This window comes from Jaculus jaculus, chromosome 8 (genome assembly GCF_020740685.1).
Source record: "Jaculus jaculus isolate mJacJac1 chromosome 8, mJacJac1.mat.Y.cur, whole genome shotgun sequence".
In the NCBI taxonomy this organism is placed as follows: Eukaryota; Metazoa; Chordata; class Mammalia; order Rodentia; family Dipodidae; genus Jaculus; species Jaculus jaculus.
Genome location: NC_059109.1, coordinates 91,005,949 through 91,150,127, shown reverse-complemented (window position 1 = coordinate 91,150,127; position 144,179 = coordinate 91,005,949). Strand labels below are relative to the sequence as shown.

Here is a 144,179-nt window from a genome sequence, read left to right as displayed (position 1 = left end):
TTGGTATTGGAGTTGTCACCATTAAAGTGGCATTCATCCGGAGATGACTGTGCTTACAGTCCATGAGTATAAACCTCTCTCTCTCTTTTCATATATATACATAGGCTCCCAAAATGTTATAAAAATTGATTTTTCACATAGCAATTCTGTATCCTTCTATGGAATCTCTATAGATAAAAATTGTTAGTATTGATTGTGGCTTCCTGTTTTCTGGGAGGAGTTATATTTGATTCAATTAGAAATGAGAAATGAACTATTGATCCAATACAGCATAATGCAATATTATGTGAGGGCTGAAAATATGGTGGGTTACTAAGAAATTCTTTTGGCCTGTTTGTTCAAGTCCTAAACATGTCAAATATAGAAAACAGACTCAGCAAGTATATCAGTGCAAACTTTTCATGGACTACATAGAAAATGTTACCTTATTTAAAAAAGAAAACTCATAACATTGCTTCTTACACTTAGAGTACCAAGGTGCTTTAGTTTGTAGAAGAGTTAATGGTGTTCATATTACTTAATCTCAAACCTTGTGTGGTGGTACAAACCTGTATTACCAGCCTTTAGGAGGGTGAGGCAGGAGGATTGCACGTTTGAGGCCAGCCTGCACTTCAGAGCGAGACTGTTGTGGAGCTTAGTCTTCTCAAATGTAGACTAATAGGGCTGGAGAGATGGCTTAGTGGTTAAGCGCTTGCCTGTGACACCTAAGGACCCCTGTTCGAGGCTCGACCCAGGACACACGTTAGCCAGATGCACAAGGGGTGCACGTGTCTGGAGTTTGTTTGCAGTGGCTGGAGGCCGTGGCGCGCCCATTCACTTTCTCTCTCTCTCTCTCTCTCTCTCTCTGTCTCTTTCTCTCTGTGTGTCTGTTGCTCTCAAATAAGTAAATAAACCAAAAAAAAAAAAAAAAAGTAGACTCATAGTGAAGACTGCTCTTTTCATTTCTTAGGGGGTGTGAAGGTCAAATGAAATGATAGCCATTAATTTTGATTTGTGTGCTATTCATCCTCTGTCTGGCAGACTAACCCTCCCTGAGCTAGGGTGAGGGGTACAGGCTAACCCTTCCTGAGCAAGGGCAAGAGGTACAGACTAACCCTTCCTGAGCAAGGGTGAGGGGTACAGGCCGCAGTAGGTGCTGTGATCCCGACCCAGTCTTCTGGGAAGGGCAGAAGCCTGTCATTTTCCAGCCTAAGGCTCTTTAGGTAGCAATACCATAGGAGAACAGTAATATATACACCCTCAGTTGATTTAAACTAACTTTGGCTAAAACTGGGAGAGAAATACCAGTTAGGCCCAGAAATGATCAAACAAATAAGTTTGATTTAACCTTTGTATACACAATTGAGGATTGTTTTCCTCACCATTTACAATTTAAGCCCCACAGCACAGCTATAGAGGCCATCATTAATTTCACCTCTGATTAAATATTTATGGCTGTCTTTTTTGTTTGGATTTTCTTTCTTTTGAAATTATTTATTTATTTGAGAGAAAGGAGAAGAGATAAGAGAGAGAGAGAGAGAAAGTACTAGTATTAGGTTGTACTAAGTCCCCTTACCACTGCAAACAAATTCCAGGTGCATGTGCCACTTTGTGCATCTGACTTTATGTGGGTACTGGGGAATTGAACTTGGGCCATCAGGCTTTGAAAGAAAGCATTTTTAACTGCTGAGAAATATCTATAGCCCTTGGTTTTTACTTTATTACCAGATGGACAAAGGCAGATTACAGAGTCTCACCAAGAAACCTCAGGTTAATATGTGTTCAAGCTGTGTAGGACTCCCTGCCCAATTATTCTCTCAGTTCATCTCACTTTTGTGGATTCAAGCATGTGTATAATTTTCACACTTCTCCTTTTTATTTAATTGATTTTTACCCAAGGTCTTGATGATCTTAGTCTGTTTCCCAGAATTCATTGCTTTCACATCCTACCTGTGCAATCTGACCCCAGTATCCTTCCTTCCTGTTCTTCCACAACAGATCTCCACAGCTTACTTACACTGAAAAGAATGTAGACAAAATGAGGTACATCTTAAGCTTCATAGTGCTGCTGTTGGGTTCATGATGTTTCAGTCCTCAAACTTCATCAAAGATGAATTGGTCCAGGCCCACAGTTTGGCTTTCTTGTTTCTAGGACCATTTCCCTGCCTAAGGGTTTCAATGTGCTATCCTCCCAACAAAGGTTTAAATCCTACCACCGTGATACTGAAACATGTCTGTAAGTACTTCTTTAATCAGCTAGACTTCAAGTTGTTATTTACTGACATGTTTTGTTTATAGAATTCATTTATTAATTCACTTGAGAATTAAGTTATTAATTTAATAAATTACTCGAATTAATTAATAGTTTAATCAGATTAGGACTCAAATAAGAAAGAGCTCTTGGGAAAGTCTTTGAAGATTTTCCAGGAAGGATTCACTCAGCAAGGAAGTTCTTTCTCCAGTGGATGGCCCTTCTGGTGTAGTTTCTTCTATATACGAAGAAACTCCCAGAGAACATGGTGCCTTCCTTCTAGTAGCCCTTGCTATTTGCTGGAATGTGCATCCACCCCATTTCAACTATACTTCATGGACATTGGAATTGAGGTTCATTAGACTTTCAATGTGTAATGAGGGCCAGTGGATCTCCAGGAATCACCTAGGTCTTCAGTGACACATTGGATTCCTGAGGCACACAGCCTCGTGTACTGAGCAGCAGTATTTTTGGAATGCCCAGCTCCTACCCTGCAAACTAATCCTCTTTATAATGCACAATCATTCTATCAGTTCTGTTCCTCTAGAGAAACCCGAATCAATGGCCATTACTTGGTTAACCATGCCCACATAGAGACACTTTGATTTGCATTCTGAGATTGGCAGTTGGTGAATACACTGAAGCCAGGAAGGAACAAACCCTACCACTGAATACAGAAGTTCCCAGGCTCAAGCCTCTTCCAGACCTCACCATCCTGAATGTTTCTTCATGTAACTATTTGTATGTTTTTATGAGAAAATGTTAATTTTAAGTTTATTGTTTTCCCGAATTCTTTGTGCCATCTAGCCAATTACCAAATCTGAGCCAGTGTGAGAAGTTCTAAATTTGTAGTCTACTGTACAGAAATGCTGGTGGTTTTGAGATCATAGAAACTTGAATCTGGCAGCTAGAGTCACAGATAGTGACTTAAAGGACTGGTCTCTTTAAGCTGTGGAGTCTGTGTTAACTTCAAGGAGTTAGGGTCAGAATGGAATTTTGGGATACCCAGCAGGTGAAGGAGAGCTGACACTGGAACTTACACTCCAGTTCTGAGTGGATTGTGTTTGCACATTTCATACTTGTATCTATCCCCAAGGGAAGTCTGGTTCCTATTCTTCCTTTATACAGATTACAAGGCTGAAACACACTGAGGGTGGCTTCTTCGATGTCAGAGTCCTGGTTTTGATGTCGAAGTCCAAGGATCTGATTCATAGTATCACAGAGCTAGCACAACTGCAAAGTCTCATTAGGTAAGGGTGACCCACAGAGTAGTGGGAAAGGGTACAGACCCAGGGGGAAGTAAATATATTTTGGACACTTCTTGTGCTCAACTGTCAATTATTTTGGCTCCACCTCTTACTCTGCATGCTACTACTGTGACGAGTTTGGGACATGCCTTGGCCAGTTCTGAGGAGGTATATCTCACTCAGATGGGCCAGGTCTCTTTTGTGAAATACCCTTGAGAACTGCTTTGCATGTGCACATGTGCATCCCATTTAAGTACAGCGAGGGATACTGGCCAGTATGTGGATAGATCTTCCTCATTTTGTCCCTGAGATATGTTTAATAAGACACAAATTTCTACATAGGATGTGCTCACTCAGGAACATATATTGCTGCTTTGCTGGCCCAGCTGCCCTCTTCTATCCTATACTGCTGCTGTCTGAGAAAAATTTCCAAATAAACTACCTACATTTTTTTTCAGGTTGTGCTCTCCAGGGAAACCAGGCTAACGAATATACTGTTCACCTTAGTCAGAGGGATGCTGATGTTGCCTTAATGACAAAATGTCACTGGGATAAATGGGCTCCCATTGAACTTAAGGCTCCCATGCAGCTCTGATTCTGTTGAAAAAAAATAGGTCGAAACTAATTAAAATTATTTCATATTGTGAAAGTTTTTGAAAGGAATGAATGACCTTGAACTAATAACTTTAGAAATGAAAAATGGTGGGGCAATTGAAAACATAATATCAATGATGCTATTTCTTAGAATTTATGGGGAAATTAGTGTGAAGATTTCATAGTAGATAAGATAATTTCTTATGTTGGGTTAAAGTACAGTTTATATTTCACAACTGAGGAATTTAGGATAAAACATTTGATAATTGCTAAGTTATCACCTTGCTCTGGAAGGCCAGTGACCATATTAGGCTAAATGCTTTCTCACCACTTGTGCCTGGCACATATGTGTACTGAATGAAAAGAATGTTAAAATTGGTGAACAGTAGTTTTAGTGGATTGAACTGTGGTCTCCAAAAATATATGTCCCAAATTTCAATCCCCAGGTACCAATAGTGTGACCTTAATTTGGGAAAAAAAAAAAAAAAAAAAAAAAAAACGTTTTCTGTGGATGTAGTTAGGTGGAAGATCTCAAGGTTAAATCATCTTGATTATCCATATGAACTCTAAACCCAATGACACATGTCTTTATAAAAGGCAGAGAGGAGTGTCAGTCATGGTGGTGCACACTTGGAAATCCAGCACTTGGGAGACAGGAAAAGTACAAGTTCAAGGACTGCTTGGGCTGCATGGTGAATTTGAGGCTATCCTGGGCTATATAACAAGACTCTGCTTTAAAACTGAAACAAAATCTAAAACAAAACAAGGAAAAAAATAATAAGAGGAGGAGAAGAAGGAGGAAGAGGAAAAACACACCCAGAGGAAGGTCATACAAAGATGGAAAAGATTGAAGTTACATATTTATGAGATTGGATGCCTGTAGCCATGAGAATCTGGAAAAGTCCTGGAGAAATTCTCACCTGAAGCTTTTGGAGTGAGTGGTGTCTTGATGACAGCTTGAGTCCATTCATCAGAAATGTGAGAGGATGCATTTGTATTGTAGTAAGCTTCTACATTTCTAGTCACTTGTTATGGCAGCCCCATGAAATGCACACAGAGATACAAAAGGAAAACGAGCCCTGTAACAAAAGCTAACAGAACTTTAGTAAAGGGTTCAACCGTCAACAGTTGTTTTCTGAGCATGGGGCTGTACAACAGGTATTGCCCCACAGAAGCCTTCATAGTAAAACATGCAGAATTCTCACACTACCCTCATGATGTGTGGTGGTTTGATTCAGGCGTCCCCCATAAACTCACGTGTTCTGAATGCTTGATCCTCAGCTGATGGCAGTTTGGCAATTGGAGCCTTATTGGAGGAGGTGAATTGTTGTTGGCTCATGGATGTTATAGCCAGTTTCCCTTAGCCAGTATTTGACACACTCTTCTGCTGCTGACATTGTCCACCTAATGTTGGCCAGAAGGGTATGTCAAAACTCTGCTCATGCCACATTTCCCCAGCCATTATGGAGGTTTTCCTTGAGTCTATAAGACAAAATAAACCCTTTCCTCCCACAAGCTGCTTTTGGTCAGGTGCTTTGTGCCAGTACTGAGAAGGTTACTTCAACATGGTGTTTATGTTTTAAAAATATTCTTTCCAAAGAAGCCAATTTACTCAAAGTTTCTTTATCCTTTAACCAATGCTTGTTTGTGTCTGTGTCTACAACAGGACCAACTGTTAAGTACAGTTCATGGTAAAAATATCACCCAGGCAGTAACAATTGTGTAACAACTGGGAAAGAATTTATTCTTCCCAGAGAATTCAAACTCCAGCCAGATTTCCAAGGAAATACCATTTTTTTTTTAAAAAAAAAACTATTTATTTGAGAGAGATGGAAAGCAAGACAAGAACAGAGAGTATGGACACTCCAGGACTTCCTGCTGTTGCAAATGAACTCCAGATACATATACGTGTGCCACTGTGTATCTCTGACTTTACTGAGTACTAGGGAATTGAACCTGGGTTGCATGCTTTGCAAGCAAGTGCCCTTAACTGACATGCCACCTCTCCAGCCTGAGGTATGGTTTCAAAGAGGGTGATGGAAGGAAGACATTTATGTCCTTCAGACTACTAAATTCTTGGGACAGACTGGGCCAGTGCTCCTAGCTGCAATGGAACACTGATCTGGGAGCAAGCACAGGGGAGACAGAGCAGGACTCCAGTTGGAGGGGGTGGGGAGATTAAGGAGACTTCCTCAAAGTTATTTTTATACATTGCTTTAAACATTTTTTAAAACTGTTTGTAAGTGCATTTTCACATCTGGAAGAGAAGAACAACTGAGAGCTACACAAATAAACAGATAGCAAACCAATATTAAAAGGAAGGTTTGATTCAAAAGTAAGTGTGTGTGTGTACCTGGATTTTGATATTTGGCTTTTGCTTTCTTTTTGTTTATGACTATTTTATTTATTCTTTCATTATTTATTTATTTTTGAAACAGTCTTGCGCTATAACCCAGACTTGCCACAAATGCCCATTGGTTCTCCAGAGTGCTGGGATTATCGATTGAATCACCATGATTTATTAAGAGACAGTTTTGCTGTATGTGCAGCTCACCTTGACCTCCAGGACTCAAGTAATTCCTCTTGCCTCAGCTTCCCAGCAGCTGGGTCTCCCACTGCATTTGGCTAGATTTATATCCTGGTGGTTGTGATATCATATTCCTTTTCATGCTGTGTAAATTAAACTATCATTAATATAAACAAATAAACATAATTTTGTGCTCAATTGTCATTTGGGTGACTAGATATATGATATACCAATATATTGTCATATTTTTCAAAATGTATTTGGCTTCTAGATGCTGTTTGTAATACTTCAATGGCCTGAGGCTGGGTGTGCCAGCTTCTCTAAGCAAGCAAAGCTAAGCTCTGTTATGCTGGGCTGGCAAAGCTCAAGGTGGGATTCAAACCCTACAGAACTATAATTTGGTGCTTACAAACAGATCAGAAAGATGCTTTACATGTTCATCAGAAAGCATTTTTTACATTTCAACATGTCAAATTGGATCATAAGTAAGTTTGTCTTATCTAAATTAGACTTCATTAAAAAAACAAATAAATAGAAAAACCACCTTTTAAATTGGCACTGCCATTCCATTAGTTGAGGGTGACCACTGTGGACAGTAGGATGTAAAAATCTTAGAATCTTGGGCTAGAGAAATGGCTTAGTGGTTAGATTAAGGCACTTGCCTACAAAGCCAGTGGACCCAGATTTGATTTCCCCAGTACTCATGTAAATCCAGATGCACAAAGTGGTGCATGTGTCTAGAGTTTGTTTGCAGTGGCTAAAGGCCCTGGCATGCCCATTTTCTCTCTTTCTCTCAAATAAATAAATAATTAATTAAATATTTTTTTGTTGCTTTTGTTTGAAGTAGGGTCTCACTATAGCCCAGGCTGACCTGGAATTCACTATGGAGTCTCAGGGTGGCCTCGAACTCACAGCAATCCTCCTACCTCTGCCTCCCAAGTGCTGGGATTAAAGGCATGCACCACCACGCCTGAACAATAACATATTTTTTTAAATCTTAGATCCTTCAACTTCTGCCATGAATGCTCTATCTCTCTCTCTCTCTGTGTGTGTGTGTAACTGAAATGAATATAATTCTTGTACTGGAAATTACATACTTTTTCATATACCAAGTTCCCTGGTTACAAGTCAACTACTGTCTATTAGTTCTTAACCAGTTTTTAAATTTCTTGAAAAAAAAATACTATTGTCTTTTAAGGATCATTTGTGGGAGTTTTCCAAAGCATATTGACTCTGGAATTTATATTTCATATAGAATTTAAACTCAGAAAGAAAGAAAGAGAAGGGGACTGGGAGAGAATTTGTTGAGCATGACATAGCCAGAGATCAGAACATGATGCCTGCAGCCTCAGTAAACAGTTCAGCTGTAATCCCATTACACATTCTGAGGCACAGCCACATAGCTAAGCTGCTGCTAATATAGAAACTCAGAGATAATAAATGCGTTTGTTTCAATGGATTTGTTTGTTTTTTAGACAGAACAAAACCATGTGGCCTAGGCTGGCCTCAAACTCATGATCCTGCGTATGCCTCCCAAGTGCTTACATATGGAACCATCTTGCCTGGAAGTATTTATGGTTTCATGCAGACAAATTTCAGATGACTCCCACAATGTGTATACTCTTGGAGAAAAATACCAGGGTTTAGGTAAGCAAATACCAAATTCTGGAGGACTCATTTTTAATTAAAGGGAGGTTATTTGGGATGGCAAGAACATAAATAGTACATGCCCTTTCCTTCATTTTAATTAATTAACTTCTTTGGGATGGAGTCTTGATATATTGCCTATGGTAGGTTGCAACTTAAAACCCTCCTACTTCAGCTGCCCAAGTACTAAAACCATAGGGTTACACCACCATAACAAGCTTTGCAAGCTTTCTTTTACAAATAAAGAAGTTGCATTTCTCTGCTTTCAATATGCATATTAAATTTTGAAGGAAATTCTGAGAACCTATCATGGTGTCTGCAGTGCATCATGTGCCTGCAATGTACATAACTTTAGTGATATATGCTTGGCATTATAGTACTTCTGATGTGATTTTCTATGGAGACATTTTACATTTATGTTTTTTTAAATTAATATTGTTCCTAATAAAAAAAAAATATACCAAACTTGGGAATAAGAGAGAAAATGGAAACTTTGTTCCATTGTCAGATGATGCTTTGCCTGGGTAAAAATTTGTTAAGATTTGCTTTGTGTCCTAATATATGGTCTATTTTAGAGAATGTTCCATGTGCTGCTGAAAAGAATGTATATTCTGTAGCCTTTGGATGAAATGTCCTGTATATATCTGTTAGGTCCATTCCTTCTATGACCTCATTTAATCCAGATGCCTCTCTGTTTATTTTTTCCCAGGATGACCTGTCAATTGATGAGAGTGGGGTGTTAAAGTCACCCACCACCACTGTGTTTGGTGTTATCTGTGACCTTAGTTCTAATAGTGTTTGATGAATTTGGGAGCCCCCATATTAGGTGCATATATGTTTAGGATTGTAATGTCCTCCTGTTGGAGTGTGCCCTTCATATAAAGTGACCTTCCTTATCTTTTTTGACTAACGTTGGACTGAAGTCTACCTTGTCAGATATTAGGATAGCAACCCCAGCTTGTTTTCTAGGTCCATTTGCTTGAAACACCGTCTTCCAAACTTTCACCCTAAGATAATGTCTATCCTTTGTAGAAAGGTGAGTTTCTTGGAGACAACAAATTGTAGGATCCTGCTTTTTAACCCAGTCAGCAAACCTATGTCTTTCCATTGGGGCATTGAGGCCATTGATATTAAGAGATATTATTGAAAGGTGTGTATTTATGTTTGCCATTTTTTTTTTTGTGGTTCCGGTTCTACCTGTGCTCTCTTGTATTAAATAGTATTTGAGTATTGCTTGTTTTTTTCTAGGTTCCTTATATGTGTGCTTTTCCTCTTCTTCAGCATGGAGGATTCTATCAAGTATTTTCTGTAGAGCTGGTTTTGTCTTCAAATACTCCTTTAACCTGATTTTGTCATGGAATGTCCTTATTTCTCCATCTATTTGAATGGATAACTTTGCAGGATAAAGTAACCTTGGTTAACAGTTGTTATTTTTCAGAACTTGGAATATATCACTGAAAGCCCTTCTGACTTTAAAAGTTTGTGTTGAATAATCTGTTGTAATCCTGATGGGCTTGCTTTTGTAGGTAACTTGATTTTTCTCTCTAACTGCTTTCAATATTTTTTCTTTGGTGTGTGTGTTTGGAAGTTTGATTATAATAGGGCAATAAGAGGTTCTTTCCAGGTTTTGTCTGGCTGGGGTTCTAAAGTCTTCCTGTATCGCATTGGCACCTTTTTCCCAATTTGGGGGAAATTTTCTTCTATGATTTTGTTGAAGACACCTACTATGCCTTTGGAGTGGAATTCTTCTCCTTCTCCTATGCCCCGAATTCTTATATTTGATCTTTTCATAGTGTCCCGAATAACTTGAAATTCCCACTCATACTTTTCTATAAGTTTGTCTTTCTCTTTGTTGGACTGTATTAGATCTGCCACCTGGTCTTCTAGCTTAGATATTCTGTCCTCTCCTTCATCCATTCTACTGGTGAGATTTTCTACAGAGGTTTTTATTTCATTAACTGTGTTCTTCATTGCTAGTAATTCTGACTGGTTTTTCTTTATTATTTCTATTTCCTTATTTTTGTCTTGTATTGCCTTCTTTATTTCATGAAATTGGTGTCCTGCATCTTCTTTGATTCCTTTGATTTCCTCTTTAACTTCCTCTTTGACTCCTTTTATTTGTTCTCTGACTTCTTTGAACATATTTACAATCATTCTTTTGAAATCTTTCTCGGGCATTTCCTCTAACTCATTCTCACTGGAGGTCATTTCTGATGCATTAATACTTTTAGGTGGATTTATATAGTCTTGTTTTTTAGTGTTTCTTGTGTTATAATGTATATATTTTTGCATCTTGGATTAAGTTAATGCTTGGATTTTCTAGCTAGCTGGGTATTCTTAGCTGTATCAATTGATTTGATGTTATGTATTTTCAGGGTAGGAGCTTAAGGTGTTAGGTGTGGCTCTTAAGACTCTCAGAGTATCTACAAAGGTGCTCCGAGGGGTTGAGTTTCCATGCTATGGGAGTATCCAAGTAGGCTTAGTGGAATAAAATACAGGTAGATTCTAAAAGTTAACTAAACACTGTACCCATTCCATCAAAAACAGCCCCAAGTATGTATGCCAGAGTAGTTATTATAACAACCAGATCCTCTATCAACATAGAGGTTAAGATTTCTGGTCTGTTGAGGGATCCAAGTCAGCTTGCGACCAAGTGAGACCCTTCCCTGGTGCAGTCCCAGTTACCTTGGATGATTTTGGTCTCAGTCAAGTTGCTGCCTGGTCGTCGGGCTGCTGTTCTGATTTCTGGAAGCTGGGCACTGGCTTTTCCTGTGGGGCAAACCAAGCCTGGCAACTGTGGCCCTGCAGATCAGCACCCCCACTGCTGGAACTGCTGCTGCTAAAGCTGCCTCTGCTGGGTCTGTCAGCAGCTGAAGCTGCTGCTGCTGCTGGGCCCACCGCTGCTGCTGCCTCTGCTGCTGCTGCTGCTGCTGTTGATGCCACTTCTGGAGCCACTGCTGCCGCTGAAGCTGCTGCTGCTGGGTCCACTGCCACTGCTGTCACTGAAGCTACTGCTCCTGGGTCTGCCGCTGCTGCCGCTACTGGATCTGCTGCTGCTGGGGCCGCTGTTACTGGTGCTGGAGCCACTGATGTTGCTGCCAAACACTGCTCCTGCTTGGGTCCCACTGTCGGCCCAAGTTGGCGTCCTGGGTCCCAGGACCGCTGCTCTGTTCACTGGAGCTGGGCTCAGGCAGTGGGGGAGGGGAGGGAGCCGCAGGTGCTCTGGTTCTCTCATTGTTCCACGTGTGCTTCCACCTCGTGGTCTGCTCCTCTGTTGCTCACTGCCGCTCTCCCTTCACATTTCTTGAGTTGCGGAGAGTGCCGGTGTGAGGGGAAGATCCTGTACCTGGCTTTTCCTGCGGCTTGAGCCGAGCCTGGCGGCTTTCTGGTGCGCTGCTGCTGTGGTTGGCAGAGCTGCCAGGGCCACTTTTGCCGGCCTGTGTGGGCTCTGGATGCTCTGGATCTCTTCTACTTCTCCGCTGCTGCTTCAGTTTCCTATACACCTCACTTTTTAGTAAAAGTGTGTATTTTGCTGAGTTTTTTTGGTCTTTTCCCCCCCAGGCTGCTTTGGCGTGGTACCTACACCGCCATCTTAACCGGAAGTCATATATATTCTTTTTGAAAGTTATTTACTTTTATTGACAACTTCCATAATTGTAAACAATATCCATGGTAATTCCCTCCCTCCTCACACTTTCTCCTTTGAAACTCCACTCTTTATCATATCTCCCCATCCTCTCCAAACATATTTTTATTAATTTTCTGAGAGAGAAAGAGGGAGAGAGAGAGAGAATGGGTGTGCCAGGCCTTTCAGCCACAGCAAATAAACTTAGAAACATATGACACCTTGTGCATCTGGTTTATATTGGTCCTGGGGAATTGAATCTGGGTCCTTAGGCTAAGCAGACAAGCACCTCAACCACTAAGCTATCTTTCCAGCACTCATTTTTTTTTCTATAAAGGGCCAGACAGTAGATGTCGCAGTCTGCATGAGCCACTTGATCTCTATTATAACTGTCCAATTCAGCATCAAAAGTAGCTATCTATACAACACATAAATAAATGTATCTGGTGATGAAAAGATGGCTTAGCAGTTAAGGTACTTGACCCCAAAGCCAAAGAGCCAGGTTCATTTCACCAGGACACATGTAAACCAGATGCACAAGGTGGCACTTGCATCTGGAGTTTGTTTGTCGTGCCTGGAGGCCCTGGCACGTCCATTCACAGTCTTTCACTCTGTCAATTAAATAATAATAATAAAACAGTTTGAAAATGTGTGTATCTGAGTTCTAGTGACAATTTATTTGAAAAACAAGTAGAGAATTATGTTTGTCCCATATGCCAGGCAAGTATATTATACTTTACTCATTCTTTCCTTAGAAATCCATGGTATGAAAATTTGTTTTATTTACTATTCACTGTTGATCAGAGCTTAGAAAATTGGTAGCTCTGTAAAGTGGAATATTTTTTCTTGTAAACAAATAAAATAGGGATTTTTTTTTAAAGGTAGGGTCTCACTGTAGCCCAGAATGGCCTAGTACTTACTTTGGTCCCAGGCTGGCCTCAAACTTATAGTGATTCTCCTATCTCTGGCTCCTGAGTGCTGAGATCAAAGGCATGTGCCACCACAAACAGTAAGTAACTTTTTGTTCAAGGACAAAGGGGATTTCTTAGAGAGAAAAGACAACCCCAAAGGGGATGATCTTTCTTTAATTTTTTTGTTTTAATTTATGAGATAGAGAGGGAAAAAGAATGAATGGACGTGCCAGGGCCTCTAGCCATAGCAAACGAACACCAGACACATGTGCCACCATGCGTATTTGGTTTATGTGGGTTCTGGGGAGTAGAACCTGGGTCCTTAGACTTTATAGGCAAGCACCTTAACTGGTAAACCATCTCTCCAGCACTAATCTTCCATTTAAAAAGATTCTATTTGTTTATTTATGAGACAGTGAGTGAGAAAGAGATAGATGAGAGAGGGAGAAAGAGAGGGAGAGAGAGAGGGAGGGAGAGAATCGGTACATTAGGGCCTCCAGTCACTGCAAATGAACTCCATAAACATGCACCACCTTGTGCAACTGGCCCTAGTGAGGACTAGGTAATGGAACTCTGATCCTTACACTTTGTATGCAAATGGCTTAACTATTGAGCCATCTGACCAGCCCAAAAGATATGATCTTATTGATAGTAGTGCAATACCAGTTTTGCATCTGAGTTTGTGACATATTGCAGCATTCTTTTATTTCATTAACTGTATGAACAATGTAAGTTGTATGAACATTTTGGGTTCCAAGAACTCATTGAATTGTTAATAAGTATAATTAAATTTTTATTTCTAGTCATTTTGAATTCATTTGAGATTTGTTAATTTTGCACATTTTAAAAATTATACTTTGAGTATTTGTTAGCTATAATGGTACTTACGTTGTGGGCTGGGGAGATGGCTCAGTTGGTAAAGTGTTTGCTGTGAGAGCCTGACAACCTGAGGACAGCTCCCCAGAACCCATGTAAATAAAGCCCAATACAGCAGTGAACATCTGCAATACCAGCCCTCCTGTGGGGAGATGGGGGAGCAGAGGCAGGAGAATTCCCAGAATTCAAGTGCTAGTTTCCATACAGAATGCAGTGATGAATAATGAGAGACTCCTGCTTCAAACAAACAAGGTGGACCCACACCGGAAGTTTTCCTCTCACCTGGACATGTGCCTCATGATACATGTGCAGACCTCTCCCCATCACACACAACCACATCCCCCACGTTTCTTTTAAAAAGATAACTAGATTAGATTTTCATGTTCTTGCTCTTCAACTTTATGAGCAGAAAAGGAAAAAGTGTTCTCTTTGATTTTGGAAACAAATTCAAGACATTGGTTTGGTTGCTTTTTTAATGTTTTATTTTTTATACAGTTTGGCATGTAGCCCCAGTTGGCTTCAAACATGAGTTCCCATGCCTCAGCCTCCTGATTGCCAAGATTATAGGTTAATGTCACTACACTCAGCTGAGCTTGAGCCTTTGAAGGACAGCAGAGTTCATGCCAAGCAGCAGGTACTGCAAGTTGACGTGGATTCTTTCTCACTGTGGACTAGATTGTGGCATGCCAGGCTGAAGAATCTTAGTCATGGTTTTGATCTACTGTGAAAGTCACACTGAATGTCAGAGATAAAAATGTCACACAGATCGTAACTAGGTTCCAGTGGGTTTGTTGGACATGTACACAGTTGCTTCTTTTGTGTGAAGTTTAGGGAGCCACTTCAGATCTACTGTTCCCCAGCAATCCCCTGCTATTCCTTATTTCACAAGAATAATTCATGTGTGTATGTCCAGTGAAACTCAAGTAGGACTAATATTCAGGTGGGTTCATCTACGTCTAAAAATGGTCACTTTACAAAAGCATTGAATACATTTTGCTTTTGAAAAAATGATCTCTGGACTGGATAGACGGCTCAGTTGTTAAGGCACTTGCCTGCCTGCAAAGCCAAAGGAGCAAGGTTTGATCCCGAGTACCTATGTAAAGCCAAATCCAAAAGGTGGCACAAGTGTCTGGAATTTGCTTGCAGTGGCTAGAGGCCACAGAGCACCCATTCTCTCCTCTCTACATGTCCCTCTCTCTTTCTCTTTCAAATAAAAAGTTTTTTAAAAAGATAAACTCTTGTTTCTGAACATGTAAAGTCAATGTATGTCTGTGATTCTATTTAACTCATTAATACATACAAAGGAAATATATACATGTAGGCTATCAGGAATATTGAAATGGGCCACAGAGGGAACTCCATTGATCCTTTAAGTTCATTTACATATTTGTAGACAAGAATCATTTGCATTCATTTTTTCACAGTAATATTATTTGTAATAGTTAAAAAGATGGAGGCCACATAGATACTTACCAACTAATCAATGGGCAAACAAAATGTGATATATCTACAACATGGAACACCAGCCTACTTCAAAAAGGGACATGTGAACTACGTGGGTGAACTTTACAATTATCAAAGGAGTCAAACACAAAAGGCTATGTATTCCAGGGTTTCATTTATATAAGCTGCCAGAGTAGGCAAATTCACAGAGGCAGAAAGTAGACAAGGGATGGCAAGGACCAGGATGAACACACAAAGGACAGAGACTGCTGATGGAATCAAGGTTTCTTGTTTCTGAAATGTTCAGGATTAAGTCATGCTATTTGCATGATTCTGAATCATTTGTCTATCAGTTGTTTACAGATTACAGAACTATAAAGTGCTCAAATAAAATGAAAGGTACAGAGGCCTCATAGATTCAGATACCCTAGAAGAATGTGGTGGGCAATGCCTAGTTTTACATTTTGAATGTTTTTTATTTTATTTTTTTTGTGTGTTTTCAGTCCTTTGAAATTTTTCTCTACAGAAGAAAAACTTAACTAATATGATTGTATCTCTAGGGTTATATAAAACAGAAAAGGCAATAGTGTTCGCCTCCTACATCTGTTTGCCAAGAACAATCAAAATAGAACAACATATGGTCTGAGCAGCAGACACTGGAAAGCCAGAGACATCAAATGGAAGGAAAAGTGCATTTTCAAAGACCCTTCTTAATCACTGTCCTTATAGCTTATTACTTTGTATTCTACACTGTGGAAAATGTTGAGAAAAAGAGTACTAAATGGACTAGTCTATCTTATGCCCCTAGCTTTCATTTTACAACCTTCTCAACATTTCAAAATTCCAGCAAAAGCACAATGAATCAAAAGTTGTGCAGGACACTAGAAAAATCCTGTGGCAGGATTTCATGGAAGGATAAGGAGACGTCATACTTTATTTCACCTAGCACGCTTTCTGATAGTACTTATAGTCTCCTCTTCACAATGCAGTCCTCATAGTGGCACCAGAATCTTTCCTTGTTCATTTATTCTCCCAAAAGTTCCAGTCAGGCTAGCTATTTTCCCTTATTCTCCCATCTTTTCACTTTAAATATTGTTATTTTTTATTAACAACTTCTATACATATAGACAATATATAAGCATAATCCCTTCCCGTCACCCACCTCTCCTCTTTTTCTTTTTTCCTTTCTCATTCTTTCCAACTAGTCCCATTTCAATTTTAATGTCATCATTTTCCCCTCCTCTTATGCAGATCTTAAATAGGTAGCATGGGCCATGTGAGCTCATGAATGCCACCACCATTTTGTGTCTGGAAGACAGCATTGCAAATAATTCCTACCCTTCTTTTAGCAGTTAAACTACTTCTGCAATTGTCACCGAGTCTTGGAGGGTGTGATAGAGATGTCCTTTTCTTGTTTTCTTTATTTGATCTCATGAGTAGCAATTTAATCTTTTCAACTTATTCAAGTCTTCTGTCCTTTCACTAGGAGTCTCACGCTAACAATGCGAAACAAACCAAACAAATAGTATTTCCTTTTTCCTTCAAAGGTCATGGAGAGGGCCACCACAAAAACTTCTAATTGGTACTTTTCTTCACACCATATTTTATTTTAAACCTAAATATTACATATCTTTGCTCTGTATCTTGGAATAAAATTATGTACTGCAGCTGGGCAGGATCCCAGCACTGGATCAGACCTTGTCCATACCCCATGACAAAAAATAGAAAAAAGGAACAAAAACAGAAAGAAGAAAGCAGAACTAGCTACCATAATTATAACTTTAGGTAAAAAATATATCTTAAAGATTATTGGACCATTATAAGGAATGATGTCTATGCTTTCTTAATATCAGCAGGATTCTTCTCACTTCTCCCAAAATTCAACTCTGGAGGCTGGAAGTCTGTGGTCAAAGAGTGTCATGGCTAGTTTCCTCTGAGGCCCCTTGCCTTGGCTAGCAATGCACTATTTTCTCCCTATGTGTGTCTGTGTCCTAGTATCCTCTACGTATAAGGACACAAGTCATATTGGATTAAGGATCTTCTACCAAACTCATTTTAGTATGACTATCTCTCCAAAGACTCATTCTCCAAATACAGCCACTTTCTGAGGTCATGGGAGTTGGGACTTTAACTTATGAGTTTTTTTAAAAAATATATTTATTTACTTATTTGACAGAGAAAGGGAGAGAGAAAGAGAGAGAGAGAGAGAGAGAGAGAGAGAGAGAGAGAGAGAGAGAGAGAGAGAGAGAATGGGTACACCAGGGCCTTCAGCCACTGCAAACAAACTCCAGATGCATGTGCCCACTTGTGTATCTGGCTAATATGGGTCCTTGAACCTGGGTCCTTTGGCTTTGCAGGCAAACGCCTTAACTGCTAAGCCATCCCTCCAGCCCCCTCAATTAGACACATAACAATGACTGTCTCTTCACTTTGCTAGAATGAGGTCAACAGGTGCTCAGGGATTATATGATCTTAACTGTCTGCTGAGAAAGGTAGCCAGCTCCCATAATTGATACCCATTACTGTGGAAAGAATTATTAATCAGTTTGTTGATATCTGCAAAATAATTGCTGGGGTTTTCATTGGGATGATAGTGATAGTATTGATGAGGCTGAGAGGGACTGACATTTCTGGCCAGAGTTGTCAAGCAGTTACTGACTGGAGTTGGTTGATAATTACCCAAGCTTCTCCAGTCCTTGGTGGAGAACTGATTGTATGGTCTATAGCCTCTCCCAGAAGTTTCCAGTAAGGTCAAGCACCAGTTGCCCACAGGAGCAACTTCTCATTGATATACACTTCTCATTGAGATACACTTTATATGCCATCTTCTTTCCCCTGCCCACTTCCCTATTTTGCTAATGTTTCCTGGAATCACCTACCAAATAAACTGCTTAGACTCAAAAGCTTAGTTTAGGGCTTGCTTTTTGGGAAATCCAAATGAAGACAGAATTTATAGCAATTTTTGCATTTTCTGAGCATCTATAATTTGAAAACTTAATTTGAAATGCTTAAAATGTGAAACAGTTTGAGTACCAACATAATTCCATGTATGAATTCAAGATCTAAGTCAAAGTCAAAACTCAAATGCAATCTTGAACTAGGGACTGGGGAGATGGTTCAGCAGTAAAAGGCACTTCCTTGCAAAGCCTGCCTATCTGACTGGGTTCAATTTCCCAGTATCCGCATAAAGCCAGAGGCATAAAATGGTATACCCAGTGTTTGGTTCTAGCCCAGGCTGGCCTCGAACTCATGGCAATCCTCCTACCTCTGCCTCCCAAGTGCCAGGACTAAAGGTATGTGCCACCACATCCGCATATATATATATTTATATATATATATATATATATATATTATATATATATATTTTAGAAAAATCTTGGAGTATAAAATTTCCTGTAGGTTATATTATGAGATACATATGAAAGCTGGGCATGGTGGTGCATGCCTTTAATTACAGCACTCACCTCCAAAAAACAAAACAAAAAAAAAAAAAAAGAAAGAAAAGATATATATGAATCGTAACTAAATTCTGTGTTTAGCCAGGATTTCCATACACAAGATATCTCAGTATACTCCCTCCTCCTGAATATCTTAGTGCTGAAACACTTTTTTGTCTCAAGTAATTTGAATAAGTCATACTAAAATTTATATACTTATTACCAGTAATCCCACTGAGGAGGATCCTCAGTGGAATGGGGACAGGGAAGAGAGGAATAACACCAACACATGATTTGTGCATACAACAAAGTTTCTACTTAACAAAAAATTAAAACTTGGGTCAGAGAGATGGCTTGATGTTTAAGGCATTTGCCTGCGAAGCCTAAGGACCCAATTTTAATTCCTCAGAACCTACAGCCAGATGCATATGGTGGTGCATGTGTCTGGAGTTCATTTACAGTCGCTAGAGGCTCTGTCTCTCCTGTTCTTCCCTTCTCTCTCATAAATAAATAAATGAAAAAATAAGATTAAGGAGAGATAGGTTCAAGTAGGACAGCTGTATGACATAAATATGCTCACTGTCCAAGCAAGATGAGTCCTAATTCATATAGATAAGAAGGGTAGCTTAGAGCTTTCCTTGCACATTCAAATTTATTCAATGAGAGATAGCCAACAAGCTCTCCTCAAGCTTCCTATTCTTTTCCATAAGGAAAAGTAAGACAATGAAATGCACTTAATCTCAATAAGCATGCATGTGCACACAACTACCTCAAAATAGCTGAAATGGTAAAAGATGTGTTGCTATTTTAAAATCAGAAGATGTGGAATTGCTTCAGACAGCTTTAAGCTTCTAGAGTGAATCTAGTGGCTCACTAGATTCAGGTTAGAAATTAGGAATGCAAAGACATGCTGTTCAATCTATTTTTTTTCATAATTTTGAAGAATACAGGCTTCCATGGAGGGAGGGAAGGTAGAAAAGGAAAGTAGAGAAGACAGAATAAATAGTACCAGAGAAGTGTTGCAACTATTTATGTCTATTTTTAACAAGCCTTAAAAGGAAGGCATGCATGCTGAATATGGTAAAAGTAGCAGGCATTTGTTGGTAGCAGGGCCCTCTGGAAATGTAGCCCTTGCAGGAAGAAAATGGCTTCATAAGAAAATATGCTAACATCACACTCTGCCTTGCCAGAAACTCCTCTCTATATCTGCAACTACACAAGGACATATATGCTACACCAAAGCCCCTGTCAGTTGCAAAAGAAATTTGTTGTTTTCTGATATTTACTTTTGCTGAGATGGAGCTGCTGGCTCCCACTTCACAATCTGCAGTCAAGACCCAGAGAGCCTTTGTTGCCCTTGAGGGTGTGTAGAAAAAGAACAAAACACTCTTATTTCTGCAACATAATTTTTCTTCAAGATCCCAAACCTGAACAGGATGAGCTCCCATCCAGCTTTTTGGGGGGAAGTAAAAAAAAAAAAATGAATGAATTAAGCTTTTCAGGTAGTCTTTAAACATGTAATGTCAGCCCGTTATGATGGTATAACATCAGCCGACACTTACCTCACTTCCCCTAGGTGGAATTGGTTGGGAGCTCCTGACTAAAAGGAAGAAGAGCCCTGATAGCCCACCCACACACTCAAGTGATTTAAATCCAGTCTCTGCAGAGACCTGACATCATAAATGGAAATTATATTAGGGTTCTTTAATTGATGAAAATGCTATGTCAACTGAATTCAGTCACTACTACCCTTTCCTTCTTTCTCTACATCATCAAAGTTCAACAGGAGAGAAATCTCTGTTCCACTGCTCCACCATCTCGTTTTCCCTCTACGATCTGCCTTCATGTAGCATTTGAATGATGCTGGTCTTTTGAAGGTCACCAAGGACATGACATCCTCCAATCCCATACATATGCTTCAGTCCCAATGAACTGCACAATTAGACATCCCTTGCCAACCTCTCCTTCCAATTTTTCTTGCTGTTTGTCTCCTTTTTTTTAAATCTTTTGGGGCCTTCTTTGTGGTCCTTACGTAACATTCTTTTTTTGCCAGACCTCTATTCCTTTTTCAGCCACTTCTCTAATGGCCAGATATTCAGCAGGGATCTTGAATGAGGAAGTGTCTTTGAGGACAGGATTCCTCAGTGGAGGATGCCTAGCAGGACGTTAACAAGGAACTTGGCAGCCTGATGACTTCATGGAGCCACAATATCTATTCTGCACTTTCCACCTCCTGACTAGAATAAAACTAAAGTTGAAGCTATGTTTTCGATGTTTTATAATGCGCAACATAGTTGAATTTAGGTATTAAAATGATCATAGGAATGTTTTGCTAATAAAGTCAGTGCCAGACACTGTCTATGTGTTGAAACCATTGTAGATATAAACTCTGCACTGAGTCCTACCTGTGGTCTGGCTCAGAGAATATGTGCAAAGCATGCCGCTTCCGAACCAACTCCTACTCTCATTCTTTGTTTTATGGCAAGACTGAGCTCTTGTTAATCAAGCTGTTGAGTCTCCCCAGTTTTCTTTACTAGTGTAGAATCAGTTGCTGAATCCTATTGACCTAGTACTTCAGAATTAATTCAATTAAGTGAAAATTTTAAGACTGTTTTTGCATACGTGTGTGGTGTGCATTTGTCTTCATGTGTGTGGTGCATGTCTGTGCAGGTGCGCGTGCATGTTTGCTCGCGTGTGGGGGTCAGAGTCGAAGTTGGTCCCTTCCCCAATCACGCTTCCCCGTATTAGAGACAGGGTGTCTTGCTGAGCCCAGGTTCACTAATGTGGCTACACTGGCTAGCCAGTGAGACCTGGGGTTCTCTGTCTCTGCTTCCCAGGTGCTGACATTATAGGAATACATCTTAAACCTAACTTTTTTTTTTTTTTTTAACCTGGGCACTGGGAATCTGAATTCAAGTCTTTGTTCCTTCACAGAATCACTTCACCCCTGGAGCCATCTCCCACCCCTTCAATTAATTTTTTTTTAATTTTTTTGTTTTATCTTTATTTATTTATTTGAGAGCGACAGACAGAGCGAGAAAGAGGCAGATAGAGAGAGAATGGGCGTGCCAGGGCCTCCAGCCACTGCAAACGAACTCCAGACACATGTGCCCCTTTGTGCATCTGGCTTACGTGGGTCCTGGGGAATCGAGCCTAGAACCGGGGTCCTTTGGCTTCACAGGCAAGCGCTTAACCGCTAAGCCATCTCTCCAGCCACCTTCAATTAATTTTTATACTACAAGCTTTGCCTTCATTTTTATATTTTTCTATGCTCTGGTGTGGATTTGGGAAGTATGTTTCCACAAGGCTAACGTGTTGAAGGCTCTGTGCCCAGCAGATGGCGCTAATGACTTAATCCACTGCTGAGTTCTTGGGCCGCTAGGAGGTGGGCAGCCAAAAGCAGCAGGACGCTGGGAGCCCTCTTTGGAAGAGCTTGCTTCCTCTCCTTCTCTGCTTCTCAACTGCTGTGAGGAGAACCGCTCTGCTCCACCGTGAGCTCCTTGCCATGATGTTCAGCCTCAAGCACAGCCCACAGCAAAGAGGCCACTGAGCCCAATGAGGTCAATGAGTAACTGACCATGGACTGGAACGTCGGAGGCCATGAGCCAAAATGAGTGTATTTTAAAGTTATTTTTTTTCTAGGGTATTTTGCCATAGACATGAAAACTTGAGTAAAACCTCCTACAAACTCCTTGATTTCACTGTCATTTAGCTAAATTATTACAGTTGTCAACTCGGTTGTTTCCCCATTTTCCTGAGTATCTGCCTCTTTCAAGTTTTGTGGAATCTTCCCTTGTCACTCCTTTGGTCAAACAGCATAGTGCCAAGAGATGCCAACCATCTTCAGACCTGTGCTCCACCTTCTTCCTGCTCGTCAATGTAGACTTTTCTAGTTATTGTTTCCATGAATTTGGTGGCTTGGCTCATATTTCACCCACCTAGAACGCTCCCATATTCCTTTACTTCCTACATTTAAATATCTTAGCTAACTTTCAAAACTTAATGAAAATACTAGCAACTCCAGAAAGCCCTCCTTCCAAAAAAAGATATCTTCCCTTTTTTTGGTGCTATATTGCTTTGTAACAACTGATTCTAAAAATTTAGGGAGTATGAGAATCACCTGGAAGAATTATTACAAAATAAAATAAACCACAGATTGCTGTTTCCCACTCCCAGAGACACTGATTCATGAGGTTTTGGACAGAGCCTGAGAATTTGCATTTCTCACAGGGTCCCAGGTAGTGCTAATGCCGCTGGTTTGGTGACCGCAGCTAGACCTACAGTGTAGTCATTTGCATCTTATTGTCCCTCTACTATGCAAATGTATTAAAATACAACAAAGGAGTATTCTTTAATCTTTATAGTCCCCAAAGTTCCCAGCACAGAGCAGATAATGAATATATTAAAACTGAATAGGGGCTGGAGAGATGGCTTAGTGGTTAAGGCACTTGTCTACAATGCCAAAACACTCAGTATCCACATAAAGCTAGATGCACAAAGTGGTGTATGTGTTTGGAGTTCATTTGCAGTGATGAGAGACCCAGGCATGCCCATTTATTCTCTCTCTTTCTGCCTCTTTCTCTCTCTCAAATAAATAAATAAAATATTTTTTAAAACTGAATGGAGCAAAAGGTTGAAGTGTTGCCTTTGAACTTGGTGCCTAACCCTTTAGAACTATGTTAAATTCTTGGTTTCTATGAGCTCAAAAATAATGCATCTAGGGCTGGAGAGATGGCTTAGCGGTTAAGCGCTTGCCTGTGAAGCCTAAGGACCCCAGTTCGAGGCTCGGTTCCCCAGGTCCCACGTTAGCCAGATGCACAAGGGGGCGCACGCGTCTGGAGTTCGTTTGCAGTGGCTGGAAGCCCTGGCGTGCCCATTCTCTCTCTCTCCCTCTATCTGTCTTTCTCTCTGTGTCTGTTGCTCTCAAATAAATAAATAAAAAAAAAATAATGCATCTAAGTTCTTTGCTGAAGGAATAGCTAGTTTTCCTAGGTCTTTGTTGTTATTCTTGGTCTGGGATGTGAGATTGTGGCAGGTACTTGGAAGAACATTAAGTATCAAAGGCAGTGACATGACGTAAATCCATGGAAAGCAGCTGAAGGGCTCCCCTGAGGGAATACAATGATAAAAGTTCAGCATTTGGGAAATTAAGATCAAGGTTTCCATGGTAAGGTAACAACAGATTTCAAATCTATAATTGTACCTGGAGGGAAGCAGGTTAGAGCTCTGAATATTTTTGTTCCCACTTACACTTTTAGTGCTTCAGAAGAAAGTCGCTCTGAATTCCAGTTGTGCTTCTAATTACCCTTATTATTATGCTTAAAATGTTCTTCAGAACCAAAATGGTTTTGAGGAAAGAAAATTAATTGCAGCTCCTCCTGTCTTAGAATATGGGTAATGAAGTATTCAGGTAAATTCACATCTTCTTGTGTTAATATAACAGATTTTCTTTTACTTATTTATTTAGTTATACATTCAGATTTTTTTTTCAGGTGAGTGAAAAAAATTTTTCACGAGGATTTTTTTTCCTGGAAATTGCTTTTGAATTCACCAGAAATCCAAGAACAAGTCCACTAGACAAACAAAATTACTGCGGCCATCCTGAGACTTCAGTTCATACTTCATTGTAGTTCATATTATATGTCTCATGAAGTGAAGACTATAAAAATTAAGGGAGGATTATGGAGATAATCACAATGAAGGATACATACAGGAGTCAGTTCAGTTATGTCCAGATGGAGCATTTGGAAATCTCAGCTCTGCATTGTCACTTTCTCTAGCACTCTCATCAACAGCAGCACAGATGGTGTCTTTCCATTCCTCAGCATAGTGAGGGTGTCTAGTTGCCTGCCCCAACCCATCACATTTCAAGTCTACATGGAGGAGGACACGTGGGCTGAGTGAAGTTAGAGATCTTTGGAGATTGCGTTACCTGGCACCCTAACGTTACTAGGTTATGAAGTTTTCTTTATTTTTTTAATGAGCGTGTGTGTGTGTGTTGGGGGGTGTATGCACATATACCCTGGTAGTGCCCTTGTGCTTGCCTGTGGTGGTCAGAACAGAATGTCAGGTGTTTCATTCCATTACTCTTCTGTTCCTTCTTATTTGATCAGAGTCTCTTACTGACCCTGTTTTGTTATTTCATTTTATTTTTTTGTAAGCTCCAGTGATTTTCAGGTCTCTGTTCTCCAGTGGAACTAGCGTTACAGTTGTGTGTGGCCACATGGAACTATTTATGTGAGTTCTGGGGATTGAACTCAAGTAGTTTTCAGACTCCCTCAGGCCCCAATGCCTGTGTAGGAAGTGCTCTTAACTGCTGAAACATCTCTGCAGCCTGATATTTCCTCCTGAAGAAATCAGTTGGGAATGCCAAACTATGATTTTTATCTGCTTTTCTTGAGTAAGGAGCACCAAGGCTTCCTGCACCTTTCCAGACACAGTCCAGAGGCTTAATCAACAGTGATGGAGACCAACTAGGCAGACCTCCAGCTTAAAGATGTGTGTTTAAACATTCTGTCCCCTTCCCCTTGCTAGTTATCTTTCTAGAAATTGGAGAGATGCTTATCTCTGGTTCCAAATGATTGAAAATCATATTAATGTTATCAAAGTCCTACAGTTTATATCATGATTTAAAAAATAAAATAGAATTCCAAATAACCAAGAGTGGAAAACTGACCTCTAGGGTCCACTACCTGATGTCATAACGGTTAGTATAGGACATCAGCAGAAACTGTGCATCTCTAAGAAATTCCTATGGTCTTCAGCAAGCAGCACACCCAGGGAACTTTGTGACTACTGGGAAGCAATTATGGTTGCATTCAAGGCAAATTAATAGAGAGTGAAATAATTTGCTATCTCATGCTTTCATGGCATTTCTGTTTCATTATACTAAAAACAAAACTGGCCAGTGAACAGATCCATAATTTTGGCATACTTCTAGGGCCTTAAGCCAGTTCACTGTTTTGAATTTATTTATCACTTTAATTCTTGCTTTCCATAGCTGACTGATTTCTGCTTAACATGATGGGCACTTATTTTCAACATTCCTTAACCATGTTATTCTCAGCTGTGTTCTGTCCTTGCCTTTGGCTGTTTGGAGCTTCTGGTCTTTGGCAAAGCCCTGTCGTCTCATCCTTTGGCCCTTCCAGTGTGCATGCTCTTTGCCTTAGCAGCTGCCTAGAGGGGTGAAGCCAACTTCTCTGTCTTGATTCTGATCTCACCATGGGTCTTAGTTTGGCCAGTGAGAAGTTAGGAGACAACCACAGCCTGCAAAAAGAGCTTGTTCATTTCCACTGTGGGTTATGCTCTTGTAGCTGCCATGACCCAGGGCCCAGGCTTTCCTGCCTGACAATGAGAGACTTAGGTGGAGCTTCCTGACACTGAGGGAGCTCCCCTTGGTATTCTGTCTGCAGAGCCAGTGTTTATTTTCTCTCCAACTATTTTATATTATTTTTCTTTATCAGCCCTCCTACCTCCCAAACAGTGACTCACAACCTCAAACACGGCTCTCTTTTTTCACTATTTTCAGGAGCTACATGATTTCTCTCATTATTGTCTCTAGCCTCTACCAGGGTTGGCCTACAGGCTTTGATTGTCCCCGGGTTTATCGGCAGAATGCCACCCCAGTGACATTTCAATAAACTGGGGTCAGGTACTAGTCATCTCATCCCTGAGGAGGAAGAAGCTGAATGTAGAATTTGAAAATTTAGAATTGGGCTGCAGTCAAAGGGATGATCTTTAAGCCTTGTCCTTCTGAGCGTTCTTCCTCTACAAATAAACATACTGACTTCAAATTCCTGCTCAACACTGTAGTCAAATTTAATATCCTTTCCTAAGACTTTACGTTTCCTTTTAGCTTCTATGAAGGTAAATAATTGTTTTCATCATTTCTTCCTTCATGGTTACACTAGTCAGTTCTTATAGAGAGGACAATACCTCACAAGCCTTCCACCTTGTGTTTCTCACATTCTTTCTATCCTTCCCCCCCTCATCTTGAAGGGTGTGTTAGAAGTTTACTTGTTCATTTAATAATAGTTATAGGGATTTTGAGATAGTGTAAAAGTGGCATGTTTGTACTCTCTAAGCTGTTGAGAAGCAACTGGCATGTGTAATAAAGAAATTTCAACTTCAGGGGAAAGCTTAACAATTCATTTATACCATGATAGAATTAGTTATTTGTGTAGTTTAGATTGTAAATAATCCCCAAAGCCTCATCTGTTCAAGGCCCTAGGATGTCTTTATTGGGAGGTTTTGGAAATTTTAGGGGAAAAATCTAGTGGGAGAGAGTTTAGGTCAGTGGTTTGTCTTTGGAGGGGATTATTGGTCCCTAGTCTCTCTCTCTCTCTCTTTTTTTTAACTTTACTTCCTAGCCATGAGATTAATGTTTTTTTCTCTATATATCTCTTTCTGGGATGGGTTGCCACTGACCTAATGCAACAAGGCCAACATGTCATGGATTAAAACCTCCAAAACAGTGAGTCAGTTGTTTGTTATAGTCATGAAACCCTAGTTGTCCTAGTTAGCTGTTACTGCACATGAAATAATCCTCAACCTTAGCAGCTGAAAGTGAAAAGCATGCATCATCTCACAAAGTTTCTCAGAAACAAAGATACAAGAAGATTGTAACTGGACACAACGAGAACTAGCTCAGTATTTCACATATAACTGCAATCAAAATATTTGTCGGAATAAATTATTCAGGCAGAGCTGGAAGACCTTCTTCCACAAAGGCTCATCGACATGGGTATATGCTGGAGGCTACAGTCCCCTGTCTGACATAACCCTCTATATGGTCTTGCTGACTAGTTATATGACATGGCAGCTGGCTTCTCCCAGGCATGCAGAAGTGACATCCGATGTCATTTGATTATACTTCTAAGATGATGTAAAACACAGATGTCTTTTATCATGCTCATCTAGATAGAAAAAAAATAAAATACCTATGTGGATGGGTAAGAGGTTATTCTGTTCTCTTAGGTATGGATAAAAAGGTATTTGAAAAGTATGGAAGAGTATGTTTAGCTTCACTTACCTATTTTCTTTTTTATCAAATTTTTTATTAACAAGTTCCATGATTATAAAAAATATCCCATGGTAATATCCTCCTTCCCCCAACTTTCCCCTTTGAAACTCCATTTTCCATTGTATCCCTTCCCCATCTCAATAAGTCTCTCCTTTATTTTGATGTCATTATCTTTTCCTCCTCTTATGATGGTCTTGTGTAGTTCACTTACCTATTTTCTAACATATATACAATATTAATTATGTATGTCATTGTACTTTTTGATTCATCAAATTAGATACTATAGAAATGCCTTCTTTCAAAGATGGGAGATCAATGAAATCTAGAAAACTCAGCTAGACTTCCCAAACCCAGATAAACCCAAGAAGTCTGGCTGACCATAAAATTAATTAATGAACTCAAAGAGGTGAGTAGAATCACTCAGCATAAACAGCTCAGATCCACTGAACCATATAGAATTGTGTAGCACTGATATTTATTGGTGAAGTCCACTGTGTTTGGAGCAATAGTAGCTGATACATGTTTATAGTGTTATGAAAGAGAAACACAAAGGCAAATTCTGCTAATCAAAATTACAAATATTAGATTTAGAGACTGCTTTCCAAATAGAACAAAAAGTAGTTTTGCTTCAACTTTAAACATGCTTCAAGGTGATCAGGCCAGTGTAATATGTAAGATGATGCTTGACTGAAGTCTTCAAGTTGAGCAGGTATTCCCTAGCCTGGAGCGGGAGAAGCACATCCCTTTCAACTGACTCCAAACATATTGCTAAGGTAGAGAGCAATAGAAATGAGTCTTGTGGTTGTCCATCTTGATCTGATCTACAACTTGATGGGATTTATAATTACCTAGGAGACAAATCTCTGGACATGTCTGTGAAGGCATTTGGAAGATGGGAAGAACCACCCTGAATATGGGAGGCACTCTTCCATATGCTGGAGTGCTGTACTAGATACCAAAGAGAAAGTGAGCTGAGAACCATTTATTTCTCTCTGTTTTCTGACTGCAGATGTAATGTGACCAGCTGACGTATGCTTCTGCTGCCACAGTCAGAAAGAACACTCTCACCATCACACCTTCCCTGATAGAAGCCAAAATAAACTGTGAGCCAAATGAACTCTCTTCCTCAAGATGCTTTTATCACAGAAAAAAGGAAAGTAACTAATATAGGAAATTGGTACCAGGAGTGGGATTGTTGATATAATAGACCTCACCATATGATTCTTAGATCCCTGGAATTGGTTTTTGGGAGAAAAGTGGAATACTTTGGAAGCCTTAATATATAACAAGTAGAGTTTAATAGGCAATTCTGATAAAAGTTATTAAGACCAAAATTCAGAGAGAAATGTAGATAGTGGAGGCTTGGCTCATGAAGGGAACAATTGACTCTATCAGGAGCTGGGATACAGGCTATTTTCTTACAAAGATTCTGATTTCATTCTGTGCATAGCTTGAGAATTTGAATAATGCTAAAGTCAAAAGCAAGACTGATTTGCTTGGCAGAGGACACACTAAGAGGTTGGAGATGCCAGGACTATGGGGTAGCCAAGAAAAATTATAATTGTGGAGTAAAGCCAGCCCAAGCAAGGACTCACAGGTGCTGAAAGTAGAAAAGCTGAGAAGGTTTGGTATCCCAAGGCTATTGGAGCTCAGATGATCCCAAGCCCCAGACACTGGCATGGAGTTACAGGACCTGATATTAGTCCTCCTGAGTTTTCTTCATGCTTTAGCCTGATCTTTCTTTTCTATGTTCTCTTTCCTCACTTCTGTGCTATTGCATGTTGGAAGTATGTAACTTGCAATTTTTCTATTACAGGGGCTCACAGTTAAGTGATTGCCTTGAATCTCAGAATAGACTTTGGGCAGCGGGGCATGGTGGCATACATCTTTAATCCCAGTACTTGGGAGGGAGAGGTAGGAAGATCACAGTGAGTTTGAGGCCATCCTGAGACTACATAGTGAATTCCAGGTTAGCCTGGGCTAGAGTGAGACCCTACCTCAATAAAGAAACAAAGAAAAAAAGATTTTGGACCACTAGTGGGATGTTGGGATGTTATGATTTAAGATTATGTTTTTGGTGTGGTACACACCTTTAATCCCAGCTCTTGGTAGGCAGAGGTAGGAGGATCACCATGAGCTCAAGACAACCCTGAGATTACATGGTGAATTTCAGGTCAGTCTAGACTAGAGTGAAACCCTACTTTGAAAAACAAACAAATAAATAAATAAAATAAAAATAAATAAAGTGATATGTTTGGGTTTCAGTTTGATTAGGGGTGTACTGTGAAAGTTAATTTTGATTATCTACTTGATAGGGTTTAGAATCTTCTAGGAGACAAACCTCTGGACATATTCCTCCTTGGTTAAACTTTCCAAAGGAGTTTAACTGAGATGAGAAGACCCAGACTTATGCTACACGTGGGTAGCACGTTTCATAAGATGGGACTGAATAGAAAGCAGAAAGTGAGTGGAACCCCAGCAACTGTCTTTGCTTCCTAACTGCAGGTGCAGTGTGACCCATGCTCCTGCTGCCATAGTGAGAGCCATGCTGGCCACCACCCCTTCTCCTCTATGGTGGACTGTATCCTCACAAGGTGACCCAAAATAAACCCTTTCTTCCTTAAGTTGTTTTTGTTAGATATTTTCTTTCGGTATTGAAAAATGTTATTAATTCAGGTCCTGGTTGTTGGCAGACACTGGGTCATGAATTGCTTTATATTGGTGACTAAGAAATTGACAATTTATCTTAAAATCACCAATGGAAAGGTTTACAAAGCATACCATGAACATGTCCATGGTTTACTCAGTTTCTCCTTGGAGTGGTGAGGAGGGTTGGGCAAGAGTCAGGAGGGTATTAAGCAAGCTAGTCCAGACATGACCACACCAAAGGAGGAAGCACAGGAGAGATATCCAGGGATGGTGTTGACAAGACTCAGCCTGATTTAATGTTGGGGTGGTATTTGGCTCCAGTCCCCAGGCAGAGAAGTTTAGAAGGGGGCGGTGGTGAATATTCTACTGGGAGTCTTGATGACTTGCAAGTATCTGTGGGTGAGCTGGAAGGATGTGCTTAGTGGGCAGGAAGAAAAATGTGCTTTGTGGCCTCGGCAGAGCAATCTGTCACAGATATGTAGATTTTTTTTTTTTTTTTTTTTAAGTTAGGGTCTTGTTGCTTTAGCCAAGCTGACCTCTAATTCACTATGTAATTTCAGGGTGGCCTCAAACTCACAGTGAACCTACTTCTGTCTTTTGTGTGCTGGAGTTAAATGCATCCACCACCACACCTGGCATAGATACATAGTTTTAATCACCCTCTCATAGAAGTAGTAGTCAAAGCTACCTTAAAGTCAGGTTTATATATACTGCACTTTGAAAAGCAACCTGAACTTGATATTTTAGGTACATATCAACTCAATAGCGCTTAAAATATGAGTAAACTAATAGAAACTAAGGATTGAGAAAGAACAGTCTCAGAGAAGACCCAATATCATCACATAAAACAGGAAAGACTTTTGAAGTTAGAGATGAATAATATCAAATATCCCAGAGAGGCCAGAGTAGCTGAGGTTTGAATAGTTTTTGTTTGTACTTTATACTCAGAAACTATATGAGTATTATATTGACTTGAGGAAGGATTTCATTAAAGGTTATGAAGAGAGTTTGAGAGTGATTTTATAGAGTAGATAAAAGTGTGTCACTAAGATCACAGTAAGGGGAAGACAGTTAGGCTTTACTTTTTTTTTTTTTTTTTTGAGGTAGGGTCTCACTCTAGCCCAGGCTCACCTGTAACTCACTCTGTAGTCCCAGGCTGGCCTTGAACTCACAGAAATTCTCCTACCTCTGCCTCCAGAGAGCTGGGATTAAAGAAATTTACCACCATGCCCAGCTGCTTTACATTTTTTATTGCTGTTGATTTTGGTGGCACTTGGGAATCATACCCAGGGCTTTGTGCATGTTGGGCCAGTGCTATACTACTAAGCTATGCCCCAGCTCAGGCTTCACCTTTTAAAAGGAATATCAAAGCATTTAGTTATCAGCTATTGTTCCCCCAGCCTTTTGACCCTTAGTTCTGATTTAAGCTGTGTTGTAGGTAGGTAATTCTGGGCAGGCTTTTCCTCACTTCCAGCTGGCCATGCCTTGCCCATATTGTGTGCCTTGTGACTTTTCTTCTGTCCTAGGGCTTCTCCAATGCTATGCACAAGAGAAAGAACTTGTTTAGCACTGGGAATGCAAGCTTGGCTCTGAGAACAGCCTTTAGCCAAGGAAATGAGAGCTTGTAAGTAAATGTTCTTGCCTCCCATTCTTCAGTGACAATTCTTAGGATATTTGGACAACTTCTCTGCAGTTCCAGGGAATTGAGCCCATTTCTCAGCATGATGACCTTGGCATTTCCCTTCACTTTCATTGGCTTTTTTCTCCCTCTTCTTTCCTTACTTTTTGAGGTAAGGTCTCACTATAGCCCAGGCTGACCTGGAATTCACTATGTAGTTTCAGGGTGGCCTTCAACTCAGAGTGACCTTATTACCTCTGCCTCCCAAGTGCTAGGATTAAAGGTGTGTGCCACCATGCCCAGCTTCTTTCTTATATAACCCTTTACTTCTGTTCCTGGGACCACCTCCCAAAGAGACTACCCATGTAAACATTCAAATCTCAGACTGTGTTTGCAAAGCTTCTTAAGAAAAATTTTAGGCAGTATACATTTAAGGTAATTATACACATATGAATAGTGTATGTGTCTAGGTTCCCAAGAATAAATCTGTTGCTCAGGTAGCCATGCTATGTGTTACATAACCTTGAATTTCAGCAGTCAGTCACTACATTGGTGGTGAGCCTGTGGCCGAATCCCTCTTCATCTGTTATAATTTTACAACTACTTATAAACTTCTTGTTGAAGTATATGTTTGGCTTCTTCCATTCTACATCGAGCTCATAGGATTTATGCGTGTTGCTTCCGCATGTCATAGTTTGTTCATTCTTGTTAGTGTTAGAATTCTGTGTTTAAATAGCTATAATTTATTTCTCCATTCTATGCTGATGAGAATTTGAGTAAATTCAAGTTTGGATATTATGAAAATTTATGCTATAAATATCCTAGTGCATATTTCTTGGTGAATGAAAGTGGCTATTTCTGTTAGGTAGATACCCACAAATGACATCACTGAGACATAGCATATGCATATGTTTAGCTTTGTTAGGTCTTACTAGTTTTCTAACATGGTTGTAACAATTTATATTGCTGTCCACTGAACATGAGAGTTTCAATGTCAGTCCCCCCACCTTTTGAGACAGAGTCTTGTTTTGTAGCTCAGATTGCTCTTGAACTTTCCGTAATCCTTCCTCAATCACCCAAATGTTAAAATGACAATTGCACACACTCCTACATGAAGGGTCATATAATTTTTTTGTTCCCTAGGACCTCAAGCAAGGAACTGTACTGATATGTATTGATATGGAGTTTAGAATTTATACTCCAGGATTGGATGGCAGAAAATTGAAGCTGTAGTGGAGGGTGTGATGCCCGGTGGCTATTGGTAGAAGACAGTTGGCAAAGGCACTGCTACTGAAGAGCCAGTCATTAACCGAAAGGCCGAGTAAGTATTTATGCTTCAGGTGTCTTAACAAAGGCTCAGAGAGCAGAAATTCAAACAGGTCATAGTCAAACTCAAGTTTACAAGCATGGAAAATAAGTGAATTATTAGTGGACAAGTTTAAAAGCTGTAACTTATTGGATAACTTATTTTGCTCAGTTTGGAAGTTTGCCCTTCATAACAAATGAGTGTACAATTTAGGTCTCCAGGGTTTTCTATCTCCAGAATTTCTGACAATTTAAAAACACAGACCTTTAGTAATTGCCTCATCTTTTCCTTGCCTAACCTGGCAAGTCATGGTTCCTTTAAGAAGTAAGATTTACTGTGTAAGACTGTAGTTACCTCCCACATGGTACGCCTTCAGAGACCCAGGATACATCTCCTGTATACTCGAGCTGTCGCTGACACACATAATTTCTTTCTCATTCCTGACTAATTAGTCTTGTTTGCCCCTTTAGCAAAGAGAGCAGTATATTTTTCTACAGAAAAGATCAGTAAGAAAAAATATAGAAAAAAAATCTTACCAAAAAGCCCCCCAAAAAACAAAAAACCAACAACAACCCTATTTTGTAAATCTTAACAAGATCACAGTAAATAAAAGATGGAAGAGGAAACCACAGAAGATGACAGAAAAGGGGTATTTATCAAGTTATGGTTGAGTTTTGTTCGATTTTGCATTTTAAAATGTTTTCTGAGCCGGGCATGGTGACACATGCCTTTAATCCAAGTAGAGGTAGGGGGATTGCTGTGAGTTCAAGGCCACCCTGAGACTACATAGTGAATTCCAGGTCAGGTTGGGTTAGAGCAAGACCCTACCTCCTAGAAAAAAAGAAAAAGAAAAAGAAAAAGAAAGAAAGAAAGAAAGAAAGAAAGAAAGAAAGAAAGAAAGAAAGAAAGAAGGAAGGAAGGAAAACAAAAGAAAATTCTTCTGAGGTTTGGGTGTTTAGGGGTTAATGATGGTGGCTGCAAAGCTTCTGCTTTGAGGAGGGGGGATTAGTTTTGTTATTTCAGGATTAAGGTCAGTCTCCTCTACAGTCTGCCACATCCGGTCAGCAGCCACCCTGGCTCCTGATTCCCAACTCCTCCCTGGGCAGCTGGCACTTTGCCTTTGAATATTACTAAAGGGAAGGACACTCACTTGTCCCTGCTCTAAGACACAGGGGCTCACCCTTCCTCTTTGTTGTCATAGACTCTAAGGACTCTGAGGAGGGAATGAGAATACCACACACCTATGAGGTTGTTAGCCTGATGGTGAACATAGCCACGATATTATCCCTCTCTGTATGTCACCCTTTACAACATAACTGGGAAGTTTCTTCTAATAAGCGGTTCAATCCATTACTCCATCTCTTGGCTGTGGACTGGTACATGACTTCCTTTGTTCAATAGCATGTGGTAAATAGAAGCCTTCGTCTCAAGAGAACTTGCATGCTGTCACTCTTTTGGACTCCTGACTTTGCCTAGTTCACCTGCTGGGGAATGAGAGACAATATGGAGGAGTGGGAGGAACCTTAGCCAAAGATGGCCCATAGTGCTGCCCAGTGGGCCCATAGTGGACCATGGTCACCAGAGGAGACTAGCCCAGACTAGAACTGTCAGGCAAACTGAAGAATTGGAAGCTAAATTATTTATTATTTTAATATGTTGTAGTTTGGACAATTTGTTATATAGTATGGCTATCTGTTAGAGTATGGCTGTTAGTATCATTCTTAGCCTCTACTATATTCCTTGGCATCAATAATACTGGCAAAAATAATAATGACAGGTGATATTTAGTATATTGCTGTCCACTGTAGAGTGCAGTACCGTTTGTTTCTCACAGTGATGTCTAATGAATCACTTTTAGTTTTTGGACATGAATGATGGAGAAAGCAATACTAGTGCCCTTGACCATAATATCTTTGAGTAAAAATCAAAGAGATAGGCTGAATGTTATGGTGAAACATTTAACATGCTGCTTACTGTACTTAAGAAAATAGTGCAGGGCTGGAGAGATGGCTCAGTAGTTAAAGGCACTTGATTACAAAGCCTGATGGGTTGGGTTTAATTTCCCAGCACCCATGTAAAGCCAGATGCCCAAAGTGGAGCATGCATCTGGGGTTTGTTAACATATGTGTCTGGAGTTCATTTGCAATGGCAGGAAGCTCTGGAAAGTTCATTCTCTCCCCACCTCTCCTTTTTCTTCAATAAAGAAATAGATGTTACAGAAAATAAACTTTAAAGACAATGAGGATCCTTGGGCTATTTACTGTCAAAGACATGAAACATCTTTGACATGAAATTAATTTACCTAAACTTAAATGAAACCCCACAAAACATTATATGCCTGTGCATGTGTTGAGTGAATTCTCTAATCAAAAGGGGCCTGCTGCTAGCCCTGACCATGCTGGTGGTGTTTTCTGTCCCTTTCTCACCCTGGTGGCACTTGAAGTTTACAAGGCACTTTAATGAACACCATCCCCCTTGATATCCCTACTCATCCCTTGAAATAGGAAGCATAAACGTTATCACAGTCATCGTGCTTAAACGCATGCAGACTAAAGCTCTGGGAACTTGTTTTCCAGAGCCACTGGGCACTGTGCTTTAATTTATAACTTAGTGGGAGGTAGATAATGTAATATCTTTCACTGTAAAATTTCATTTCTCCAGCCCCTGCTTTGGGAAAGTATGAGAATGTACGAGAAGCTGAGATTAGAGTAAATCCATGCAGCCAGTGCAACACTATAATAATTACTGCTGCCTTGCATGTTCCTTGCTCACTACTGAATAAGGCCAGCTTGTAAGACTTAAGGGGAATTTCATTGAAAAAGGTGAATCCAAAAGATGTTGGGAAGTAGGCGAGAGGAAGCTCTTTTCTCAATGACAAAGTTCTAGGGAGATGATCTGGAACTGGCACAATTCTCCAAAATGTATTGTGTTAGGAAGGACTTTGCTAGATGTGGACCTTGAGACAAGAGGTTTATTTGAAAATACTTTAGTAGTGAGGTGAGTAAGAGACAGAGAAGAGAAGGCAGCCAATAACAGAAGTGGTAATTATCAGGTAAGCTTCTACATGTGTAACTGGCGATTGATGCAACTGGGGACTCTGGGAAGCAGTGTGAACCAGCACAAGGCAGCTGGAGTATCCATTCACCCATTTCCATCCATGTTTGCTTATGGTTTCCTTCAGAAGACATTAAACTTCAATGAGTGCAAAGAATTTTCCTGAATTTTTCACTTCCCTTACTGCTTATTTTTTCACAATACATAGAACAGAGGCCTGACTTAAAAAAGAAGCCTAACATGAAGTGAATGAAAGATGGATTCTCTGAGACCCCAGAAATCCAGCCCTTTTTGCTGTTAGTCTTTGCTGCTTCTCATGAGACCCCCTGCCTCTTGGAGTTTCATGGATAATTCAAATGACAAAGGCACAATTCTGGAATTCATCTATAACTTTAAAGTCATGACATCTGGTTTAAATAACACTTTCCTGACTTGTTAGCTAATACTTCAAGTAAACTATCCTTAGCAAAAGGAGACTAATGATACCAATTATACCAATTTTACCGAGTTTTAAGAATATTTAAGGACTTGACATAGACTAGGCACTTAATACAGTGCCTGGCATGTGTTTGATGATCATGTGTATGATGATAATTGATAGATTATCTTCACATCCTTTTAATATCAGCACAATCATCAGTTTGCTAATGAATTAATGGCATAGAAATTGGAAGAAGTTTGGCAAAACAGATTCTAGGGGAATATATAAAAGAGAGAGAACAAAGCCAGGCATGGTGGCACACGCCTTTAATCCCACCACTTGGAAGGTAGAGGTTCAAGGCCAACCTGGGACTACAGTGTGAGTTACAGGTCAGTGTGGGCTTGAGTGACACCTTTCCTTGAAAAAAAAATATAGTATAATAAAAAATAAAGTAAAAGGAGATAAAAGAAATTAAAAATGGGCAGGAGGCTAAGAGGATAGACCTGTGTTGCTAGGCTCCCGGAAGACACTTCAGCTTCTAGCCTTTTGTAGGTGGCTCTTTTGCCAGTGGCATGCATTATAGTGGGGAGAGGATTTAGCCTTCACAGTGCTCTGTTGTGCCCTAGTTCTCAGATAGATAATGTACTTCCTGTATTGGCACATTACTCAGAAATGATTCATCCCTGGGGAGTCCATCCTCCTTTAGCCAAGAGGATCTTACTGCCTTAGAGCTGAGGCTGGATGAATGTCATTAGCAGAGGAAATATGCTTCACAATGTATCATGTGACAGATATTAAGGCAAAACACCACACCTTACCTTTCATGTACCCAGTGTGCTATCTGAATTACTCAGCAATGTGAAAACCAATTCATTTATTTGTCTGAGAACAGATGGCATTTGGAACAGAATTTGTACCATGGCCCACATACCGACCCCAAATCAGCTCTGACATATGCAGTACATATTCTGCCTTCCACCATCCTTCCTACTACCATTACTGCCATAATTCTAAGAAAGAGATGTGCTGTTACTGTTGTCCTTAGAGTAACTTCTCTGACTTTCAGGTAAGACTTGGAAAGAGGCTAACAAACTGTAAATATTTACTGGAAAGGACAAATATATCTATCATTACTGTTCTGGCTTTTGTATTGCTCTCCCAAAGCCTCCAGAGGTGCCTTCAGGGATAAAATTATCCTATAACCAACCAAGATAAAGTTATCTATATTATGACTATGAGTTACTATTAGTATATGTATTAGAGAGAAGTAGTGAGGACAGAAGAGGTAATAGAAGTGGTGGAGGGATGGCGTTGGGGGCAGTGTGGAAGTGATTCTAGTGACGGTGAAGTAGCTATTAGTATAGGTATTAGGGAGAAGTGGTGAGGATGGAAGAGGTAATGGAGGTGATGGAGGAATGGTGCTGGGATAGTGTGGGAGTGATTCTAGTGATGGTGGAGTAACTAGTAGTATAAGTATTATAGAGAAGTAAAGAGGATGGAAGAGGTAATGGAAGTGATGGAGCTGTTGTGATTCTAATGACAGTGGCAATGGTGATGGTGATGGAGATCATAATGGTGGTGATGATTGGGCATGCCAGATGATGAAGTGGTGTGGGTGGTAGAAAAGGAGAAATTAATAGTAGTTGATGGAGTATTCGTGCTCGCTGTTGACGTTGTAGAAGCCATGATGGTGGCAAAAGTGTGGTGACAAGAGAATTAAGGACATCTGTTCACATGAAACATTTTTCATGAATGTTTAAAGTGGGATTAGGCCAAAATTGATACAACTCAGAAGTTCATCAATTAATAATCAGATAAACATATATGGCCTATCCTTATAATAGAATATTTTGTGTTCCAAAAAAGGAATAAGATACTGGGACATGGTACACCTTTGCCAGATATTGAGGACATTATGTTATATGAAAGAAGTCAGTCATAAAATTTAAAAAGTGTGTGACTCTTCATATGAAATGTTTAGAACAGGCAAATCCATACAGACAATTAGTAAACTGTACCTCCATGCCTGGCAAAACTACGCAACTAGTTGTTGTCTAGGGTTGCGGGAAGTGAGATGGGAGTGATTACTAATGAATATGGGGTTTATTTTTGGAGTGATAAGTACATTCTAAGATTAGACTGTACAACTTTGTGAATATACTAAAAGAATGACTGGATTGTATAATCGAATAATTCCCCTTTTCTCTTTCTCCTTTCTTTTTCTTTTCTTCTTTCCTTTTTGTGTTGCTAAGGATTGAATTTGAGGTTTTGTGCATGCTAGGCAAGTGCTCTACCACTGAGTTACATCCCCATCTAACAAGTGAATGGAATAGAAACTAAAAGAAAAGAAAGGAAAGTGTGGGTAGGGGTGGTTGGTGATGAAGGAGAGTTTTAGTTGGTAGTAATGGGGAGAGGAAGGAAAACACGAGCTGACTGATGCCTGACTTTTATCTGTTTACATAGAGATGATTCTGAGAACCACAGATCTTTTCCCCTGTGACTTAAATTTTTTGTTTATTTTATTTATTTGAGAGTGATAGGCAGAGAGAGAAAGAATGGGCGTGCCAGGGCCTCCAGCCACTGCAAACAATCTCCAGATGTGTGTGTCCCCTTGTGCATCTGGCCAACGTTAATGCATCTAGGGAATTGAGCCTCAAACCCGGGTCCTTAGCCTTCTCAAACAAATTCCCACTGCAAGCTTTAGACCCTCCTCCAGGGATATGGTGGTAGAGACTGAAGAGACTCAATATTCATCAAAACAGAAATTCAGAGGCTACTGAGAGCTCAACACTGAAGGAGACTTCTAACACATTCTCCATTTCTCAAGGAACATTGCCAGAAGAAGAGACAGAAAGAATGTAAGAGTCCCAAAGTAGGATGGAGTATCCTGAAGCAGCCTACCCCTCACAGAGACTGGTTGGTACATTCATGACCTCACAGTGAATACTAATAATCCCACTGAGGAAGGACCTCAGTGGAATGGGGACAGAGGAGAGGGATCCTACGAGTATAACCCAGTGGTAATATGACACTTTGCCATATGTTTATATAGTAAAGTTCACAATTAATAAAAATCAGGGCCGACATGGTTTGTCAGTTAGGTGCACTTTCTGTGCAGGAATAAGGGCCTGAGGGGGCCTGAGACTGCTAGAGTTCAAATCTTCAGATCCAGGTAAAACAGCTTGGTATGGCCACGTGCCCCCTGTAACTCCAGTCCTGCAGGGAGCTGAGAGACCTGAGAATCCTCAGAGCACCTCAATCTCAGAAAATATTAAAAAGAGACTCAGTGTCAAAAACCTGTTTAGGTAAAAGAACAGTGGGGTGGGACAACCGATACTCCACTCTGGTCATAGCAGGTGAGCATCCAGGGGGCATGTGAACATATAGGTCACATACATGTGCATATGCCACACACACACACACACACACACACACACACACACACACACACACAAATCAAAGCAAGGTTATAAATTGCCATTGGAATTACATCTGAATATGATTTTTTTTTTTTTTCTGGTCCACACAGTGTCCTTGTCAGACACAACCAGCTTCCAAGGAGCAACTGAGCAGGGTAACCAGACTTTGTCTTCTGGCGTGAGAAGAAAGTCAGATGTGTCCATTAACAAACTAAAGCAGATATCTAGGATCTATAATTTTTAATAATTTTAAACTAGCTACAAAATGTCAATCACTTCACAAACCAACAGAGGAGACAGGAGGAATTTAATATTACATGCTGTAATGATATTTATCTCACAGTTTATATTTCATTCATTTATTTTTTAAGAGTTTCTTTATCAGCTACTAAACATCTCAGCAATTTGGTGTGCATAGCTCTAGATTAAGCAACAAAGAATTGTACTGATAACGAGCCACAGGGGAAATGGTGATCTACAAGAGTGACACTTATATAAAATTTACATCTCCACACTGTATCACAGCAAGATTGTTGTCTCCAAAACAGCTTCCAAAAGCAGCAAACCATATATTACATCCATTTCACATAGTTTCAGCCAAACATATATTTTTGCTGGAAATGGTTAAATGGTAAGTATGTCAAATTCATCTTTTTTTAAAATTGTTTTTTTTTAAAAAAGGATGATTATGGTTAGTATGTCTATATGTTGACAGAAAGTGACACTACTGCAGGTTTTGCTGGTATAACTTAATCTTGACAGTGTCCCAATACTGAGCATGCTGTTGTTTGGTTATTGTCATTGGTGTGTGTGTGGGTGTGTGTGTATGTGTTTGTCAGAATGCTACTGTCATGGAAAGTTTTTGTTTACATAGGAATCTAAAAATCTATTTATTTCTCATGCATGGATGCATAAATCACATCACTTTTTGTGCAATGCCTGTTATGTAATTCCACGCTGTCTAATCATGAAATCATAAAGACAGGTAATAGCCATGAGGAAACAAAGACAGCACATTTTGAGAGATCCAGAGCCAGACACTTAAAGGAAGGACAGTGGCAATAGCTCTGTGTAATGTCACAGTTTTACAAGAACAATACTGTGTACTGAAAGGATCAACAGCACATTGAGCATTCCTAAATTGTTGTAACTCAGCAAACGCCACTGAGAAGAAAAAAGGAAAAATGAAACCCAGGATATCTTACATAGGGAGTTACAGCCACCAGATGACCACTATGTACAGCCTTTGGAAAGAGAGAACAGAAGACACATAGTATCATTGGGAAGCTGTCAGTTGACAAAGAATGACATTTATGATGAAGGTGAAGTGATGAGTGTGTGAGTGCATGTGTTCTGTGTGTGTGTGTGTGTGTGTTTGTGTGTGTGTGTGTGCAAGACCTACTGGGTGATACCATGAAAAAGCAGAAAGGAGCTCTCTTGCCCAACAACATTCAGAGGAGAGCAGAGATGAGGGCATTTAACCACTTCCCAGCATCTTTGTAGCACGTTGGTTGGCCTCATCAATTCTGGTTTTGTTGGAATCAGCCTAGAAAAAGGAAAAGAAAACAGATCACAGGTCAGTCCTTCAGTCCCATTCATCCTTCAGGATCTAGCTTAGGTGCTTCTTGGTGAGCTTCCCCATTTAGGGCTGATCAATTTTTTTAGATTTATTTATTTATTTGAGAGAAAGAGAGAGAGAGAGAGAGAGAGAGAGAGAGAGAGAGAGAGAGGGAGGGAATGGGCATGCCAGTGCTTTGGCTACTGCAAATGAACTCCAGATGCTTACACCACTTTGTGCATCTGGCTTACATGGGTACTGGGGAATTGAACCTGGATCCTTAGGCTTTGCGGGGAAGTGCCTTAACTACTAAGCCATCTCTCCAGCCTGGTCAATTCTTCTGTGTTGTTGGAATCATTGCTATGGCACAAATTGAACATGATCATAGAAGTTCAATTTGAGGTTTTAAATGTTTCCCACACTGGAGAGCATCCTCTTGAGGGCAGGGTTATATCATTTATCTTTATATTCTGGAAAGATACTCAATGACTTTTATGGTAGCATTCATATCTGCTGGACTGAATTGAATTGCTACCACTTGAAGTTAGATTCAATTCTGGTCAACTATTTAGCAGGATCAGTCTGTACAAATTACATCTCAAAGTCTCTGCTTCATTGGCTATAACATAGGCACAGTGAAGAAGAGTGCTAATGAGTATGAGCATTACTATGTTCCACTCATTCAGCTCTGATGACCTCAGCTGCCAGGTAGGCATGACAATTATTAACTCCTTTACAGTGAAGGTGGACTGATGTTGGTGTGAGTGTATATGTTTCTGTGTTTCTCTCTGTGTGTGCAGGTGTGTGAGCAAGACCTACTGGGAAATACCGTAAGAAAAGCAAGAAGGAACGTTCTTGCTCAACAATATTCAGAGGAGAGCAGAGGTGAGGGCAAGAAAACCAGGCAACAACAACTTGTCTAAAGTCTTAGTACTTAGGGAAAACTAGTTACAATGCAAGCAACCTATAGCCAGAGTCCACACTATTATCTACCTTATTATGTAGACTTACATTGAAGGATTTATTGAGTATTATATATATATTTGACATATATGTGGCATATATATCATATATATAAACATATACTTGAGTGTGTGTGCATGTATATATATACATATGTATATATATGTATATGTATATGTATGTATGTGTGCATATATATATATATATATATATATATATATATATATATATATGATTATCAACATGATTGAATCTAGCATCACCCAGGAAACAAATGTCTGAGAATGTGAAGGAGTTTCTAGATTAAATTCTGGGCTGGAAAGACACATCCTAACTTTGGACAGCACCATTCCATGGGTTGGGGTCCTGGACAGAACTAAAAGGAGAAAGCAAGCGGAGCATCAGCATTCCCTGCTCTCTTCTTCCTGATTGTGGACACAGTGTGACCAGCAGCTTCATGCTCCTGCCACCACACTACCTGTGACATGATGGGCTGTAACCATAAGCTGAAAAAAGAGGAAATAAACCTTAAGTTGCTTTTTAAAGGCATATATTCTATTTACTTATTTATTTGAGAGAGAAAGATGCAGAGAATGAGAGAGGGACAGAGAGAGAGAATGGGTGATCCAGGGCCTCCAGCCACTACTAATGAACTCCAGATGCATGTGCTCCCTTATGCATCTGGCTTATGTGGGTCCTTTGGCTTTGCAGGCATACGCCTTAACCACTAAGCCATCTCTCCAGCTCTTAAGTTGCTCTTTAGAAATGTATTTTGTCACAACAACAAGAAAGGTAACTTATAGTATGGGCCTTAGAAAAGTCTTTCAAAACTTAAGTGCTCAGAGTACCATTTCTTATAGTTACTATTAGCAGGTGAAAACCTGACATGCTTTGGGATGCTTATTACCTTTTAACCTCCTTATGAAGACTTGCTTCCATGAACTTGAAAATGAATTTGTCTTTCATAAAGGCACATTTAACATAATTTTGTATCTTGTTCACTTCAGCCTCTTGGTTGACTACTCCACTGCTTGGGTTACATGAAACCCAGAGGATAGTGTGAAACCCAGAGTTACTGCCAGACAAGACCTTTAACCACTCACCCCACCCCAGAGTAAATTAACTGTTTTTCTCACTGCAGAAAAGATGAGTCAGCAAACAGAGAAGGCAGTAGTTGTTTAGGTTGTTGTTTTGCCCATCATCTGTAACTCTGCTACCTGGGCACAGGAGAAAGCTTTGAGGTGGTAGAGGAAACAGAACTAGGTTTTTTTTTTTTTTTTTTTGGTGAAGTAGTGTCTCCTTGTAGCCCAGGCTGACCTGGAACTCACACTGTACTCCCAGGCTGGCCTCCAAGTCACAGTGATCCTCCTATCTCTGCCTCCTGAGTACTGGGAATAAAGGCATGCATACAACCAGACAGACTGGTTTACTTTCTTTAGAAATAGATATTTAAGGGAGTGAGAGAGAATGAGCATGGCAGGGCCTCTAGCCACTGCAGATACATGTGCCACTTTGTGAGTCTGGCTTACATGGGTTCTGGGGAATCAAACCTGGGTCCTTTGGCTTTGCAGGCAAGCGCCTTAACCACTAAGCCATCTCTCCAGCCTAGCTTAGATTAGTTTGAAATGTTCCAGAAGACTGAATTATGTTGTTTCCAGACTTAACCCCAAGAAAAGCTCAAAGAGGAAAGACTACCCATTTTAACGGCAATTGCATTTCTATGAATGCCCTGCCAAAGCTGTCATCAGTGACCCAGGGGCAATCAAAGTAGAGCATGAGGCCATTCTTTGGATATTCTCAAAGGTCACAGGAGGAGCTGGAATTCCTTTGTTCAGTGGCACCTGTGACTTCCTCTTAAGTTCTTTCTGAAACACATTAAAATTCCAGCCTCTACAATGTGTGACTAAAAAGATACCACATCTTTTTTCATGTTATATGAAAGAAAGAACACATTTCAGAAAAAAAAGCCCTTGATAGAATTGTTTAGATGTCCTCCTGGCATTTGGAGGATGCCTCTGAGTTCAGCCTGTTTATATATACTTAAGGGCTTTGTTTATGAAGGCTAACTCATTCCACTTTTCAGATATGTATTTTGAGACTCAAAGGCTTGCTGACATACTCACCATGCGCTACATGACTTTCCCTTGTGAGACCAGAATGCTCACAGGGAGCCAGGAAGTGGTTAGAAGGAGTGATTTAGTCCACCTTTCTGAGCACTCTAGAAACCTTCTCAGTTTCAGACCATGGCAAATCATGTTCATGCCCTGCTTAGACTTAATGTTCACTACCTCATTCCCCAACCCATTCTGACTCCAAGCGTGAACTCTTCTGTCTTTCAAATATGGGTGGCTGGTCACAGATGTGGTAGACAGAAAAACCCTGTGAAAGCTCAAGACCTGAGTTCTCAAGCGCTATGTTTCCCCACCATAGAAGGACTAGAGGATTGTCTCATTGTTTCTCTGTGTGTGCCAGGCATCTTCCACTCACAGCTTTACACAATCTTTGAATATCACTGTTGTTTCCTTAGCAACAGTTCACAGAAAGCCTGAGATATAAACATATCCAATTTCTACTCTTCTTGAAGAATTGTATGCTTTAATGACTATATGTATTAATATCCTTAAGCAGAAAATAGAGTTTTTAAAGACAGAACAATTTCTTAGAAGTCGATGGGGATATAACAAAAATCTCATTGTTGAACTTCCCAAACTTCACTAAAGTGATGAGAAAAGATCATGATAGTTGGAGTTGGGTGAAGGCCATAGATTCGCTCAGGAGAAGTGTAACAAGATTCACCTTGCTCCTATTCTGTGATTTTAAATTAATCTTACATATTTAGGAGATTGTCAATGCTGTTATCAGACACCAGAAGTTGCACATGAAGATGAGAGTCTATTAATAATTGTGAAGCTCAGTAATGTGACCCTTTTGGGTACAAGTGTGTTCTATTAGGTGTGTGTCCCAGGATAGCTATGAAATATGGCCCAACACATTTATAGAGGGCAGTGTCATGTTGCAAAAGATTGGGCACCCTTGAATCATGCCTAGATTATGATTTTGAAATAAAAGGGTAGGTTGCTATTAAAAATGTTGACTGAAAAGAACTAATTCTTCAAAGGCAATGAGGCTTTTTCCCAACTGCTTCAATGACATAGCAGTCAAGGAATGATACAAACTAGAACTAGAACTACTATTTCCCATCCACTTGCCTGGGTGTTGACTAAATTCCATCCATGTGTATCTTTGTCAGTATAGTATACTCTGCCTAGAATAAGAGGTTCTTCATAAAGATAACAACTCAAACTGCCAAGGTGGCAGAATCTCCTTGATCACATGCCTTTCCAGGAACAATTTTTCTTATCCCAAATACAACCGACTCTGTAAGAATTTGACTCCACTATTAGTAAAACCTCTCCCCTGGGAACGCTAATTGGCTTTGATGCATTATCTGCTTGCTTCCAAATAAATGTGGTCCATTAAACAAAACGGATTCCTCCTGTTTTCTCAAATCACTTTGCTATTGGGATGCAGGTCAGCAATACTTCTTAGTTTATTTTTTTTCTGGCTATAATGGCTTTGGTCAGGTTGTGTCGACTGCCATCCTTTCTGAACCTCTGTGGATTGTTCTATAGCCCATTGTCTCACATAACTTTGAACGCTTCTTAATGACGGCAAGCATGCCAGAGCTTACAGACATCAGCAAAGCTCAAGTGCTGTGCCAGCCAACTCTGACATTTGTACAGCTCAGCAAAACACCATGCAACTGGATATTATTTCTCTGGAGCCACATAACACAGTAAGATGCCAGAAGCTGACTAAGCACCTAAAAACTATTAGCTAGCTTTGAGACTTAAAAGACCTAAAAATTTCCAATTCTACTCCTAGAAGTGGAATAAATTATTATGAAAAAAATGAGGATTTCAGATTAAGGACATCAGTATCTCATAGAGAACAGACACAGTATAAGATCTGCCAAAAAAAAAAAAAAATGTGAACATATACAATTGCTGTTAAGACTATGTATCTATCTCTCCTTCCTGGTGTTTATACATTTTACGAGATCGATACACAGAGGTAGAGTACAAGGAAAGAGGAGTTATGCCAGGTTTGTATGGTTATCATACAAATATCAGATTTGGGCACAGTAAATCATTTTAGAGATACTTTTCTGTGTTTCTTTCTGCCATCTTCTAATTGTATGCTCAAAACCCATCCTGTCCAACCTCTTCTCTTGGTCTTCCTCATGGCCCTTGCTGGCACCGAGGTCTTATACACAGGGCTGATATCCTGGGTATTCAGTTGCTATTTTGAGATTTGGGGATATGAATTGTTGGATTAGAAATGGAACCCAGGTCTTCTCTAACTCATTAAGTCTTGGCCACTTGTCACAACAAATGTCATGCTCATCTTCTGGCTCAACTGATCAATATTTGTTCCCCTGTTTCCTGACTACATTACATCATCATTTCCATTTGACAAACTCCTAACTAACTGTCACTATTCAACTTTGTGCAGCTTTTGATTTTTTGACAATACTGAGTATTGAATACAGGGCTTTGCACATGCTAGGCAAGAGTCCTGCTGCTGCCTCTAGCCCATCAAATGCAATTTTTTTTTTTTCTGAGATTTTCCCTCTCTCTTCCTCCTTGAAGCCATTCCTCCTCTAAACCTGTTAAGCATGGATCTGTGGATCTCTCAGCAGATTATGTTTTTTTTGTATTAGTAAATTCATCTGGTGATTAATTGCCTCCCAGAAGCTGTGAATTTCTTGGCAGCAGCAATGGAATTTCCCTCATATTCCTATGTCCTGCAGTGTCTAGCACAATGCTTAGCATGTAGAAGCCTTTGAGAAATATATGCTGACTAAATTCTCCATTCCTGGCTGGAGACATAGCTCAGTGGTAGAGCATGTCTAGCATACTCAAGGCCCTGTGTTCCAAATCAAAACCTAAATTACATTTGATCTTCATTCCTGTCTTGTTCTGGAATCTTGTACTTTTGTCTTGGAAAATTAAGGACAAAACACCCAGCATCTAGTGTGCCCAAATGCAGGGTCAGGGGCTGAGGGCCTCATCATGTCTGTTAGGCTTCCTGGTGGCGACTTCAGAAGCGACACTCAGGAGCAGCCTGCTGACTGCCACACTCACCTTTTCCATGATCCTGTCGATCTGGCGGTTCTGCGTATCGATCTCGTTGCCCATGTCCAGGGCCATGTGACGGAGGTTGCCAATGATGCCGCTCACCTGCTCCAGGTTTTCATCCATTTCATTTTCTCGGGCATCATTTGTTACCCTAAGAGCCAGAGAGAGATTTTTAAAAGATAGCTAGTAGAAAGAGAGCTGATACTGAGGACCTGGTGCTAACAGATAGGCTATGAGGGATCCCTTTCATCTATCCTTACCTCCAGTCAGTAAAGAACCTACTGGAACTTTTATACATTAGGATTTAACTTTAGCCAGGTGGGGTGACTCACACCTTTCATCCCAGCATGTGGGAAGCTGAGGTAGAAGAACCTCTGTGAACTTAAAGCCATCTTGGGGTACAGAGTGAGTTCTAGCTAGGTCAGCCACCAGAGCTAGAGTGAGACCCTGCCTCAAAACAGAAAGTTTAAAAAAAAGTTAAAAAAAACTAAAAAACTAAAAGTAACTTTAAATTTTGTTTTAAGTTAAATTTTGTTTAAAATTTGTTTTGAACTCAAGGTGTGGCTTAGTGATAGAGTACTTGCCAAGCAAGAGTAAGGACATGGGTTTGATCCTAGGCTTGTAGAAGAAAAAAATAAATTTAAAAATTCAAAACATTCAACATAAAAATTGCACTTTGAATACCTTTGAAGTCTCTCCTCCCCACCTTCCAAGGTTTGGTTATGTAGCCAAGGCTGCAAGGCTGGCTAAGAATTTGTGATCCACCTGCTTCAGCCTTCTGAGTTCTGGGCTTACAGGTGTGTACACCACTATACCTGCTTTAAATTTATAGTGTTAAGAAACACATGTTAAATAGATTGACTGATAATTGTTTCTTTTTCTTTGTTTCTGAGGTAGGGTCTCACTCTAGCACAGGTTGACTTGGAACTCACTCTGTAGCTCCAGCTGGCCTTGAACTCACCGTAATCCTCTTACCTCTGTCTCCCGAGTGCTGGGATTAAAGGCGTGCACCACCACACCCAGCTTTAATTTATACATGTTTCTGACTTCTGCTATCATACCATTTCTCTCTTGAATATCCCAATTTTTATTTTATTTTACATTTTTTTATTTTTTTACATGCATGTGTGTTTGTGCACGTGCACTCCTTCTTCCTTTCTTTCTCTCCCTTTCTCTTCTCTCTCTCTCTTTTTTTCCCTCTCTCTCATCTCCTCAGTTGATTCTAAGGTACAAGCATTGGCTTATGTGTACTTGTTTCTGCAAATCAGTTCCCATTCAGCTGAACATGGCTGGATGAAGAATCAAACCTAGGCCATCAGGGTTTGCTAGCAAGGGTTTTAAACTACAGAGCCATCTCCTTGGCCCCTGCTTTTATTTATGTTTAAATTATATATATATATATATATATATATATATATATATATATATACATACATGCAAGTAGAGAGATCAGAGAGACAGAGAGAATGGGCATTCCAGTGCCTCCAGTCACTGCAAACCAACTCTAGATGCATGTCCCACTTTGTGCATCTAGCTTTATGTGATAGGTACTGGGGAATTGAACCAGGGTTGTTAGGCTTTGCAGGCAAGTGCCTTAACTGCTGAGCTATATCTCCAACCCTCCCATTTTTATTTATTTATTTATTTATTTATTTTTAAATTTTTTATTTATTTGAGAGCGACAGACACAGAGAGAAAGACAGATAGAGGGAGAGAGAGAATGGGCGCGCCAGGGCTTCCAGCCTCTGCAAACGAACTCCAGACGCGTGCACCCCCTTGTGCATCTGGCTAACGTAGGACCTGGGGAACCAAGCCTCGAACCGGGGTCCTTAGGCTTCACAGGCAAGCGCTTAACCGCTACGCCATCTCTCCAGCCCCCATTTTTATTTTTTAAGGACAAAATAACTTAGTTGTAGTGACTCTAGGTCAACAAATGGAGGTAGAATTACATAGAGATTGATTTTTTCCCCCCCGAACCCTAAAGCCCCAGGACTTAGAGATTGAAGCAAATGAGGAAGCATTCTGCTCAGGTAGAGAATTCCCCTGCTTTTCTTTCCCTGTTTAAAATCAATACCATTTGGTTCAGCAATGATAAGTATCGTCTTAATCCTGCTTGCTCCCAAGAACTTAAAAGGGAGCTAATTTGTTAAAGATGACTTTTATTTCCTCATACTGTAATACCATGGAACTTGTAGTAGCATTGTGAATGGGTGATTCCAGGATAGAAAAATGTGATAAAAGATTATTGTTTCAGTTTGAGTAAGGAAGGAATAGGGCAGAAGGAGTTGGTTCATGAGGTATCATCACTTTACATAGTGCAGCTTGAAGGCTAAGAAGGTACTTTATTGTAAACAGCAAGCACTTGTTTTAGAATTTTTCTACTACTTATGGCAATGTGGTAGTTTGAATGGATGGCCCCCAATATATTCAAGATTTCATTGAAGTTTTAAATTTAAATCTGTAGCCACCTGGCTGGAGGAGATGTCACTGTAGGTGGATCCTAGTGTCCAGCCTAAGGTGTGGGGGTGGATTTGGAGTTCTGGTCTAAAGAGATGCAGAGTGCTTGAATTCTGCCCAGAGTTCATGAAGTGTGCTTGCTTGCTTCTTGGTAGTGCTGGTATGGCTTGTGGCTTCTCTCTCTCTGATTGGACCTGTGAAAGCAGGCCAGCTTCTTTTGCCATTATGGAACTTCCCCTAGATCTGCAAGCTTCATATAAACCCCTTCTTCCATAACTGTGCCTGGTTTGGAGGTTCATCCCAGTGACATGTGGCTGTCTACTACAGTCAATGTGCTAAAAAAATTAAGAGGAGTTAAATCATTTATCTTTGGCAACTCCCAAGGTAGATTGTATTGTTTTGTGATGTATCATTCCTCTATGAAACCCAAGATATACTTGCACTCTTGATCTTCCTGCCTCACACTCCCAAGTGCTGGGTTTAGAGGCTTTTGCCACCATGTGGGGCTCCATTATGATTTTTATAGCAGTCCAGTTCAAAGAAAATTCAGTAGCTAAGGGAGAACTTCTTAGCTTAGGGAAGAAGGTTATTTAAATGATTGTCAGCAACAAAGATGTTCCTTTAGTTCAGTGGTTCCCAGTGCTTAATACATAATAAGTCACCTGAATGCTACAAACCACAGATGCTGTGCCGCATGTATCAGACTTTGTTTCAGAGCCCTGCATGGTGGTGCATTCCTTGAGTCCCAGCACTCAGGAGGCTGAGGTAGGAGAATCTCTCTGAGTTTCAGGCCAGTCTGGGCTATAGAATGAGTTTCAAGTCAGACTGGGTTAGAGTAAGGCCTTGGCTGAGAAAAACAAAAAGAAAAAAAAGATTTTGACTCAGTTGGTGTGGATTGGGTATAGGCACTCCTTCTTCCTTTCTTTCTCTCCCTTTCTCTTTCTCTCTCTCTCTTTTTTACCCCTCTCTCTCATCTCCTCAGTTGATTCTAAGGTACAAGCATTGGCTTAAGAACCACTGATCTAATTTGGTCTAATTCCCTGGGAGAAGATAGTGGCAGGAACAGAACTGCCACCTGGGAGGCTCTAGGTATGTATCTAGACAATGTACCTTATGAACACGCCCAGCATTTGGATCACAACAGTATTTATTGGCCAACCACGGCTAAACAGCTTGTGAATAGACAGTTGTGCCAGCAATTACCCACTCCTCTCCTGAGTCCTCTAAGACATAAAGACTGTTTCTTTTCACACAAAACATATGTGGCTGTTATTCTATGTTGCGATCTCAGATCTGAGTTAAAATCTCCTCAGACGTGAGTTCTATGGCTGACCTGTATAACTTGAAGTTTTAAAAACAGATATTTAAATTAGGTTTTGCTTGTAGATCACCACAAAATGATTAGTAAGCAGCCAGTTATTCTCTATTTTCATTCCAAACCCACTCTTTGACCTTCTTTGCTCCAGGCCTCAAGAGGCTGACTTCCATAACTGTATCACCAGTGTCTCTTACACTCTGGTTCCCATTAGGCTTTGGCTAATGGTGTGAAGGAGATCAAAGGGCAAGCAAAGCCAGGGGATGCTCTCCACTTCCATTCCATACTAGCTTTGACTATGGCTGTGTTTCTCTACCTACAGCCCCCAACCAAAGTCATAATTGTTGGGGCCTCATAACCATTTCTTCTTCTGTCTCTTGAGGACTAAGTGGTTATTACTTCCTGGTACTCCTCCTCTTCTCTAATCAACTTGGTTAAATTAAATAGATAATGAGATACCTGTTGACAGCTACTCTGATTCTGGATGTAGTCATATGATTTTTTTGGTCTAGTGAAAATGGCAAATACAACACAAGTCATAGGTTGTAGAGTGTTTAGTACAAGAACTTGTCCCCCTGATATATTGCTAGCATAACTCAGAAGCCTGGGCTCTTCTTCTGGAAGATCCCATGAAGGTAGAGATGCCCCACTGACAGCACAGCCAAGGCCCAGACAAGTGAGTGAGGCCTCTTGGATCATCCCTGTCCTCGTTGCATGTAGTCCTTAGAATGAGCCCAGAAAGGGTTTGTGGAAGAAACTCTCAGGAAACATTCAGATTCATGAGTCATAAAATGGTAGAGTGGTCAGTTATCCAACAACAGAAAATTACATGAAACTCACCTGCGGATGAAGCCACCACTGATGGCCATCTGCTCCCGTTCATCCACCACACGGGCAGGCTGGCTAGCCACCACTCCATCCTGATTATTGCCCCAGGCTTTTTTGTAAGCATCACTTGATTTAAGCCTATGCAAAAAAGAGGGTGAGTGACAAGGCACAGGGTGGAGCAACAAGCTCACAGCAATTGTCATTTCTTCAAGTGAAGAACTGAACCAAGCAAATGAGTTTTAAATTGAGGTACTAGAGAATACCGATATATCATAATTTGGACCCAAACAGTTGGCCACCACCATGCCTCAACTACTCAGCATTTCATTTCCAATTGAACCAATAGCAGTGGTCAAGACTCTAATCTTTGGTTTGTGGTTTAATTGGATTTAAGATAAGGACTACTATAGCTGGAGAACATTCAGTTCCATCTCTGGCATGTCTATATTTTGAGACAAAAAAAACACAGAGAAACATACTGGCAGACAGACACAAAACAAGACTGCCAAGTTGAGTGTGTACATACATCATACCACAGTGACACAGTGTCATCAAGAAAAACATACTTGATCAAGTTTTTACACACCATCATGGAAAGAGCCCTGTTGAATACATTCCCCCCAACACATATGTGGAACTACATTTCCAGCACTTCCATGAAGACCTTAGAGGAATGGTGGTAGGCCAAGGGTGATGGCCTTTGAGTTGCTTCTACAGTGACTTGAAATTGATAATATATCGGTACTTCCAAACAGTCACCATACATCCAGAGTTGATGTACAAACCTTTGTCCACAGAGACAAAAAGTAAAAGCATAGTGAAATGAATGCAGGTAAAGAGAAGAGAGAACAAGCCATCTAGCACCGAAGGGAGATCCCCCCCCCCCATTTCTTCTTCATGCACCAGCTACAGGCATGAGTAGAAAGTGAAGCATTCTCATTTAAGCCAAACTACTCCAGAGGTTGACCATTCTCAAAAAAGGCGCTAGCAGGACAGTAATAGCCTTCATGAGGATTTGAAACGCAGTTCAGTAGCTTCTTGGATGGGTTAAAGGGCAGGGCAGAGAGTGGTATACAAACTCCTACTTCAAACTATCCTGGGGCTATGGCAGGGACAGGGTGAGTGGTTTAGAATTGGTGTGGTCTCCATGGGCTGTATTCACTGAGCTGCCTTGGAGAAAGACTTAAAATCCAGGCATACCTGTTGTGCCCAATATAAACATGTACAGCACATTTTGCTGGGTGTGTTGTAATTTAAGGCAATCAAAGATGTTTTTGAGGTTCTTTGCATAGTAGAAACCACATGCTTTTGAGTCCAAAACGAAGAGACATCCTTTGGCACCATTTCACTTTGTTTTATTACTATAAGACACCAGGATTTAATTTTTTTTTCTTCTTTTTGCTTTCTTTCTTTCACCAGAGGATCAAAGCCATCTAATGAATTGGCTTCAATCTTTGCAGATTGGGGACCACATAACCATGGTGACAAACTGAAAAGTTTTGAAATGGAGTTTCAGCAACTCCTACAACTTTTTGTGTAATGTCACAGCCCTTTGAGAAATCACAAACTTACTGTGCCAAAGGGCCATGTGTCCATTCAAATGGACAAGATCTTTAAAAACATTTCAATACAGTTTGCCTTTTTCCCTGTCCAGCTCCCCATTTCCTCTTTCTTTGGTTTAAAAGAAGCTCTATGGACTTCGTGATGCTTTCTGCTATGTAAAATGTCTGCTATACCATCTTTGGCAAGTGAGAGGAAGGGGAAATATGCGTTTCCAAAAGAAGGCAAACCACTGCACCACAATGCTCCACAGAGACTCACAGCACTGCCGGACATCTACCATAATCCTTCGAAACATGCCGAGACAGCGCAAAGCCCTCAGCTAGTCCAGGGCACCACCAGCCACTGCGTTGTGACATATGGTTTTGAAAGCATTATTTGTACACAATCAGGAAAACTTCAGGCAAGCTTTGAAGCTCAGTCAGGGTGTCTTGCGCATTAAGGAATTCGTGACCACTTAATGTGGAATTAATTGCGGTCATGTTTCTTCAGTATCTTAAGATCCAACCTAGGGGGACCCTGTCTCCACTCTTTCTTCACACACAGTTGATAAAGGGGGATATATCTGTTGGAATTCACCCCAAACAGATGGAAATCTCATGTGGGGCAAGTTATAACTGAAAAGAACATACAGTCAAATCTTGACTAACTGGAATGTTTGGCAATGAGTTGTTTTGGAGAACCATATTTAGTGAAAAGTGGGTCTCAGAGAAAAATTTTATTTCAAGGGTAACAGGTAAAACCATTGTCAGATTCTTGAGCCCATTATCTCCCCAAGAGTCTTTGGGTAAATAGGCATAGTCAAATGGTTTTGGTTTATATGGATCTGTCTGATGGTCTTTCCTTTAAGACCAGGTCTGATTTATTCACCTTAAAACAAACAAAAACAACCAAAGAAGCAAGTAGAGATTATAAAGTGGAGAACCACGTAGCTGGATGCTCTGAAAAATAAATTGTACTCTGTCCTAAATCTTGGCTAGGATGCCCCAACCCTTTCTTTTTTTAAAACTACAATTGGAAAGAGGCAAAAGTTTTATGCAGTTGAGGGTTCCAGTTAATTAGATTCCAGTTAGTCAGGCTTTACTGTAGATCATTCTTTAAAAAAAAAAACAAAAAAAACACATGAGATATTGAGCCCCTCCCCCTCCTAAGCAGGAAGTGGGATATTTTAAATCCACTCCAAAGTTTAAAGGCTATGAATGGTCACATAATCTAATAAAAATTGACATCCATTTCTAGTCTAGAAGCTAGGATCAGGGGAGCTTTTAGGGGAAAAAAGGCTTTTTTTTTTTTAAAGGGGAAGAAGGAGGGGTGAGGAAGGTTGGGGGATGAATTTAATTTTCCAAATGCATGTTGGACAATCCACTCATGCATTTTTTTTCTACTGCTAGCCAGATGAGACTATCTTTCAGAACCCTCAGTTTCAGGTTCTCTGGGTTGCAAACCTTTATAACCACATGTCACATTTCTGCTACATTCCAAAGAAAGCGTTGCCGAACCTTGAGAACAGTTAAATATTTTGTGATGTCGTGCATGCAAAATCTACACATTTCAACATTTCAGCCAGTGTACGGGTAGACCTTCCAAGGAGAAGAGTTTGAGAGGGGTTAGTTCAGTTTGGGCCAGCCTTGGGCACTTCTTGCTGAAGGGCATGCCTCTGCATTGGGTGCCGCTGTAGCGTCTTAGGACCAATATGTGGCAACTGTCATGTCATGCTCTCTGACTTATGGAGGTTTTCTTGGGCCAAATTACCTGTTTCTTTAGACTTCTGCAAAATTTATACTTGAGATATATGTTTCTTGGCCTCCACACTTACCCACAGCCTTTTCTAACTGCGATTTGGGTTCTTGGGATTAGGAAAAATAAAGTTCCCCAGGTGCTGATAAGTACACATTTTGGAAAATGTTGAAATGTTCATCAATAAAGGTTGTTGACAGTGAAGCTCTCACTGTAGTATGCCTGATTTTTAATGCATCAACAGTAATTCCTACTAGTATCATCTATGCTATGAGATGAATGCATTGGAGACGGTATTGATCTGTTCTGCATGCCACATGCTCATCCTGCCTGTGAGCCCGCAGGAATGAGCTTGTCAAGGCTTGGAGGTGGGCCTTGGGAAAACCAAAGCTTCAGGCAGGCAGGCAGCACCTACTTGTTACAGGGACACACACAAAGCCCGCAGAATTTTCCTAGGTCCGTCAAATTCTTTTCTGCTTCTTTCATGTCCTTATTGATTTGGTCCATCCCTTCCTCAATGCGTTCCAGTTGTTCTGATTAAACACAAGTATTTTATCCCCACAGAATGAAGCAGATGGAAAAAGACAAAGAAAAAAAAAGACAAAACTTCAGACATTCACTTTGACATTAAAAAAAAAAAGAAAAGAAAAGAAAGAAAGAAAGAAAACTGGACGCCACAGATCAGAGCTGGTACCCAGTACCTACTTGTTACAAGGACATATGAAAAGGCCACAGCATTTCCCTAAATCTTTTAAATTTTTCTCGGCCTCCTTCATGTCTTGGTTGATATGGTTCATGCCTTCTTCGACACGATCCAGTTGTTCTGGTTAGGACAAAGGGATGATAGTGTGGAATGAATTTTTTGGGGGGTTTTCAACAGAACATGAGAAATGACTATGCGACATGGAATTTGGAAGAGAAAAGGAGATATTACAATGCATGGTCCAAGAGGATGCATTATGGTAGGTGGTGGCCGCTGCCCTATGCAGGCACAGGTAGAAAGAGATGAACAGTTTGTAGTTCAGACGTGATGGGATGGGGTCATAAGGCCTGTTTGATTCTGAGTATCTAGGGAAACAGTACACTGGATTCACTTACACACCAGTGAATCCCAAGAGAAAGAAAAATAGAACATTAATTCATGGCTTAAGGCATTCCCTTCATTACTTGTAGAGAAATAATCTGCTTCAATTTCAAAATAGCTAACTTTTTGGTTTTTAAGTATTCTCAACCAATAAAAGTAGAAAATAGAATCCATCTTCTTTCTCCTCTGGGGAAACCAACACAAAACTGGTAATGAACAACAGCTGTGACCTGCTTTCCCTAGAGCTGTGTAGCCACAGGTAGCCCATGGTCTGTTCTTGGCAGGATTTAATTCACAGAAGCTGGAAAAAAAAAAAAAAAGTAACACATGCACACCGATATTGTAAAGTATGAGGATGTTTCAGCTCCTCTCTCATCCCCCATGACTTACTTGCTGTGGAAGGCATTTCAGTCTTCTGGACCCTGATTTCCCAGTGTCTTTGATGTGGTGGTGCTTGGGGGGGGGCATGTTAAAGGGCAACAATGAGCAGAGAGCAGGGAGATACACTTCTCATTGGAGGAGGGATGATGGAGCAGAACACTACCATGTCACGGCTCAGGGCAGAACTGAGCTCAATGTGTCCAAAACAGAGATCAGTAGCCCCAATTCAACCAATGAACAACAACAACAACAAAAGTAATGAAAATAAAAATAGCCCAGAAAAGATCAAGAAAAGGAACAATGAGTCATAATTCTACCTTTCCAGTGTTATATACAGTGACTTAACTTATTTTTCAAAAGTGTCACCAAGTTGAAGTAACTACTTATTCAATGAAGGGATTTTTTTAAAGTAGCTTTTAAGACCTTTAAAGGAGAACAGCAATGAGATGTCTTGGTTGTCTAATTAAAGACCTAATTACTTCCTCATTTCTCATTTCATCTATATTTTCATGCATGCATTCCTGTGCCTCTAAGAATAAAGACATACTTAAGATATAACAGGTAAGCCATTCTCAGCCTAAGGGCATAAACAATTGCCTAAAACAATTTCTCATAAATGTGAGCAGTGCAAATTGTCACTGGGAGAACTAAGCTAGGCTCACAAGTAATCAAAAGTAGGGAGACTATGAATCTCAATAATGTGGGCTTATTTGTGTTCCTTTTCAGTTAGAATGAAGAACAGATTTCAGCTAATTAGGACTCTCTCTCTGGAATGCTTTTCAAATGACTGGCTTGAAAAATTCAGAGTCTAGTTTAGAGGATATCACTGCAGAGCACAGGAGATCTTTTGCTGAATAATATAGGTACAGGTATATCTTATAAGATATTTTTTAACCTTTAGAGTTTATTGTCTAAGAAGAGTCTTCCTTCCTTCCCTCCCTCCCTCCCTCCTTCCCTTCTTTTTCTCCTTCCTGTTTTCTTTTTGTAGCCCAATCCTCCTGTCTCAAACTTCCAATCCTCCTGTCTCAGCACTGAGCATTGAATTACAATTGCAGTCATTCTAGGCTTCATGATTTTCTTTTCTAAAGACTTAGTTCCAGCGTCCTTTTTAAGAACCCAATAAATTGTGGGTCAAGTTGAATACTTGGGTGAAGGGATTGGTGAGTGTAAGGGGAAAAAATATAGCATTTCCCTAAATGTTCGGCTTCTTTCATGTCCTAGTTGATGTAGACCATGACAACTTTGACATACCATCCAATGAAGAACCATTATACATACAGATGGAAATAGGGATGCCAATTCAAATCAAATAACTGTTAAAAGCATGTAGGAATGCCAGGTTAGAAAAGAGCAGAAGGAGGTGCCAGGGTGCAGAGGGCACACAGGCTGCAGTGCAATAGTGGTGGCTGAAATATGCCCACTTTGTACAAGAGGGATGGTGATTCTAATGTTTATTCAGCTATTTCTCTTTCCTGATGGAGTTCTCTTAAGTTTAAAAACAGTATATTAGCCCTCTGACAAGATTTCAGAAACTCCATTCCTTATGTCTCCAGGCAATATGAGACCAATATGTGTGTGTATATATGTGTGAGAGAGAGGAGGCAGTGGGTTTGGCCCATCAGCATTGGACATATGAATGAAATATTAATGAGAAAGGAAAGGTAAAAACAAACAAGTCAAAATCCACATTTCTAAAAGCTGGATTCTGCCATGGCATGCCAGCTTAGTTTAGCAAAGGGATCAATTGCTGATCTCTATACAATTTCTAAGCAAATCTTTTAATTTCAAAAGCAGCATAGGACCATTTTGTCCAGCTATACTAAGAATAATATTAATTTTTAGTGTACTGGGTGACATTTGTGGGTGTGTTTGGTGTCTTGGGACTTCATAGCACTACAGTGTTTTTTGTGAAGCACTTCTTAGGAAATATTCACAAGCATCAATATCTTCATCGCATAGTCATGTAGACAGCGGCACTTGTAAGGCTGGTACCACCTGCCCATGACTAAGTGCTTCTGCCCTCACTATGCTTGTGTGTTTTTGCAGTCAAGAAAGTCTTCTGCTTGATGACACTGTCTGTTAGGAGCAGAGAGATTAAGCTTTCTTTTGCCATGATACATCAGTGATTGGATACTTGTGATCAATGGTAGGTAGGATGCTTGAGGATCTGTTCAATCACCTTTTTTACAATGTCATCTAAGTAAAGAAATACAAAACTTAAAATTCTCGACCTGGTTACAAAAACAAAACCCAGTAAGATAACAAACTTGGACCTAGTATGCAAGCCTTTATGAGTATATCTAGTTAAAAATTGTGTGCATATTTTTTGCTGTCTTCAGCATTGGTGAGCATATAGAAATTCACTTAAATACAATAAGATAACCACATGTGTCCAATCGCTACCACACTGGACTATGCAGCCCAAGTAATTCTTAATGGACATTTGATAAGAGGGGTATTTCCTCAATGGCTTCTTTGAAGTACCATTAAACTTTTAAGACAGTTGGCTGGCTCTCTGGATTGGCATGATTTTTATCTTTCCTGTACCAGACAGCAGTAGTTAAGAGTTTTCATTATTCAGTTTGGAGTCATCCTAGGGAAGTTCTCAAAGAGCCCCAATTCAACCATCGAACAACAACAACAAAAATAATAAAAATAAAAAATAACCCAGAAAATATCAAGAAAAGGAACAAGAGAAAAAGGTTAGAACATCTCATGTTAGTTAGTTGCTTTAAGGGGAGTTCCCTGGGAGACAAAGTTTCTAGGGGAATAAATGTCCCAGGATTTTATATGTCTCCAGGTTCATCTTTCAGGCTCAGTGATCCATGTCATCTCCTGATACCTGGACATAAAACAAAGTCACAAGGAAACTCCCAGTGCAATTGTTCAGCTGAAACACCTGCAAAGATGTGGCCTGACCCAACAGTGGGGCAATGGTTCTCTAGAAGGATAACTGTTGAGATCTTTTGAGCAGCTGTGAGGCAGAAATAATCAGCACTTTTAGTGTCAGGCATAGAAAAAGTTAGTAGAGCACAACTGGATAGAAATTGCAAAGTTGTCAGTGATCTAAATGAGAAAACATGACATGGATAGAATTCAAATACATTGTGAAGATGGTACAGGCAGTTGTTCTCATACTCATCTGTTATGTAACAGACCCAAGTTCCTGTTCAGTGAAAATGGAATGTGTACCCTTAAGATTGACCAAAACACTACCCACTTTTGGAGGCTTTACAGTTGCAGGTTGCTGTTGACCACACATCTAGTAAAACTCAGGCTATATTAGGAAATACATTTGCTGGAAAAATTCAGTCTTTACTCTGGGATGGCTATAATTAAAATGTTTAGGTGAGAACATTCACTGTCTTGTGAAGAAATCTGTCAAAGAGACATCCTGTTTTTTGTTTCCAAAAGAATAATACAGATATGATCCTGGGAGTCATCTCAATTTAAGAATTATATAGTTTTGCATTTATAAGGGAATTTGTCACATTGTATCTTGAGATTTTTCTTCATTAAAGTACAAAGACATTTGCAACCAAAGTAGGCAGATGGATGATTTTATTTCATTCTTTCTCTCATTTTTTACTTTTGATGTGGGGCCTAAGCCTTGGGTTTCATGCTAAGCTGGGGCTTTACCACAGAACTACATGGCCTGTCCCACACTCTTTCTGATTCTAGGTCTGCACATATTACATATTATTTCCTATGTCTTCATGCTAGTGCTTTCTAGTTAAGGAGAAAAGGCGTTATGAAGCCTTCCCTCTGTTGCAAAAAAAGGTTCCCTTTTCTATCTTCTGCATGTTGCTAATTATTGATGGAAAGAGTAGTTAAGGTAGAACTGCCAACTACTTGAGTACCTCTGTTTTCATTTTGCTTTGGAAATGAGGCACCATACTTCTATAGGGGCACCTGCTGTTTAATTATCTTGTAAAACAATGACTATCTAAGTTTCCAAGCCTGGCACATTTTTCCACAGGTCAATGTAGCAAGTCTTATCCATTGGGGTAGTTCTCAAGACTAGCCCTGTTGTTATAATACTTTATAAAAATAACTCAACTGGACTCTTAATTTTAGAAATCTTAACACACTGTACTTTGAAGATTGAAAGAAAAACAATGGGGTTGGTTATTGATTTTTTTCTTTTAAAAAATATTTGAAGCATATTCATTGAAAAAGTTTAATATAAATAAATAAGATAAAAGCTAAAGTCCTTTTGTTATGGCCACTGGGATTCTTTCTAGCAAGAAGCTATCTGGGAGGAGTGTAGTTGGTTTTGCACCTGTGATGTACAACACACATGCTAGTTCCACCCCGTAACTGTGCCACTCAGAGCTAGTGTTGGCGCACGGAGGGGCCATCAGAGCCACAGTACTTCTGCCCAACATGGGCTTTTCTAGTTGGGGTGGGAGACTTTGCTCCTGGTTATTGCCTGGCTGAGACATCCTCAGAGCAATACTACAGTCTGGAGGTCTTCTCACCCTATTCTCTTTTTTCCAGGTGTCAGACTCACAGTTTGAAGATTTCCTATTTACTCCCACTCCCCCTTCTCTTGACTCATCACAGACATCCCCCAAGAAATCCCCAATGCTTCCAATTGCTTCTTAACATTTGGTTCTCAGAAGATCTCAAATGCTGTGCTTCAACTATTCCACTCCCACTCTTACCTCAACTTCCTGGCAGTCAGTAAATTAACAGTTACCTTATTTACTATATTGGAAACAGAGTTATTTTTTGGTAATCAAATATTTGGTTTGATTGATCTTCCCACCTATTTGCCTATTTGCAAAGTGATGTTTTATACCATATGCCCATTCTTCTTTTAGTTTGCTGCTCTTTGATGATATGCATAGGATTTCTATACTGTAACAAAAGGTTTTTGTACTTGTTATCTTCAGGGCAGGTTTCCTCCAAGTTTTAAATCTGAGCTTGGGATTTATTGGAATAAATTTTGTATTTTTATATGTGCCATCAAAAAACTCATAAACCTGATTATTTCAATGGCTTCACAAACTATGAATCCATGAAGCTTCTAAAAATGAATTTATAATCAGAATTCAAAATGGAAACCAGAAAACAACTTGTGGCTAGAATGATGTACTAAAATTCTGACTCTGAGTTTTATTGCCTCCACATTTTCATGATTTTAAAAACAGGCTTATTAGTTGCAGCTCAATTTTCTATTTTCCATATATCCTGTTTCAAAAAAAAAACTTGATATAGAAAGATTCCTCAGTAGTTAAGGTGTTTGTCTGTAAAGCCTAGTAACCTGAGTTTGATTTCCCAGTATCCATGTAAAGCCAGATGCACAAGGTGGTGTATACATCTGGAATTTGTTTACAGTGGCTGGAGTCCCTGACACACATATTCTGTCTGTCTCTCTTTTCTCTTTGCTTAAAAATAAATATTAAAAAAATACCTTTCCAGTGATTTAAGGAATCGTCATAGGGACTTGAAAGTCAAAACTGCCAGATGCTGAGTTTTGGATATCAAAAGAAATGGACAACAAGATATATAACACTCTCAAGATATACAACGCTCTCATTTGACATAGATATTACTGGGAGGGGACCAAATTTATTAGAAATCTTTAGGGGTCAGGAGACTAGAAAAAGTACTATCCTTAAAAAATACTCCCATATAGCTTTTGCTTTCAAAATTCTGTTACACCAATATATATAATAGAGACAGAAGTATTATTCATTCAGTCATGAAGATAGCCTCAGCATTTCCACGTGGTTATTTATCCTTTAACAGAAAAATAAAAATAGTAAGAGGAACATACTAGAGCCTTTACATTCACATACATGTGCAACACATGCAAAATGGTTACCTGAGGATACACCAAGAATTTAAAACTTGCACCTTTATTCCAATGAGGAATTGTTCTTACTGAAGAAATCAGAACTTACCTCCTTGTTCATCCAACATAACCAAAGTCCTGATACCAGCATCTTTACTCTATATTCCAATAATGGTAGCAAAGTTGAAAAGGAGTTAGAAAAAAAAAAAGAGAGAAAGAGAAATCAGTAAGGGGAAAATCTGCCCTAGAAATGGAAAATAAAGAAGAATCAAGGGGAAAAAGGGAAGGAAACATGACAAGAGCATTGTAGGGCTGGAGAGGTACCTAGAAAGCACTCTACAGAATTACCCTGCCAGTGACTCAGGCCATGGGGATACCTGGAGCACAACCTCTTTAGGGTATAGCTGGGCTTCTGGTTTATTAAGGATGTCTTGGAATGTATGCTTTTTTTTTTTTTAAGTAGGGTCTCAATGTAGCCCAGGCTGACCTGGAATTCAAGTAGTCTCAGGCTGGCCTCAAACTCACAGTGATCCTTCTACTTCTGCCTCCAAAGTGCTGAGATTAAAGGTGTGTGCCACCATGCCCAGCAGAATGTATATTCTTAATAACATACAATAATTTTATACATGGAAAATATCTATATAGTTTTCATAACACGAACTACAGGAAGCAAAAATTTAAAAGCTCTTAGATTGAATTTCTCCTCTAGTATGATCTTTCAGAGAGGCCCATCAGTGACATGAGGGGAGAAGACCCCTGGGGAGATGTATGAGAATCCTGGGTTTGATGATTGGGCTTATCAAGGTAAGCATGGCTTTATAAAGGTTGGGGAGAACAACTAAAAGGAAAATTCATTCTCCTATTTTCTTTGGATAGTAGTCCTCCAAGATTGAGAAAAGGGAATGATATCAGGAATTAAGATGCTTTGTTCTGAAATCTAAACTTCTGCACAATAATAGAGTATGAGAGGAAAACTCCTCTACCACATTACTGTAGTTCTTTTGTGCAGAAGTCTTTAAAAGCATACCACATTTCATTCTTTGTTATCCAAATAAGCTGAGACCACCTGCATTATCAGGAGAAGGAAAATGGGAATAGTTGAGCAAGGGAGACAGAATGAAGGAATTATATTACTCACATTTGGGGATGTCTAGAAAAGTAATCTCTTGAGTAAAGGCTTTCTATTTTCTAAGGTGACTACTCATTAGTATACAATGTCATTGTTTATAATTTGGGTTAATTAGTTTTTCAAGAAAATTTTATAGAAACCCCAGATGACACTCTGGTATAAGACATTTCTTATTGCCCCATTTATTTTCCATTGTTTTATTTAAAACTAAGCCAGAAAAATAGACCTGTTAGTGAAAACTAAAACCTAAATTTCAATAGTGTTTTTAAAACACAAAATAAAACACGAATAACGATTTCTGTGAACTGTTATAGACTCACATTTCAGAGAATGTGTACCATGAACTCAGTGGGACATAGTAGCCCCTGTTGCTATTGAACATACTTTGTCAGGTCAGGGTACAGTTTGGACGGAGATGTGCCAGGATGACTCAAGAAGTAGTTATGGAGAAATAGGATGCTGCTGCTATATTTTCAAACCAGATCTTTGCTGGAATTCTATTGCTTTTGTTTCCCAACTGCAGGATTTTAGTCAAGTGTCCTAACTCCTCAGTCTGCTCATTTGTGATAAAGCAACTATCAACAGTTGATACTCTATTGGGTTCTTCTGTGAATTTAATATATTAATATATGGAATGTGCCAAGAATGGAATCTTGCCTATAATTAACAAAGCATATGTGCTAATAAAATAAATACTTTTATAAACTATATCTGAAGCAGGACATCTAGGTAAATCATAAGTGTCCTTACATTTTACTACCAGAAACTTTTAGACCATTGTTTTTAAAACTGAATGTGTATATGAATCTCCTGCATGTGAGTTTCTTGTCAAGATTCAGATTCTAATTGTTTGGGAGTGGTAAGAGTCTGAAATCCTGTACTTCTCCCTGCAGCATGTTCCTAACATGAGCACATAAAACCAACTTGAGATTATAGACCACAAAAGGCATTCAGTCTTTCTTTAAATGTAAGAGTAGAGATGCCAAGTAAGAGAATGTGGTTGATAGGTTTGCTCATTCACATTCTTTTTAAAAAAGAAATAATTTATTTAAGAGCAACAGACAGAAAGAAAGAGGCAGATAGAGACAGAGAGAGGATGAGTGCGCCAGGGCCTCCAGCCACTGCAAATGAACTCCAGATGCATGAGCCCCCTTGTGCATCTGGCTAACTTGGGTCCTGGGAAATCAAGCTTGAACCAGTGTCCTTAGGCTTCACAGGCAAGCCTTTAACCATTAAGCCATCTCTACAGCCCTCATTCACATTCTTGATCATTCTCTTTTCCATTCTTTTATTATTTTGTTCATTTACTCTTTCATTCACTTATTTCACTACTGGACATATATTTTTCCCCAAACACTGAGGATAATGGTCAGATGAATGTGTGGCTTCTCTCTCAACAGTACTTCCCCATGGGAGAAACCATTTGGTTAGTGGATGGAACTGAGATCTGAGCTTCAGGAATTCTAAATTCTAGAGCTCTGTTTGCAATGTTGCAGCTCTGTGTGTCAGCACATCCAGTGGTCAAATAGGGACAGTAAAAGCTCCCTCACTTCCCACAACTCTTATGAAGATGAAATTAGTGTCAAAGTCCTCTAAAAGCTAGTTCAAGTCTAGGTGAAGAAGAATGAGGTTCAGGAAGGAATACATTAAGATGTGGTATTTAATTTCAGTGGTATCTCAGCCTGTTTAGAATGAGCTTTATTCCCTTAGATCTTTGTTGACTGTTGTGGGATTCTTAAAGCAAATAATAATAATAATAATAATAATAATAATAATAATAATAATAATATAAGAACTGTGGGAGAATGGAACTTAAGTACTCAATATAAAAATTCATTCCCTGGAATCAGATAGACTTGGGTTTTAATATCATCACAGCCATTTATAGCTATGTGTGTAAGTTAAGTTACCTAACCAATGTGTGGCTTAAATTTCTCTGTGTAAACAGGAATCCAAGGAGAAGTGAAATGTGGCTATAATGATTCAAATTAGGTAACACATATTTGATCATGATAGTGATGGTGATAATGAGGGAATCTAGGCCCAGTACCCAGCACATCATAGGTTTGGAATAAGTGTTGGAATTTAAATTTGCTGTAAAAATAACTAGGTTTGTGTGTGTGTGTGTAAGCTCTAGAAACTATGGAAGGAAAGCACTAGGGAAAATACTGCAAGAGAAGCAGAATGTTAGTCTCTTGTTCCTTGAAGAGTATTATACTATAATAGAAGAGAGAGAGAGAGAGGGAGAGAGAGGTGGTGGTTCTATTTTTATTTCAGCTCAATTCTTGTTTTTTTTTTGGTTGAGATTACTGGAAAAAGAGCTTAGCTAAAAACCAGGCAGTTGGAGATAAGGGAGATTTTCCTCCTTTTCATTTCTTTCTTTTGTAAAATTTAGTTTTCTATTGTTATTTTTTAAATTTAGCTTATTTATTTTGCCAAAAATGTCAGACAATGTTCGTGGAGCTTTTTTTTTTTTTTTTTTCTTTTTGTCACCTTGAGATGTTTTTCCCAAACTCCAACATATTTGACCTATGCTTGGATACTCAGGGACCTCTTGAGTGCTGAAGGACTCCGTATCTACACATCTGAAGAGAACTGGTCAATTTAACTTTTAAAAGTTTTGCAAAACACAAAGGTAGCTTTTGGATGCCTCTTTCCTTCTTATGGCCAACCTGTTTGGAAAGGTAAGTTGGTGCAAAAAGCAAAGATTCTCAACATTCATGAATTCAGGCCTGTTAGTGATCCAGAAGCCACTCTAGGAAAGCTGTTCAGTGTTTTCAAATCAGCCTGCCTAAACAATATGGCTTTTCCTGGGGTTAGTTTTCACATCACAAGGCATTGGTCTGTAGACTTCATTTCTGCATTTAGCATAGCAGAGTTAATTTTTTTTTTTTGCCCTTAAATACTCTCTCTTTGAGAATACATTAATGATTCTCCTACCATAATCAATCCCTCTTTCAGGCTTCCAAAGGCAGGTATGACTTTGGGCAGTTATTTACCTGTCAGTTTCCCTGAAATACAATACATCAATTTATGTGTTTCCTTCACTCCCCAGAGTTAGACATTCCATAAATATTTGTAGAAATGTGTCTACCAAAATCAGGTTTCCAACTCCAAGCTATGCTATTCAACTTTTGTGAACTTTCCCCACTGACCTCGGGGTAACTTTAGATTCTCCTTGAAACACTGATGCTGACATCTATTAAAACTCAAGTCCCCAGCCCTGCAATACTGTTATACCTTGGAGTCCATTAGGGATGGTGTGAAGCTGAACTTCCATGGAAAGTAAGACTGTTTGCCTTAGGGAGACTTTCTAATTTTAGTAACATTTCTCATCTTTGAGACTGAATTCAATAAAGATTCAACTCAAATTATGTAGGACTGATGAACCTTGGGATCATGGGTAAGATCTTCGTATTTTAGAGCTCAGATTTTCCAAATGATTTCTGCCCTTGGTGAATATTTAATGCTGATTCTCTTTAAAGAGAATTTCTTCTTGATTGAAAAGCAGAATGTCATTTGAATAGTCAATGGCATAGACATAAGGGATATTTGACCATAAATATAATATAACCCAGAGGAAGTAAGAGCAAATCAATCTATTCTAATTATGCCTTGCTCATAATTTCCTAAGGATAGAAAGTCTAATAGCCTTCTCCTATTTATGAGAGGTAGGAGATTGCTTCCATCTTTTCACCCCTTGTTCTAAGATAAAATTTAATGCTTGGTTGAGAAATACTTTAAGAGAAACAAAACATATAATTTGAGACTCCCACTTCAATCAATAGAGTTTTGACCTTTTCTCCTTTAATTAAATGAGAATGGACACTGATTTTTCAAGACTTGCTGATGCTGATGCACTTTAAGAAGAGGTATGAGTGTTAAAGATTCTGACTCTGTTGGGGGAGCACTGACATGGATTATAGATGGTGTTTCTTTTATTGACAGTGACCACTTGTGGGGAGAACAGATTCTCAGGTGGTCAATGGCAGAAGCTCACAATTTTATAAGCTTTTAAGAGGAGTGGTCTCTAACCTCTAGAGATAGGCCTTGCTACAGAGTGTACTTGGATTGGTAGTGCTAGGGGCTGGGAAAAGGCAATGGATAGGTTGTATGATCATAAGTTAGGATCCCTGGCTTTAGCTGGTACTGTGTTTTAACCTAGGCTATCAGTGCTCTCCCTTTCTCTTTCTCTTCTCCCTCCTTCTCTCTCTCTCTCTCTCTCTCTCTCTCTCTCTGTCTGTCTCCATGTTTCTGAGATGAAAAGAGGACCATAGAAGAGATGGGGCTGCTTGCATCTAAATGCTACCTTCTGATCTCTTAAAGTAACAGTGTTAATAATCTAACAATGAGAAATAAACATCCATATCCCCAAGACTGAAGGGCAAAAGGCCAGTTCATGGCCAGACATTCTTTCCACTACTTTCCATGATCTGGGCAGCAGTTCATCCTTGCACAGCTGGGAAAATTGGTAACACTTCTCAAACTTTTATCACATGTGCATGCACAGACACAAACAAATGAAAAGTGAGATTGGAGACTTTGGCTGTAGGCTTCAAAGTATATTGTGCTAATAATAATAGCATGCAATAAAATAATTATGTGGGTTGATTTGTGGTCTCCTTTTAGGTTAGCCTCAAAGATCATTCAGTAACGTTCTAAGCTCTTGTTATTTTATTTATTTATTTATTTATTTATTTATTTATTTATTTATTTATTTATTTTTGCTCATTATAGCTGGGAGAGAATGAGTCTATGCTAAGAGTCTTACCAACATGCCTACATTTAGTCTATCTGCATCCTTTTCAAGTATTTCTGCACAAACTACTCCCAGAACAGAGCAGAGGAGACATTTTGTCTCATATAGAGATATAGGGCTGCTTTCCTGTGTTGTAGAGGGCCTTGCCATGCTGCTTTCCTGTGGGGGCCAATTTATGTTATATTGCATGCTCAGTTTGTCATTTATGAAATAACTCATCACCACTGCCTCCTCACTCTTCCTATGGCGATTAACATTTTGCCATATTTCACTCCTTGGTGAGAATCTGGAGCTCTAGAAATGAGGGAGGACAGCATCTTCTCCCCTGGTATGAAAGGCAGCTACCTTGCTTCTCAGTCTTTACAGCTTATCCCTTTCAGGTCATTGCATTTGCAATTTACAGTAGCATGGGGTGGGTGAGCAGACTCATTTAATCATTCTGCCAGAGAAAGCCTAAGATCTCTAAACATGATAATCACCCATGAGTTTATACATTGATAAGCAGGCACATTCAAAGCATAGCTAAAACAGCATCTCACTGAATAAAAGCCATTAGACTTGTTTTATTAGGTTAAGATAAACATAATCCAACCCATCTTTTTTTCGACTTCATCTCTCCCAATGGACAGGTTCAATTAATCCATTTATTCTTCTGGTTGACTGCTGCTCTACCAAATTGGAATGAGTGAGGTTTATTGTAAATGCTCTTTTGATTCCATTATTGCTATCTGCCCATTTTACCCATTTAAAAGTAGTTTGGGATTCATTAACCATGAATTAAAAATGTCTTACAAATGGATGTACAATCTAGAGTCAGAAATATAAAAGAGCTTTTATGTTTATTTCAGTAGTCTTATTTTTTTTCTTGGTTACAGGTTTTTCCTTATTTTTCCATAAATTTTAGTGCCTGAATCCAATTATGACAACTTCTGAAAATTATCTACTTCTATAGGCACATAAAAATATAGATATGGTTAAAGTCAGAACATAATTTTTAGATTAGATGTAATATTTGGAATGAAAAATGAAGATTTGGGCTGGAGAGATGCTTAGTGGTTAAGGCACTTGCCTGTGAAACCTAAGGATCAATATTCACCTCTCCAGGTCCCACATAAGCCAGACGCACAAGGTCACGAAAGTGCGCAAGGTTGCACTGCACAAGGGGACATGTATCTGGAGTTTAATTGCAGTGACTAGAGTCCCTAATGCACCAATTCTCCCTTTCTCTCTCTCTCTTTCTCATTTTCTCACATAAGAAAAAAGGGGCCAGTCTGTTGGGCTTGCCTCCAAAAGCAAAAACAAAAACAAACAAACAAAAAAAGATTTTATGTAGGTCATTGTTTTATATGTTAAAAATCTCTTTGACTTGCCTAATGTGATCCCATCTTTTGTGATATTGTGGTAGTTTGAATGCATGTCCCCCAGAGACTCAGGTATTTTATTAAAATTGAGTTAGCAGCTTCAGTCCCTCCGCAGGCAGACTCCTGCTACAGGGAGGTGTCACTGGGGGCAGATTTGAATTCCAGCCCAAAGGTACACAAAGAGACTTGAGCTCTGCTGGGCCCCTGCTGCTTGCTGCCCATTTTGCTTTGTTGCTTTTCAAGGTGCTGTTTTTTTTTTTTCCCCCCCTCTCTGCTTGGATATATGGAAATAGTTTCTTCTACCACATATGGAACTTACCCCTGGATCTCTGAGCTTGAAATAAACCCCTTCCTCCCATAAACTTTGTCTGGCTTGGACATTCATCACAGTGATGTAGAACTGAGTACAACTAAGCAGGTGTCAGTTTTCTTTGTTAGCTTTGTGAGATGACTGAGCCCCTGAAAGTATCCTGCAGTCTCCACTTTGTTAGAGATCAAAGTGTTATCTAACTCTCATTTCTGTTTTTCCACAAACAACCTGGGCCCCTCTTGGGAGGTCTTTCCTAGGATTTAAATCTAGTCCTAAATTTGTGGTTGGTCAAGCTCAGTCCCCAGAACTTGGCTAGCCTTGTCATGAGATAATCCCTAGCCCAGACCAATCAGCTGTCTGTCTCTCTAGTTCACCTGAGCCACAAGGTAGCGCCCATCACCATAAGGTTATAGATATATTTGTTAGGGGAGGGAAGGCTCTTCAGGCTGCCTGACCACTCATGAACCTCCAGCTTCCAGTGAATTTCTCCTTGTGACAGCCAGGCTGGGCTGAGACAAGGAGAGATCCACCTAACCCCTGCCTTCCACGTAGGCTCTTTACCCCCTCATGCCCTCCACATGGCGGGTGCTCTTTGTACTTTCTTTTCTGTCCCCTCTACATTTTTTAAGGCCCATTGAGTGGACTCTCAGGCCATGTGGGGGTATTCATTTTCTTTCCCTTGGTTCTATATTTCCCTCAATAAATACAATATTTTAATAATTATCCTTCTCAGTCATACTTTATTCAATTCTTTGGTTAAAAGTAGGCACAAACCTAGGGTTTGGGGTTCAAGGACTTTCCTAAATCACTAATACCTTGTTTAACAACAGATGTCTTTGAGGCACTGGCTTTGAAATGCTAGGTTTCTCTATAATCCAGCCTGTAAAGGTGTCCTGGACTGGAGAGAGAGTGAATTCACCTTGAAGACTAGCTGTCAACTCTCATATAATATCTGCATTTCTGACTTTCTGATAGGCTATGTTAACTGTGGAAGTAATAGGAGCATGACCTCAAGAAGGGAAGTAGGGACTTGGAACAAATATCTTAGCATTAGTTGTTATACTTTAGTATAAGTCACTCCTTACCTCTTCAACCAGCTGCAACATGCGACGGGTGCTTTCCAGTGACTAAGATAAAAAAACAAATATTGTTAAGTGTGGGAACCAGAGCCCATGCAACATCAGAAATACTTTCTTGATATGAGAAACACAAAGGTTCCCTATCACATACTACTTCAAATTTATAACTAAAGCACAAGATGACTTTTCAGTTCCAACCTCTTTCCTATTGGGCTTTCTATACAACCAGATTCCCTAATGCAGTAACATAAAATCTTCTCTTTATAAAATCACAAGCATATATCGCTGATCTTGATATCAAAGACAAAATAATCTGGAAAAGATAATTTTGCCTGTTCAAGATGCATGAAGAATTATCTCAAATTCTCTCAGGTATAATTTGGTCTCCCTAGGCTAGGAATATTGAATTTTAAACACAAACATAATTTTCCATGAGAAACAGCCAGTTTCTTATAAAGCTCCTAGTAACACAATTGGAGTTGTTATTAATACAAATTAAGCCGTTGCCTTAGGGTGAAAAGAATCAAGCATGTAAGAAATAATCAGCCTATAGGAGACAGCTATAATTATCTTCATCCTTAGATAAGAAAAAAAAAACATGATGGAAACTCTGAGCTCAGCATTAATTCCTCAGGCACAGTACTGTCACTTCTTTTCCTCACTGCCTCTGATTGAAATCCAACAACCTGAGTGATTTCTCAATACCACACTTTAAAGTGACAGGCTGTTGTTTGGACATGATTCTGTAGAGACTTGAGGACCTGAAGGATGTCAATGTCTGCTGGAAAAGACTTAAATCATCTGCTCTGTGTGTATGTGTGTGTGTGTGTTCATGTATGTAAGTACAGGTATGTTCCATCACGGGACAATGTTCAGGTTTTAGTTCTCACCTTGCATCTCTTTTGTAGCAGTGTCTTACATGGTTTACCATGACTTCTCACCAGGGTAGCTGTGCTCCCTTCCCTCAGCTTCCATTCTCTTGTATCAGCCTCCCTTCATGCCTGTAGGCATGCTGGGATTACAAATGCCCAGCACAGCATCTCGCTTTTTACTTTTACACGGATGCTGTAGTTCTGGACCCAGGCAGTCACGCTTGTGCTCTAAGCACTTTATATACTGAGTCACCTTCCCAGCCCCATGTAGACAGCTTTTTGAAACACAATGACTGTAAATAGTGGTTTGCTGGTAAATGTTTAATATGTTAATTAGCAAAATATATAAATTCATTTATACATATTCAAATTTTTTATTTAACTGATATAAAGGATGAATAATATCAAATTTATAATAATGTAATATATGGCATCTTTTATTGTAAATTCCATATAACTAATTGCTTCTTGCAGAGAACTCTTCTTGATTTTTGTTGAACTCTCTTAGTAGTAGCTACCTAATGACAAACTACTATAATTCTGACATAAATGGTCACTGGATAACATCACTTATACTCAAGAGTGAGAAGAAAATGAGGCACTGAAGACATACGCTACAACTTGATTTATTAGTGAGGAAAGAGAATCATACTCTCCAAATAATGGATGAGTTCCTCAATTCTGTATTATTTATAGCATAATGGCTGTACACACACAATTAGGTTTAATTTACACTACTAATTTTTTTTTTTTTACTTTCTTAACTCTGTATAACCAAGAAAATAATAAAGCCAGCCCTGATTGGCAATGTTTACCCATCCTGGGTTATAAATGCTTGTTTCCTGTGAATGCAAAGTGGTGTCACTGAACCTGCCACTGGGAAGATCTGCAGTCAGCCCCTGGTAGGGGTGTTATTCCTTACATACAGTGGATAAAATAACTCGAGAGCATAGACAGTAGCACAGTGCACTAAACTCACTATGAAGCAATGAGCTTCAAGGATGTAGCACTGTTGGTTTTCATAGAATCCACTTCATTGTCAGATTATAACATTCAATTTTATAGTGTTACCCTTAGCCTGGAAGTCCCTAAAAGTATTAATCAGCAGTCAGAATAGAGCTAGTTCTAGCATAAGACACCCATCATTTTCTTCAGAGGACCCTGACCTCTTCAGATAGCTAGACATAAACAGGTAGGGCCAAGGCATTAGTTTGCATATAGATTTTATAATCAACCCATTCTAGTTTACAGAGACTTCGAGCATATAGAAAATGAGTATTTTTTTCACATTTGCGTTTAAGTTAGACAATAAAAGAAATCTTTCCCCAGAACCTGAATTCTCATTCAAACCACCCAACTTCTCATTTTTTCCTTGCTTCCCCAGCTCTCCATCCCTTACCTCATCGGCCAGCTGGTCGGCCCTTCGCTGCATCTCCTCCAGCTCATTGCGCATGTCCGCATCTTCTGCCATGGTAGTGGTTGGGGGTGGCTGGGTGCCTAGGCTGGCGAGTCAGTGATAGATTTGGCCACAGAACCTGGGAAGAAGCAGACTGGTAAATCTGAGTGTGGTAGATGTGATCTTCTGAACTGGACATCACACAGCAGGTCTACAGAATTATGCCTTTCTCCAAAAGTTTCCAAGAATAAATGTTTGCCAATGTCCCTATTGACGTAGACATTTCATCCTTTTTTTTTTTTTTATAGTCTTGCTCTGTAGCCTAGATTGGCCTCAAACTCACAATCTTCCTGTCTCAGCTTCTTGTGTATACTGGGATTACAGATGAACTACCATACCACTTCTTTATATGAATTATTTTTAAATCATATAAAGATTGAGAGTGATGGGATAGAAGTTCTGGGTAGTTAGACTTCAAGTGTTACTTTATCTATTTATTTATTTATTTGTTTTTTCAAGGTAGGGTCTCACTTTGGCTCAGGCTGACCTGGAATTAACTATGTAGTCTCAGGGTGGCCTTGAATTCATGGCAATCCTCCTACCTCTGTCTCTGGAGTGCTGGGATTAAAGGTATGTGCCACCATGCCCAGTTTTATTTATTTATTTTAATAGCTTTATTGAGATATAATTGCATATGTTCAACCCCACATATTTGAATTGTGCAATTCGAGAAATTGTGACACAAGAACCCACAACTACAAAAAGAAAATGAATAAACCTATTATGATTACTCCTTAAAATTTCTTCCATTCTTTAATTCAGCCTATCTGTTACTTATGGCCTGTCCTATACCTCATGGCCCAAAAAGTAAAGATCTCAATTTTTTGTCACTAAAATTCTAGAATTTTATATAGATGAAATCAAATAGTCTGTATGTACTATTTGTCACCTGATTGCTTTCACTTAGCATAATTATTTTGAGATTCATCTACATTATAGCTCATATTAACTATTCTTTTCTATTTGCACATGTTTAGCATTGAATTTAGAAACATTTAGAAACAAAAGGAAGATTACCTTTTGTCTCTTTCCATTGCTAGTAGAGGATGTCACCGTCATCCCACGGGGGTCCTGGCCCCTGAAATGTGACCAGTCCATTTCTCGGCTACTCTTGAGATTTCATGTGGAGCAAATATAGGTAGCAGGACTGAGATCTTTCCAGAACCCACCTCCTTCCTTCCTTCTTCCCATCTGTCCTCCTCAAATACTTCCTGAGAACCAGTAGTATACTAGGACCATATTAGGCACTAAGAAGACAGTGGTAAACAAGACAGGCAAACTCACTGCTTCCACAGAATTGCAGCCGAATAGGGAAGATTCTGAGTGATAGTCACGACACTAGGGAACATGCACGGTGTTTATGGGGACACAGGAGGCCTTCCAGAGAGAATCACATCCCCAGAAAAGGCCTGATGAAGGGGTGTAGATGAGTGTTTGATGTGATTTCAAGCTCTCTGAGCAGCACAATTGAAGAAAATGTTTTGTGTCTGAGATGGTCACCTGTGCAATGGCACTTGCCTTCCCTCCTGTATGACAGAGTGTGGTCTCTGGGACATGAGTGCTTAGCCAGGAATTACATTTCTTGTCTTTCTTTCAAGGAAGTGGTGCAGCATGGATAGAGATGGTACATGAGTTACAGTGAAAATGACACATGTCACTGCCAGACTAAGGTCATACAGAAGCTGGTATTGTACCACCTCTCTTTCTCAGAAGCAGGGCAGAGGGTGGCAAAGAGAGCAGGACTTGAATGCTCTGAAGCCTTGAAGGGAGGAAGGTTCGCTGGAAATAGCAGAACACTTGCATCTTAATAATACACATCCGGTGAGCTGTGCAATTGAATGTCCAGTGGTTTTACTGTCCTTTGTTATAGCAACTAGTGTTGCACTCAGCTTTGAAGAAAGTTAAAAGGAAGTAGGAACAAGGCATAGGAGCATTCATCACTGGCAATCACAATTGTGTCTGTTCTTAGACTGAAAACTGAACATAGGGCAGGAAGTTCGAGCTTTGGGGGTAATATGCATATTACCATTATTGTTATATTATTGTTATTGTGGGCCAAATGTAAAATGTTCTTGCGCCTGGACACTTGGGTCACCAGAGGGTGGCGCTGTTTGATGTGGTTGTGGAACCTTTAGGAGGTGGAGCTTTGCTGGAGGAAGTGGGTCACTGGAGTGGGGGGGTGGGCTTTGAGGTTTTATGATCTGTCCCACTTCCTGTTCATTATATGCTTCATTTATATATTTGCAAGGAGAGAGATGGGGTGGGAGGGGGGGTGGGAGAGAATGGGCATGCCAGAGCCTCTTGCCACTGCAAACAAATTCCAGATGCATGTGTCACTATGCGTATCTGCCTTTATGTGGGTACTGGGGAATCAAACTTAGGCTATCAGGCTTTGTAAGCAGGCCCCTTTAACTTCTGAGCCATCTCTGCAGCCTCATTTTCTGCTTCTTCATTGTGAACATGTGACCAGACCTAGCTCCACTCTTTCCACCATGCCTTCCGTACTATGAAATTGCCCCTCAACACTATAAGCTGATTAAATACTTTCCTTCCTTAAATTGCTTCTGGTCAGGTATTTATTCACAGCAAAGAAAAAGCAACTAACACAATAATAATTGTAATAATAATAATTGTTACTTGATGAAAATCACTTTTGCAAATATAAAGAGAAATTTGTCATTAAAATATGAACACACTCATCAGAAGGCCAGCAATCCTTATCGTCTAGGACCTGGGCCTTGAGTTGATTCTGAGGCAGGGCCTACAGATCCCTTCTCCCAGGGCTACTATTATATTACTTTTCAGCTGCCAAGGCTGAATTCCCCTGGGATTTTGATTTGCTGCACATTATTAGTACCTAACATTCACCACTCCTGTAAAGCAAGTCTTACTATTTATGGTTCTTAAATAGGAAAGATGCGAAAGTGAACCTTCTTTGGAAATAACAGACTTCACAGTTCTTTTCTACCCTTTCTGATTTTTAGACAAAGTGTCAAGTACAAAATCATAGTAAAAAATAGTTTGTGGACTGACTTCTACCATAAGTATTTAAAAAAGAAATAGGGAATTTATGTTAGTATACTTTATAGGAAGTAAGTTTTCAAATGTGTGTCCTGGCCACCAGATTACATGCTCATATTACAACAGGCTATTAAGACTGCCTTGTGCCTTAAACTCAGGTCTCCATTTTAGTAAATAGAAATCTAGGAAATAGAAACTGGAAGAAACTTATACCAAGTCAGTCTTGAACTTTAAGATGAGCAGAAACAAAATTCCAATGTTCCTAAGAGTGATAGGAGAGCTACCCTATAGAAGAAAATAGTGGGCCATTGGGTAAGTTGGATAGATATAGGCTAGAGCTTAGTGGAGTTGATTAGGGCTTTAAAATCTGAAACACCAAGTTAGACTGTTGGGTCTTCACTCAGACGCTGGGTGGTTCTGCATTTGTTCATCATCTTCTGTTTCTTCATTTTCTTAACAGGGCATCATGCTTTAGGCTTGTTGAGGAGAATCAATTATAGAAAGCACCAAACACCTCTGTAGTGGTGTGGGGGGCGCTAATATTCAGAAAACCCTGTTCGTTCAGAGTAGCCCTTTATGAGACATGGAACAAATCCAGGCTCTGTTACTGCTTTCCTTTAGCCCTGGCTGAGCAGGAGGGATGCTACTGTGGATCAGCCCAGTGGAAGCTGAAACCAGGGGAGCGAGCAGAGCTCCAAGGGCCAGTCTCTAAGCAGCACCTCTCTCACGATTGCCACCTGGGGATAAACAAGGGCACCTTCTGGCCTAGGTTCCATCTGTGATTTATTGCTCAGTTTCTTGGGGCATCGCTTCCTTTAGCACTCGACTGACTTTCACTTTTAATTGGCCACTTTATTAGAAAGCAGGGTCTGTGTGCTTTCAGACCTGTAGCACGACAGCCGTTTCCCACCCTTCCAGGTTTAGAGCAGATTGACTCTTGTTTCTCTCTCTCTCCTTGCTTGTCTCCCTCCCCCTTTCTTTCTCCTCCTATGTTTCCTTGGCAATCTCCTCTCAAAGTTGCTATTCTCAGCAAGAGAAGAACAGCTGTGGGGCCCTTGGTTCTGAGGCTGATTGGTGGGCAGGGGGCATGCTGGCAGAGAAGCCATGTGGTAGATATTCTTGTTTCCATCACTTTCATGGACCCCAGGAGTTCCTGCACCTTTGTCTCACTCTAAAATGCAGGCTTATCTGTGACTTGGAAGGAGGATTGATGATTGACAGATCTCAGCAGCTCAGCAGAGAAAGCTGCATCCATCCTCTGGATGAGAACAGCCAGACTGCAGGGTGGATTGTACCTCTGGATCACCTATTGGGGTGCTTACTGTTAGTATTTGATTGATTGTCCTTACAAACCCTTAACCAGTGCATAATTATATTCTAGGAGACAGTCATAATGGTATTGGCTAGCAGTCATTTCAGTAACAGAGTATGTTAATAATAACATATCATTTTTTGGCCGGGTGGCATGGATGGTGTCACTCTGCCATCCATCCCTGACAGTGCCCCAGTTGGTGGCTTGGGCCCAATATGCACAGCTTGCTTATGAATGAGGAAGCTAGGAAACAGATCCTCTCAAAAGGATTCTCCTGGGCTGCACTTTCTCAGTCAGTTATAGGTTCAAAGACGTCTTTTTAATGATCCCAGATTACCAGAGCAGAGTGGGGTGTGGCCCCCAGTAGGTGTTTACTTCATGTAGTTGACTTTGGAGTGAATGAGAGGATGGATGAACTGCTGTGTTCTCAAGGATTCCTTTAGTGTTCCCAGATCAGCACGTTTCAAGTTATGGTTTAGGACAGGGCTTTGGGAACTCCTGCAGGTGTCAGAATCACCAGCAAACATTTTCAAGGTGGCTGGACCCAGCCTCAGACATTCTGGTTTGCTTGTTTTGAGATGGGGTTGCAGATTCTGTGTTTTCTAACAAGCCCGGGGGTGGTAGATGCTGTCACTTTTAAGACTACACTTGGAGTAGCTGTCTTCCCTACAGCACTTTCCACTGGAGTGTCCTGGAGAGGAGGCTCTGCAGTTACAGAGCGGGAAACGACTGCATGACCCAGGGGCTTTGAGTCAACTAGGACCTATGGACCAAGTCCTGCTTGCTGCTTGTTTTTGCTCCAGTCTTGAGCTAAGAATGCATTTGACCCTCTCTTCTTAAAAACTACTTTAAGGTTTAAAAGACTAAAATGAAGAAACTTCGTGACATGTGAACATTATATGATATCCCAACTTCAAGGTCTATAAATAAAGTTTTATTAGAGCACTTGCTTGTCCATTTGTTTAATTATTGTCAATGGCTGTTTTTATGCTGACAATGACCCACAAAGCTGAGCATAGTTACTTGTAGTAACTATGGCTCTATAAAAAAATAAATGTATGGAGGTTAGAGACATGATGACTTAGTGGTTAAGGTACTTGCCTGCAAAGGCTAAAGACCTGGGTTCAATTCCCCAGTACCTCTGTAAAGCCAAATGCACAAAGTGACACATGTACCTGGAATTCATTTGCAGTGGCTACAGACCTTGGAATGCCTGTTCTCTCTCTCTTTTCTCTTAGTCTCTCTCTGCTTGCAAATAAATAAATAAAGTATTTATGAATCCTTCATCTTAAAACAAACAAATGAGCAAACCAGAAATCCTTAAACATTCTTTATCAGTCTTTAATATCCCCAGCCAGACACAGAATGGGTTTTTCTCCTCTTTCTGTTTACATTTTTCTGCAATATCCCTTTCATGATGCTTCCTGGAGCATATTTTCAAACAAGAATTGATTCATGGAATAAAACTATAAAATATGAAAATGAATTTGCCTTTGATTGACTATGCCTACAGGGTTTTAGGACTAGAAATCACGTTTAATTCATATAATTAATTGTGAGGTGATGATGGTGCCCTCGCTGTCCTCAGAAATATTCTCATTTCCACGGCTCTTTATATCATGACTGAAACCTCAGCAGCAGTCCTGGGCTGTTATGTCATCGACCGAAATGTCTATGAAGATAGCCCTGCTTTGGTACATGGAACAAGGTTATCCAGTTGCGGTTATTCTCTGATGTAAAGGGTAATTTTTGAAGTACTTATTTGCTGACATATACACAGTCCATTTGAGACACATTAGATGGACAAACAGTGCTGTAGTTTGGATATGCAATGCCTTCCAGAGGACTGCATGTTAAAGGTTTCCTCCTCAGCTTCACTCTATTGGGAATATTTAAAATGTGGGGCTTAGTGGAAGGAAGTTAGGTTATTGGGAGTGTGTACTCCGGAAGGAGGCTGGGGCCCTGGTACCTTTCTTTTTCTTTTGTTTTCTAGCTTCCTCTGCTGTGAGCTCCCAGCATGATGCTCTGTCTCACCACAGGCCCAAAGCAACAGGATCACTCAATCACTCACTGAAATCTCCAAAATGTACCTTTCTTTTCTATAAGTTGATTATTTCAAGTATTTTGTCATGGTAATAGCAGGCTAATACAGGGAACAAATGGACTCTGGAGTCTTTTCTGTCAAAGGACTTATTTAGTTACATTAGCATATAATACCTCTGTGGAATCTGTACTCAGACATGACCTTAGGTCGAGGAGGAAGAGGTGAGTTTGGATATTGAAGTGTGTAGTTTTCAACATGTAAGATAGACTGAGATATGGATATGTTGAGAGCACTGCCATGTGTCCACACACCTCAGCAGGAACAGCTCAGAGAAGTGGTAGGGAGCGTGTATCCTGAGCTAATCATCAATTTACTTCAAGATTTCTTTTTCTGATCAGTAAAACAAATCAGCAAATTTATGTAAATCAATATTGATTGCCTGAGTATCACAGCTGAGACCAAAAGAAGAGGAGGAGGAGAAGAAGGAAGAGGAGGAGGAAGAAGCTATTACATGTCATAGAATACTGGCACAAATGCAGGTGATTTTGCTTAGTTGGGAAATGCTGCTTTCTTTAGAGTTACAAGTATTAGGTTTTGGGGGAGGATAAGAGTGCCACCATGGAGGGAGAAGGTGACTGTCCTACTACTGTCCTATCCAGCTCAGTCTTGAGCCAAATGACAGTGATTAAAACTGAGCATGGACATGCATTTGCAGAAGAACTTGGGTAAAGAATCATGTCAAATGGAAGATACGTCAACCGGCTCATGAAAATGTTCCCTTCTCCCTCAGAGTCTTTGAGGCCAACCATTGAGCATGATTAGAAACCCACTTCTCTTCTAGGTTGCCTAGTTTTTCTCCAAACCATCCTGCTTCACATCATTCCTAATGGGCATCTGTTTGATCTCCTTCCTTTTTGGCTTGATCAAACAATTTTAAGTAAGTGAATGGCAAGTAGCAAAAGTGCAATTACATGGAAAACCCCATATTTTACAAGTTGACTCTGCTCTTCATTGTCTTTACTGGTAAGGTGTTGTGTTAAGTTTGGACCCATTCTTGAATCTTCTTTCTAGTGGTGGGACAAGGTGCATACTGTGCCAGAGTGCAAGTCACATTGAAGTTATGGTTTGTCCAAATGAGTTTACAAGCAGTAGGAGGTTTTGTTGTTGGAAAGTGGTCAACCATGATGTCACTTGGAAGGTCCCATGTGCTTCCATCCACATCTCAGAATGATGTCTCTTGGGAGGTACCATGTTTCCATCCACATCTCAGAATGTTTTTGCATTCATTTCAGGTACATATATAACTCACTGGGGATGGCTAAAAAATTGCTTGTTATGCTCAGAATATTTTCTTCCATATTTGTCTCCCCTCACCCAAGTGCCAACCCTTGCAACATTTACCCTTGAAACTTGTCAGCCACATAGGTTGCCATGGCTGGTGAGCTGTTGCTATGAGCCTCAGGATCTGTAGCCTCCCTATTTTTTCTCCTCTGATCTCTCTCTCTCTCTCTCTCTCTCTCTCTCTCTCTCTGTTTTGAGGTAGCATTTCACTTCAGCTCAGGATGACCTAGAATTCACTATGTAGTCTCAGGGTGGCCTCGCACTCAAGGTGATGCTTCTGCCTCCTGAGTACTGAGATTAAAGGTGTGTGCCCCCATGTCCGGCTGATGTCTCTTCTTTTGAGAAAGAAAGTCTGCTGCAATGGAGACTGTTCCAGAATAGCTGACAGGAAGCATTGGCTTGTGCTTTGTTCTTAGGGTGCTGGGTCCAGGTGGCCTTACATTTATGTGCAGTCAGTGCTGTCATTTCTTAATTGCAACAGGGCAGCCAGCCACAACCAACACTGATTATGTTGAAATCTTGCTTTTTTCAGAAATGCCAATGTTACTTTTGTTCTGTTTTGCAAATGTGACTCTGTGGGTGTTTAGCTCTGTGGTTGGTACTCTGGAAGAGTCCTGATTATTTACTTGGGAGCCAAAGCATGGTGGTACTCACTGACCAGGGGCGAGGGAGAGGTAGAACTGAAGTTTATCTCATTCATCCTGATCGTAGCCAAAGAAAGCCACAGTGGATTCATCCACTGAGCCGGCATTTATTTACTGAGTGCTATGGTCAGTGCAGCCACATCCGGCATGCAACCTGAGCAGAATCAACGGCCCCTGAGGGAGGGTCTTGGGAGCTCTAGCATGAAGCCTTCTGCTTTCAGGTCTGCCCTGCCTTCCCAGGAAAGAGCCAATGAAGACGGGCAAAGCGGCTCAAACCTTTAATCCTGGCCCTCAGGAGGCTTAGGTAGGAAGATTGCTATAAATTTGAGGCTATCCTGGGCTACAGAGTGAGTTCCAGGTCAGCCTGGGTTAGAGTGAGACCGCTATCTCCAAAAAACCAAAACACAAAAAGAAAGGAAGAAGAGAGAGGAAATGAGCCAATAGGAATTCTCATTTTCTGAGGTAGATGGCTGGATTCTTGGAGATGAACTAGAACTTGGTTACAATAAAAATGGCTACACCCTAAAGAACATGATTCCACTGAAGGGTACATGAACAGAATCCAAAATGAGCAGAAGGAGCCCTAGTCTTTCAAAAACCAATCTATTTCTGTGGTCATATGATCAAGCCATCAGTTAGGAGAAGGCTCTGTGCCTGTCGGCTTATTTGGACTCAGTAACTATGTGCCTGCCGATGTGTATGTTGCCGGCGCTGAGCTCAGGCCCCCTTGCTGGAACTCTGTGACTGTCCATACCTGTGACCCTGTTTGAGACTACCTGAGAGCTGTTTCATCCAATTCACTGAGAGCTGCAGGTGCCCGAGAGTTAATATTGCTTCCATACCAGGCCCACAATTCACAACTTTCTGGTATGGACTAAGTAGGCCAGTTCTTTTGCCTTCAGGTAAAGCGGGTGCAAGGTACACTCCAGAGATTCCTGAGGTTACACCAGTGCTACAATGTGTCCTTTGCTTAGCTTCTGCCCATCTTCACTGACCATCTCTGTCCACTTGCTTTATGGGTTTTCCTAGGAATACTTCCTTAATAAATCACTTACACATATATCTTTAGGTAAGGGGCATCTTTGGGGGACCCAACCTAAGACATCCTCCATTTATTTGTGAGCAATACTTTATTTTGTATGGATGAGTAGGCACTTAGAGGGATCAATAAATCAGGAAATGAAAGTAAAGAGAGAAAGAGAGCCCATAAAAACTCTTTTTATTACAGCCATGCTATGGAGTATGGTAAATCCTGGTTTGACTTACTTGGACTTGAAGATTCTACATGCAAAATATCTCAGACTAGCTAGAACACGGGAGCTGAGTGTTGGTCCCCAGCGGAAGAAGAGAAGCTCAAGGGGTGGAGTGATTTGGTTGAGATTATAGAGACATCTGCAGCCTGAATCATTTAACATTCAATCTACTGTCCATCTTAAAATGCCAGCAAACTTGAAAGGAACTTGTCTGTGGTCACTGAGAATGTTCTCACATGTATCTGAAGAGTGTGACCGAGGCTGATATGGCCTGCTCTCTTTCTTACTCTTTTGAGGCAGCCACTATTTTTGTATGTCATTTTTCCACTAGTAAAACTAGAATTCTACTTTCCCCTGACTTACATCTTCTCTAGTGGACTCTGGTATGGAAATAGACTTGCATCTCTCCTTAATTAAACAGTACCATACAGAATATATCAAAGTCAGTGGTGTTTGTGCTTTTAAACCCTTTTTTACTTCCTTCCAGAGACAAGATTGGCAGTATGTCAAGTAAAAGATGCTGATCAACACATCACTGTCTTCCTAGAATGGGATGTGGAGTGAAGATATTTAAGACCAGGGCACACATATCCTGAATTGCTGTCTTTGTGGATAATTTTTTTTTAAATCCTTGGGCTTCTTATGCTCAGGACACAACTTAGGCATAAATGCATACTCTATTTTTTATTCTTTATTTTATATTTTGGTTTCTCAAGGTAGGGTCTTGCTTTAGCCCCAGCTGCCCTGGAATTCACTATGTAGTCTCAGGCTAGTCTTGAAGCCACAGTGATCCTCCTACCTCTGCCTCCCAAGTGCTAGGATCAAAGGCATGCATCACCACACCTGGTATATATGCTATTATTAATTTACTTAATTTTTTAAAATTTGAAGTTAATGGACTATTCTTTCAAATTTAGCTCCTAATTCTAAGTAACATTGTCTACAAAACCATTAGTTTTATGTGCTTATTTTATTTCCATAATCTACAGTAAAATAAACACACTTTAAAAAAGTTACTGTCATCTTCTTTAATTCATTTGGCAACCCTCTGAGGTATATATGTTATATTAGTTCATTGCTCTAGATATGAGGTAGGGTTAAGCACACCATATTTTTACCTATGTACAATCCATGTAGAAAATGCAAAGATAGACAAGTGAAACTTAGCAAAAAGGAGCTCTGTGTTTGAGCAAACCACTGGGTTTTGTGGCCCAGCGCACAGAAGCAGAATGCTTAAAGGCTGCGTTAATGTATGTGCAAGTGCTTCATCCTGGGATCAGGGAGTGCAAAAAGCAGGTAAGTTTCATCAAATGTTCAGCTCATCAGTTTGTGGCTGACTTGAAGCTGGGAGGAGCACAATGTGGTCATGGGCTCTGAGGTCACATTATACTAAGGATGACTGATGTTAAGGGAGAAGACAGGGCCGAGCTTGATCAATAGTTACCTCAAGGAATAGATATTAGGTTCACTCCATGCAAACCATTAAATTATTTGTATTTTAACTTAAAATTCTTCGACTCACATATATTGAAGTTGTAATCTGTCCCCCAGAGGTGGTTAGCAAGCATTAAATGTACCCTAGCAGGTTCTTTTCAACAGTCCACATTTCAGGGCTGGAGAGATGGCTTAATGGTCAAGGTACTTGCCTGCAAAACCAAAAGACACAGGTTTGATTCCCCAGTACCCACATAAAGCCAGATGTACAAGGTGGTGCATATATCTGGAGTTTGACTGCAGTGGCTGGAGGCCCTAGTATGTCTAGCTCTCTCTCTTGCTCTCTCTCCATCTGCCTCTTTCTCTCTCTCAGAAATAAATAAAATAATTTTTTAAAGTCACATTCCTGAAACAGCTGCTATAAGCACTTCAACTCCCTTTATGATATGCTGAAATATTTGCTAATAATATAATGAATGTCAGAAGTGATACTTTTATTGGTGAGATGGATATTCAGAATATGAATTGGTTAGAAATCATTATTGTCACTAATATTCCACATTGTATAAACTGTGTGTGTGTGTGTGTGTGTGTGTGTGTGTGTGTGTGTATGCATGCATGTGTGTAGGGATGTTAGAGTGTGTGCATGTGTGTAGGGGTGTGCGCATGAGTGTGTGTGCTTCTGTGTAGGTAGGAGGGTTGTGTGCATGTGTATAGGAGGTGTGAGTGTATGCATGTGTGTATATAATATGTGTAGTGAGTCTAGAGTTATTCCACCAATCTAAGGCTTACCTTATGAGGCTTACCTGTCATGATTAGGGGCTCATTTTGCCCACTGCCTCTCATTTTTGGGTTTGACAACCCTCAGCTTGCTCATGCAGTGACTCCTAGTAGGGATTGATAATTTGCATTTCCAGGATTCTCAGGCTGCTGCTGGCTCATGAAACACATTATGAGATCCCCTCCTCTTATCCACCCATAGGGGCACCTGAATCATAACCCTGGAACATTACTGCACCGGTGTGGCTAGCTTTCTATGCAAGGTGCTTATTAGAGTAGGAAAAGACTAGAAAGCTGGATGCTCTAGTTTGGATCTCAGTCTCCATCAAAGGCCACTGTCCTTCATAGCTAGAAAGACTGGGCTCTAGCTCAATACTGCTGACAGGCAGAGGAACCTTTAAGAGGTGGTAAATAGTGAGAGGGTCTTCTGATCACAAAGGATGTACTCTTGAAGGATGTGACCCAAGCAAATTCTCTTTTGCTTCCTGGTCATGAGATGAGCAATTTTGCTTTGCCAAGTGACCCCACCATAATGTGCTGTCTGGCTACAGGCCCAGAAGCAATGGGGCCAGTCCATTATGAAATGGAACCTTAAGAACTGTGAGCCAAGATCAACTTTCTCCCTTTCAAAGTTGATTGAGTTAGCTATTTTTTATAGTAACAGATGACCAACATTCCTGGGCTTGATTGTGCTCATAGAACAGGTTCTCTCTCTCTCTCTCTCTCTCTCTCTCTCTCTCTCTCTCTGTGTGTGTGTGTGTGTAGAGCATATGTGGTGTGTTTTTATGTGTTGAGTATGCATGTGTGTGTGCAGATGCCTGTATGCTTTGTGCATGTGCATGGAAGCCAGAGGAGGATTCTGGATGCCCTTTTTGATTGTTCTTGAATATTTCCTCCATAGAGTGCTGCTGTTGGCAATTGACCCTTCTCTTGCAGACCAGAGGTATAGATCTGCATGGCCACACCCAGCTTTTTACATAGGTTTTGGGGAATCAAATTTAAGTGGTCTCAGGCCCTCATTTTTAAGCAGCAAGCTCTCGTACAAATGGAGTGATCTCCCCAACCCAAAAGAACAAGTTTTCTACTAGGATTGTTTCTGCTTTCTAAGAAACATTTGAATAAAAAGGGTTCATGCAGAACTTTCTTTTCTTTATAAAGTAACATCTAGTTTCAAAGTCATGGAGGAGACCTGTAAGCTCTGTCTCCTTTCTACTTCTACTGAGCTAATAACAGAATTACCAAATTTTCAGGTGACAATTTGCCACCAAGTCTAAAGAAAGAATCATTAGACCTGGGAGGAAGAGAAAGAAACCAAGCTCAGCCAGATAAAGAGCGTTCTAAGACGTCTGTGCACAGTCTCAGCTGGAGGACGTGGCTTCCATTTCTGGCAATATTCATGGAAAGGCTGGCTGAGTTTGATGGATTTTGGTGGATGCAATGTATTTATGGCGTGAACTCTGGACCAGTTGATTTTTGAATTCCCTTCTAAATTTCCTGGGGTCTTTGGCTTTTGTCAAGGAAGCGTGGTCATGAGGGATGTTGATGCCTCAACCTCTTGTACCTTCAGGACAGTGGGCTCTTTGCAGCAGCAGCAGAAATTGTAATCTGCAGATCTGCTGGAGAAAATTCTCAGTACTCACTTCTTCCCCAAGACTGTCATAGGAATGAGACTTCTGATAGGCCCAATTCATTCTTTCCACCTTCTCATTCTTTGGCGAGAGGGGTGGCAGACTGCTTCATCAGCAAATTTGGTTTCCATGGAAATGACACAGTGAAAAACACTGGCCGAGTTATTATTTCTCAAGCTAGTCTGATAACTTTCATTTAAACAACATGGGCGTTTCCCTGGCATTTATAATTTTCATCTTTGAAAAAAACAATTTTTAATTTTTTTCTGAAGCTGAGTAGATGGCTCAGCAGTTAAAGGTGCTTGCTTACAAAACCTGCCAGCCCAGAGTTCAATATCCCAGTACTCACAAGAAACCAGATGCACAAAGTGGTACAAGCATCTGAAGTTCATTTTCAATGGCAAGAGGCCTGGATTTCTCATACACACATTCTCTCTCTTTTCTTTCTCTCTGCTTACAAATAAATGATTAATAAATAAAAATTCCCACTGAGATGATAACACTACTTAAATTTTTTTTTCATAGGATATTTTTTCTGTTTCCACTTGAAACCAAAACTTACAAAAATAACCTCTCCCATATAAGCGCCCCCTCCCTACATACCATCCTACTATTAAGTGGTTAAGCTAAGGGATTCACTGAAAAATTATTGGCTCTGGAAATGAATTCATCACAGAGTTGCTTTGAAAAGCAAAGCTCCTAGCTTAACTTCTAGCATTTTTTTTTTCAGGTCACTAAGTACTTGACAAAGTGAGGATGGAGAGATGGCTCAGTGGTTAAAGGCACTTACTTGCAAAGCCTAATGATCCAGGTTTGATTCCCTTGTATCCAGGTAAAGCCAGATGCACAAAGTGGTACATACACTTGGAGTTTGTTTGTGTCAGCAAGAGGCCTTGGCATGCCCACTTTCTCTCTCTTCTTGCAAATAAATAAATAAAAATATTTTCTAAAGACCTTAAATAAGTACTTGACATAGAATGGGAACATAAGGAGTCCTGGCCTGAGTCAGGAGTCCTGGCTGAGAACAACAGGGCTCCAAATGACAACAAAGTGTCTCTGAAATGATTGTCATTCACTGGGGAACAGAAGACTGATTTGGGAAATTAGATTCACCCACATCTCCATTTGCTCCAATAAGTAACTAGTGTGACTGTCACTGCTTTGATGCATAAGTCTGACTTCGCCAGTTATTCAATTTGTCATTTTCCATCATTAACATTGAGTGAGTTTGCAAAGCACTTTAGACTAGAACTTGTGGGCAAAGGGCCTAGGGACATTTATAAGTCACAATATTATTTTCTTCCAAGGGAGGAAACTTTCTGGTTCCTAATGGCAAGATACTTTTGCTGGATAAATTTCCATGTGGGGAGAGTTTTCTGTGTTTGCTTCTGTCTCTGAATCCATGCTTGAACTTGGATATTTTCAAGGACCAAGTTCAAGAGTTAAAACAAAATGTGACTTGCATAGAAGTATAGAAAGAAGCCGGGTGCACGCCTTTAATCCCAGCACTCGGGAGGCGTAAGTAGGAGGAGCACAGTGAGTTGGAGGCCAGTCTGAGACAACAGAGTGAATTCCAGGTCAGCCTGGCCTAGAATGAGACCCTACCTCAAACATCAATAACAAAAAAGTTTAGAAAGAATATGTGCCAAAGATTTGCCTAACTCACTAGTGGTGACAAAGCCAGGGCTGATGGTCTGTATATGATGCTAGGATCAGATTTCTAACTTAGATACAGACCTGGCTAATGTTGTATGATGCAATCAAACTGTTAACCTTTGTATTCACTTTTCCTTTTTTTTTTTTTTTTTTTTTTTTTTTTTTACTAGATAGAGATCACACATGTTTTTATCACACAAGGACAAACATTAATTTCACAGAATATGGCACCTATTTAAAAGGCAATAGGAAATCAAAGAGAGAAGGGATGGTCAGTGAGTGAGTCTGTAAGACAATGCATCAGTCTGTCAAGTTTTATAAAAAAAGTAAATAAATAATAGTAATATATAAAAATAAGTCCAGCTAAATTCAGAATTGATAATAAATCAACTGGGGTATTATATAGAAAAACATTTTTCATGAATAATGCTGGGATATGAAGAAGTTATAGAGGGGACTATTTAAAGTGGAACAAGCTTTAAGTTTGTGGTAACTTTTTGGAATGACACAATCAAAGCAGCTTCTCCTCAGGGCCTGTGTTGTGAAGCTCAGCAATGGCTTGTTTTGCTTTGGGAAATTCAGTGGAGAGCCATGGCTTACCATAACATGCTAAGTGAGGAAGTATTTTGAAAATGTCATACATCAAATCTGAGGCAGAACATGAAAATCTCCTGGGGATGTTTAAAATTGTCCCATTCCCAGGTGTCACCCCGACCCACTGAATAAGAATCTGTGAGAATGGGTCCCAGGAAGTTGCCTCCATGCTCAACAGGTCACTGCAATGTGTACCTAAGACTGAGAGCCACTGTGTGTGTAGTGAGCACATGTATGTGTGTCCATGTCTGTCTCTGTGTATGCATGCGCACATAAGCAACATAATACAAGGACCAAGCCAATGCATACTATGCACTTTTTCTTTAATTATCAACCATGTGAATGCTTTCATTAATCATTAAGCATTGTTCTGATGCCACTTTAAAGACAGAATTTCATCATATAAATTTATGATTTATTTGGTTAATCATCTATTACTGGATGCTTAGTGTTGTTTCACCCATTATATATCTATCTCTCCTTTCCCCGTTTTATTTCTTGTTGTAATTATAAATTTACTACATAATGGCATCATGAATTACTTCTTTATAATAGGTTCATGATAGTGGATTTAGAGGGCAAGGAAAATGTGTGTGTGTGTGTGTGTGTGTGTGTGTGTGTGTATTCTTTTTTTAACGTGGGATTTAATTCTAATTTTGGCTGGCCTTGAATTCAGTCTCTAGTCCAGGCTGGGCTTTAACTCATGGCAATCTTCCTACCTCAGTCTTCTGAGTGCTGGGGTTAAAGGTATGACCCACAACACCTGGCTAAGGAAAATGAATATTTTAAAGATACCTGACATATATTGCCAATACTTACTTCCTTTTATAAAGCATTGCCAGTGTACACTTTAAAATCTATGATTTATTTTTATTTTTAAAATATTTGTATATTATAAGAATTTTAAAAATCATTTTTTAGTATTCTCAGTAACCATTTTAAATTTAAGTTTTCTGAGCCAGGTGTGGTGGCGCACACCTTTAATCCCAGCACTCGGGAGGCAGAGGTAGGAGAATCGCCGTGAGTTCAAGGCCACCCTGAGACTACAGAGTTAATTCCAGGTCAGCCTGGACCAGAGTGAGACCCTACCTCGAAAAACAAACAAACAAAAAAAAAAATTTAACTTTTCTATGTAATATCTTTAATTATTTTAAGAGAGAGAAAAAGAGAATGAGAATGAGAAAGAGAAAGAGAGAGAAAATGCCAGGACCTCCTGCAAACAAATTCCAGATGCATGGACCACTCTGTATATCTGGCTTTACATGAGTACTGGGGAATTGAACTCAGCCTGTCATGCTTTGAAAGCAAGCACCCCCAGCCACTGAGCCATCTCTCTAGCCCCAATCCTTATTTTAGATCATACTCCTACTAATATATAAGAACATTATTATAACATTGCCATATTAAGACAGCTATGGCTTCATTCATCTTCTGTCTCTTTTTAAAATAATTTTTTATTGACAGTTTTCAGACTTGAAGGCAATGTAGCTTGATTGTAATCTCCTCATAATGCCTTCTTTTGGTCACTTCTCTTTCCCCTCTCTCTTCACTGAACTTTCTTCTTTGCTGCTCAACCCTCTTTTAGTTTGATAAAATGTTTTCCCCACCTATCTCCTTCATTCACATTAATTTGACTTTTTTTTTTTTTGAGGCAAGTAGAACAGACTGGCCTTTTTTATGCAAGGGCGGGGGGAGTGAGAGAGAGAGGGGAGAGAACTGGTGTGCTGGGGCCTCCAGCCACTGTAACTGAACTCCAGATGCATGTGCCACCTTGTGTGCATGTGCAACCTTGTGCACTTGCATCACTTTGTGCATCTGGCTTACACGGGACCTGGAGAGCCAAACATGGGTCCTTAGGCTTTGCAAGCAATCACCTTAACTGCTAAGCCATTTCTACAGCCCTAATTTGACTTTAAAAAAATATTTACTTAGCTGGGCGTGGTGGCGCACGCCTTTAATCCCAGCACTCGGGAGGCAGAGGTAGGAGGATTGCCATGAGTTCAAGGTCACCCTGAGATGACAGAGTTAATTCCAGGTCAGCCTGGACCAGAGTGAGACCCTACCTTGAAAAACCAAAAAAAAAAAAAAAAAAAAATTTACTTATTTGCAAGGAGAAGGGGAGAGAGAGAGCGACAGAGAGAGAGAGAAAGGAAGAAAGGAAGGGAGGGAGAGAAATAGAGGGAGAGAATGGGCAGCCAGGGACTGTAGCCACTGCCAACAAACTCAAGGTGCATGCATCATTTTGTGCATCTGGCTTTACATGGATACTGAAGAATTGTCATTAGGCATTGCAGGCAAGTGCCTTAACCATTGAGAAATCTCTCTAGCCCTAATATGACTTTTTAAATCATGTTGTATTTATCTTGGTGTATATATAGAAAGAGCCAAAACTCTAATTTGATTTTTTAAAAACATTTCTTTGTCAGCATCAATTTTTGAAAATTACCTTCTTTCTTCATGAGCTTATGGCTCTAAGAAAGTTAAAACACAGTCTATTGAGCTGGAGAGATGGCTTAGCAGTTAAGGTGCTTGTCTGTGAAGCCTAAGGACTTATGTTCAACTTCCTAGATCCCATGTAAGTCAGATGCACAAGGTGACACACGTGCCAGGTCATATACACACAAATAATTCATTGGTTAAATAACTGCATTTGTGCTAGTGAACAGACTTAAAAATGCACATGGACATTTAAACTACTAACACAGAGTGTATTCTTATCTAAATGTTAACCATTATTACTTTGTAGGGTCAGTCCCTCATTCTAGCTTTAACTCCCACTCACTTATAGAGCACTTAGGTATTGCAAAATAACCCAGAGATCATCCTCCTTAAGATGTCTTTAATCTGTCTGCAAGCAGCTTGTAGCTTTGCCATTAACAGGCCTGCATCAATCAGTCTGTCTGCTCCACTTTAAACATCCCCTTCTGTAATTTTGTCTGCACCCCAACATCATTTGTGAAGAAAAGTTTTTCTCTGTAATACCCTCAACTGATTTGTTATCAGTTCTGAAATTTAGCTGGATCTATTTTGTATATCATTAATTTTTTATATAACATTAATTTTTATAAGATAAAAAATATTTGGGCTGGAGAGATGGCTTAGCGGTTAAGCGCTTGCCTATGAAGCCTGAGGACCCTGGTTCGAGGCTCAATTCCCCAGGACCCATGTTAGCCAGATGCACAAGGGGGCGCACGTGTCTAGAGTTCGTTTGCAGTGGCTGGAGGCCCTGGCGCGCCCATTCTCTCTCTCTCTCTGTCTATTTGCCTCTCTCTCTCTCTGTCACTCTCAAATAAATAAATAAAAATAAGCAAAAAAAAATTTAAAAAAATATAGTTTCAGGACTAGAGAAATGGCTTAGCCATTAAGGCACTTGTCTGTAAAGCCTAGTGACTTGGTTTTACTTTCCCAGTACCCACATAATCCAGATGTACAAAGTGGTGCGTGCATCTGGAGTTAATTTGCAGTGGCTACAGGCCCTGGTATGCCCATATTCTCTCTCTCTCTACTGACAAATAAATCAAATTTTTTAAAAAAAGGTTTCATTATTGCTTAAGATAGACTGGTAATTTCTAAAATTGTAGAGAGAAATAAACATTAAAAATGTATAGTCTCCTCATCCTTTGCTTAATAGCCATATTAAAAAATCAGGAAAGGAAACTGTCAAGGCCAGAGGATGCAAAGTGAAAGGAAGAGACCACTTTAAGTTTTGTTGAAGAAAATAGAAACAGTCTAAGTGAGATCAGGGTATAAGCTTTCCCCTTCTACATCTCCCGAATCCCATGTTGAAATGCAGGAAGGAAAGATTTGCTAACTGTTTAATGTGTCTAATGAGGGATAGCTGGGCATTACCACCCTGCTTTGCTGAGCCCGAGGTCACTTCTCCGTGCTTACCCTATGGCCAGGCATTGTATGGACCATCAGAGATTAAATGTTACACAGAGAAACAGTTGGCCTTAAGAAAGTCATGCTCCACAGCTTGAATAGGCAGAGGACCTAGGCCTATGCGTGAGTATGTCCCCATGCTATGATGGCAAAAGTTGGGGTGTGCTCACCCTGACTCATTAACTCTGTCATACCCAGGCACTGTCTTGACCAGGGTCTTTTCTGTTTTGGAGGTTACTATCATGGTAGTGGGCAGCTATCCCTTGATGGCCCTTTAAGCAATCTAACCTTGAACTGCTTTCCTTTACTTGTGTCTTTGTAAAACCACCCAGGCTTTTGGATACCTGAAAGATTGGAGGTCACATGTATTATACTCACCCAAGGGTCACCTTGGACATGTGATGTAGCAAATGTACATAAAGACACTTTCAGGTCTTTCTCTTAACCAAATGTCGGGCTCTGTGTTCCCCTGATGACTTGAGGGAAGGGATCCCTCTATATAATTTCAGGGGCTTTAGATAGGAGATGCTTGGGCTCAGCACACCATTATATCTGTCATTTTTCTTTTTTTATTTTTTACTTCAGATGAAGAAACATCCTGATTCCTCAGACCTTTAGCTGAACTGGCTCAGTTCAAGATAGAAGCTGGGAAATGTTCCCTGAGGTTACTGAGGAACAGAAAAGGCTCTAGCTGTATCAGAAGACATTCTTGAAGGTCTGGCATTGCCCAGAACATGGTAAAGTATCTTCTACACTAGAAGCAGATCTGCCTCTTCAGTACTTTGCCTCAGAGTGACAATGTTTGCTTGGAGGAGTCTGAACAGCCACTTTCTCCATCTATTGCGCAGCCCAATGTTATTTCTCCTTCTGGCCCCCAGAGTGTTGGCAAGCAAGTTGCTCAGGATAAGCAAATTGCTTAAACAAAGGCCTATTTGTATGGGGAACTTCAAAGGCCATACCTCTTCTTTCAGAATTCTGCAAGCTTCACCCATACAGAGAAGAAAGCCACTTCACTGGAGATAGAATAATAAGAAGAGAAATGGTCCTAGGCTGGTGTTCCACAGCAGCCTACTCTGAGCCAAGAACCTATGCACAAAGCATGTACTGAGGGTGCTATCAGGGTAGACCAGGAAGGAAAGAGAGGAAGTACAAAGAAAGGCAGAAGCCAGGGGAAGGGGATTATCATCATCTGTTATTCCTCCAAGGAACCTCAGAGTCTTATATATCCCTCTACAGACCATACAGCTATGCTTTTAGGCCCCTACAGTAGTCAATCATGGGCTGTGGGCATTTTGAGAGTATATAGACTCTCAGACATTTCTGGAACTATGTAGAGGTGAAGCAGCCTTCTGTTAGAATAAAACCCAGGTTGTTTTTTAGTGGTAAAGTGTGAAGAAGCTGGGCAGTAGGCTGAAAAGTGGTCTAAGGATGTCTCACAGGGGATCCATAGTGCCCAGAATAGGAACCCTCTAGGGACCAATCTTAAAGCTCAGACTAAGCCCTATCCAAGAAGTAAGGATGAACCATCTTCTTAAAAACAGGTGGCAAGCCATCTGTGGGCTCCATGGGAATGGGATAACACATCCTGCTTAGGGATCCTTGCCAGTCAGCGGGGTGGAAGGCTTGGCCAGGCCACTCTGAAAACTGCCTGGCTAACCTCTCTGCAGGAGCCAAGACCATTTCTCTAGGCCCAGAGCACATGTGATATGTAGTGCACAGATTGTTTGTATTAAACTGCATATGTACCTCTCAGATAACTTGTTTTAGTGCCTGTTTAGCTCTGACGTTACTTCTGACACCCAGAGGGGAATTGTTACACATAGCAAAGTTATTTTTTCAATTTCCATTCTCAGAAGGCCATTGACATGCATTAGTCTTTCAGTATGCCCAGAGCCATGCGCGCACGTACACACACACACACACACACACACACACACACACACACCCCTCAGTATTTGTAGAAAATATCACTATACACTGTCTAGAAAGCAAATCACAGCATATTTTGCCTACCTCCACTTTAAGATGGTGGTGTACTATATGGCTCTAGAAGGTCATGCCAGACCAACAAGAAAGCAATCCTTAGACTCACTCATCTTCTTTGGCAGGAGCTGGTGGGTATACCCAGCAAATACAAGGATGAACACGCTGTGTGCCTCAAGTTTCGGAGGTCCTTGGTATTTCCATCCTTCCTAGATTTTGAGATTTCCTTTCCTTTTGCTACACAAATATCTAAAAATTCCACAGGTTCACTGTTAAATAGGGGACATATTTTAGGCAAATGGGTTTTTCTGGCCCTGCAGCGTGTTTAGCTAGAACCTCCAGGGGATGCAGTTAAGGCTTCATGAATAACACAATGAGAAGACAAAAGTCACCCAGAAAGGTCAGCTTGCTTTACTCACAAGGGCGATGTGCCTTCCCTTGGACAGATTTAGATGTTCCTTTATGGAGGTGGCGGCAGGTTTGTTTAACATTTTCCCAGAAATCAGAGCTCAAACTTATTAAGAACTACTCTCCTAGGAGCAAACCTGATGCAAATGCTTGCCTACTTACTTTTACTATAACCCTCCAAACACCTGTAATTACACTTGCTATCACACCACCCTCACTCATGCCCTGTCTTCCAGCCAATGTGAATGTCATCTCCTGGAGGAGGCTACTGGCCTGGACCAAGATCACTTCTGGATGCTTCTCTGTCTTTCAGGCATCCTGCACTGGTCCATCTTGCTACATTTGCCTCTTTGTTTTCTGCATTGTGAACAGTCACTAAGGCTAGAACAGTGCTGATCTAGAAGTGTCCAGAAGTGGTTCCAGCATCCTACCAGTAGGTACCAAACTCTGAGGCTGCTCAAGTTCCTGACATAAAAACACACACTAATTACATATTATTTACTTTTGTCCATTTTCACATGTATTTAAAACCATTTCTTGCTTATTTATATAGAGTGCAATGTAATCATATGTAAATATTTATTATACTTTACTCTTTAGGAACTCATGTCAAGACCAATGCCTGGACATGAGTTTTTCTGAATATTTTCTTTCTGTATTGGTTTAATCTGCTCATGCTGAAACCATGGATATAAGGGAGACTATAATTAGTTCTGCAGGGCTTAGAAGACCAGAGCTTCTAAAATGCTATCTGCCAAACATCACCTTGAATGCTCACAGACTCCCCACTTTCATCCCCACAGAGCTGTTCCTGAAGCTGGGGCCTGCGTGGCAGCATTTCTAGCACAATGGATGCTGCGGGTCCGTGGATGTAATCCGAAGGACAAGTGTGCACACATCCACAAGGCTTCATCCTGCATGACAAGGAAAACTTCACTCCATCTCCTCTGGACATCAGGAAAGCTTTGCCATCACAGGAGGGTTTTTTTTTTTTTTTCCTTGTAAGAAACCTAGTAAAATAGCACCAGGCTATTTGTTCTTGAAAAATAGCACCAAGAAATAGAAGTGGAGAGAAATTAGGAAGAGGGAAAATAATAGGGAGAGAGGTGTGGGGAGAAGAGGTGGGGGGAGAGAAGAATCTACTAAAACAAACTGTTTTTGAAAATACCAAAATGAATGATGTCTAAATCTCTATGCGTCAACTAAAAACTAAAAATAGTAAAAATAGCAGTGAGGCCTTTGGGTCTTTTCTAAAGCTTTATAAGGTGCTTGCTATATTATGCATTTTTGCTCAGACCTCACTAGAGAGGACTGTCACTCTTAGTGAGAAACACACATATCAATCTGTGGAGGTTACTGACAGAACTCATACTGTGGCCTAGTTCCATCGCTGGAGCCCCTCACCAAGGAAATGAATGAATGACTGTAATCTCCACGCCTCACTGTACAGTAATGCCTATCTCAGAGAGACCAGAGGCTTCTAGTCTCACCAGAAGGAAGGCATGCATTGTGGAGTGAGGTGAAAATTGCCCATATTTATTGTTTTCCATGTATTATACTGGAAAAAGAATGTAGCACAGAGCTGGCCAGTTGTTTATATGTGAACTATTTAGTGAACTTGTTTGAACTTAAGTTTTCTCCTCTGGAACATGGAATTAACAATGTTCATCTTAACATTATGAAAAAGGCTACTCACAGTATGGTCCATGGGCCTGCAATATCAATTTCTCCCTGGGGATCCATTAGAGACACAAATTCTTAGTCTTTGCCCATAGCAGCCAAATATAATATCTGGGTGTGGTGCTAGGAATATGTAGAGCATTTAACCGACCCAGGGTTCAATCCCAGGACTGCAAAAAAATATCTGGGCAGAGTGTTTGTGTGGGAGGGGGTCCTTAGCATATTGTGCTCTAAAAGCCCTCCAAGGGCTTCTGCTGCACACTAAGGTTTGAATAGCACTGCGTCTGAGAACTGATGGGGCCTGAGTCGTCTGAGGAGTGAGCTCACACTACTTTAGATGCTGCTTCTACTGCTATGTGCAGCAGTCAAGAAGTCTAGCTTCTCTGTGCTTCATTTTCATCCTCTCTAAAATGATGGATGTCAGGATTAAATGAAGCAATGCATATAAGAAAGTTAGCATAAATAGTAATATAGAGCTCAGTTTATATTATTTATAGTTAAATATACATAGAAACAAGTTCATATCTTCTACATATAATAAAATAATCTAAAATAATAAAACACACATATCAGTCTGTGGAGGTTATTGGCAGAACTCATACTGTGGCCTAGTTCCATAGCTGGAGCCCTTCACCAAGGAAATGAATGAATGACTGTAATCTCCACGCCTCACTGTACAGTAATGCCTATCTCAGATATATATATAAATTTATATATATATATATAAATTTTGCCTTAAAATATGACATCATGGTTGATTAATTTTCTTCCTTATAGTTATTTGTACACCTTTTTTTTTTTTTTTGCAATTAACATGAACTGCTGTGATATCCAGAAGGGACACTATAAAAAGTGACAGAGTTGGAGGTGAGAAAGTACTAAATGAAACAGATGTTGGGTTTAGTCTGGCTATAGAATACTCAGTGAGTTACCATGGGCCTCCCTATACCTTCTGTCTGTATACTAAAAATCAAGTTTATACTTGTTAGCCTCTTTGTGTACAGTACAAGTTTGTGTACAGTACAAGTTTGATAACTCCCATGCAATTCAACAGGAAGAACAACTCATTACCCCATGGACATAGTACCAAAATGACTGGGATGAGTTATTCTCCATCCTTTTATGTATCCATGCAGTCAGGATGTGAACAAACATACCTGGTCTAATGGGTAGATCATGAGATTGACCCAAGAGAATGGAGAAAAATTCATCTATATGAAGTCTACTATAGAACAACAAGCCCCCAAATGATCTACCTTTAGAGGAAAGCCAGCTGAACTCACTCCAAATCTATGACTTGTAGAATCTTGAGCTAAATAAGTGGATTTTTTTTTTTGAAATTACAGTTTGGGGCCACTTGTTATGTAGCAAAAGCTAACTGACACACCCAGTACACCTTGAAAGCATGTCGTGGTGCCATGTCCTTGTCATGCCCTCCATACCCAGCAGCAAATTTCTTTTCATTCAGTTCTGTTAGGAGTTTTCTAGACCATCAGTTGTGGACCATCAGTATGAGTAAGCAGTGGACAGCAAGTAGAGCAGAAATAAAGCATGCTTTGAAGGCATGTCAGAGATGGAAGGTGCTGTCTGTTCATCCTTTAATACAAGAAAGTAGGCCAAGAGGAAAAAAGGAAGCTTGACTTAATCTAAATTTTTCATATGGCATCTCAGGCAAACCAGTAATTCTATTCTTAGTCTTTTCCTTTACTGAAGCTGAAATTTATTCTAGTTAATGCCTATCTTAGTCAGAAAGAAAATACTGAAGTTGTGGCCTATCAGGAAGAAGGGAGTTAGTAAAATAGAATTGTCATTTCCTTTTCTTTCAGGAGCCTTAAAAAATTGCTATTGGGCTAAACCCAGGCATCACTACCAGTGAGCACCAGGCATTGTGGGGTGTGGGTAGCTTTTTATCACTTTGCTGATGGACATCCATGAGTGAGAGATCAGAGGCTAAACACTGGGAAAAACAGGGCTCTACTACAGTTTCCCCAACTCTTTAGAGAAAAAGAAAGAGCCTTGCTTCTGCCTTGTGAAAGTGCCTGTTGTTTCCAATGTTGGGATCAGCTGGATCTTGTGCTAGGCCATTCTTGAGGCTTTCCTGCAGCACTTGCTTCATCCAAAGTGTCTGAGCTCTTTATTTCTGCAACTGCTCATGACAGCACCATGATAATCATCCTCATTTTATACACAGGAAATGAGGAGTAACAGGAAGGCTAAATAACCTCCTGAGGTCATGGCCCAGAGTACTTGCCCCTTAACTCTTACATGAAAATGACCTGATGTCAGGACAATTTGGGGCATGATAGGTATCTGGCTGAGTGTCATGAAGTCTAACAGGACTACAGTCTCAGGGGCTGTTGACCATGTCAATAGACTCAATCATGTTGAAGCACTGAGTTATTCTCCATTCTGTCCCTATCTCACCACAAAAGGAGTCATGCTTAACATATGTATTCTTTCTGGATTTCAAGGCATGAAATGAAAAGGGGGTAATTTGGTAGGATGCTTAGAATGCTTGTCTGGAAGATGAAATTTCACAGCAAGTGTTCTGGTTTACTTGTGTTCTGGGTGCATCATGGGTGAAGGCTGAGGTACTGATGGAGATCCTGTGTTTGGTGAGTAGCAAAGAACCCCCAGCCACACACCTGCCACTGCCAGGGTGCTTACCTGTCATTTTATCAAAATGTCCTGGCTCAGATAATAATCTTATCTCCACCGACAAGGAAAGCCTCACAAGCACAATTTTTTCTCAATCCCTTTTATCTCTTGCTTCTAGTCTTCTACTCGGCTCCCCTGAGATGTGTGTCCAAACACACACACACACACACACACACACACACACAACATGTGTACTCACTATTCTCCCTTTTTTCTGCAAACCAGGAAGTGTGATTCTGCTTTTGAAATATAGCAGCTCAGAAATAGCTTAAAGTTAGCTAAGGATAATCAGCCTGCCCACAGTGACACTAACAGAATTCCAAGTTTTCCTACCAGCCTTGCATAATAAATGCAGACATCTTATTCAAATGTAACATGAATGAATTCAGGTGAGTTCCTCTTTAAAAACTACTGACACTGGGGGACACTTGGTTACCAAGGCTGAAGGCACATAGCTTTGATGTCTCAGACTTTGATAAAGGCATATTAACAACCTCTTTTTCCTTGCCTATGTTAGAAGTAGAAAGTTGATTTCTTATTTTCAGAGGGGTATCACTATATAGCACAGACTGACTTCACATGGGTGACCTTGCCTTAGCCTCCTGAGCGTGGGGTCATAGTTATGTTCCTTCAATGCCCAGCAGAAAGATGACTCTATATGGGGACCAGATGGGAGGGAGAAAGGAAAGTATAAAGTTTCCTATGTATATGCTCTCTTGAGGTTTCAAATATACATGCAGTGGCAAATAAACAAGTCAAGCATCTGCTCATAAATCTGTTCAATTACACGCTCACTTCTAACATGTATTGAGGACTTACTCTGTGCAAGTACCTTTGTGTTTGAAAGAGGAATCTGATAAGAGTCTTGTCACAGAGATGTTGAATTCAAATGCAACAATTTGGATCTGGGGCAATGCTAGGATGAGGACCTAAACCTGATTCTGTGAAACTCACATTGTCCTATAAACGGTAATTTTGCTGACCTCAAAATTCAAGCAAATACTTATTTCCACAAACCCAAAAGGTAGCTGATCAAAGTCTCAGAATCAGGAACTTTCTTGTAGTACCAATATCCTGACCTGAAAATTAAGGAGGAAGGATTGATTTTTAATGTGTGCAAGAAGACAAATATGAAGATGTGAGAGTTTTATTTTATTTAACAATAATAGTTATCATGATTAGTGGTTTTAGAGACCAAACTCAGCACATGGTGGGCAGAGTGGTCCAGGTTATTAATGAATGGAAATTTTTATTCTCTCTAAAACTCAAAACCTACTGAATTTTCCAATGTATACTCAGAAATTGACAAAGCATGAGTAATAAAGAAGGGAACCCCCCCCCCCGGAAGGGTACTCAGCATCCACTGTCATAGGGGTGGGTTTTGTATTGTACCTGAAGTTTCCTTAGTAATCTTTCACAGAGCTCCACCCTCTTTTCCCTTCTTGTCCTTCTCACATGCCATAGTTTAGTCTGACACAAGATTTAGACCTTCCCTCTGACCAGGGTCCCCTCTCCTGACCAGAGAAGGCCCTTCTTTTATACAGTTTTAATACTTCTTTTTTCTGACATTTAGTGTAGCATAGAACTTACAAGCACACACTGTGAACCAGACTGTCTTGGTTCTGCTACTTATTCACTGGCTTATGCAAGTGACTTAATTCCATTGTACCTCAGTTTCCTCATCAATCACATGGGGATAATATTTCCTATGTCATATGCTTTTAATGAAAACCAAGTTAATATTTGTAGATGATTCAAATAATGTCTGGCTATATAAGGATTTGTTTAACATACAGACACTGTAGAATTATTTTGTTAAATATATCGTTTCTTAAGATGTAAATTTCCAGCTAAGTAAATAGCTTAGTGGTTAAAGGCACTTGTTTTTAAAGCCTGAAGCCTGCATTTGATTCCCCAGTACTCATGTAAAGCCAGACACATAAAATGTGAGTTCCAACTTACTGTTTCATGCCACTGAGAATCATTACTGCAGCATTAGATATCTGCTAGACAAGGACAGATAAGGAAGGTATTATTATGGTTCTTTTCTTAGTAACTCTACTCTTATTTCTTTTACTTATTTTTTATTTTTTTAAATTATTTTTATTTATTTATTTGACAGGGAAAGAGGGATAGGGAGAGAGGGAGAAAATGGGCAAGCCAGGGCCTCCAGCCACTGCAAATGAACTCCAAATGCATAAGCCCCCTGTGCATCTGGCTAATGTGGGTCCTGGGGGAATCAAACCAGGGTCCTTTGGCTTTGCAGGCAAATGCCTTAACTGCTAAGCCATCCCTCCAGCCCACTTATTCTTGATTTGATTAGTGCTATTGGTTGCAATTGCCAGCATTAAAAAAAACCCAAAAAACTTTTAACTGTGCTCTAAATGTTGGGGACATTATCTAAACTAATCTTTTTAATCGCTCTTGGAAATACATGCTGTATTCACATCAATTTCTCCAAGTGGTAACTGAGACTCAGAAGGGATTAGGCAACCTGCTTAATGTAACAAAGTCAGAAAGACTTGCCTTTGTTTAGGGGATTTAATGCCTATTCCAAGTCTTAGGTCATTTGAAAAAGTTTGTATAATAATAATAATCAGAAACTAAGAAAAAGAGATGGCAATGTGTGGTGACCATGAAAATGTACCTTGAAGCTGGGCATGGTGGTGCAACACCTTTAATCCCAGCACTTGTGAGGCAGAGGTAGGAGGATCACTGAGAGTTTGAAATCACCCTGAGACTACCTAGTGAATTCCAAGTCAGCCCAAGCTACAGTGAAACCTTACCTCAAAAAACCAAAAAAAGAAAAAAGAAAAAAAAAGTAGAGGGCCAGATTAGAGGAAGGAATAGACATAGAGAGATCTGGCAAACACTGCTCTGACCAAGGGTGTTGGTTTGAATGTGATTGTATGCCCCTCATAGACTCAGGTGTTTTATTAAAGCTTGTAACTTGGGTCTCCAGTCACCTGGCTGGTGGAGGTGTCACTGGGGACAGATCCTGAAGTCCAACCCTAAGGTGTCATTGGAAAAAAATCCAGATTCCAGCCCAGAGTTGTGAGTGTAGTGTCAGCTCTGGTGGGGTGCCTGCTGATTGCTGCATTTTGGTGTTTTCTGGCTGGTGTTGGTCTCTCTCACTCTCCCTCTCCCTCTCTCTCTCTGTGGATTTATGAATGGGAGGCAGATTCTTCTCCCACTGATAGAACTTCCCCTGTATCTGTAAGCTTGAAATAAATCTCTTCCTCCATACAACTGTGTTTGGTTGGATGTTCATCCCTGCATGTGGAACTGACTGCAACACCAAATAATGAAGCATACCACCACAGAGATTTCCTGTGGAGCTGCTGACATGCTATGATGAATAAGACAATACACCTCTGCTTTTGTTGAATCTGAGAATCCATAACCCAGTTTAACAACCCACATCTTCCTCTTTATGAGAATAATAGAAAATCTAGATTGGGGGGCATTCCGCAGAATATCTGGCCATTGCTTCTCAGGATTGTCAAGGTCATGAAAAGCAAAGAAAGGCTGAAAAACTCACAGGTCAGAGGAGACATGACAACTGAAAGCAGTGGGCTACCCTGGATAGGTCCTGGAACATGAAGAGGACAGTAATGGAAAACCTGATGAAATCCAAATAAATAACCCTTATGTTAATGCATTTGTTCTAAAAAATTTGGCCCTATTTGACTATTAGCAATGTACCAGTGCTGACTTCCTGATTATGACAAATGTAGTGTGGTATTGCAAGGTGCTAACAAAGAGGAAACTTAGGTGAGATGTATACCATTCTTACAACTTTTCTAAAAATGTAAAATGATTCTAAAACTAAATTTTTATTTTAAAAATACTTCCCAGGAATTGTAATTTGATGGCTTTTTAGGATATGACCTGAGCTTTGGAATTTTTAAAAATAAAATCTCTGGACATTCTGATGTGTAGACACATTTCAGAAATCATACATGTACATTGGAAGGAGTTTGTAGTATAGCTGATGCCATCTAAGCAAAGCTGTGCAGTCTCTGGAGCACTGGCTCTTGGTGGGATATTAGTCAGTGGGTCTTCTGGGAACAGCACTCTGTGCTTGTGACACAGAGGATAAAGTGCAGGGCCTGTGCATGCTTGCAAGGACCCTGCCACCAAGCCACATCCCTGCCCAGCACTCCTTGCTAACAAGCCACATTTATTGTCATATTCATTTGCAGAAACTGAGTGTCAGATTTCTTTGGCTGAAGGCTTTAATGTGCTGGTTAAGTGCAGGCCATCCTAAAGTGACTTTAGATTGCATAAACAGATATTCAGACACCATCTTCATGCATGAGAAGTTGGGTGGATGAAGTAAATGTAAACAGAGTGGATTGTGGAAGTTCATTATTTAAAGGAATTTTGAAGAGAATCTGTGAGCTATAAGAAAAGCCTCCTATAATAGGTCTCCTGTGCCATTCATTTATTTTAGGAATTTGGATCTCATGCTTCCTCATATTTTCTTAGTCCTGGCATTATCCCTATCTCTTCAGCAAAGGTTTGGTTAGTATAAGAGATGCTTCAGGTGTCCCAGCCATGTCCCTATTAATCTTTACTGGCAGGTACACCTGTTGCCCAGATGCTTAGCTTGCTATGGCTCACAGTTTACACCTGTGACTTCTTCTGAGCACTGCCTGTAGTTAACAGCAGGACCTTCTGTAAAGATGCCTGGAACTTTGCATGCCTTTCCACTGCATTTCAGCCAATAACTGACCAATACAGGGCTATCAAAGCCTGTCCCCAATGTTGTCTCAAAGCAGGAATGTAATAGAATTCATACTTCAGAGCTCCCTGGGATCAGGCGGACTCTAGTCTCCATCTGAGACCATATTCTTGCTAGACTCTTTCTTTGTTCTATCCTGTGTCTCTCATTTTATTTGCCAAAGAATCCTTCCTCACTGACTTACTTACACACTAATTTTTCTGCATTGAGGGGGTAGATTTAGTCTCAGTTCTTTCCTGCAGAGACAATAGTTAGGTTCTTTAGCAGCCCAAATGAGTTGCTTCCTCTACTGGCCAGCCCTATCAAGCTAGAAGTTTCTAGTGTGTCAAGCCACATTTCTGGGTCCAAGTTTCATCATCCATGGCCATACTCAAGAACTGCATTTGTCCCCTGGTGGGTTTCCTGCTTCCGTTCTTGGAATACACTTCAGAGCAATCTCAAAAAGACAAATCAGATCAAGTTAATCCTCTTAAACTTCAGGCTTCTAGATGCTGTTCACCAAAACCCAGCCCCTCATTAGGCTTCTGTGTTTCCTTCCAAGCACTTCTCTTTCTGCCCACTTCACTTCACCTGCATTGGTTTACTACTGCTCCTTCAATCCACTAGCCTGTGCCCCTACCTGTGGCTTTGCACCAACTCTCTGAAACCCTTTCCCCGCAGCCTCACGTCTGGCCTCAGCTTAGACATCTCTGTAGAGGGCTTCCTGATACCAGCTCTCACTATATCTTTATATTTAATCTCCATTTTACCTCACCCCTGGTCCCTATCTGGTATTTTTTTGTCCCTCTGTCTGTTTAATGCTGGTTTCTTTTTTTTTTTTTTTGGAAGTGACATTGTGAGAATTTATTATTATCTAGGTGTAGTGATTAAGTGTCCATTCCTCCTGTGTGGTAGCATTTAAAATATGAAACACCAAGAATTAAATATGACATAGACTTTGGTAGCAGAATATACAGTTCCCTTGCCCAAACAGATTAGAATGACAAGCAAGCATTCATGCCCTGCCTGAAGACAGTTAGCCTACTGCCAGTTAGAATTTGTCCAAAGGGTGTGGCCTGGGAGATGTAATGGTGCCGAGCTCAGTGGGCTCTGCAGTTCACGATGCCTCTAAAGTACAGACCAGCTTGTGCATTGCTAGTTTCGATCTTCTATATTGAGTGTGAAGGGTCAGGAAAGTCATTTGCAATGTCTTTTTACAAATTCCTGCTGTGGTGAATAAGCATGACCATGAAAACAGTGAGGCCATGAGAGACCCTGGATACAGTACAGTAGTGGGTGAAGTACCTGGGATGTCAAGGAGAGCTGCCCTGCATTAATGCTGGTTTCTTGCCCTAAAATGTTATACTCACCTTGTGTACAGTACAGAGGATATTTTTGCTTATGTTTACCTGCTTTGCCATTCATTGCCTACAGCACTTGTCATGTGTTGGCTGCTGGGTAAATGTGTGCCACATGACGGAGGAGGTGGGGGGGTATTCAGTAGATGCACTCATTCTGAGGAGGGTGAAGACCTTCGTGTTGAACCCACTCAGTGCCCTCGGAAGCTCTGCGAACACTGCTAGGCTGCCCATCAGTCACTGAACAAATAGGCTGTCATGGCTGTACAGTGGCACCTGTTCTATCAACTTGCCCAATTCAGGTCTTTCCTAATCACAGACCAAATCTTGGCTGCCTTCAGTCATTAAAAAACAGCAGACCTCAGCCAGGAAGCTCACACTTATCATTCTCAAGCAGGACACGCAGCCCTAGACCTCTGGGTTGGCCCTTGGGCTCAGAGTGGTGACAGGCAGGGCATTCCCACTTCCCCAGCACTTTCTTCACAGAGATTACCTCCAGCACACCGCCCCCCCCCAAACCACTATGATTGCTGGCTCCACAGAATACTGGAGACATTCACATCACTCCCCAGGTTGCTAATAGCTGAAGCAGAGCCCCCTGCCTGCTCTTCTCCCACTCTCCACGTCTTGTCTCCTTTGCGATCACGACTGTGGATTGAGCAATCAAGGTCAGAAAAACACACACAGGCCTCCAGCTCCTCTGGCAGGCAGGCTGAGTTGGTCTGCAAACAGCAAAATTAGGCAATTCACAGTTCAGAAGGAGGCTGGCAGCTGAAAAATGATGGCATGGAAGGCCCCTCACTGTGTGATGTGGACAATGGTTTCTCTAGGGTAGGAGCAAGCACAGCCCAGGCAGTTGCTCCAGAAGACAGCTGAGAGAGGGAGGATTGAGTCTCTGCATGAAGCCCATTTCCCTTTGGAACCTCAGTTTCCCTGCCTGTAGATGGAAATATTGAGTGTCCTCACTGCATTTGAATGAGTATGTGGATAATTTTGTATCCTTAGCACACTTGGTTTAGGATTTGGTAGCATATGAACTTTGTAATTCCCTTTTAAAGTAAAACTCCACTGCTTGTACCCCTGCTTGAAGTCACAAAATTATGACTAGTTCATAGTTTAAAAAGGTGGTCAAATGATGGCACATGCCTGCATTCCCAACCACTGGGGAGGCTGAGTTTGAGATAAGCTGTTGGGCAATATGATGAGAAAATAATAATAAAAAGTAAGAAAAAACAAAAAGGTACATGGGCCTGGGTCTAGGAAGCATTTAATTGTGTTCTAAAGCCAAAATATTTATATTAATGCCACCTCTTCTAAGATACAATATAACCCTCATTCTCTTTGATCTTGATTTTCTTGTTTTTTTTTTCTTCAAAGCACTTTAAAACTTGAAATATTATATATGTGTGTAATGAATTGCATATGTGGTCATATGCCAAATAGTGATGTAGCTACAAAGCACATAAATAATGGGGGGTCCTATAACATTATAATGAGGCTGACAGTTTTCTCTCAGCTGGTAATGTAGTGTCATATGAGTGTAGTGGAACACATACCATGTGATGCTGGTGTTGCTGATATAAACAAACCAATGGGCCTACCAGGTATATACAAGCCCAGTGCATACAGTTCTGTACAGTACAATATTGACTACTGAATAATGGTACTAAGTGACTATGACACTGTTTACATATTTACTATATTAAACTTTATGTCATTATTTTAGTGTGTATGCCTACTTATATAAAGATGTCTACTTGAAATACTATGCTGAGGTAGCAAAGTGGCAGAATGCTTATCCAGTATGCATCAAAGGCTTTCAGATCAATCTTGAACACTGCAAAAATAAAACAAACGAAAGGAAAAACATACGTTGTATTACTCCAGAAGTTGTCTCATGCATCTCCTGTACACTAAGTCTCTTGCTTACATTATGAGGCTATGTAGAGTGACTGACCTAGATCTAGTTTGACTAAACTTACCCTATAATGTTCACACAATGAAGAAATTGCCTAACATTGTGTTTCCCAGGATGTGGTACCATCATTATGCAACATATGTTGATGTATGTATGAAACTTAGCTGTTCTTCAAAGCCACAGTGGGCTTCTTAATGTGCCTGAGAAGTTTAAGACAAGAGAAGAGAAGCTAAGACAAGATTTAAAAGCAGGTTTGAATGACTCCATGTTCTTTGTCTTCCATTAAAACACCTTGGATTTTGTCATTTCACTGGGATTTCACTGGTTCACTGGGATTCATGGTATGTTTTCCATGACTGATTGTACAGCACATTTTCTGCTAGGGACATCTGCCATATTTGTTTAAGATTTCCCTTCTGTTTTTAAACCGTTGTAGGGATGGAGCCCAGGACTTTGCACATGCTAGGTACATGACTACCATCGAGCCACAGTTCCAGGCCCTTTCTTCAACCTTTGAGTGCCAACTTTATTTTCAGTTTGAAGTCTATGTGGAAAGGAGAGAATCATCTACCTACTGACATGGGCTCCTGGGATTGATGCATAAGCTCTGAGACCAGGCTCTGCAGCATTCTCGTTCTCCTAGGCCTAGCTCCTCCTCTGTGCCCTTGGCACATAAATACTGTGGTGCTGGGCTGATTGCTGCACTGTCTTCTCCCAGACACTAAAGGCTAAGGCCTCCCTCTCCTACAATTGTACTGGCAGGCTAGAAATTAGGACCCTCTCTCTATGACCCACAACATCATATGTTATAACATTAACAACAGTAAATTGGGAATTGCATTTTTCGCTGACACTTTAAAGCAAACCATTTGATTTAATTTGCTTCAGGTCCACAGGTGAAATCAGTCCTCTAGCTTCAAGATGCCACAAAAAAAGATGATATCCTGATTTCTCCCCCTCTAAATGCCAGAACTTTCTAGCCACTTCAAAATAACTCCAGATACAAGTGCCATCTTGTGCATCTGGCTTTACATGGGTATTGTGGAATCAAACCTGGGTCTTTGGGCTTTTCAGGCCTGTGCATTAACTAGTAAGCAATATCTCCAGCAGCTCCACTATTAACTTCTTTATTCACCTACCAGGACTTCCTCTATTCACTTCCCAAACTGTATACCTTTTCAGCTTTCACTTAGGATCTGCTTCTGGAAGGACTCAAGGTAATAGAGCATTCTAACTGAAGCCTGTCCCTACCCAGCTTTGATCTGGTGCTGAAACTGAAAAAGTAATCAGGTTCTGCCTAGGGCTTGACCTTCAGGGGTCTGTCATCCTGTGGTGAAAGTGAGTCCAGAAAACCTGCAGCTGGATGCTCTTTGGAAGTGTCTGGCTGAACAGCAGGGTGACTCAGCTGCTCCCTGATAACCTAGGGACAGACCATTACAGAGGCTGGTGGGGGGGCATGTTGGAGGGAGGGCATATGGTTGTGGGGAGGGGGCATGTTTGAGGGCGGCTGCTGCAAGGTCTCCATGCTGTCGCCTGGCTTGTTTTCCATGACGCAGCTGAAGCACAGTTGAAAAGCCTTCAGGGTTTTTTCCACTGCCTTCTCCCTTGGGTTCTCTGAGAAAAGGGCTGGCTGAGAATTGTTTTCAGCTTTATAGGGAGCTAGTATAATTAGAGGAGGAAGCAGAGTATTCTTGCTTAAATGGGAGACATGTATGGAGATCCAGAGAAAAAACTTCAAATATAATTACCTTTACCAAGATAGGCCTCAGTGAAATTTTAGAGAAAGAAACATCAGCACAGAGCAGTAAGGTGCTGATTTATTATTTTACAGTTTGAAGTCAGAAAGGCTTACTCATCCTCAATGCTCTGAGGGGGGAAACTTCCCTGTTTTTCTGCACCTTGAATTTCCCTGGTACTTGGGTCTGTAGTGGTTCAACTTCCTTGAAGAGATACAACTGATGCTCCATGTGGTCCCTTGGTTCAAAGGTATCCAGTGTTTCCACCCAGGCTCCAAGTCTGACTGAGGAAGAAACTGGAATGGCTACAGTGGCAGGATAAAAATGATCTCTGTCTAAATTCCCTGGTTTGTGCCACTTGGTGGAGGATGTGCTGGACCAGAAAGGGCAGGCAGCGCCTGTGGACAATGGCGATCTGCCTCTTACTTATGCCTCTAAGATTGGTGAGCATTGTTGTAAATAATTGTTAAAATTGGCTATAATCACTCTCTCTCCAGTTCCCCTTTCCACATAGACCTTGTACTTGGTTACAGGCCCTCCTTGGGCCAAGAGGACAGCAATAAATGAGGCCTAAATAAAGATTGAAAAGGGTTTGTCCATTAAGGCTGAGTCTCTTCTTCTGCTTTAGGTAACTCTGCAACATCCACTACATCCTTGTGCCAACACTCAGACCAGCTTGCTTCACCACCAATATGCCAGCCAAGGGACAGCAACACCCACCAGCATGGAAGTAAACACCCTCCTCACCAATCTGCCAGCGGAATGAAGAACCAAGAGGTTAATACCAGCAACAATTGGGTGGTTGATGTTTTAAGCCACTATGTGTGAGTGGTTTATTATATAACAAAAATGAATCTTGGGGTCTCCAAGTTGCCACTGGTGCCTGGATGACAAGGGTGTCCTGTCCTCCCTCCTCTCGGTTCCTCTACCCTCCTCTATCCTGCCCCCCAGAGAAGTGCAGGAGGGCTCAGATACTGGTATGCCACCAATCCCCTCGGATAGCTTCATATCATGTTACAGTGGGTGCAGTCTTTAAATGTATTACACTCTCAGTATCACTTTGAAAATATGCAAACTATTAGACTCACCACTAACTTGCTATTTATTTAATGGTTAACTTTAAAATCTTTATTTATTTTCTAGTAGAGAAATGGGTGGAGAGAGAGTGAGAGAATGGGGGGGGGATGGGCATCCCACAGCATTTTACCACTGCACATGAACTCCAGATGCATGTACCACTTTGTGCATCTGGATTTACATGGGAACTGGGAAATCAACCAAGGAAGTCCTGCTTTGCAAGCAAGCACGTTTAACCACTGAGCTATCTCTCCAGCTCCTGGTTTAATATTAAAATGGCCATGTATCACTATATCACAAATTTGTTCTTAAAACATTTTGATAATTGTTCTTTAATATATATACAATGCTATTAGTTTTATTTTACATATTAAAACATGTCACTCTGGAAAGGAATCCATAGGTTTTACTGCACCAACAATGGTGCCCATGGGAAAAAATAAAAAGCCCTTAAATCCTATTCAGATAAAAGAAAATTGGTGGTCTGCTTGTATTACTTGCCCAACGTTGTTTCTTAAAGTAGTGATATATAAAAGCAGCAAGAGGAAGAAGTTAGGGTAAAATAAGCTGGGAAACTTCTGAATCTGGGGAACCATAGAGCTACCATGAATTTTCTGACTTTGTTAAGTGAGGAAAGCAAATGTTTTCAGAGCTGAAAAGATACTAAAACTTGACCATCTATACAACGTGAGTAGTTTTAAGATCTTAAAGACATTCAGATTAAAGGTTTTGCAAGTTCATTACTGACCAAATAGAATCAGTTTGTAGTTATTTGTAAGCTGTTGAATCAGTTATTTCTACTCAAGCATTAGGAATTAGATAGAGGAAGTGGCTATCTGTCTAAACTGTATCTCTGAATAGGTTCTATTAATGAGTAAGTAAGTAAACTTTTCTAGGACAGTTAAGTTTCATATGCCCCCATTTTTATACCTGTAAAGTGGCTATGGGTTCTTTATCACTTTCCTTTACAGAGATGTAGTGAAGTTAAAAATTACTTCACATGTGGGTGTGGTCCAGCAGTCAGGAAGCAGAGGTAGGAGGATCCTTGTGTATTTGAAGTCAGCTTGGGACTACATGGTGAGCTACAGGTCAGCCTGAGCTAGAGAGACACCCTACTTTGAAAAAAAACAAACAAAAAAATTAAATCACAGTGGGAATACAATTTGGATAAAAGAAACAATTGTCATTAAATGGATGTAGGTGAATCAATGTAATTGTCTGGTAAGAGTCCTGAAAAGTACAAGTGTGCTTATGTATGATGTGGTAGATTCAATTCATCAGCTGCCAAATTTTTAAAAGAAGTATTGTCTACTTTACTAAGCAGACAACTCTGGTTTACTGGGTGTGAGTTTTCAGAAGAGTTAGGCAGAGATAGCATATAGGAAGGACTTGAATGTGAGTCTCAGATCCTGCTGTGAAAGGTGTGTACCACCATCCACCATGTTTGGCTAGTAGAAGAGATTTTGCCTGTAGGTTTTTTTTTTTTTTTTTTTTTGTATTGAACCCAAAATTTTGGTGATTAAAGAAATCAAAATCGTTTATAGTAACTGCCTTAAGAACAAAAACAAAACAAAACACATGAAAAAACAAACAAACAGGGTCTTTCCATGTAGCCCTGAAACACAGGGTTCTCCTGCCCTGGCATCCTGAGTGCTTGGGTCCAAGTGTGCATCACCACACCAAGGTCTGTAGTGTCGGCTGTGAAACTGGTTCTTCTCTTAATTGAACTGTGTCACTCCAGCACATAAATAATACTCTTCCATGATAGTGCATGGTCTCACACTTGACTGAGCACCTAGTCAAAACTAGGTCAACTGGGGGCATTCCCTGAAATGTTTCAACAGTCTATAGGCAACTAATGACAGTTCCTTTTCCCTACTGGATGAGAAGGAAGTATTAATTTGGTACCCATGTTTTTGTTATATGGAGGGAGGAAGTGGTTTTAGCAAAAGAAAGTGAATTCAATGCATAGAAAGAAAGTAGTGGAGACAGGAGAAAATGAGGAGGGAGGAAGGGAAGAAAGGAGAGAAAGAGACAGAGAGAGAGACTGACTTTGAATGCTTGGTTGGTTGTCCCTGACTCATCAGTACCTCTTTGTAGTCCCCATGGTTTTAATTGCTCAGCATTTACTTGGATTTTTTAAGCCAATAAATCTTTTTTTTTTTTTTTTTTTTTTTACCAAAGACAAATGCATTTGGGTTTCTACATAGGCAATGATGACCAAATAGACATGTAATACAGCAACCTTTTCAGAGAGTTCTGTCTGAAAGTTCAGACATATAGAAGATATTCTACCCTGTTTATTTAAGACCAAAGGTCTCTGAGGACCACATGTTGGGACATTATGTACATAGACATTGCTTCTTCCCCATAACTGCTGGCTAAACCCATAATGCATGATCCACATTCCCCAATGAAGAGGTTCCCTTCAGAGGGGGAGGAAAGGGAGGAGGCTAATGATGGTACCAACATGGCTGTATACATACTGTGTACATAACTAATAATAATAAAAGATTTGCCTACTCAGATATAGCTTCCTCATGTGAAGCATATGGCTTTTGCTTTAAAAGGAAATGAAGGGGGGCAGCTCTTACATATTATTATCATTACCTCAGTAATAGAGGATATTTTAACACTCCCTACCTTCTTGCAATTATATTTAAATTTTAAAGTGATGGCAAATTTTTAACTGAAAACAATTAGCACCAATTAAATAAATCAATTGTCCTCAGTTCTCATTTTTCCATGTATAAAGAATTAGCTTTTTCCAGATGCCAGTACCCAAAGACCCATTTAAAAAAGTTAAACTATAGCTGATAGCTTCACAGTATCTAAGTGTTTTCCTCATATTTATTTTAAACGTGTTATGTGCCTTATTTTTAACTAAGGTTAAATTTTTCATAGTTAAATTAATAATTATAACTTGTATATGTGTGTATGGTAAATGTTATTATTTAAAAATAAAACTGTTAGAATGGTTTCTGTTTTAAATAAGTCTCTGAGGGTAAGAGTAGGTAGAGAGCTTTCCCCGTGGGAGCATGGCCCTACACAGGATAGAAAGTCTCACAGAGCTGCTGCAGGGTGGCCACGGAGCAGCACTGTGGTGTGAGGCAGAAGAGCCAACTGCAAGCCTCACCCGTGCACTTTGGCAAGTAGTATATGTCTGGGCCTTGCCAGTTCTTAGTTTTTTTTTTTTTAAAATGCAGCTTTTAAGATTTATTCAAGCTCTCCAAATCTATAATTTTAAGTAGTAAGAGGAGGGAAAATGTTGGGGGGCATGAGGCATCAGGATCCTTTCCTCAAGGGCCCTTGGTGCTCTGCTCCACTGTAGAAATCAAGCAATGGCAGGGGTGTGTGGAGAAAGGCCAGGCCTCTCTCTGCATTTGTGGCTAATTCTTGTGGGAGCCAGAGGATCAGTGATGGAAGCTTCTCCATCCCTTGTACTGGGAGTATCCTTGCCTCCTTATTTCTTCAGAGGATGCAGGAGACTGAAGAAGGAGGACAAGGACTGTTGAGATTTGAAGTTTTGGTAAGCTTTAAGGGAAAGGGTCTGGGATCATGATTTGAGTCATGGTCACAGAAACAAAGCGTGAAAAGGAGCCCACTGACCCCTTGTCCACATCTCCTTATCCTTCAAACTCTGCTGAACAGTAGCATCTTTTTTACTAAGCCATAAAGGTGAGTACCCATCCATTGACTTGGGATAGTTCTTTTTTTATCCTCTAAGCACCAAGCTGTAGCTTTTGTAAGGTAAAGAGAAGTGAAAGAAAGCTGGGCGTGGTGGCACACGCCTTTAATCCCAGCACTTGGGAAACAGAGTTAGGAGGATTGCTGTGAGTTCGAGTGAATTCCAGGTCAGTCTGAGCTAGAGTGAGACCCCACCTTGGAGCGGAAAAAAAAAAGAGAGAGAGGGAGAAGTGAAAGAATGTGGTTCTGATTGGACTCCTCTTGCAATAGATGTGAACATGGAAGGAACACCAGAGCTCTAGGACAGTGCTTCTCAAACTTATCAAAATTATCTAGTTGTGAATACAACACAAAATATTGGCTTCTCACTAGAGCTGGGGTTTAGCAAGCCTCGAGATAAAGGATGAGAATTGCATTTCTAATTTTTTGGGGGGGTATGGGAGATTTAAAAAAAAATTTGTTATTAATTTATTTGAGAGCGAGCGAGAGAACGAGAGAGAGAGCGTGAGAATGGGCGTGCCAGGGCCTCCAGCCACTGCAAATGCATACGTCTAGATGTGTGTGCCCCATTGTGCATCTGGCTAACATGGGTCCTGGGGAATCGAGCCTCGAACTGGGGTCCTTAGGCTTCACAGGCAAGCACTTAACCGCTAAGCCATCTCTTCAATCTGCAGGGGAGATTTTTGAGGCAGGGTCTCACTCTAGCACAGTCTGACTTGGAATTTACTCTCTAGCCTCAGGCTGGTCTAGAACTCACAGCAATCCTTCTATCTCAGCCTCCTAAAAGGTAGAATTAAGGAAACACATGTTTCTAACAAATTTCCAATGATGGTAATTCCACAAGTCCAAAGGATAGTTTAAGAACTAATGTTCCACAGCAATAAATTACTGATTATGGAAGGTCAAAGGTAGTATCCTTGGGATTTTAAGTTTAAAGTCAAGTTCTCCCCTTAATTTGCTATGTAGAAGCAAGAGGAACAACTTTCTTCACGAGGAAAGACTCATCAGTTCTTATCTTGTCCCATGAAAAGGGAATCTCGGCTACAAGAAGGCCTCCACCTATTAAATTCTCTATAAAAAACAAAGTAAGGGTTATCTCATTTGTTCTGGTGCTAACTTACTTTCCATTGGAGAATCTGCTTCTCTTTTTCAGATAGATGTAGACCCTAAGGAGAGAGCCACCCCATCATACCTCAAAAGGGCCCTGGCTGAAACTAAGAAAAATTGGCACAACAAGCAAGGGTGCTGTTTTCCTGATGTACCAGATACCAGCACAAGGGTAAAGGAGATCAACACAGAGAAAAATCAACTCCTACCAAATGAGAGAGCCAGAGACCCAGAGGCCGCAACACCTCATCACTGAAGCAGACCAAAAATGAACACAACATGGCTCAGGGAAAGTTTGTGGAAGAGGGGGTGGAAAGAATGTCAGAGCCACATTTGGGTCATGATATGCAGAAACATTTATCTTACCCATAACTGTGAGCTAACTCCACAATGCGTGATCCATATACCTCAACAAGGAGGGGTGGGGATAGGTCACGGATGAGCCTAATAATGGTACCAAACTGACTGTATTTGCTGAATATAAAACCAATTAATGAATAAAAATTTAAAAAAAGAAAAAAGGGAATCTACTCTTGGGATGACTAGTATTGGGGAGATGGCTTTTACTATTTCTCCACCCTTTATTTGCCACTCACTCCTTAAACATAATGTTCTGCTAGGAAATAGGCAGGAATAGTATACTTCATTCTCCCACGTGGCTCTTTCTTTATGATCTGCCTGCCCATAGCAAACTTGCATTTTCTCACAGCCACAAACTTGCTAAGGCAGGTTCTGCCCACAGACTAGTCGGATCTATGGTTTTCTAGCTGCCCTGTCTGCTTATGTATATATTTAGATCCCCTTCAACTTGAAAGTCCACTCTACTCTAAAACTGCATGAACTAGAAAGAAGGAGGAAGTCTGATAGTCTGACTTGGCTACTGGTTGTAAATATCTTTTTATTTTCTTTTACTTTCTTTTTTCCCTGGTGTAGTTTTTAACAAAATACCACTGACCTTTGTCTGTGTCTAAGTTGATTCATGGAGTGAGAGGTAGCAATTAGCACATTAGAAACCTTGACAAGATCTTGACTAAACATTATTGTTTTTAAGTGTGGAAAATAATACCCACCACTCAGGATACTGCTACAGAGGCAAATATAAAACTAGCTATAATAGATAGGAATATAATAGCCAGCACACAGTAGATATACAGAGGATAGTGTAGGTTTCAACAACTTTTCCTGGAAAGCTCTTTTGCTCTGAAGGCAGGCTTATATATACTGGAATTCTCCCCAAAGCAGAACTTGAGGTCATTGCTGCATATAAGGTTGCTTTGGAACTCTTCAATTTCCACAGGAAATCATTCTGTTCATGAAGCTCAGAGCATCCCATTTGCAGTTCACAGAACCTACCTATGTGGGTTATGTTTTTATTAGCTATGGATAGAGCTAAAAGTTTTGACAGTGAGGTGATATATGTAGGCATCTTATACCAGGTTTGACTCAAGAAAGACCCTGTGTTTGTACCTCTTTGCTAATATATTATATACACATACAAAACCACATACATGCATACAGTATCTGATAAGGTACCTACCCCCTTCTGTGGCTCCACAGCAACAAGAAAGCCTGAACACAAACCATAATACAAAATGAAGCCAACAGATGTGGTGCTGGTAATGGCTCACTAAATAGCTTCCAGCAAATTTCTTTTCCATACACTTAAGAATAGCAAGGAATTTTTCAGTCCTCAAGGGTCCTTAAAATCCAGTGCAATAGGCAAGAGGGGGATCAGTACTTAGATAAATGAAAACCAAGCCTAGTTGGGAATATCATCCTAAGAGTCATGAGACCATTCCCAACGCAGGGATGCTAATCAGAAACATTTTAAAACCATCCTCTAAATAGAAAAATCAGCAAATACTCTTGACACACCTTCCTAGTTTATCATGCATGCTGTTCATGCTAAAGCATAATGTGATACTCACACCTGTTGTTTTTCTAAGCAGATAGCATAATAAGGAGGAAAGGACACAAATGACTGTCACATAACCTGCAATTAAGACATTGGAAATCTACCACATAAACAGATGACAGAACACAAGGATCACCTCTTTCCTCTCAGAGTGCTGGAGGTGAAAGGGTTCCCAGGCCCTGCTCCTTTATGCCTCCAGACGGCCACTTGGCATTCATGGCAGCCATTGCTTTCTTGTTATCCCTGTGAACTCCAAGGCTCAGCTCAGGTCAGGTAAGTGGTTCAAGGTCATTTCATATGGAAGAGGTGGTCTGATGTTCTGCTCTCTGCCCAGTGTTCAATGAGCTCAGCTTGACTTTCAGTTTTCCCAAGTCACTTATATCCTTACATGTACCTGACTCAGCCCAGAGGATTGGGAAATTTGGATTCTCCTGATTCCTGGGACACATGCTCTGTTAGGGGGTCTCAATGTATTGGTAAAAGTCATAGGGTACAGAGGAAACATATGGTCAAAGGGATAAGAGCTTCAGTTTAGTCTCTTTAAAGGCTGTCAAGAAGATAATATGAAACAACATATGCCAAGGGTCCAGTGGGGCATATAGTAGGCATTCAATCAATTTGTTATTTGTGGTCATCAGGTGGCATCTTTGATCTACTCTGGAGATAGTAGAGCACAGACTGACCATCTAAATACCTTTAGACTCACTTTATGAAAATATATAGGGGGAAAAGTAAAATTCAATGCTTGGTTGGTAATATTTTCCTTCCTAAGATAAATAAGACTAATTTGCTACATCATGCTAAACAAGAAGACCTTGTTTTCAAGGAAATGCTTGAGGATACTTGCCAGAAAGCAAAATTAACATGTAATATAGCATGTGAACACTATGCCAATCTTACAGCACAGTAGCAAATATTTGACCATGAAGATAACAACTGACCAAAGGTACAGATCTATGTCCCCATAGATACAAATATTCACTTGTCCCAATGAATGGGAAAGAGTTTTAAGTGTATGCTAAACAGCTTTGCTTGACTTAAATTACTCTTAGGCAATTAATTTTAATCTCTAAATATAATTCTGCTTTCAGAAAAAAATTTCTTGAGCATTCCCTGTTCTTCATTAGCATTTTAGTCCCTGACTCAAAGGTGATAAAACAGCAGATTAGAATAATTAATCATTTACCATAATTTGGCAGTTGCTTGTGGTGAGCCAAAGTACCTTGTTCAGTCATAATTTTATTCTGACATTTAGAGTGAATCTACTTGCAGGGCTACACAACAATCCCTGCAATTGTTCTTATTAAAACATTTGCTCATTAAAAGGCACTTACAGAGGTGGGATTCTTTCCTCTGACAAGGGGTAACTATTGTCCCCAGTCACTGTCCATTCCAACGTTTCTGGTGCATGACAGGCACTTTTACAAGTACTGAGATAGACAAGCTTTTATCTTTGTCTCAGACTTCCACACTTGACTAAAGAAGAGAAATTTTTAACTATGTAACTACAAAACTTTGTGAAATTCATTGTGTCCCATAAGTATATATGTGCTGTGTGTTCAACCTCATTCATTTCTAGGATTTTTTTTTTCTGTCTTGATTTTTTTTCAATGACCCATTAATTGATCAATAGTGTGTTGTTCACTCTTGAGGAGTTTGTGTGTTTGGCTGTCTTGAACCATACTACAAGAACCCATGCCTTTCTTAAAACTTCATTTTTCATTTCTACAAAAAATCATATTGTTGATGCTGCCAAATTCTGCTGCCAGCTCAAAATGATCTCCTTGAAAAAAAAGAGAGAGAGAGAGAGAGAGAGAGGTGGGAGCATTGTTAATGGATAAGTAAAGGTATATTTCTAGAACTAAGAACTGGAGGACTAGATATATTGTAATTGATTTAGAATCTCTAAGTCATGGCCAATGGGGAGTTTTCAGAGGAGGGAAAGTATGGTGGCTTTGGAAGTACAAGTACTATATTTTCTACTCTGGTCACCCAATTTTTCTATTATTCTGTAAGTTTCAGAGTTAAAACTAAGGTACCATGTTTCTTGAAGCTTGACTCCTTTCCTCCTTGAGTGGTTGGAGGTAGTCCATATAGAAAGATATCCCAGGAGACTGGGATACTGAAATATACAAATATATTTAATATATGTTTTATGACATCCAGTTGATTACCATGTGAATAGAGACAAATTTATACAGACTTGGGTACTTGCTTAGTTTCTAGGTGGTCATGTCTTGTTCTGAATATATGAATAGATACTCCTCTGTAATACAGAATGCTTTCTATGGATACTGAACATCAGGGGAAATCTCCAATCAACTACTTATTAGATTGAGAGCCAAGTTATTATCCAAGTAATGCCATAGGTTCTAAAAGAGATCCTATTTGAAACAGTTTATTTATTTAAGGCAGGGCCTCCTGCCACTGTAAAGAAACTCCAGAAGCATGTACCACTTTGTGCATCTGGCTTTATGTGGGTACTAGGAATTTGAATCCTGGCTGTTAGGCTTTGCAAGGAAGTGCCTTTAACCACTGAACCATCTGTCCAGCCTCTTGAGACACATTTTCTAAAATACTACTATGCTCATCATAACACAGAGAAGGAAGAAACAAGCCTGTTTGATGTATTATTGTATCTTCACAACCAGTGTAGTGCTCTTCTGGTACATGTCAGATTACTCAGCAAATATTTGCCGAATGAATGAATGAATGAGGGAATGGTGTCATAATAATAGACAATCATGTTTGAGGAATACATGGGCAGTTGTCTTGAAATTAGAAAAAATGTGTTAAATTCAGCAATCTCTCAAGCATAAATCAGGAACACTGTTTTGATTTCTAGTAAAATCCCGTGAAGAAGTTATAATGGGCCGCTTCATTAAAATAAAACATCATTCAACAGGACTATGATGGAAATAGCTTTCCAGTGCTCTTCCGATTAGGTTTTCTGGCATTTCCTTCCCTTTGTGTTTATGAATGAAGAAGTCACATTGTGATTTATCTATAGCTAGCCATCAGACCAACCTCCACTAACTGTAAGGAAATTAAAGGAACTCACTGTTTTGCAATTTTCTAGTCATCATTTTTGAAGCTCTACTAAAGATGACTATGAATAAAGGAGATCACCAGCTTGGCCTGAGACTGTCTATGGAAAGGGAACTCTGTTCAGCCTGCAGGGCTCTTAGTGTTCAACTCAGCACATTCTCTAAAGCAGAGGCGAGGCAGGAGTGCAGGGCTGAACTCTGGCCTCAGGGGGGCACCTAAGAGGCTTTCATTTCCTTCCATGCTGTTAGCAGTAAAGGGCAGAAGCCACTGATTCAAGCCTGCAGGCATGTTTTTTTTTTTTTTTTCCCCAAATTCAAAAATCTACCAGTGATATCTGAATAAAGAAAGTGATGGGAAACTGGGGCTAGTTGATTGTTTTGTAGCATGTGTCACATTGGAAAAAAATAATTTTCTCTTGGAAGACAAGAGGTGGTGCACCAGCAGATGGTCCAAATACCTTTATATAAGATGTGTTAGGTATCTTTGGATCATCGGGCTAATTACAACAACAAAAAAGATGATCAAATACATTTTTCTGTGATCAAAGAACAAGCCATAAGCCTAGTAGAACTCTCATTTTACATCAAGCCCAAATAGGCAACATAATTCATTTGACTGATTTTTTCTAGAATGATTTAAAAGGAAATGCTAATCCTTAGACAGGATTTTCCCCATTTCTTTCAGGGGATATAATTTGTTCTTAATAATGGGATAATCAGCCTGGGGAGATGGTCAGCAGATAAAGCACTTGCCACACAAGAGCAAATACCTGTTGTGGTATCCCAGAGCTCATGAAAACCTCATGAAAAAATGGGTTTTGTAACCCATTTACACCAATGGCAAGATGGGAGGTGGAGACAGGAGAATTTAATGGAAGCTTGTAGGTCAGCTAACCTGGTGAACAGAGTGAATAATGAGAGATCCTGCTTCAAATGAAGTAGAAGATGAGGACCAACAGCAGAAAGTTGTCCTATGACCTCCACACATGTGCTGTGGCATTTTTGTACACATCCCCCTCCCCCGCCCCAACACACATGCCAAAAAATGAGTTAACTAGATCTGTTTTTGTGAAATAATAATTTACTTGGACAGAATGACACTAACATCTGTAGTAGGTTATAATGACAAAAGCCTTTTCTGGGATATGTGATTTTTAAATTTGAATCCAAGGCCTCACAATGAGCTATACCTGCAGCCTGTATGATCAGATTTTGAGATGGATAGCAGTATTATATGCCTCAGGTCATATAGAAATATGTTTTTTATTAAATATTCAGCAGCTGACATAGCCTATAAGAAGCACCCTTTTTCCCTCTTCTAAGTCAGTGAGGAAGAGAGAGGAGTTAGGAAATGGCTGTGAATAAATAGCTTAAGTTACACACAGGAAATGATCAAAAATGAATCTAGAAAAGATTTAAAAGAAATAGTTCCTTCAGTTGCAAAAGGAATTATGAAAAGTTTAGGTAGGTTTTAAGAGAAAAACTACAAACCTAATTTAGGAGGATGGGTGATACCCAAAGCAGTGATAACTCATAATGGAATTTTGAGGAAAAAGTCAGGAGATTTTGTCTGACCAGAAAGTCTTCAGCAAGATGTTATCAAAATACTTTTTGAAAAATAAAAGTACTAGGAACCATAAGGGAGAGGGACACATGCATCTTATGATGGGGGAGGTTGGTAACCACAGTGTTCTTAAGGCAATACCAGCTGAGACCTTGGCTCAGAGGCTTAGACACCGTGCTGGGGAACTTCAACAGCTCCTGAGTGGTTGGGGTATTGGCCAACATAGTCCACTTCTGTCAGTCTGCAGAGGAAGAAACTGACTTTAGTAGCACTTTAGTGGCTTCTTTTGACTGCGATTCCCAAACAGGAAATTACAGGCACTTGCTTCAGGATAGCACTGGGGTTCCTAGCTCCTGCTCAGCATCATCACCAGCATGCTTGCTATCGAAATGAGAGGGACTCGAGATGTTAAAGATATACTACAAAGGCCTAGGATGTAAATCAGGAGTTGAGCATTTGTTTAGCTGGCTCACAACCCTGAGTTCAATCCCTAGCACTGGAATGAATTAATGAATGCATGAATGTATGTTATTTGACTCATGGTGGGGAAAATCTGAACGATGCCAGGAATGGCACAGTGCATACAGCTTGGTCTCTGGAGTCAAACTGACTAGTTCAGCTCTTGGCATGCTATCTAGCTTGTTTTGACTCTGTCTCAGCTACCTCAGCTAAAAGATGGAAAAAATAATAGTAACCTGATCACTAAGCATTCAGTGAGCTAAAGGAGGGGTGAAACTTCTCCAATGAGTGGTTTCTCTTCCCCTGAGTGGGCATTTCTGATTAACCATCACAATAGAGACTTTTATCCTTCCAAATTAGATTTATGGCTTACTAAATGTTATTTTGTATTGACTAGATATGACTGTGGTTTGCAGCTTTCACTTTAAATCAGAAACTGTGAAGTATACAAGCTCTTCATGAAGATGATTACATAGAAAAGCAGATGTTATTTTTATGGAAACAATAGTAATCCTGAGCATTCCATATCACCACCAACATTATTTAAAGTCTCTGCTATAAAGGCTATTTAATTTAATTTAATTTCCTTTAAGCTCCTTTCCCACTCACTGTATCTCTTTTCCTCATTTTTTCCTTCCCTGAGGAAGGTAGCCAGGAATCAATTGGATGACTAGCAGCCTATAGCTGCAAATGACACTACCTACAAATTTCCCTGAGGGAGTCAACTTGGAGGTCAAAACATTATCTTAGCATGTCTCCTCTGCCAATGGTTTTGATGGACAACAAAAGAGGGATGTCTCTTCATGCTTCAGAGGCAGGTAGCAATAAAATTTATGTCTATAATTGACATTTCTTCTACTAGTCTTGACTATTTCAGCCAGTGGTTCTGGTGGCATGTGGAATTTTGGAGCTCTGACATAATAGTGGCAACCACAGGGTTAAAAAAAATGTATGGAGTTCCTACTTCATACTAGTCATGGAGTACAAGGATCCAGCAAGTATTAGTGAGAGGGGGATCTGATGTGTTGTCTATCTCACCTCACCCCAGATTTGCCATAACATCGCCCCTGTCCCCCCTTTTAGTCACCTGCAGCTGGTTCTATTTGTTATGCATCCTGAAACATGCTCCAAACTGACACCCATTCAGTCACTGGATTTGACAATGCAGAACACTTACAGGGTATAAAAGAGAGTTCTGTACCATGCGTGTCATTTAAACGTACCGCTGGGGCCTCTCGTCACCTGATTCCTAACCTCTTTTAAATTTCCCTGGCACATACTCATTTCAAATAATTTGTTCTAGTCAATAATGGAAAATTGAAACTTACAATTCACTTACATGTCCATGTAGGCATGTATTCTGAAGAGTGATCACAGCAGATGTTTAAATGCAGATTGATTATTTTTTAAAAAATGAATCATGCTTAGTATTGCTAATGTATTTCCCTCTACTTTTGGATATGAATTCTGTCAACATAAATTCCAAGATATCAACAAGGGCCTCATTACTTTGTTATAAGTTTGGCATTCAAAGGTGGAGAAGGCTCCAATTCCACTTGAGCAAATTCCTTCACACAAGCTTCCGACTCCATCCAAATGGAAGGGAATTTTCTGGGTTTGCTTACCAAAGATAGCTTGGGATTGCATAACTGGAATTTCTGCTTGTACTTCCTGTAACTTTTATCAGCAGACATTCCCAAGTTTTCCAACCTTCAAAAGCCATCTGAAGTCCTGTTTTCTCTCAAATCATTCTAGCCATTATGATATTGTCCTCCTCTGAAATTACATTCCATATTGTTAGTTACATTCACTTGGAAATTAATTACATATTCACTCATTGTTTTGGACTGTCTTACTGCATTTTGATCCTGGTCTCATTTAAGTTTTGTTACTTATTTATAATAAGATGGCTAGATGCTAAGCTTTCTCAGATGGAACTACATAAAAATGAGATTTTATATCCCTCAGGCACTCTTTGATGTATTTGATGTTTACCGATTGATCAATAGCTTACTATTAGGTTGGTCCCTGCTGACAAGGAATGACACTGCAGAAATCTTTCCAGTGCTGAAGATGAAAACATAAATTTCCTACCTTTACAGAATTGTAAAGCATTCTCATAACGTGAGAAACATTATTTATTCATGCTGCACCATGTAAAAACAAATTTATTTCTTTTCTATCTCCACATTTTCTCTTTAAACCTCTTGCTCAAAATGTTTTTCTCATTTCTACTACTGGCCAAAGCCTACCCGTTCTGCTGAAGGCCAGCTGCTACGCAGCTACTGTAACTGGAAGAAAAAAACAACTGTTCAGTTGATTACCCTCTCCCTGGGGTTTTAATACTTAGAATTTAGGGATATATTTTGACAAAGAAGGGGCAGTTTGCATTGGGGTTGTGCATATTTAACAAAACAAAATTGTGAATCTTTGGAAGATTTTACACTGTGGAGGTTTGGAAGACTGTGAGTTATTTTATACTGGGAGTGCCAAGGTGGGATTGCAGACAGCACCAATCAACATACAAGCAGGTACTATGGGAGGATTTCTGTGAATGCTTCCTGGCTCACCTTATATCCCTCTGCTATTGCTTCTTTCACCGCATTGCCCTGATTTTTAAAAACTAAGCCTAAATCTCTTGCTTTTCTCCCTGAAGCTTGTCAATGATGTTGCAAATGCATGCTCTAGTTATGTTTTCCTTTATTTTTGTCAGTAGCTATTCTGAAATTAGCTCTGTAATTGTACATACTGCCTCTTTCCCCCAGCTCTCACCCTTTGCTAGTGTTACCACCGTCTTGTGCCCCTTTTCCCAGTCTTCACTAGCAAACAAACCCAGCAGTAATTATTAATGTCCAAGCACATAATTCAGGCAGAATTAGGTTTTTCATTTGACGCAATTGCGCAGAACTATCTGGACGCGCACTATAAAGTTAAAGCATTTAAAAAGACTCTGGCTTATATTTTCTCCCCCTCAAATGCATCACTAAAACATAATTGTTTATTATGTCTGAAGACTGTACAGTCATGAACTTCTAGGTAATAAGATATTCTTGAATTAATTTCCATCTATCAAATTTCACATCTGTGCACAATGATAAATCAGCCAATACATATGTGAAAATACGTGATTATCCCTAAAAAGGCAAAACATTAGGAAATAAATGGCAAGGGATGAAATTACCCTTATCTGAATAAAGAATTTTAGTAACTCTGGTATACAGGTTATTGGGGTATGACTAATTCAACATAATTCAAGATTATATTTTGAGTCTTCTAAGGGGTATGATAGTGCTTCTTTAATGCCCAGTGGACATCTTTACATGTGACGTTGTTACTGTTCTCTATCTACTGCTGAAATAATAAAATAATATAATCTTTATCCTTAGTGAGAATTATAAATCTAAATCATACACACACACACACACACACACACACACACACACACACACATCCTCATGATCATTTTGGCTCTCTTAGAGTCTGCAAGCCTTAAAGAAGAACATGGTTAATGTACTTATCCCCACCTCAGCAAAATCCCGCAGTGCCATAATAGAAATTGCACTGGATCTTTGGGTCAGAATCTGGTTTCAGCTGAACAGCATGGTGCTTTCACCTGCATTGTCCTGAAGGACACAGCTGGGCTCTCCTGATGAGCACCAGCCTTAATGTCAAAATGTAATGCAACTGGCCTTCCATCACCAATGTTGGTAGGACATGCACCCATTGACTCCACATCATGGCAGGAGAGGTTAATATATGCCCTGTAGGACCATAAATATTCATCAGAGGTGTATTTTTGAACTATGTATTTATGTGCTCATTCCCAATTGTCAAGATAAGAGGAGAGGGAAGAGGGATTCATCCTTAAAGTGGATTCTGCTTAGCTCAGCTAACCCTAAATCTCCATAAAATAAAAACATAAATATCTGTCAATTCTGTAAGCAGATAATGCTGGCATCTTCTTCATATGTACCCCACTTATGCCCATCTAAGATTTACAAGACAGATCTGCTCTGCTTTAAAAATAAAACAACAGCCTCATGTCCTACTGGAGGATGTGATTATTTGTAAAATGTGGTTATTATTAATATTGATATTAATTTCCTGTCTACAAGAAGAGGCAGAGAGTAATACAGAAGACTTCTACAAGTAGTTTTTTTTTTTTTTTTAAGCTATGCAGGAGGTGAGCAGGGGAACAAGCATTTGTCTATAAATAAGTCCCTATGGACAGAAGTTATTTACTTACTTAAACATATATTTCCTTTAATCTACTATACCAGCTGTAATAACAGTTTCTGGAAGACGGGAAGGAATCTCAGAGAGAAATTTTGGCCTCTGGCCCTGGCCGGTCATCTCTGCTGCAGGCAGATGCGGCGCTGCAACCACGTCGCTGTCCGCGGTGCTGAAAGGTCAGGGATCCGACGGATGTCCCTGTCCAGGGTTCTGATCTCCGGCCGCCGCAGTCTCTCCCCCCGCGCCCTCCCCCCCCCCCCCCCCCCCCAGCAAGCCCACAGCGCCAGCCAGCCCTCTGCAGAGCCCTCCCACCCAGCACGACCCGCCCGCCTCCCGCCAGTCAGCCTGCGGTTGACATGGAGCGGGCGGCATAAATCAAGTCCGTGGGGCATGGAGGCTGCTGTCGCTGCCGCAGCTCAGCTTGCCCGGGGCGGGAACTCCCCCTTCTCCTGCCACCTCCCCAGCGCCCACACCCGATTTCTTCTGAATTCTTCCTTGGACAGCAGCGCCCTAATGACAACAATCATAATAATGGTGTTAGAAGGAACGCCACGATCGTTTTTATTGCTTTTGTTTCTTTGGTCTCCGTGTGCGTGTGTTGGGGGGGAACCCTAACAACCTAAACATCTCTGCAAACTGCATCGCAAGATGGAAGAGAGAGGGTCCCACGACTGTTTGCAAAGAGTAAGTTAATATTCCGCACGTATCCTTGCCCTTCCTTCCAGTCGCTCCATCCGCAGTGTCCCCATTCACCCTTTCCCACAGCAGCTCACCTCGAAAATACTTTTACGAAGCCCCCAGGCGAGAGTCTAGGCAGACGTGCACCCACGGAATACCGCACCCTAAGTGCAGCAGCACTTGGGTTTTGCCCAGGCTCACTTGGTCTGCCAGCTGCAGTCCCTTCTGGGTATGCAGCCATCCAGAGCCAAGACCACCATCTGGGGAGATGTTGGGGAGTGCTCCTTACCTTGGCTTCTCCACAGGCTGTTGCTCGCCGGCTCCGGCAGATTGCAAGAGTGGAGGAGCCACGGAGCAAGGAGGGAAGGAAAGACAGCGCCTGACCTCCCCGAGGTTTCGTCTTCAATGCAACGTGAGCTCTGCCCTCATCAAAGATGGCCGTTCCTTTGACGTCAGCAGCTTTTAATAGCTGTCTCCTGGAGGGGCGGGGAGGAAGTGTGCTGGGGGAGGGAGGAGGGAGGACGGTGATGGGGGCGGGAGGGGAGGAGCCGAGAAGTGCGGAGCGCTTGACTCAGCTCCCTGTGCGCTTTGCTGATAAACCTTTGTATTTTATTTTATTTTATTTTATTAAATAAGCACTCGAATGGGACTATTCTGATGACTCCATTTTAAAATGGTCTTGGTCAAATACATCTATCTCGAGATTGTTTTCCTGGTGTCCTACGTTTGTTTGTGTGTGTATACATGTATGTATATGTGCATATATGAGTGTGTACACGTATGTGCATAAAATGTAAGTATAGCGCGTAAAATAAGATCTGTACACATAATTTCTCCCTGCTGAGTCGTCGTCTTTGGTTGAGTCAGAGGAGAAAGCAGAGGAGTGGAGGGTGAGAGTGCCGCCGGGGGGAGGCGGAAGACAGCAGCTAAGCTTTGACACCCTCAGGCAAGACTGTCCGAAGGGGCATCCCTGCCAAGTCTTACCAGCTCCATGTTGGCCAGGCTACGTGGGTTGCTGTTTTCGTGAGTGGTGGTCCTATCACATCGTGTTGAGGGCTCGGGAGGGTTCGCCTTTAATATGGACAGGCGGGGAGGGACACTTGCACTTTTTTAAAGTACGTCAGAGCGGTAATCGCAGACACCAGATGAGTTGGGAAGAGGAGGAGGGACAGTTACCCAACTACCCTGGCTTTGCGAGGGCTCAAGGTCTGGAGTTGAGTTGTTTGCCCAGGGCTAAGCCGATGACGCTGTTTCCGGTTACATTTGCAGTCTGGGGCCTGGGACGCTGCGCGGGGTTTGTTAGGAAGTCTCCAAGGCACGTGCACGCCGCCTGGAACCGTGCTGGGAGGGAGGCGGGGTGGAGTTGGGGGGATGGCTGGAATGCCTGCTCGTCCTGGCGTTTGGTTCAGTGCGCCAACTCCGGGCTCCTGCGGGGTCCGGCTGGAGCACCCCCGCCCCGAGCGGGGGGATCGCTGGAGAGGATGCCTGTACTGGCCAAGTGTGAGATGAAAATAACGACCGTGGGGGCGGGGGCTTGATCCCGGTTCCCCGCCGGGGCTGGGTGCCCGAGGAGGGACCAGGGAGGGAGGGCTGCGGCGCGGCGGGCGTAGATCGCTCCGCTCCGCAGCCGCCGCGATGATTCACAGGTGTTGGGGAGGCTGTCGCGGGGCTCCGCGGGGAGGGCGGCCCGAGCGTGGGAGGTGGGGGACCTCGGTGGAGGAACTGTTTGTACTTTTCCGCGGAGGATGCGATTAGAAGTCGTGCCTCGCAATCTTAAAACTTGATGGCCTCTTTTGGGCAATGGAAAATCCTTGTCTCCTTTAGGAAAGAAAATTAAAAATATATATATATTTAGAGCTTGTGGATACTCGGCAAAACAACCCCCTCCCAACCGCCTCTCCCCCTCTCACACACACACTCGCTGGCTCTAAAATCAAGCCTAAGTCACGAAGAAGCTTTAAATCGTGGCGATTACAAGTTGGGAAAGGGATCAGAGAGAAGGGATGGAGAGTTGAGGAGGGAGCTGTACGTATTTAATAAAAGGACGCTGTTAACTGAAATCCGTCGAAGCCTCTGTTTCTAGAAATTCCTTAATCCAAAGAGTGTTGTTTGCAACAATAATTAACACACAGTGATTGGATTTCTACTAAAGCAAGATTCCTAAGGAATGTTGCTTACTTAATTATTTATTATACATGCATGATCCTTAGATACTTGTCAACTATTATGACGCCCCTCCATATTATGTTCTTCCTTTTATTATAAAGCAAGATGGGGCATTATAAAAGCACTACAAAAACCCTTATAGCCAGGAATGACACTTTTTATTTTAAAGGCAGCATGCAAGGATTGGCAAAGAAAAAACATCTCTGCAATGGAGAGAAATAAAATATGTGTATGACTCTCCAACTAAAAATTATCCAGGCAGAAAATTTTGTGAAAGAATGGAGGAGGTGGGGATTTTCCAGTTTAAAAAAAAAGTAAGTACGTCAGTGAGGAAGCCTCTTCCTGACTTGGTGGGGGGAGCAGTTTTGTCAGTCTTAGGGGAGGACTGCTTGGTTTGTGAATTTTTTACTGCAGATGCCTCACACTAATAGCTCCAAAAAGTCCAGATGCCAAGAGAGAATCAGTATGATTAAAGGCTTCACAGGAAATACCACTGGCCTGGCAGAATTAGGTGAGCTGCTCTTGAAAAGTATGCTGACAGAAACATAACAGATTAACTTGAGACACACTGGATAAATATAAATCTACAATGTCTGATAAGATATCCCTTAATACATTTTGAATATGCTAATAAGATCTCCCTCAAGGTCGCTGTCATTGTTTTATTAAAGTTAAAACAGTCAGTCAAGTTTGTCAGTTGGAAACCATCAGATATACGTTTCTTGAGGTTTGCAGAGGCTTAATCCACACAGAGAGGTGAGGGGGTGAAAATTTTGCTCCTCAGCTGCTTCTGAGTTATTTTTCCAAAGAACCAGCATGATCAGGAGCGAATGCTTCTGAACTCATTCAAAGAGTGAGGAGGACGCTACCTGCTCTGTTGGGTAAATAGTTACGCTATGCTGTTTCAGTCTTTGAAAACTTTTCCTGCTATGCCAGCCTCCAAAATAGTCCAGTTTGCAATAGCTTGAAATTGTGTCTCAAATTAAAACCAGAATACCCACGTCAAGTTTAAGATGCATAGCTAGGCATGGCGTCACATGCCTGTCATCTTAGAACTTGGAAGTCTGGGGCAGGGGGGTGGAATCACTGGGAATTCGAAGCCATCCTATGCTTTATAGCAAGACCTCTTTCAAAAATTCAGAACAAACAGCAACAACAAAAACCCAGAAAGCAGTACAGATTCGCAGTTGGCTCAGAAACTACAATTTCATAAAAATAATCAACAAAAGTTTTTGTGAAATATGCCATGAATGGGAAGTAGGTGAAAACTGGCCCAACTCAGAGTGCTCTCTTCAAGGTCCTCATTTGGGACACACCAGGCATCCTCTGCTAGTGTGTCATGAGATGTAGACAAAAGAATAAATATTTGATAGATGAACTGTTTGTGTTCTTTGCTTTGCTTTCTACAGGGTTTGTCTACCACTTCCTTTTTATACATTTTTGCTGCCTTTGCCCTGGGCCCCAACCCAGTGATGTTCTTGAAAAAATGAAAGTGCTCTAGCCTAAATTTTATTCTATACAATATTGGGGGTGGAGGCATCTTATGAGAGGTGGAGAGAGACCTAGGAATATTAGTTGATGTCTTCATGTTGGGAAAAACATAAGACTACACATCTAGAATTTTAAGTAATGCTTTTCGTTCTTTTCAAACAGAGTGTGTGTTTCCATAGACCTGATCCTTAATACACTAAAACCACAGACTCTTTTTTTAAAAATTGAGGGGGGGGGGGCGCAGCACACAAAGTAATGAGCCTCACTATGATGTCTTCATACAGGTGTTATATTTTGCTTTTTGTCATGCCCCTTCCCATTCCCCTCCTCAGGCTCTTTCTGCTAGTTTTCACATTCTTTAAGATCCCTTTTACTCTGCTCATGATTCCCTTGCTAGTTTTATGTTCCATAATGTATATTGTATTGGCATTGTATATAAAATGATATGTTATATATATATGATTATATATGATTTTAAAGTATTTTTTGTTCATTATTTATTTACTTATTTATTTGAGAGTGACAGACACAGAGAGAAAGGCAGATAGAGGGAGAGAGAGAGAATGGATGCGCCAGGGCTTCCAGCCACTGCAAACGAACTCCAGACTTGTGCGCCCCCTTGTGCATCTGGCTAACATGGGACCTGGGGAACCAAGTCTCGAACCAGGATCCTTAGGCTGCACAGGCGAGCACTTAAACGCTAAGCCATCTCTCCAGTCCAATTATATATGATTTTAAGCTTTGGTTCCATCTATAAGATCAAATATGGTATTTATCTTTCTATAAGTTACAGACTTTGTAAATTTTTTGTTTATTTTTATTCATTTATTTGAGAGCAACAGACAGACAGAGAGAGAAAGAAGCAAACAGAGACACAGAGAGAGAATGGGTGCACCAGGTCCTCTAGCCACTGAAAACAAACTCCAGATGCATGCACCACCTTGTGCATCTGGCTTACATGGGTCCTGGGGAATTGAGCCTCCAACCAGTCCTTAGGCTTCACAGGCAAGTGCTTAACCACTAGTACATCTCTCCAACCCAAGACTTTTTATATGTGACTGCATTCTAAACCATCCTCAATAGTGAGTTTATGAGTCTATGAACCACTTTGATTGGGGTACCTACAAAGAAAAGTCTAGGATGTTCATTTCTAACAAAGAGAAGAAGAAACATATTCAAAGGAAGAAAGTCTAAAATGAAATCAAGGAGATATTTCATAGATCAACGCCTCATAAGCCATTTAAATAAGAGTCAGCGCAGAAAATATTCAACATATATTTCAAAGAGTCAACCAGAGGTCACAGCAGGGCAGAAATGTGGACCAAGCTTGGGGAAGGATAATATGACATCTTAAACAAGAACTGACATCAAGGTCTAGGGATGAGGATTAGATTGATACAGGCTGAGGTAAATGACTCAGGACATAGCTGAGATAAAAATAAGCATATTTATTACTTATTCCAATGTATGGATACTACAGATAAGTTCTGTCAACAGACACTGGCTAGGCATGGCTTACTCTTGTCACAGCACAATGTGCTGTGACCTATTGGCATGGCTAATGGACTTTTCTTCTTTACTGACTTTTGGGTTCACTGGAGACTGTGCTCCCCCTTCCATTGCTCACAGGTTCTTGATCAGGTGCCCTTCCTTTCATCCTTCTTTGTTGGCTCCTCCATTTCCATAACAGATGGGTGAAGTAGCAAAATAGTATTTCCCAGCAGGTTAATCTGGACATTTCTCTGAGTCCCACACAAGACCCTGGGAGCTCCATATGTCCACTGGACCTGTTCTGACTCTACCATGAAAGTGTTGTGTTCTAAGTTAAAGAGGAAAAACAAACAAACAAAATCAAACAACTCCCTCCAAAGCTCCCATTATATGTTTCTGTCCAAGCTGCGAAGAAAGCATTCCCATGTACTTCATCTCATTTTATGTCAACAACAGTTCTCTGAGCTGTATATAGTAGCAATCAACATTTTAATACATGAAGGTCTTACCCCACATATCTGGTTGGTAATGTGGCTGGAATTGGTATGGGAAACTTCCTGTTGCAAATCTCCTATCAGGTAAGCCACATGGCTTGTCCATTCTTCTGTACTGACCATGGTGAATAAAGAGACCCAGTGTCCTATTCTTTCTATTACAGATTGTATCTTCAACCAGAAAGAGTTCTGATCTTGGTGCATTCCTTCTGTGCACACTCATATTTTCTTTTTGGTATTTTTTAATTCAACATGAGAGTTGTAAGCAGTATCTATATGTTGGTGTTGTCATGTTCATGCAGGCTTGCTACATCTCTTGAATTCCAGCTTATATATGCACCTTCATGTCTGCATCTGTACTTGAATAAATGACAATATGGATGTGTAGCTTACGATTTCAACATACAAAGCTCCCCTTTATTCTCTATTTCAACAGATAGCAACTATCTTTCCCTACCTCTTCAGGATGAAAATTTTATATACCGTCATTGACACCTACTGGTAATGCATGTCTAGCTCATGGACAAATGCTTCTCTACTTTGAAGACATGTTCCAAACACAAGTCTAGCTTCAGAACTTCTGTAGCTTCCATCTTCCTCTAACTCTCCATCATAATTTGCAAGGACTTAGACAGTTGCCTCCTAATTTGCCTCTTAGCCTTTATTTCTCTATAGTGCTACCACAATGATACTTGAAAAGGAGAAATGTGATCACATCACATTCTCAAATATATTCAGTGGCCCCCATCATATTATCAAATTTAAAAGCAGATATAAGGTTGGGCATGGTGACACACACCTTTAATCCCAGCACTTGGGAGGGAGAGGTAGGAGGATCACCATGAGTTCAACCACTCTGAGATTACATAGTGACTTCCAGGTCAGCCTGGGCTAGAGTGAGATCTCACCTTAAAAAAAAAGGGGGGCTAGATATAGAACTAAATTAATGTAAATTAGACAATTTTACAATAGTAGAATTTAAATGGTAGCTGATGATAGTATAGATATTTCCATTTTCATGATTTATAGGGATATTTAAAATGAAATTTTTTCTATAATAAAGTTGTCTCTATAAATTATAGGTGAGGGCTGGAGAGATGGCTTAGCAGTTAACCACTTGCATGTGAAGCCTAAGGACCCCGGTTCGAAGCTTGGTTCCCCAGGACTCACGTTAGCCAGATGCACAAGGGGCGCACATGTCTGGAGTTGTTTGCAGAGGCTGGAGGCCCTGGCGCACCCATTCTCTCTCTCTCTCTGCTGCCTTCTCTCTCTGTCTGTCACTCTCAAGTAAATAAAAATAGACACACAAAAAATATAAAAAAATAAAATGTAAGTGAAGCAAAAGTGCTCTCTCTCTCTCTTTATTTGTTTGATGGTTCTGGGGATTGAACCCAGGGCCTTGTACATGCAAAGCAAATGCTGTACCACAGAGCTATATCCCTAATACCCCAAGCCCAAGATTTACTATATATTTTTGTCCAAATATCAATTCAATTATTATATAAAACATTTTGAGCATTTTGCTAATGTTTAAAGAAAGGTCTTATCCTTTCTATTATTTTCTTTGTGTGAAAAATAGTATGATAGGAGTATTTTTATTCAAGAACTCAGATTGCTACTTAGTAAATGTTAAGTGAAATTTATTGATTTTCAAATATTAAAGTCATGTTGTAGTGCAGACATCAATGGCTATGTTTACTTAACAGTCTAAATGCTCTGAGGCCAAATGCAGAACTGTGGTGATTGAGAGCACCCAGAATGTGGGTAATTCAAAAAGGAGGGCTCAGGATGGGTAAGGGGGAGCAGTGTTGTCTGATGGGTATGGCACAGTTGACTTGACTCAAATGGTAGAAGATTAAGTAAATCATCATAAAGTTGATAGAGAAAAAAATTTAGACATAGTATATCATATATATAATATTTATTTACATATTTGTTTATATTCACAAGTATAAAGGTGGTCAATAAAAATACCCAAAAGTAAGGAAAGTGGCAAAGTTGATTGGTTGTTAGGAAGGAGAAAGATCATTAGTTATGATTGTCATCTTCCATAAAGGGAGGTTTTATATCATTTGAGATGTGTAAATGAATAAATAAAAGTGTATCACTGAAAATTAAGGTTGCATGATGGGTGCCCTCATGACCCCCACATTGATTACTGATACACCCACTAAGGAGGGCCTTTAGTGGAGTGGTGGCAGGAGAAAGGGGATAAAAAAGGATAACATAATGGGTATAGGACCAATTTGAAAAATGTTCATATACTAAATTTCCCAACAAAAGCTATAAAAAATTAAAGCCTAAATTGCAACATAAAAATATAAAATTAAGATTGTAAATAAGAAAAGTTAAAACAAATATTTAAATATAGATGCTTTGGGTAGGAATAAGATTTTATTTCAGTTTTTTCATCACTGTATTATGTGAATGTATTTATGCCTTTAACAAGATTGGAGATAACACTTTATTTCACACTGCTGTTGAGCAGGCCCTCTCAGTGGGCTGCTTTGTTCTATCTTCAGTGTCTTGTGCCATGGTGCCATGATAGTTCTAGAGTTTTGTTCATTTTTATTTTGCCTATCAAAATGACATTAACTGTTAGAATGGAGAAAATTTAAGATCCTTCAACAAGAATTTTTGGCCCTTTGTTTTCTGGGTAATGCTAAGTTTAAAACTGAAAAATGAAACATCAGATTTGATAGCTAGATGGAACATCTATCAGAGCCAAAACATTAGCAATAAAGTTAGGATTAATGAGAAGGGAGTCGAATAGCCCAATGGCTCTTCCTGAAAGCCAATTCTTTCATAAAAGTAGCAAGAAAATTGGGAAAATTATCAAGGTAAATTATTTTTTTTAGAACACTGTAGTCAAAAGTTTAAAACAATCCAAAGTGCATTTATTTAACAACAACAACAACAAAAAAAAATGGCTAAGGCTTGGTAAGAACAGCCACAAACTGACATCTTACCCTATTCCCATTCTCTTAACCCCAGAGTAATAGTAATAAGCTTACTTGTGAATTCTACCACCCTTAAGAAAAAAGAAAAACACCTAACACCAGAATACTTTTAATATGTTTATAAAATTGTAATACTGAAGGATTCCCAGTTTCATCATGCCAATATGGCCCTGGTAGTCACAAAAACAAAGCCATCACAAAAGGACAACTGTGCATCAACATCCCATGTGAACATGGGCACAAGATCTCAGCAAAACATTACCCAAGTCTAGCATTATGTAAAAGTGTTACATGATTTTGCCTATGGATATTTGTCTTAGATGAGAGTTTTGTTCAACAAATATTAATATATACACCATTGTTGCAGTCAGGTTCGCATTGCTGGAGGAAATCACCCAACCAAGAGCAGCTTTTGGGAAAAAGGGGCTTGTTTTGATTACAAACTTGAGGGGAAGCAACATGATGGCAGGGAAAACGATGGCATGAGCAGAGGGTGGACATCACCCCCTGGTCAACATAAGGTGGATAATAGCAACAGGAGAGTGTGCCAAACACTGGCAAGGGGAAACTGGCTATAATTCTCATAAGCCTGCCCCCAAGAATCCACTGCCTCTAGGAGGTGTCAATACCTAAATCTCCATCAGCTGGGAACCTAGCATTCAGAATACCTAAGTTTATGGGGGACACTTGAATCAAACTGCCACAACCATATGTATATTATGAAAATCAAATCCATGGGCTGGAAAGATGGCGTAGTGAGTAAGGTACATGCCTACGAAGCCTAAGGACCCAGGTTCGATTCTCCAGGTCCCACCTAGCCAGATGCACATGGTGGCACATGTATCTGGAATACATTTGCAGTGGATAGAGGCCCTGGCATGCACATTCTCTCTCTTCCTCTCTCTGAATCAAATAAATAAATAAAAATAAATCTTAAAAAAATAAAAATAAAATCCACATAATAATCCCAATAGAACCAGAAACAGGGAGATGGTGACAGACACCATGGCTAATCAAGACACACCAAAGCAGAAAACCAGAGGCCACAGAGAACTTAACCTTAAATCAAAATGTTAATAGGTCTGCTGTGACTCAGGGAACTTTTCAGGAAAAAGGGGCAGAAATATTGTAAGAGTCACAGAGTGGATAGGGTTATCTTGAGGCATAGCACCCCTTCCCCACAGAGAATGAAAGAGGCCTTCACGATCCCACAGTAAATAACAGCAACTCCTTTGAGAAGGGCCTTCAGGGAAAGGGAGTCAGGACAATGGGATACAGAATTTAACCTTTCATAAAATAAAAAATAATAAAATGATTAGAAAAGTAATCAACAAACTAAGAATGGGAAGGAAAGAAGTTTTTAAAAAATGATTTATTGGTTTGCACATGGGTGTATGGATGGATATGTGGGGGGTGGTGGCGGTTGCTGGCGCATGAGGGCCTCTTGCCACTGCAAATAAACAGCAGATACTTGCATCAGTTATGTGTACAGCTTATGTAGGTAGCTTGTTAATTGAGCTCAGGCCTGCAGGCTTTGTAAAACAAGCACCTTTAACCATTGAATAATCACCATAGTTTCCATAAACTTCTTTTTATAAATTTATTTATTTTTTCAGGAGAGAGAAGGAGAATATGAACGGGCGTGCCAGAGCCTCTAGCCATTTCAAATGAACTCCAGACGCATGCGCCACTTTGTGTATCTGGCTTTATGTGGGTAATGGGGAATTGAACCCTGGTCCTGATTTAGCAGGCAAGGACCTTAAGTGCTGATCTTCAGCCATTCATAAATTTGTTAATCTGATGAAATCTGTCTATAAAACACCCACAGCTAACATGCTTAATGAAAAGTCTGGAAATATTTCCCTAATGATCAGGAAAAAACAAAGAAGTTTGCTTTCATTATGATAATTCCATATTATGTTTGAAATTTCAACCAAAGCACTAAAAAGAAATAACACAGATTGGAAAGGAGAGAGTAAATGTATACCTCATTCTGAATGGTGTGATCTTGAATGTAACAAATCCTGGGAAGTTCAAATACATGGACACTCTACCAGAAGTCATACAACATTCAAGGACTTTTGGAGCTGTTAGCCCAACATACAAAAATTGAATCCATTTCTAAATACAAACAAAAGCTGATGATATAAAATGAATATATACAGCTGGGTGTGGTTGCACACTCTTTTAATTCCAGTACATGGGAGACAGAGGTAGGAGGGTCACTGTAAGTTAGCCTGGGACTACAGAGTGAATTCCAGGTCAGCCTGGCCTACAGTGAGACCCCAACCCAAAATAGATAAGCAGGGGTTCAGTGGAGGGAGTATTGGGACATAAGGAGTGGGTGTGGGAAGGGGATTACGATTAGGATACTTTGTGACTGGGCATGGAAGTTGTGAATAAAATGTTTAAAAATACTTATGAACACACTCAACAAAAGAAGTATAAGAAATACAATGAAAACTATAAAACACAATTGAAAAATGATACATAAATTACAATATATCCAATGTTCATGGATTGGAAGCCTTATTATCACTAAGAAGGTAATTTTTCCCAAAATAATCTGTGGGTCAAATAAGTTCTTATCAAAAAACTAGATAGAGCTAGAGAGATGGCTTAGTGGTTAAGGTGCTTGCCTACAAAGCTTAAGGACCCAAGTTTGGTTCTCCAGTACCCACATAAAGCCAGATGTCCAAGGTGGTTTGTGTCTGGAGTGTGTTTGTAGTGGCTAGAGGACCTAGAGTGCCCATTCTCTCTCTCTTCCTCTGCCTCATTCTCTGTTAAATAAATAAATAAATAAATAAATAAATAAAATATTTACAAACCTAGTTAAATATTTGAGGGAAATGGACAATTTATATAGAAATGCAAATTTCAGAATAGTTTAGAAATTATGAAATAAATACAAAGCTGATAAATTCTTATTCTGCATTTCAAAACATAGTACACAATACAATAATCAAGATATCATGATACGTGCTTAAAAATCAAATAATGGTGTTTAGTTACCTCCTCATAGCTGGCAGAAAGCACTTAGCCAAAAGCAGCTGATGGGAGGAAAGTTGTTTATTTTGGCTTAGACTTGAGGAAAAGTTCCATGATGGCAGGGGAAAACATAACATGGACAGAGGTTAGACACCACCTCTGCCACAGCAAGCAGAACACTGAAGCATAAAAACGTGTGTCAGACACTGGCAAAGGAGAGCTGGCTATAACACCCATAAGCTTGACTCCAACAACATACCTCCTCCAGCAAGGCTCCAGTTCCCAAATTATCACCAGCTGGAGACATACCATTCAAACACATGAGTTAATGGAGGATGTGTAATTCAAACTACCACCAATGGAATTAAGTTAAATGTCAATATATAAACATTTACATTATAGGTAAGTTATTCTTGACAAGGTTGCCAACAAAATCCAATATAAAAAGCAATAGCACTTTCAACAAATAAAGCTGGAAGGACTTGATATCTACATGCAAAGTATGACTTCTGACCTTTTCCTTACAGAGTATATGAAAATGAATTTATCCAAGTGATCGACAAACTCATTGATATTTTTATAACACACTGGAGTTTTATTTTATTTAGCAGAGGTGTAACCAATACCCTCTCCAAATTCTTATAGACTCTCAAGGGATGCTAAATATATAAAACAATGTTACAAAGAGAAAATTGAAGTTTTCAGACTTCCTGATTTTAAAACAAAGCAACAAAGCCCTATAATCAAGAAAGTATTATACTGGCATCTGAATATGAAAGAAAGAAATTGAAGTTGGATTTTACCCCTGTGTCATATACAGAAATTTTGTCATAAACAAAAATTTACTTCCAATGCATCAAAGACTCAAATATAAAAGCTAAAACTATAAAAATGTTTGGAGGAGTATTTTACTATGATAATTTTTATAATCTTGGACTAGGCAATGCTTTTTTAAAGATAAAAATGGAAAAGACATGGAAAGAAGGAACAGAGAGAAATACTTACATACCCCATGGGCCAGTGGTTTTCAACTTTGGACACAAAATAGAATCATAGGGAATCAGTTTACCATGATTGACATGATAAATATCACAAACTTGGTTGCTTAAAATACCAGCAATTTCAGGTCTGGGTGGTTGCAGAGGTCCAAAATATTTTCAATGTCTGAAGTTAATGTATTGGTAGAATTTTATTGTCCGCTATCTCTAGGGGAGAATCTCTTTCTTTCTTCTGCTTTTGGTGGCTATCTCACTCTAATCATTGAGGCTAGTCTTGCTAGATGTTTCTCTGTGTTCTGATCACACCTCCTGTCTTTGTATGTATGTATATATTCAAAATCTGTGCTATAGTTTATAAAGGTGCAGTGGCTATTCTGAAATAATCTTCCCTGCTCAAGAGTCTTAACTTAATCACTTCTAAAATAATATTTTTTTCTGAAATGAAGTAAAATTTACAGGTTTCAGGGAGGATGAAAACTTTGGTGGATATCTCTGGTGAACATCTTCAATGTATTACAAAGAGATTATAACAAAATAATATCTAAAGCTGTACAAAGACACTATAAGAAAAGTACAAACAACATTTCTGATGAATTCTTAACAAAGTGCTAGCAAACAGAATCCAACATCACATCCATAGGATTCTATGCCAGAGACAAATAGGATTTATTCCTTGAATGCAAGAGTATTCCACCACATAAAGACTGTAATATCATATGCTGCATTAACATAACAAAGGGGAATTTCATCTGATTATTTCAATTGATGCAGAAAAATTATTTGATAAAACTAAATATCCTTTCTTGTGGAAAACACTAAGCCTAAAGCTAGGAATAAAAGAAAGATACCTAACATAACAAAAAATCACATATGAAAATTTTGAGGTATCATCATGCTTATTGGCAAATGACTTCAATTGTTTTCCATTACAACCAGGAAGAATATGTGATGCCCATTGTCTCTGTTTTCATTGAATGTAATAGTGCTAGGAGTTCTACCAAAGCCAATCAGGCAAGAAAAGAAATTGCAAACATATTCAAATTGAAAAGTAAGATGCAAAATAAGATGTCACTATTAAGGACATAGTCTTTTATGCAGAAAAATCCAAAAGGTGCCCCCCCAAATACAGAGATGACAAGAAAACTCAGCAAAGTTACAGAATCAAAAATCAAGACAAAAAATCCATTGTCTTTCCACTATCACAGAACATTTTGAAAAGGAAGAAAGTGGTTCAACTTATCATAGCATCACAAAGAACAAAATATTTACAAATAAACATATAAAATGCCACAAAAATCAAAGGTGCAGAAAACCAGAAAATGTTGCTGAAATAAAAGAAATCAAAGATATCCTATGTTCATGGATTGGACAGACTATTGGTAGAATGTCAATACTACCTAAAGTGCCTTAATGTAATCCCTATTAGAATCCCATTGGCACTTCTTCCAGCACTAGAAAAGTCTAACTTTCAGAAGCACTCTCAAGGCATCCCACATAGCCAGAAAAGTCCTGGCAAAGCTAAAAGTATCACACTTCCTGACTTCAAAACTAATCAAAGCAATATGGCATCAACATAATAAGTTATTTAGACCAATAGAATAGAATGGAGAACCCAGAATCAAACCCTCACATTTGTGGTCAAATTCAGTGGAGGAAAGGATAAGTCTTCACAACAATGGTGCTGGAAACATAACATAACATGCAAAGAATGACATGAGGTCCTTTCTTTAAAAAACAAAACAAAACACTATTCATTTCCAAGTACAGAGTGAGATAGAGAGAAGAGAGACAAAGAGAAATAATGAGCATGCCAAGGCCTTTAGCTGCTACAAATGAACTCCAGATACATGTGTCACATTGTGCAGCAAGCTTTATGTTATCCTGGCAAACCAAACATGGGACGTTAGGCTTTGCAGGCAAGAGCCTTTACCTCTGAGCCATATCTCCAGTCCCTCTTTCTTTATATTATACACAAAATTAGCATTTATCAAAGATCTAAATGTATGCATGGAAAAGATGAAATTTTAACAGGGAAACACGGCCCTGATTTGGCAGTGATTTTCCATGTAAGACACCCAAAGCACAGAGAACGAAAGAAGTAAAGCAGGACTACATCATAATTAAAGATTTTTGGACATACAAAGACACACTAAAGTGAAAAGTAACTCATAGAATGGGAATGAATACTAGCAAAAATATATATCAGGTAGGGGAATCATGAGCAAACATACAACGAACTCCTACGATGCAATAATAGCAACAAAACTATCCAATTCAAAAATGGGCACAGGATTTGAACAGTTATTTTCTAAAAGATATACAAATATACATATGGAAAGGTGGTTAGTATTTCTAGCTATTAGGGAAATAGAAATAAAAAACACATTCTACTGACTGACATTCCTCTGGAAGGTTCATACAATTTTTTTTTAAAGCCAAACAGAAAACCATCAATGTGGGCAAAAATGGGGAAGTACTTGAACCTCTGTGCACTGGTGGAAAAGAGTATGGAAGGTGGAAAACAGTATGAAAAACTGAGGAACAGGCTTGCTGTACGATCTTATACCATAGTTCCACTTCTTAGCATATACAAATGAACAGCCCTCCCCCACAAATCCTGATGCCAGGTTCTCAAAGAGAATTTCATGTCTATGTGCCTATGTGTCATCATAGGCAACAGGTAGAAGCAACCTAACTAACACAGAGGAACAGGGAAGAAAATATACACTGCAAATGTAATGAAATGCTTTTCAGCCTTAAACAGGAAGATAATTCTAACTTATGCTACATGGAGGAATTGTGGCATAATGCTAAGTGAAATGAGCCAGTGACATGAGGACAAATACTGTGTGAACCCTCTTATATGAGGTGTCTACAGTGCTCAATTCCTAGGGACAGCAATACATTATATAAATGGACTGAAGGACAAAAGTCACATGATCATTTCATTAGATGGAGAAAAAGCATTTGACAAAATTCAACATCCCTTCATGATAAAAGTCCTGCAGAGACTGGGAATAGAAGGAGCATATGTCAATATAATAAAGGCTATTTATGACGAGCCTACAGCCAACATATTACTAAATGAAGAAAAACTTGAAGCTTTTACACTACAATCAGGAACAAGACAAGGGTGTCCACTGTCCTCCATCTTTATTGATTTGCATATGTTGAAGCATCCCTGCATCTCTGGGATAAAGCCTACTTGGTCAGGGTGAATGGTCTTTCTGATATATACTTGTATTCTGTTTGCCAAAATTTTGTTGAGAATTTTTTCAACTATTTTCATGAGGGATATTGGTCTGTAATTTTCTTTTTTGTTCTATCTTTGCTTGGTTTTGGTATCAGAGTAATGCTGTCTTTATAGAAGGAAAAGTTTAAGAAGCATTGGTATTAGTTCTTCCCTGAAGGTCAGGTAAAATTCACTAGTGAATCCATATGGGCCTGTACTCTTTTTAGTTGGGGGATTTGTGATAGCTGTTTGGATCTCCATATTTGTCATAAGTTTATTTAAGTGGTTAATCTCATCTTGATTTAATTTAGATAGGTCATATAAATCAAGAAAATCATCCATTTCGTTCAGGTTTTCAAACTTAGTGGAGTATATGTTCTTACAGTATGTCCCTATGATTTTTTTTTTGGTTTATTTTTATTTATTTATTTGAGAGTTACAGACAGACAAAGAGGCAGAGGGAGAGAGAATGGGTGTGCCAGGGCTTCCAGCCACTGCAGATGAATTCCAGATGTGTGCGCCCCCTTGTGCATCTGGCTAAAGTGGGTCCTGGGGAATCGAGCCTCGAACCGGGGTCCCTAGGCTTTGCAGGCAAGCGCTTAACCACTAAGCCATCTCCCCATACCCCTATAATTTTTTTAAAATTTCTCTGGTATATTTTGTGGTGCTACTTTTTCATCTCTAATTTTATTAATTTGTGTCTCTTCTCTCTTTCTT

The 144,179-nt window shown here is 40.1% G+C and overlaps 1 protein-coding gene across 3 annotated transcripts; it reads right to left on the bottom strand.

Moving 5' to 3' along the window:
* Positions 1-40,251: 40,251 nt before the first annotated feature.
* Snap25 (synaptosome associated protein 25) lies at positions 40,252-128,093 on the bottom strand. 3 transcript variants are annotated; one of them, XM_004661521.2, is made up of 8 exons: positions 127,932-128,093; positions 73,763-73,898; positions 71,498-71,539; positions 62,963-63,011; positions 56,001-56,118; positions 52,301-52,426; positions 47,695-47,839; positions 40,252-41,572 (listed from the first exon to the last, which is right to left on the bottom strand). In XM_004661521.2, exons 2-8 carry the CDS (start codon positions 73,832-73,834, stop codon positions 41,504-41,506), a joined length of 621 nt encoding a protein of 206 aa, XP_004661578.1. In that variant the 5' UTR covers positions 73,835-73,898; positions 127,932-128,093; the 3' UTR covers positions 40,252-41,503. The 3 variants fall into 3 exon arrangements, with proteins under 3 accessions (XP_004661578.1, XP_045013674.1, XP_004661579.1); XM_045157739.1 differs by lacking the exon at positions 56,001-56,118 and adding an exon at positions 56,291-56,408 and having other exon boundaries at positions 73,763-73,913; positions 127,932-128,092; XM_004661522.2 differs by lacking the exon at positions 56,001-56,118 and adding an exon at positions 56,291-56,408 and having other exon boundaries at positions 127,932-128,091.
* Positions 128,094-144,179: the final 16,086 nt, after the last annotated feature.

Excerpts from the sequence above, each read along its gene's own strand:
- Snap25 (XM_004661521.2), bottom strand. The coding sequence starts at position 73,834 with ATGGCAGAAGATGCGGACATGCGCAATGAGCTGGAGGAGATGCAGCGA. Across the intron at positions 71,540-73,762 it reads CCGACCAGCTGGCCGATGAG|TCACTGGAAAGCACCCGTCG; the intron begins GTAAGGGATGGA and ends TTTTTATCTTAG. Across the intron at positions 41,573-47,694 it reads TCGACAGGATCATGGAAAAG|GCTGATTCCAACAAAACCAG; the intron begins GTGAGTGTGGCA and ends TCCTTTTTCTAG.